Raw genomic sequence first — 144,179 nt, forward strand, 5'->3', positions numbered from 1 at the left:
ATCTCATGTTACATGTTTGTAACAGTATATGAAAAGAAGTATAAAAAAAACTTCTTTACTGGATCATATGCAATAAGACATGCTGCATTTCATTGCTGAAAATTACTATTCACAGCTGAGTTGTTTACCGTTATGTAAGCACTTGCGCTGTAGATGGTGTGTCGATAGGGTTTCCACTCCATGTAGGTGACATAAGGGTGTACTCCCCAGCTCGCTGGCGCAGTGGCTGACGCAGTGGCTGGGTGACTGACTGGCAACAATGTATACAATGTATACAAGACGCAGCCGATCAAAACAAAAACCACGTGTCCAAACAAAAACCACGTGTCAAAACAAAGCACAGCTGACAGCGATATGTTTCCTGAACAATGGTGAACGGGAATACCTATCTGGATGGTTCCTATGTTTTATGTATTAAAAAAGGGACTGGGTCAGTGTGTCAGTGTGTCATGCTAGGGCTGCTATCTATCGGATTGGTTCCTATGTATTATGTATTAAAATAAATTTTTTTAGCGGATTGACGCTTCATTTTAATTAGTAGATTACCACATAAAGTAGTTGTCTATCGGTCACCTTCAGACGTTGTTGTTGTTTCCAATTAATTAATATTACGTAATATTACGCTTCGTATTCGCTAGATTTCTTATGGAAATAACAGTAGTTTTAGTTCAGTATATTTAAGGATAGTTGTGTCTTTTAATAGTTTGTAACTCCAGTAAAACCAGATAGAAAGCCTGAGTAGCTTAGAGGATATTTCCTTATGTATTTCGTAGTAGAAAAGCCTGGTATGACCTAACTGAGATTCAATCAGAATTTGGAAGTGATAGGATGTCAACACCAATAAACCAATGTCACTGGTCAGTTTAGAGAAAACCTCCCTTGGTTGGCTCTAACTCCAGTAAAGCTAGATAGAAAGCTTGAGTAGCTTAGAGGATATTTCCTTATGTATTTCGTAGTAGAAATCCACGAATGTGTGCGATGTCAAATGTATGTAAACAAGGGGGATAACTCCTGATGGAATACGCTTAGCAGGGGCGACTACTTTTGTTGGAATAATGGAAATAAGGGTTTCATTCCTGAAAATGACTATCCACAGCTGAGATCGTTAGATTTCTTATTGAAATAACAGTAGTTTTAGTTCAATATATTTAAGGATAGTTGTGTCTTTTAATAGTTTGTAACTCCAGTAAAGCTAGATAGAAAGCCTGAGTAGCTTAGAGGATATTTCCTTATGTATTTCGTAGTAGAAATCCACGAATGTGTGTGCGGTGTCAAATGTATGTAAACAAGGGGGCTAACTCCTGATGGAATACGCTTAGCAGGGGCGACTACTTTTGTTGGAATAATGGAAATAAGGGGTATAACTCTAAATGTCAAACGTCAATACGTGTCTGGAAAGAGTAATTTATAGTAACTTTCTTTATTTTTTGTTCCAAAACTGTATAGGGGTTTTGTAGAGTTATATATATATGATATCTATCGGAATGGCTCCTATGTATTATATGTATTATAAAATTTTTCAGCGGAACATATGTACATATGCACATATGTACAATAGTATGTATATAGAGTATGTCTAGGGTTTGGTTATAACGTCTACACCCTTCTATGTTACAGAGACCTGTTTCATCTACCACCACCACCACCACCGACGACAACAAACCCAGCACGAGTCAAGCTCAAGTGAGTTTAGCGGGGGCTGCCTCGTTGAAAGAAGAAAAGAAAAAACAAAAGAAAAAAAGTCCAACGAGCCAGTTCGAGCCCGACCCAGTACAGCCTCACGAGGGTGTCTTGCCGAGCGGTGACAGTGACGTACGGGAGTTGTACCAGCGGTATTGGCAATCGATCAGGACGTATTTCCATCGCCACAAACCAATTCAAGACTGCTATAATTACCGACTGAATGATCTCGGTGCTATCCCAGCCTATGTAGACGAGATTTACGAAGACCAGCCGACTGCTTTCACTATCAATTACAGTTTTGGATATATCCTCCGCCACAAAGAGACGGGTCAGGTGCGGTATTATTACCCGAGCACCAACAACACCCGAGTACTCGACGCACCGTACCGCGTGGCGAGTCGGGCTGACCTGCGAGGATTCCACACCCAGCATCTCCTCACCCAAGACCCGCTTACCTGGGCCCAAAAACAACGCCCCAATACGAAATGGACCGTCGACCTCATCACCAACGTGCTGTTTTTCGTCCACAAACTCCCGCATCAGCCTATCGGTAAAGGTGGGGTAACGTTACCCTCTTACCTGAAAGGAAACAAGGGGCTACACACGTTGGTGGGTGGGGATAACGGTCCTTACAGGGACTATTTGTGTTTGTTTCGGTGTCTGGCCGTCCATCTAGACCAGGCCAACCCCAATAACTGCGAACGCCAGGCTGGGGTGTATTACCGCAGGTATCTGGATGAAATGGAGATGGAGCCGAGGTATTTCCGCGGAGTACCTCTCAGTGCGCTGGACACGGTGGAAAGCCTGTTTCAAGTGAACATTCAAGTCTACCACCTCATCCCCATGGACAGGTCGTACTCAGCACAACTCATTCACCGCAGTGCCGAGCGCTATTCTACACCTACCCTGCGGTTAAACCTGTACCAGCGGCATTTCAGCTACATCAAAGACATGGGACGTTATGCTCGATCTTTCACCTGCCAGGTGTGTCAGAAGAGTTTTGCGAAACTGTGGGAGTTACGACGGCACGGTCAAACGTGCACCGACGCCATTCGACGAAAGTACCCGGGGGTGTCTTCCGCAATCAGCCCACCATTTTCGAAACGTTGGCGGACATGGGGATCGAACTCCAGGACGGTGACGACGGCATCTTCCCATACCGAGCGTGTTATGACTTTGAGGCGTACTTGGCTCCGGTGGACGATGCGGCGACTGCCTCGACGGAATGGACGGCTCAACACATCCCCATGAGTGTCAGCGTCAACTCTAATGTACCGGATTACGACCAGCCCGTGTGTTTCATCTCCACCGGCGATCCCCAGGCACTCGTCGGGGATATGATGGCTTACCTCAACACCATCAGCGAGATCAGTAGCGCCTATCTCCACGAGCGTTATGCTTACATCCTGGACGCCTTAGACGAGCGGATCGATCCCGACGAGAAGAAACCGTCTTACACACGCCGAGTGCGGGACAGATTCGTGACCTATATGGACCAACTCCCCGTCCTCGGCTTTAACTCGGGTAACTATGACCTGAACTTAATCAAACAACAGCTTTACCCCCACCTGGTCCAGAGCGGTGAATTGGAGTATGTGATTAAGCGGAACAATAATCACATGGCCCTCGCCACACCGCAGCTGAAATTTCTGGACATTCGGAATTACCTGGCCCCGAATTACAGTTACGACAAGTGGGTGAAAGCTTACGACTGTCACGTGACCAAAGGGAAATTTTGTTACAGCTACATAGACTCCCTGGCCCGGCTGGAGGAAACCACACTGCCACCGCAGCATGCTTTCGACAACGATCTCACCCACCAGCCGTGCACGGACGCAGAGTACAAGACCTTACAGACGGTGTGGCGAGAGCACGGCATGCGGACCGTCAAAGACTTGCTGCGGTGGTATAATAACCTAGACGTCATTCCCTTCATGGAGGCTGCGGAGAAGATGTCGGTGTTCTACCGAACCATGCATGTGGATGTCTTCAAAGACTGCATCAGCATACCAGGGCTTACCCTCCGCTACTTATTTCATGATTTACGCTCTGTGTTCACCCTCGTCGGTGAGAAAGACAAAGACATGCACGAGTGCCTCAAGAAAAACATCGTGGGTGGGCCGAGTATCATTTTCCACCGCTACCACGAACGAGGTGTGACCCGTATACGGGGCGGAAAGCTGTGTCAGCGCATCGTGGGATTCGATGCCAACGCGCTGTACCTGTACTGCCTGGCCTCACCTATGCCGGCAGGTCACTGCGTCCGTTGGCGCCGTCAGGACGGGGGAGAGAAGTTCGTTCCCTCCGGCACCGCCACCCGTCTGGCTGAAAAATGGCTGGACTGGAAGTCACAGCAGCTGGGGGTATCGATCCGTCACCGACTCAATCACACCGAGAAGCGGATCGGCAACCGACAACTCCCCGTAGACGGGTTCGCCTATATCGACGGACAGCCTACTGTGTTTCAATTCCACGGGTGTTATTTCCACTATCACGGCTGTCACCTGAATCACCCTCGCCCGGGAAAGGTGTGCTACAACGAGCGGCGCGGATTAACCCCCCAGGACTTACGGCGGGAGGTGGATGCGAACGACGCATACATTCGCTCCCAGGGCGATCCATTGGTAACGATATGGGAGTGCGAGTTCCACCGCCAACGCGCGACAAACCCAGCCTTACGGGACTTCCTACAACAGTACGGTTTACCCCCGTCACAGCGACAACCCAAGACACAAGCTCAGCTCATGGAGGCTGTCATTCAAGGTCAGTTGTTTGGATTTGTGGAATGTGACATCCACGTGCCGGACCACCTCAAAGCGGACTTTGCCGAATGCCCACCCATCTTTAAAAACACCGAGGTGAGTCGGGCTGATATAGGCCCCACCATGGCAGAGTTCGCGGCTGTGAATGACATCATGCCCACACCCAGGCGTATGCTGATCGGGAGCATGTTTGGGAAGCAAATTCTGCTAGCCACACCTCTGCTCCAATGGTATCTCGGTCGGGGATTGGTCGTCACGCACGTCTACCAAGCGATGGAATACACACCGGAGCGAGCGTTCGAATCCTTCGCAGACGCCGTCACCCAAGCTCGACGGGAGGGGGTTGTCGACCCCACCAAAGCCCTGATCGGGGAGACCATGAAGCTGTTGGGGAATTCAGGTTATGGAAAAACAGTCACCAATCAAGACCGACACGTGGATGTCAAAATCTGTGATCTGGCAAAAACACGAAAATTACTGGCGAGTGTTCGGTGTCGAACCGTCGACCCCATCGACGAGACCACCTTTGAAGTGACGAGTAGCAAGAAAACCATTCGCTACAATCTCCCCTTGCAAATAGGGTGCATGGTCTACCAGTATGCCAAACTCCGCATGTTGGAATTTTATTACGATTTCATGGCTCGTTTTTTCGACAAGGCGGATTGGCAGTACTGTGAGATGGACACAGACTCTGCTTACATGGCTTGGTCCGACCCAGACTGGGAATCCCTCGTCAAACCCGAGCTGCGAGCCGTGTACGAGACCGAGCGGGATGCGTGGTTACCCCGTCGCGACCATTACGACCACGATAAGCGCACACCGGGGCTTTTCAAAGTCGAGTGGACCGGTGATGCCATCGTCAGTTTGTGTTCCAAGACTTATTATTGTTACGGCGGGGCATCCAACACCAAAGACAAACTCTCCTGCAAAGGTGTGAGCGCACGAGGTGTGGACAAGGCCGTGTACCTCTCTGTGTTGCGCAATCACCAAAGCGCGAGTGGTGTGAATCGGGGGATGCGGATGCGGGGGAATACGATGTACTCGTATACCCAACACAAAGACGCATTCACATACTTTTACGGAAAGCGAAAAGTGCTCCCCGACGGGGTGAGCACCACCTATTTAGATCTGTAGAACGGTGCTATGGATACTCTACACACCCGGCTCCTGTGCTCTTGTGCTCTTGTGATACTTCCCACGGCCCTTTTCAGGGCCAACCAACTCTTCCCGAAAGAGTACTTTCTCAATCTAAGCACTAAAAAAAAAGAAAAAAAAAGAAACCCCACACCAGACACAGTCTTCCCATTTTTTTTTTAATTGTACAATTTTTTCATGTGTTTTATCACTCGCAGTGGTACGTACGTGAAAAAGTTAAAAACGTCTAGCGGGGGGCGGCGGGCCGGCAGCCGTAATAGCCTGACACACTGACCCGACTTGCCGTGCCTGCTACATAGTCATACATTGTTGCCGAGCGGCGCCTTGCCGGTATACGGCATGCGGACTGGTAACAATGTATGACGCAACAATGTATGACGATGTAACAGGCGGTGACTGGGTCAGTGTGTCAGTGTGCTATAGCTGGCCTGCATGCTGTTGTGGTAGTCCTCATCATAATAAAGAAAAAAGTCAAACCACCACGGTATGTGAGTCTCATAGTCTCTTTTTTTTAATTTTATTCCATACTGTATGGGGTAACAGGTCGAACAGGGAAAACAAGAACGTGGAATGCATAACACGTCGAACTGGAAAGAAAGAATGTTATTTGATGTATGTTTTACAGTCCATGGGTGTGGAAAAAAAACGAGGGATGAATCCCAAACTGACGATCCACCCAATCGAACACCCGCAAGTCATTATCGTAGGTCGTGCACGCTGTGTCCAACGTGTGTACAATAGCATCCATGGGACGGCCTCGAGCTCGCTGGGTTAAGTAATACACACAATATTGACCGCACACGGTCGTGTCCAGACTCTGCAGCCGCCGATCGTTCCACGTCCAGTGGTGTGTTCCCCGGTTAAGCCAAGCGGTAATATCGGGGTAGAGGGGTGGGAGTCCGTAGGAATCAAAGTATTCGCCCCGGAGATGGGGTGGATTGGACCACTGGTCTATGAAGACGGCGACCCAATGTCGTCCTGGGCGAAGACACGTGTCTGTGTTAATGATGCAGGCCCAGGGGGTCCAGGGGATCCTAGGGGTGGGGCGTGAGGGGCGTGAGGGGTGTGAGGGGCGTGAGGGGAGTGAGGGGAGTGAGGGGAGATGATCCCGAGGGTAGACCCCACCTCCTGCCCCCACCACAGCCCGGGTAAACACGTCTGTTTGTAGCACACGTCGCAATTGTACCGTGTCCATGTTGTTGTTTGTTGTTTTGGGCTGTTCAACTGGCGAAGTCACAGAGCACGTTTCGGCTTTGGTCTATTTCTATGATATTGCTGAATTCAGCGTAGCACACCACGTTAATGGTTTCCGGCAGTGGTTTGGCAAACCGCATCTCCAGGCGCAAATCCCCTTTTTGTACCAGGTTCAGTTGGTGGTCATCGTGGAGGCTAGGGGTCAAGTCGAAACAAAACAGCGTGTGGCCTTCGGCGAATGTGGTGCGCTTGATATTGTTTCCTTCGTCGTGGAACGCTTTCCCCGTGTGGGTAAAGAGGTTCATGTACGTGCGGATGAAATTCTCGTTCTCAAAGTCGGGTGTCAGGGGCTGACGACCGCCGACGTACAAGGCGACGAAGTTTGTGTAGTAGTGTCGGAAACGAAACGGGTTTTTAGTGTAGTCCCCGTCAAAAGCCTTGTTGCTCACACACCCCACCACTAAACGTGTCGGTAAGCTGCCCAGAAATAGGTTTTGTTCATTGATGAGGGTGTGACCTCTGGGGACAGAGAAATACTTGGTCAGCACGCGGCGGATTGGGTACTTGGCAGGAGCTTTGGCCAAGGCTTTCAAATGCCCCAGTTGCACACCGCTGGTGATTTTCACTTTACGCACAAAGATCAAGACCTCCTCCAAGCGAGTCTTGTAACCGGGAGCGGCTTCATCGGACATCAAAGCAAACGAATCCTTAGCCGGGGTGAGACGGATGCGGACCGTGACGTTGTTGAGCAGGTGTCGGTGTTGCAGGAACATGTCACAATGCAGGCGACCCAGCATGTCAACCGACCAACTTTCACCCGTGCAGTTCAGCCGATCGACAAACCCGGCGTTGGTGTCACTCATCGTGTCAAACTTTCCTGGGGTGTCCGCATACCACAAGGCAGCAGACAGCTGGCTCTTTTTAGCCTCTTTACCGTAAGACAACAATGTCTCCAAGTAAGCCCGGTATGGGTACATGTTGGTGGACGGCGTGATGAGTTTATCGTTCAGGGAGACGTCGACCTGTCGCCACATGGATTGTATCCACAGGTTAGTCGGAGCCACCTTCTTGTCAGCCGCCACAGCCGTCCCGTCCCCGTTGAGGATTTTTGCCTTCACGTACAGCATGGTGTTGGCCAAGTCCAAGTAAGTGTCTGCGTCAGCGTTGGTGATGACAAATTCTACAGGTCCCACATCACTCAGGCTGGCGATGGGGCTGTAAGCATCCCAGCGGCCTTCTCGAACGCTGGTGTCGGTCGGGGGTAAGGTCCACAAATCAAACTCACTGCTGACGGACGGGCAGCATTCGGGGTGGGGAAGAGCCATGGCTTGTGTATGTGCGCGTGCGCGTGTGTGTTTAGCTGAAAATATCCGGTGGATTCAGGGCATTCGATGTGGTTCGAGCTTTGATGTGTCTTCTTCTGGGCTTGACGGCACGTCTTTTAAGTCCCACGTGTCGGTGACGAGTGGGCGTGACGCGCGGTGTCTTTCGTTTTATAGGCTCACCCAGTAACCGCTGTCGGGCGTAGCGACTAGCTTTGACCAGCAGCTGTTTTCCAGTCGCCAAACCGCGTCGTTTCAAAGCCTGTTGTGGTGACACGCCCCCACTCAGCACATCCCCCACGACTTGCAGTCCGGTTCGTAACGCCGTTTTGCCCAGTGCTTTCACAGCCGGCGAGGTTAGGAGGAGTTTGCTGAGACCGCCCAGCAAACCGTGACCGCGCTGGACAGCCACACCCCGAAACACAGGTAACCCACCTCCGCCGGCTTGTTTGGTGTAATAGTCGATGTAAGCCTGGTGTGATGCCATTATTGCAAGGGTAAAGCACGCCGCTGTCGAAAGTGAAGTGTCACCACCACTTTACCGCGTTCAAATGCGACGGATCGACCCGTGTCGTCCCTAATATCAATGTCCACCGTCGAGAAATGTTTGGACTGCACGGGGATGTATTCCACGTGTTAGAATGTCTTGGAGACGTGCTCCCCATACTGCCCTTCCGTGGTAACCGTCCGCAACAGCGGGGCCAACGTGTCCCCCACCACACGCGGTTCGATAATGTCTGTGTACACGTACAGCGTGGGGGTGCTGATCGTTAAATCCTCGGCACCGACATACATGAGGTCCGCCGGTCCCATGAGCCATCCGTACGGTAAATTCATGAGTTGCATTAGCCGTGGGCTGAAACCAAGGCCCAGTGGTTTCTCAAACCGCACGCTGTATTTCCGCTGCATATCGTCGAACTCAAACGTTAAGTCCCCGGCGTGCTCCTGGAGATCGCGGATCTCTGTCTCGCTTAACAATTTGGTCAACCCCCAGGCCAGGTCTTTGGGTGTCGGGTAGTAGCCGGCTGGTAATATGAGCTTATGCGTAGCGTGGTGCGAGTCCTTTGGGGAGTCTATGGTATACCACACTTCACCTGACCGCACGTTAAACCAGGTCCGTGGATACTGTATTTCGACCAGCCCACATTCCCAGTCACCTGTCAAATGGATGGGGCGGGGTAATTGGGTGGTGAAACGGGTCAAGGTATTGTTGGGGAAGTAGTCCAGCGAGCTGTTACTGGGTAGCGTCACGTAAAACATGGTGTGGGTGAGATGATCTCCCTCAGGTGGACTGATCGTTTTGTCCTCTGGTGCCTGTATTTAATTAATAGGGACTCCACCTGAGCGGGCGTATGATAGATGAAGCGGGCCGGAGTTCGGGTCGCTGGCCTCGGCGCGTCTTCTTGGGTCGCTTTGGTGTGGTGTGTGTGGTGTGTGGTGTGTGTGTGGAACTAGAGGTGGTAGTGGAGGGCCTGGTTTTTTTTTTATGTTGGCTGGTCGGGGTTCTGGCGATCGGGGGATTCCCCAGCTCGGCACCCGCCGGGGTGTGCTCATTTTTTCCCGCACCCAAGCCCGGTAGTGATCCCGGGGTGCTGAGCGCTCGTGTGAGGGGCTAGGGGTGGTAGGGGTGGTAGGGATGGTAGGGGTGGTAGGCTGGAGGGTTTGGGTCGGGGTGTCTAACATCGCCTTATCCGCCTCGCTCAAAAAACGACTGGCTGTGGATTTGGCCTGAGGTGGGATCGAACTCGGTCGCCGCCCGATTTGGTATTGATCTTGAAACGTTCGGTACCGTTGAAAGAGTGTGGTGATATCGCTGTATTTTCTCCTCGTCCGAGAGAGTCCTGTCGTGGAGGATCGAGGCCATCTCTTGATCGAGCGTGTTGAGGGCTTTCACCGTACTGGGGACGGGGTATGGGGAGTTGGGGTGGGCTGGAGGTGGATGGGCTGAAGGTGAAGGTCGTGTGAGCGTCTCTAAGAGCCGTGGCTCGACCAAGGCCATTTTCTTGGCGTGCTGCATTACCTACCACCAGCTATAGCCTTACTAGTGACACCCTTAACGACACCGCCGACAACACCCCCGAGAACGGCTGGTACAATGGCTTTGGCGAGGAGGGGAGCGAGAAGCAGTGGCAGGAATCCACCACGTTGAACAATCCGTCCTTTCTTATGCAGGGGAACACTTTTCTTCACCAAAGTGCGAAGACCCGTCTTGTGTCGCTGTAACTTCACCTTCTGAGCCGGCGAGAGTGGGACGTTTCCATTTAACACATTCTTAGCACATTCACACAAGCACCGGAGTAATCCTGGATCGTTACCCCGCAGCACAGCCTGACGAATAGAGGGGGTGGCTCGCGCGAGTAGGGTTAATAAGGGACCGTAACGTTGGAGACGGTGTGACCTCATCACGGGTCGTCGTCGTGAGAGCAACTGAGGTGATAGACTGTGTGTTCAAAGTTTTATGACGACACACTGACACACTGACCTAGTCACCGCTCGCCGCAATAATACACTGTTTTACCAGTCCGTCAGCTGACACGTCAGCCAGCCCACCCACCAGCCTACCCACCAGCCAGCCAGCCAAAACAAACTGATGTGGTAGATTGTAGGTTCAAAGTTGGTGTTATGACTTGGGGAGATAGGCGTGTTGAATCTCCCCGGGGAAAATGTGGGTGCGAAGTCGCAGGTGATTGGGTGTGGTTTGCTTGAAATCCACCAGCAAATACCCGTGAGGTTCAGCCGTGGCATCTTCAAAGGCCTCGCGCACGTACTGTGTCCGCCCTGGAGCCATTTGTTTAGCGATCGTGGTAATTTGGGATACATCTCGCGGGTTTTTGAACAGCACCAAGTAGTGTGCGTTCAGACTGATGGTCCGATGGTCTTTGGTTTTGTTAAACAAATTCTGCACGATGTACACCACGCTGATATTGCGGTGGTGACTGCCTTTGGTGAAGAGTTTTGTCACGCGATCGTCGGCTTCAGCCATCAAATCATCCACGACGACTAACGTCCGCTCCCCCGGGTCGAAACTGGACGGGCTGGGCACACCTTCTTCAAACTGAACGTGAGGTAACGTGGTGTACAATGGCTGCCACTCCCCGTAACACCAGACGATGCGTTGTGGGGGTGGGTGAATGAGAGCTGGAGCGTGTTCCACTAACCGTTTCACAAACACAGACTTCCCAGATCCCGTCGGGCCGCTGACAATGCAGGTAAAGGGATGCTCCCATCGCGTGTCCATGGGTAGAACTAGCTCCGTCGGCGGTTTGGATCGTCGTACGGGTGGGGGTGGTGGATAGTGGGGGGAGTGACGGCAGGTGATGGTGCCTGCGTTGCCTGCGTTGCCTGTGTTGCCTGTGTTGGCTGTGTTACCTGTGTTACCTGTGTTACCTGTGTTGTGTTAGGGGGTAGATAGACAGGTGTGGAAACGATGCTAGGTATTGGTGTGGTGGGGTGAGTAGGGGTGGGTGAAGGGGGTGAGGAGTTTGAAGTGTTTGAGGAGTTTGAGGAGTTTGAGGAGTTTGAGGAGAGTGGGTGCCGTCGGTGTAGTGTGGTTGTGGTGGGTGTGGAGGGTTGTGACGTGGGAGTTCGATCCCAGCTCGGGGTAATGGCGCTAGTGGCAGTGACGGCGTTCTCGGTATTGTCAAACCGACGGGCGATTGACGGTGGTTGGGGTGGCGATACAGGTGTCCCAATCCAGCGGAAACGCGTCTTGTTTAATTGTCCTCGTAGATATTGCAGGGTTGACTGGTCTTGGAGCAGTTGTAGGCTGAGTTCTGCAGCCAGTCCACCCACTAAAGCACCGATGTACAAGAGAACGCCCAGTACGGCTGCTACGGTCCCTTTATTCTCGCGCAAGCCTTGTATACACCGATCCATCCCTTAAGGCAGGTCAGTCGGAAGTGGTAGCGACCCCGTTAGCCTCGGGTTTAAATACGTTTCACGTCCGTGGCCGGGACCCAAGAATTAAAGCTGGGTGGATAACCGACCCACTTCACCCAATAGTACAGTTTCCCTCGCCGCCGCTCCCTTTTTAAGATCTGCTCCACCTGATAAAACTTATCCACCGCGGCTGTCACCGGTTGGAGTTCGGTTTCGTAAAACGTCCCTAGCAATTGATCCCCGTTCAAATCCTCCAGTGTGTACACAGCAGGCTGTCGAGGGTGGGAGCGGACGATACGGAACATTTCCGTGCTCCAATTCGGCAGGTATGATTTTTCAAATTTCCCTTTCACTTTACTGATACGCACGAGATCACCGGCCCGATACCGGTGGACCGAGCGTTTGTGTGTGGATGGACCGTACAAGACTTGCCGGACTTCCTTCTGGTTCTGGGGAGTGACGTCGATAGGGGCTCGTCGTATGCTTCGGTGGTAGGCTTGATTGTAACCGCGAACCAGGGCCGGTAAGGCGTCCAGGTAGCGCCGAGTGTTGTGAGCGGTGAAATATTTGTACATGCGACCTTTCAAAGTGCGGTTGAACCGTTCTACCACGGAGGCTTTGGTTTCGTTAAACGTGTGAAAGAAAAACACCCCTTTGCCCTTTAAAAAGGCTTGAAACGGTCTGTTCAGAAACTCTTTCCCCTCGTCCGTTTGCAGGTACAACGGTCGGCGACCCGTCTTGAAAATCTGTTGAAATGCCTCGATCAAACGAGCCCCGGTTTTGGCCCGGAGTGGGATCACCCAGGCATACTTGGAGAGCACATCGATGCAGGTCAGTAGGTAACGGTTGTTGTCATTCTCTTTGGTGAACGCTGTCATGTCGACCAGGTCCGCCTGCCACTGACTGTCCATACCCCCAACCACCACTCGGTTACGCGGGTAATGGCGGCGTGCAGGTCGGTGGAGTGTGTACGTGTCCTGCTGAGCCAGCCAAGCCGACACGTGGGTTCGACTCACTTTGAGTCCCTGTTGTCGAGCTGCCTTGAGCAGGGGTTGAACCCCGCTGTAAGCCGCCGGACTGTCCGGGTTGTAATACAAAGCATGGAGAGCGGTATCGATCGGGTTTGAACCACGGCCCGGCGTGATTGATTTTTTTTTCGTGCGAGGCATAGTCCGCCACGTCGTCCTTGCTGCTTGGTGTCTGTTGTGTGTAATGAGTGAACCCACCTCAGACCGCCTATATATAGTATAGAGTGGCCCTAGCCTGACACACTGATACACTGACCCAGTCCATATAAAAAGAAAACACAAAAACACCGGGGATGGATTCCATAGTAAGGTAACAGTATTAGTATTATTCTTTACAGCAATGTACAGGTCTGTAACACGGAGCGTTGATAGACCTCTGTTAACGTGGGACGAGCAATCTCTACGTAATACGCTTGAATAGGTCGGGAATCCTCGACATGCTGACAGACGTCTTCAGTGTACGCTTGCAGCACCTGCAGTCGTCCCCCGTTCACCCTACCATCCGCAAACATACTATGAAGTACACTTGTGTAGCTTTGCAGGTCGGTGACGACAGCTACCCAGTCTTTCCATTGCGGCGTTGTACGGAGCTTCGCCAGGCTAGAAAAGACATAAAGAAGACACCGTCGTCATTCTAATGCCGTCACCGACCGAACCCTAGCCACATCAATCAAACGATAGATAGATAGATAGATAGATAGATAGACTATCCCTTCACCAACAGGTAAAGACAATAACCAACACCAAAGACCAGGGTCGTCAACCTGAAAACTTTTTTTATTTATTTTTTCGAACTCGAACAGTGAACAAACGAATGAACGAATAAATACATGCTGTAAGTGTCCATTATTTTGGTGTCACGGTGAGAAATGTCTCGTGATGATGATTGTATCGCCAATATGAAAGTCCTGACACTGGTCAATGTTTATAACGCGCACCACCCTAGTCATCTTCCTGTAAAAAACACACATAGGTAAACACAAAACGAGAATGTATGAAGGGAAAAACAAAACAAACAAAAAAAAGCTGGGTAAGGGTGGTGCGGTTAAAACAAAAACACACTCACTCCGTCATCGTAGCCTGGGTGGCCTGGGTAGCCTGGTTGGGCTGGTTGGCTTGGTTGTTAGGCCGGATTGTAGGCTGCTTGTCAGGTGCAGAGAGGTTGTTGGCTGTCATCAAATACTTCACGTACATCTGGGCGAATGCCGGGTTCGATTTGTTGATCGGCGTCTCATTTAAAAACTGCCGCAGTTGGTCTTTCACACTTTTCTCCACAGCCCACGGGAGGGAGGCTGCCTTACGGGCCTGGCGCATGAACTTGACCAACACAGTTCCCTCTTTCAGGTAACGCATACGGGCCTCGTCCACGATACTCAGGGCCAGCTCTCGGTTCTCCAGCAAGGGGGGTCGGGGAGGAGATGGATCGCTCGCGGTGTTGGTGGGTTGTCGACCGTACACATCACGCTGTAACTTGAGGAGGTGGGGTTGGAGAGCTACATCGTAAGCTTGCCACAGCAAGGCTGTTAGCGCCGTCTCAAGCTCAGGGTTTAACGGATCCGCCTTTTCCACCTTTTCCACTGGGATGTCGGGGATGGTGGGGGTTGCAGTAGCAGCAGTAGTCGTATCATCGGCAGTCTCCCCATCAGCAGTCGTCACAGCAGCCGTCACAGCAGCGGTTAAAGCAGCACTCATAGCAGCATTCACCTCACCGCCCGTCTCACCAGTCTCTCCAGTCTCTCCAGTTTCTCCAGTCTCTTCAGTCTTCCCCTCCTCCGTTTCCATCATCTCCATCTCCATCCCCGGCTCTTGGGGGTCTTGGGGGTCTTGGGGCTCTTGGATGTCGTCGTTATCACCAGCCTCGATCACCACCAGCACCAAGGCGTCGATGTCGGGGATGGCCTGGACTAGTTTTTGCCAGTAAGTCCAGTACTTGAGCGTGATGCCCTCACTCGTCGGGTAGAGTCGACCGTTCGGCTGGTAGGCTCGCCATTTCTTCACATGAACGTACAGGACACCCTCCGAGTTCCTCAGCGTGGATAGAAAGTACCCGTTGGAGAGTGGCTCCCGCACAGGTAAACCGGCCTCAGGTAGATCAGCAGCCAGGGTCTTGAGCCGAGTCCACCCCACCCCGTCAAGCCTGACGCGTTTGGGTGGAGCGTTCGGGTCTGTCGGTGATTGGCAAATCTCAATCGTCTCGTCTCTACACACCCCCACCCACAGCCAGGAGGCCAGCTGTAATTTGGCAAGAACCTCGCTGGGTAAGGGCAGGCACACCTTCCTCTTCTTCTCGGGAGGTTGTTGTTGTTCGGCTATGGTGGATAGCCGGGTAGGTACGGACGCTGAGCGTTTCATCCTGATGGCAGCATGCAGGGGGTTGATGGTGGTGGAGCGTTTCATCTCACCAGGTAGGTAGGCAGGTAGGCAGGTAGGCAGGTAGGTACAGGCAGGTAGGTAGGTCGTGTAGCAGTCTCTTCTCTTCTCTTCTCTTCTCTCGGCAGGTCAGTAGTTCGGGTCGTCAGCAGGCAGGCAGGCAGGTCGGCAGGCAGGCAGGTCGGTAGAGCGTCAGGTGCGTCTGAGGCTGCCGGTCTTTTTTTTTTTTTTTGTTTATTTACTGGTTTTAGGGCCACTTTCCTGGCGGATATCGTGGCCCATCAAATCAGTGTTTTATTTATTTTTTTTTTAACACATGAATATTTTGATTACATAACAGCAGTGCGTTTGTATACTATTTACATATGTACATGAGTCAATTAGTGGGATTAACCTCTTTGTGGTAGCATGTTACAGCTTATTCTATAGGTTCAAATGCTGCCATGGTCATTTAACAGAAAGGGGATAAATAGTAAGCTATTTACAGGGATTAACGTTATCTTTACATTAGAAATACATAGATCTGCATTAAAAGATTACAATGAGTTGCCTATACAGAAATTTACACAGAGAGAAAACAATTTATTGGTTAACAGTTTTGTTCTCTTGCTTCCTCCTCTGTGGCGTGGAGTTAAGGAGCTCCCGCCACTTATACCGGACGCCGTCCAGGAAAAACCAGCGTACTGGAAACCTGTGCCTGTAACAGGTGCGACAAGTATAAATGAGGAGCAAGGATGTCAGGCCTCATCCACTTAGTTGAAGCAAGAGATAGTCCTATTGTCATGATGTCTTTCATGTTTCTGGTCTTCGTTTCCTGGTTGTTAAGTTTCTTTGGTTCCATGGGTCTTCTTATTGTTTTCCCTGTCTTCTTCTTTAATTGATTTCCTTCTCTATTTCCAATTTTTATTTTCTGCCTCCCATGGCGGCGCAGACAGCACGTTTCATAGACCGGTAGAACAGTTCCTGGCCTAGAGTGTTTAGGTGCACTCCGTCTTTGGTTAGAATTTGTTTTTGTGGTCGGATCAGTCCCCGGTGTCTCCAGAAGGTGGCCAATTGGTTGTTTGTCAGCTTCTTGTTAATTTCATGGATTTTTGTATTATAAATGTGGACCGAAATTCGCCGAGTTACCTGACGGTAAAGAAGCTGGCTGATGTAGATCCTTGGAATTTGGAATTTCGTTTTAAGTGCACCAACATAGTCTAAAATATCAGCGCAAATTGCTGCTGCTGATTTGTGAGAGTCCGCATCGTTTCCCCCAATGTGAAGGATAACTAGGTCAGGTTTTGTCTCCTGAAGGAGACTTTCCAATCTTCCAGAGCATCTAAGTGTCCCAACTCTAGCTCCCCCAATGCCAAAAAACCGAATGTCTTGGCCTGTTCCAAAGTCGATTCTAGAGTTTGGGATCGAATTTCGAAGGATACTATTCTCCAGTCTATGAACGTAACTGCTGCCGATAATAAAGATTTTCATCCTTTTTTCCCTGTGAAAACAAATAGAGAAAACAAATATACAAGATAGTTGTATTTTTGATTTGCGAAGGTGTTTTGTTTATGAGATAATGTATATCTTAAGCAAGAAGATATTTGATAAAACAGATATTTAGGAGCAAATTAGTGGTATACCTACCAATCAGAAATTGATAGAGGGTCTGCCCTCGTATGATATATACACATTTGTAAATAAATAGATAATAAATATCAACTAATAAGAATAGATAAATAACAACAAGTAAGAGGGCAGATTAGTTAATGGAGAAATATTATTAATTACTACAGTTATCAACTTTTGTGGTTACATTGTTTTCGTGTGCTATGTTTTTGCAGATTGGTTTCATGGACGTTTTATCGGCCCTCAAGATCAAGGTATCGCCGATATAGTTGGGGATAAAGTTGTAGGGAGGAATTATGTATCTGTGGAATAAACGGCCCTCAAAATCAAGGTATCGCCGTTGTTAGTATATGTGTTTGGTAATTACGGAGAATGCACCGTTTTTAATCAGAGAAGGTGACGTATTGTTGACTAGAGCAGAAACGGCCCTCAGAATCAAGGTATCGCCGTTGTTGGTCAATTGTGTTTTATCAGATTCGGCTTTCGTAACTCGTCGATTTGATGTATTCTTTTAGTAAGGAGAATATTTGTGCTCTCAGGTGTGGTTTGGGGTTAAGGATAGTCTGAAGGTCAAGTTCACATTTGTAGATTTGCAGGCATTCTGCCAATCGCCTTCGTTCTTTACTGTGTTTAATACATTGTAGCAAATAGTGCTCTATGGTTTCATCATGCTCTTGACAGGCTGGGCAAGTTGGTGAAGAATTTTGGATTATAGTTGCTAGATGTGCTTTGAGCCCTGTTTTCCCTAGTCTCAGGCGTGATATGTTTTTGTCATCTTGGTTATTCAATAATTGGAACGAATTTAATTTTGTAATCGTTCCGTTTAATATTTTATAGTGCCACCGTCCGCGGGATTCTTTATCCCATTCCTCTTTCCACTGATTGTTAATTTGGGTATTGATCAATGTATATTTTTCATTTTGGCTCAGGGGGACGTCTATATCTTGTTCATATTTTCGTAGGCTCGATTTTGCTGCCTGATCTGCAATTTCATTTCCTCGAATATTAACGTGTGCTGGAACCCATGCTAGAGTCAGGTCGGTTTTTTGTTTCTGTATTTTGTCAGTTAGCGAGATTATTTCTTGTAGGAGGTCTGGTCTACTCTCAGATTTGGAGTTTTGGATGGAAATTATTCCGCTGAGGGAGTCGCTTAGTATGGCTACTCGGTTTGGTTTGTTCTCAAGAATCCATTGTAGTGCCATTGTAATTGCAACTAATTCACTAGTATAGACGGAGAGGTGGTTGGGTAGTTTATAGTTTTTAACTATGTTTAGATCTGGTATTGCAAATGATGATCCAGTGTGACCCTGCACATTTTTAGATCCGTCAGTATATATTTTTAGATGACCGTTGTAGTGTTCGTGGAAGTGTTCTAAGGCTTGAGCTTTGATATATACTGGGTTTTCCAGTTTTGAAATTTGGTCGTGGAGTGCAATGTCTATTTGGGGGAGTTTGCAATAGCCACGGGGTTGTTGATATACATTTTCTTGTTGCTTTGGCAAGGCAATGTCATATTTGCAAAGTAGTCTGTTGATTTCATATCCTATTGGAGCTGAGTGTTTTGTCCATTTTTTTTCCAGATATTCATATTCAGAATATGGGAGGATTAAATTGTAACATGGATGTGTATTACCGTAAGCGCTTATTTTTCCTGCATATTTGAGGGTTAGTTGTTCTCTTCTAAGGTGAAGGGGTTTTTCAAGTGTTTCTACTTGGAGACTGCAAAGCGAAGTGCCTTTGAAGGCTCCTGTTGCTACTTTTAAGGCAGAATATTGAATACTATCAATTCGCTGTAGTAGAGTTTTGCACGCGGATTGATAGACTATTGCACCATAGTCTATTTTGGAGCGAATTAGACACTGGTACATTTTTATGAGTGTGGTTTTGTTGGCTCCCCATTTAGTGCCTGAAATGCATCTCATAAGATTGAGATCGCGTTGGCATCTAATTGTGAGGTCATTAATATGGTCTTTCCATGTTAATCTACTATCAAGAATCATACCTAGGTATTTCACTTTTTCTTTGATTTCAATTTTCTTTTTACCTATGAAAAGTTCAATATTCACTTTTCTTCTGTTTGTAAAAAACAATACCTGTCCTTCACCGGCTTTTATCCTATCCACGCGGAAATTCACCACACGCTGATTGGTTTGTTTTTTCTTACGTAACCTCTTCTCGCACGCTGATTGGTCCGTTTTGCGGGCCTCCCATTGGGCCGTTTTGGGGCAAATCCGGCTCACCCATTGGTCCGTTTTGTCGCCAGGGAGCTCTTTTCGAGCTGTCCCACTCGACTTTACAAGCCGACCTTTTGCCTCTTTTTTTTCTCTCTTTTTTCCCTATACTGTTATACTATACACTATATCACACTCGTCTATACACACATACGCCCCGCGGTGTGGGAAAAACCCACAACTGAGGGATGACGTCACACCTACCAGCCCTTCGGGCTGGCAGGTGTGACGTCACCACCACATCACCTCAAAAAAAACAACTCCTCAAAACCTCAAAAAAAATCCCTCCTCAATACCGAACGTCAGTCACATTCTATACTACTATTATTGTAGGTCTCTCCCTCAGTATCGTAGGTGTCACCCCTCGGTATTGTAGGCGCGTCTTTCGTTACAGTAGGTGTTTCATTATTGTAAATGTCTCCCTCGTTATTGTATGTGCGTCTCTCATTACTGAAGGTGTCTCCCTTATTATTGTAGGTGTCTTCGTCTCGTCCATTGACAGAGGAGCACTCGTGGGTTCAACTTTGATCTTTCTCCTCATAGCCGTGGAAAGGTATACAGTATTGTGTCGCCCTCTTAAGACCCTGGGGTTGTGGACTACCCCTAGGGTATGTGGCTTACTCCTCGTTATTTGGGCGATAACAGTTGGTGTCTCTCTACCTATAGGGTACGCCACGCGGTACGAGCAGTTGGAATACGAGAATACAACATGGACGGATTGCTACACACTATATGACGAACCGTGGGTCCAGTGGTACGACATCGCTTTGATCATTGGGACGTATTTCCTGCCAATCCTTTTACTGACGCTACTCTATGGAAAGATAATCATGACACTGAAAACACAAGTACCACAAAGCGACACCAAATGCCCTGGATCGCGAGCGGCGAGAAGATCTCGTCTGCAGGTTATGGTCATGCTGGTGTCAGTGCTTTTGATCTTTGTGGTATGCCTTCTGCCGTTCCAGATTTATATTTTTCTATTGTATTTGAATCCTGAACTGTTAGACGCTATGGATTATAAGTCCTATTTCGCCATGAACTGGTTTTTCAGATTGATGCTGTATCTCAACCACATTGCAAACCCCATTGTCTACTTCGTGATGTCGGCGAATTTCAGGGACGCATTCCGAGAGTTGTTTTGTAGTTTTTGCGCTAGAGTCAGCTGTGATGGCGAGAGTTCTGCTACCAGCCACACTAACGTCACAATGAAACACTAAACTATATGTACATCCAAAAGTACACTCACCATATTTGACTCCGTACTTAAAATATTGACATAACTCGAAATGAACCTACTAAATCAAAGCAGTTTAATTTATTTACTTGATTGGTGTTTTATGCCGCACTAAAACAGTTTAAATGGGTGCACAAGTATGTATGCTTGGGGTTTAATTTCGTGCTTAACAATGTTTCAGTCATATAACCACGAGGAGTCATTAGGTGTGTGTACTCTTGTGGCATGGCGAAGAAACCAGACATAACACACAACCCAGTCACATTGTTCTGATACCGGGCCAACCCAATCTTTTCTCCTTTGCTGTAACCTTTCGGTGCTGAAAGCCAGTTCTTGGGTATCGGCTATCCCTGGTTTGATCCCATTTCTCCAGATTCCGGGCTCCAGATTGATCAGTTTAAGCCTATATGGAAACGCCCGATCTGAACTACACGGTAGGAAGAAAGGGAAATAATGTTAGATTTGATGAGCGAAACATAGAGAGAGGTCCAAATCGCAGCCAAGACGCATCGTTTTCTGCTGTGACTCAACGGTGTTTGTGTATATGTAATACTGTTAGTGTTTCAATCTATTGTCAAGCATTTTTCAGGTGACCAGACATAAGGTAAAATACAGTATGCCTGTAAGCTTTTTGCGACAATTCTACGCCTAAACTATGATTATGGTACTTCCCGACAAAATCAAGCGCTTTTTAGGCGACACATATCAGACATAAGGTAAAATACAGTATGCCTGTAAGTGTTATGCGACACTTCATGCATACGCCTATGATTATGGTACTTGGTGAGATAATGAAGGGTTTTTCAGGTGCCACATACCAGACATAAGGTAAAATACAGTATGCCTGTAAGTGTTATGCGACACTTCATGCATACGCCTATGATTATGGTACTTGGTGAGACAATCAAGCGTTTTTCAGGTGCCACATACCAGACATAATGTAAAATACAGTATGCCTGTAAGTGTTATGCGACACTTCATGCATACGCCTATGATTATGGTACTTGGTGAGATAATCAAGCGTTTTTCAGGTGCCACATACCAGACATAATGTAAAGTACAGTATGCTTGTAAGTGTTATGCGACAGTTCATGCATACGCCTGAATAATTTTTACGATACTTTGCGATAAAATCAAGTATTTTTCAGGTGACACATACCAGACATAATGTAAAGTACAGTATGCTTGTAAGTGTTATGCGACAGTTCATGCATACGCCAGAATAATTTTTACGATACTTCGCGATAAAATCAAGTATTTTTCAGGTGACACATACCAGACTTAAGGTAAAGTACAGTATGCCTGTAAGTGTTATGCTACAATTCATACATACACTTGAATAATTTTTACGATACTTCGTGAGTTACTATTACATATATGTATCACACGAGGGAAGAAAAGAAAATATATGTACACTCAGAAAAATCACCGGTTAAATTTTTTTGTCTGTAGTCTCAGTGGTGCTAGAATTGTTCTGTTAAATTTAACACACATATTCTATTAATTCAACACAAAGATTCTATTAGACTAAAAGAACATAGTGTTGAATATGACAGTTTATTGTGTTATAATAACAGAATACATTGTAGCATCACCCAGACAACAGACTTTCTGTTAAAAATTAAGATTAATTTTTTTAGTAAATTTGGACCGGAAAGGAGTTTTACCAGCTTCTCATTGCCCATGCATGATGTAAGTGCATATTACAGTTACGAAGTAACAAAATTGGTTAGCCACAAAAAGGATTTCATTTTTCTGAGTAAGAGAATTATTTATTTATTTATTTATTTATTTATTTATTTATTTATTTGGTGTTTTATGTCGTATACTCAAGAATGTTTCACTTATACGACGGTGGCCAGCATAATGGTAGACGAAACAGGACAGAGCCCAGGGGAAACCCACGACCATCCGCAGGATGGTGAAAGGATTCTCTATACGGTCAATTAGACAATCCCATTCTGGGCGAGTTTTCTCGGACGAAGATTCGTCCGCTTCATTCTCTAGCCGCCGAGCTCTTTTTTTTTCCCTCAAGCGAAACAAGCTTACCCTCTCTTTTGTGCTTTAAATTATATTTTACATATGTAAAGGTCTTGTCTCAGCGGAAAGTCTTTACGTATCCTAAGGAGCGGTTTTCAGGAAGTTGTATTTTAATGGTATTTTCAGTAATCGTGCGAGATAAATAGACTTAAGTTCGTTGTTGTGCAATATATAGTGTCTTTCAGTTGATCAATATCAGAATGTAGTCAAAATGATTGTAGAAGTAAATTACTTGGCACAGCAGTCTGTGAGTGTGATTGTAAATTTCTTTATTCGAACACCAGCAGCTGATTGTAGTTTTATTTCAGCGTATGAACGAGATCATCTCTGTTTTACATATTAAGTTTTTGATGTTAAACGATGTTTTTTTGTCGAGGAAAATAAAAAAAAAAATCAAAATGTCTCGTATTTCCATGTTTTCTTTCCAATTTTTAAGAGTCAGGATTTATAGAGAAATTAGTTTATTTCATATACTATGTTGGTTTTCATGTCTATAAACGTCAGTTAAATTTCCGTATATATTTTAATGGGTTCATACATGGAATGTATAGGTTTTTTTCATTCCTAACAGGCAATTTAGGGTTTGGCCTAACAAAATTAAGGTTAAACACAATTCTCAGCCTTGTGCTTGTAGAACCAAAGTCTCTTCGAAAGAAACGACAACAAATAACATAACCTCTGTTACTTCGGAAGAGAGGTTGACACAGACCTATAAACAGCCACAACCACTTTGTTCTGTTGTGCATGGCAGCTCTATAAATCAACTTTTGATCTTGGATTTTTATGAAGCAATGGGAAATGTCATTTAAGACGTGATGGCTAAAGCACAAAACCGGATGCGGGTGACGTCAGCGAAAACAACTGCGTTCTCCTGTTCTGGACATCACTCGGGCCTAGATGGTTAAAATTGATAACATGGCGGTGTTTGCCTTTTTGCTTGATTTGGTCTGCAATATCTAGGTTAGCATTGTGACAAAATAAGCAAGGCATTCAGAGAATACCAGTAGCTCGCCTGAACAGTTTGTAAAGCTGCATAATGCCCAGGTCATGTGACACATTCAAATATTGACCTCTAAAACCTAAACAAGTAGAACGACTTACACTGTCATGCGTAAGGATTGCAGAGCAGGGACTTCAAATGATACGGAGTTGTAAATCTTTGTGGTGGTAAAAGACACTAATTCGTAAGGCTAGTAAAAAAAAGGTAGGCTTCTAGAAGGATGCTTTATCCGTGCATGCACCATACAGACATTTGGAGTAGTGTTGTCTCCCGATATGGGCCAGCTATCCGTCAGGAATTCAAAGCGGTTATACCTGAGATTTGGGGCAAAAAATCGATTAGCGTAAATCCATTCGAATATTGGCTAAATTTTATTTAAACAGCTCAAAACACATGCCTCAGCCTGTACAGGAGTTACCGTTCAAAACCGTTCGTCGCCTTTAGAACTTTTCTTAAAACACTATAAATAGCACAGGTACGAATCTTTATTTCCTGAAAGACAATAATTTAGGCTATTCTTGGTACAATTTGATTTGATTATCTTGGAACAAAAAGTATGTGGTGTAGCCTCCTTTATGAAGAACTGGCATCGATGTTTATTTATTTACTCGAGAGGGTTTCACTCATACGACGGCGGCCTGCATCATGATGGCACGAGATCGGACAGAGGCAGGGGAAACCAACCGGCATCCACAGGTTGCTGCCAGGCTTTCTCCTCGTACCACGAGCTAGACTTGAACTCGCAGCGACCGCACTGGTTAGAGACTCCTGGGTCATTGTGCTGTACTATCAGCACACTAACCACGGGGCACGTGGTGTTTATAGAAGGAGGAAGTGGCTTAACCTTGGGGTACAGGACAAATCTACTGAATGTAAATAAACCTATACCTGCAGTTGAATAGAACTAAATAACGCAGGTTAATGATATGAGAAAACAGATATATACATTAGAACTGGAAAACAAAAATGACAGGACAGTGTTCTTTTCCAACCTTTCTTTATTTTTTTTTTGTGTGAATTTTACCTCAAACAATGAGCCGACGTGAACATCATCCATTCAGGGCTATATAGCATTAAACCAGTTGTAAAGCCAACAACAACAATGCAGTTTATTAACTTAAGTAGAGACTATGTCAAAACGATAAGGCTTAAGGGCGCCTGAAATGCTACAAATCCGAGCTTGGTTAGCGATGATGTACTTCATACAAACCAGCATGGCGTGCTTTTGTGTGGTCAACTTGAAGTGCTCACACGAAACACAGAAAATGATGTTCTGTAAATGGATGTCATCCCATAACTCGCAGCATATCTGCCGAGTGGGTACAAACATTTGCCAAACTCCGGGCCATGACACGCAATATATCTGCTGAATTGGCACAACCATTAGGCCAACTCCGCGCCACGACTCGCAACCTATCTGCTGCCTGGGCACAAGTGTTAGCCAACCTCCGCACCATGACTCGCAACACATCTGCCGACTAAGCACAAACATTAGGCCAACTCCGCACCGTACCTTGCAACATATCTGCTGATTAAGCTCAAACATTAGTCAAACTCTGCACCACGACTCGCAACAGATCTGCTGCGTGGGTACAAACATTGGCCAAACCCTGACAGACGACATACCTGGTAAGTGGGCCTAAAAATATGCCATGCCCGTTGCCCATACAAATACAAGGGTAGGTGTATAAAACCCAAGCACGAACATGTCTACACACCCTTCACCGTACTAGGTGATATCAATGTCACTGCAACATTTAAGTTCATGGCAAAGAGCGCTAACAAAGAGTACTAACAGAACAGTTTCTCCTCTTAAAAAAAGGAAAAAAACAAAAGCTTAAAATCATATTATACAGTGGTACATGTACAACGCAATTTGTTGCAATGTACAGGAAAATAAATAATTTTCGAACTAAAGGGGTTGTTCAGATCCCTACAAAAGAAAGACCAATCTGGAACATGTCGATTATCAGGTTTCAGAACAGAAGAGTGGCATAATCTTAGCAGAATAATCTGTTGTCCACCCTAAAAAAAACCCCCAAAAAACAGACCTACAAATAGAAAAAGCGCTCATATTAGGGTGGAGATCTAATATCCACCCATGTGACTGATCCTTTTAGGATGCAGATGTGACATCATCTCTTGTAAGTGATCCTATTAGGACAAAGTTCTGATATTCACCTTAGTCACTGAACTGAACATGTTAGGACGAAGATCTGATATCCTCTAGAGTCAGTGAACTTAACCTATTATGATGAAGATCTGATATCCATCCTAATGGGTGACACTATTAGGATTAAGATCTGATATTCACCCTGAGGGTACAAGATACAGAATTCTGCTGTTTTAAGGTAAAGATTTAGCTCCCAGATGGTTCGCTGAAAACCCTGGGTAACATGTACACGTACATACCGACTTTCACGGCTCTTTTCAATGTCAAGACTGTGAATTTCTCACCCATATCCCAACCCAACTTTCCATGTGTACATGTTGTTTTGGATCCAATGGTGTGCCCTGTCCCCAACCCACCGCAAAAATAGGATAACAATGAAAACGCACTTTATACATTTAAAAGGGACTAAGTTTTTGGATAGTGGGCGACAGAATTTGAAACAAAATGAATTTGTGCGGGAGTTGTTTTGGCTGAAAAGTGCTAAACAGAAACAAAAAATTGTGTCAGCTTGCTTTTCAAACTCCCCAAAGAAATAGAACTTTTTTCATGTTGTTTCAGTCTAATTGTGGGTTTTACAACAGACGACAATGTTGGTCCAGGGGAAAGCTTAGGCCAACACATTTTTGTTTGGTGTAATACTGGTCTTCTCGGCCAGTATTAAGGTGGTAAAATATTCCTTACATTGATACTTATGGGATGCATTTGAACAAGTCTATTTCAAAATACTTCAACAAAATAACAACTTAGGTCATTCTGCAACATAAATTAATCGAATTATCTGCATTGATCTCGGATTCATTACAAAGAAGGATGACGTAACAGAAAGGTTGAAGAAAACATGAAGCTGTGAATTCACGATTTATAAGCTAAGAAGCACTTCTGATCATTATAATAACCCTTTTATAATAAAACAGAAACACCACCTTGCAAACTGTAGCCTCTATTGTTTCCAAAGTTACGTCTCACAGCAACTCTGGCGGTCAATACTGCCAAGGGGCATAACTTTTGAACACAATTTGAAGACTTCAGAAAATCTCTCGATGTCACTCCATTTGCATTCGGTATTACTCAACAATGTGAGAAACCCATGGCTTTCATGCCTGGGTAAACTAGACAGTATAGGCAAAGAATTAAGAGCGACATCGAGTGCCTGTACAAGTCTGTTGTTGTTCAGTATACACCGTGTATATCCCTAAAACCCTGCAGACAAAACTTCACAGAAATACATGTATTTTCAAAGTAACCTCCACAATCAAAAACTGTGAACTTGTGGGATATTCCGAAGCTGCGCGCACATCTTAGTAAAACTTCACAAGCTGGAACGCACAATATTCAAAAGTCAATATTTTCCATCAAGTTTTAATTTTTCATTAAGTTTCATTTTCACCAGTACACTAAAAATGAATCCCAATGAGAAAGTCAACAGTCTAAATGTAACAGTACAAACCATTTGTTGTTAATTAATAACTGATTATCAAAATTCTTACTGATCATGTAAATCATCAAAGAAAGCCTAAAACAAAATGCAGCACAGGGTAACAGTGTGCTTAAACACTCAGGTGCGGAAACCCCTTCACAGCTGAGTAAGCAACACGACACTAGGAATGAATGTTATTTCTGTAGAGTTTGTGCCAATACCAATCAAAAGGGAAAGACTTTAGTCGGTAATATGTTAGAGAGTAGCCGTTGTTCGCAGGGAATCTCCAACAAGTCCACCTTTCATGGTGATCCCAACGTCATTGGTAGACTTGACTGGCCTGTCAAGGAAAACAAAAACACACACAAAAAATTGAGAAACTCAGTTATTGGATTATGATCATTTATTTAATTGGTGTTTAATGCCAAGTTCATGGTATATTGCATACATATATTGATGTATGGGATGTGATCTGCACATAAACTTCATGCAAGACCACTCGAATGATTCTATTTTGTTAATATGTTTATTTCATGGTTGTTCAACGATATTCGATATTAACGACACGATGTAAATGGATAGAGGCAGATGAGTACAGACAGAAAATGCTTTTCTGAATGCATAGAATAAAAATACCTGTCGCAGAAACATAACTTAATATTTCAACCCCTGAAAAAAGATCACGTCACGGTTGTTCAAAAGTGTTTTAAGGCTTAATACCAGATTTGACTTTAAGGCATGTATTCAAATTTGTACTTAGCCCAAAAGTAATTGCGTAACCCCATATTAAATATCAACTACTAAATCTGCTACTGTTATAATTTGGCTAAAATCTTAGATATAAAATATGACTTTATACCGGAATTAACTAATACAGGAACAACTGGGCCCTGAGACATGTTAACTCACCCATCCCCACTGACAACTTTGTCTTCCCCTGCGGCGATTGCCTTCAAGTCAACAGTGCCACTCTCGACCAGATGTTTGAGTGCTGCGAAGGAGGCAGTGTCTCTGGCAGCCTGACGAGTGGGACCAGTGCCATGAACTGAGTGAGTGGGTGTTGTGGACATTGTCACGCGGCACAGGCATTCCTGGCAAAGGGAGATAACCACCACACTTATCAAAGGGAGAATACTTCATAACTAAACTGTGATGATTTGATCTAGGCATGAGCCCATCTTGTTGTCTTTTACTTGGGCACAAACTTGAGTACATTCCCATCGGTGAAATATTTGTACTTGTATAGAAAGTACTCGTCTTACTGGTTGATAATTATCCAGCAACTCAGAACGGGAAGAACCCAAACTGTGGTTGGTACATTGTTTTGCAGTAAAGAAGAAATGTACCAATTTTACACAAACTAGTGCAAAATATTTTTAAGGGGCTGCGTTTGAATTTTTTACTGAAGTCGTTAACTTTCACCAAAACATCAATAATAAATAAATAATACACTAACCTTGCCAGAAAAGTCGTCAAATTCCACAGTAAAATTATTAGCTTTCGCTATGGCAACCAGTTGTTGTTCGGCTCTCAATCCAGTGTTCATATTGAGAAAGTTTGTCACCTGGAGGTTGTCTCCCCCTGCTAGTGAGCCCAGGTTGCGTCTGCCCACATTGGGCTGGCGACTCTTCTCAGGTAAGAAGAGAAGCCCAGGCATGAGCTGCCGAACACCTTTCCCATTGGTAGCTGGAGGAATACAAGACAGCACAATAATACAACTGCACTTTGTAAAGGAATCATAAAATCATGGTTTTTATTTCTTAATATGGAGTATATGATGTGACCTAACATATGAAATTACAAAAAAGCTTTTTTGTAGTTTAAACTACAGTTTTCAGTAGGCTTCAGTGGTCAGTGCAGAAATTAAACAGCCTGCTGTGGTGACATGAACAGTGACATTTGTCAAAACAACTTTACTTGGAGGAAAACCCGAATTGGAGGTGATAGGCTGAGCCGGTGTTCCAAGTATGTTCATCGATGCCATTATTTCCATATATTTTAAGGATGGAGAGACAGACAGACTGACAGACAATGCCACCATGCCAGTACTAGGAGCATATAAACAAGGGAAAGAACTTACCAATACCATCTTCTGGATCACTGAACGTTACTTTTTTGTCTCCAGATGCAAACTGTAATTATACAACAAAACAGTTCAACATCTTAATTTCTCGTCTTATACAGGCACTATCCTTGTTTATAGGCTGCACAAGGTGTAAACTTTTCTATTTTGCAACACACAAATTAAAATATAGCTTCATATCAAAAACGAATTTTTAATGTTTATAATATGCATTTAAACAAATCTTTAGATGAGTGCAAAGATGTGGAGCAATTTAACAGTATTTTTTTATTCCATTAGGGCTTATTTCTATATTCAAGAATTGTTGTCCTTGATGATGGTAATGAGATTTATGTGTGGAGTAAATCGGATGGCCCTAAATACTTAATTACACGCCTTCATCAACCCACTAAATTGAAGCCGGCACCAATTCCACAAAGCCATTTCTGACTTAAACCAAAACTTAAAACTTCATCAGAAATCTTAGTTTTTGGTACTGCAGTGTGAAATTTTGGCATATTTGTCTTAAGATCACATTTATGAAGTGATGAAAATTCTACTTTGCAAGGCCAAAAAGATAACCCTTAAAATCGTATTTGACATTTTGACTAAAGCCAGTATTTGTTTTGTGGAAAGAATTCTATATAAAAGGAAAGTCCTACATGTAATTTGTGTCCTATGTACATCTAAATGCTAAATTTTCAAGGGTAAATTTGAATTTTTTTGAGGAAGGTACAAAATGAACTGCATTTGTCTGGCATCACAAGCTCTTCTACAGTTGCATGTAAATGTAAAAACAAAAACCATAGTACAAGGCCATTACAGCAGCAGCTCATGATAAATCCGGAGAGAGACTGGCTGGTCAAGAGACCTTAGTGTCACCATCTAGTCCATGATTACATGTAAAACACAGCACACAAGGCCAGTATTATGCTCATCAGAACACAGGCCAGTTATGACACTTACATCAGAAATGCCCGACTTGAGAGCTGGTTTAGAGGGCTGGGGTGAGGGTCGGCTGAAGCCCAGCAGCTGTAACATCTCTTCAGCCGCATTACGCTTGGCTAACTTCTTGTTGGGTCCCACACCTGTGCATGTCTTGTCTTCAACGCACACCTGTTGGTCAAAATAAATGTACATGACTATGTACTAATTTCAATTTATTTATTTATTTGACTGATGTTTCAAGATATTCTCAAGAATATTTCAATTATATGACGGCAGCCAGCATTATGGTAGGAGGAAGTCGGACAGAGCCCGGGGGAAACCAGGACCACCTGCAGGTTGCTGACAGTCCTTGCCACGTATGACCGGAGAGGAAGCAAGTAGGAGCTGGACTTGAACTTACAATTGTGGATGTGAATTGAATTATAAAACTTTGTGGCAGCACTGTCGACTTGAACAATCTGCTTTTCCTGGAGGCCATTTCAGTATACATGCACATCAATTATTAAATATGAAGGTCAATAGTACATCATTACATGTATACAATCAGTTGAAATCATTATCAATCCAAAGTTATTTACCTGTCTGAAATAATGTATCAAATACTGACTAAAAAACAACAACTGATGCTGCTGCTAATATTTAATTCTGCCATAGCTGTTGAGATATCATTGTTCACCTTATTTAAAGCAAACAATATTTAATTTGTGTTATGCACCAATTTTGTTTGTTTGTTGTAAAATGGTAACAGGTGTGCTCTGTATGTAATCTCCAACCAGGCACACATACCTGACAAACTGCCTGACTTGCCAGGGCTAGGCTAGACACACTGAGAACTCAAAAAGTTTATATACTTTGACAACCTGGTACAACTTTTAATTTTCCTTTTTTAATAAGTTCACATGTATTCGCTCCCAACTTTAAGTTAATTGATTAAAAGTTGATACGCCCAAAATTATATTACTGATGAAATTCTATCTTTGGCTCTTTTGAAGTGTGAATATGTTAAACAAAAAATTTAACTATATAATTCATTTCATTGTTGTTTAACGTCACTACATTCAAGAATTTTTTCGGTATAAATACCAGGAGATTTATGGGTCTACGAGTCTACACACATGACAAACAGACGTGCACAGCTTGTGAACTCCCAACAAATGAAATAGCCTCACGAATGATAATCAGTTTATCATCAATGCCCCAGTGTGAGCACGAGAATGTACAAATTCCCTGTCCGAGGCCAGGGTTGAACCAACACCTATGGAGTTCCTGAAGATGCATTTAGAAGTCGCAGATGAAATTATACAATAAATTTATTTCGTTTATTTCATTGGTGTTTTACACTGTACTCGAGAATATTTCGCTTACATGACTTATATGGCCAGCATTATGGTAAGAGGAAATCGGACAGAGCTAATTTAAAAATTATACACCAAAGGGATGTTTGTTATAGATACACAACTTGTTTTTATTGGCATCACATTCCACTGTAAATACTAACACAATGTTACCATCTATATCGAAACATCATGCTGACAAAACAAGAAGTTGTATATCCATAACGAAAATCTTGTTACTACATCATTTGACATGAAGATTCAGAATTTGTCCTTTATAACGAACCCATCAAAGAAACAGTGACAGTGAGGAAATCCACAAATTCCAAGGCTTTGGTTGAACGCACACCTGGTACATGTATGTCCTGCATGTTACCATGGTTACTGCGTGACCTGAGGACTTTTGTCCTACCTGCATAACAAACTCTCGCCGCCTGGGCTGTCCCCTCTCTGTGATCAGCGTATAGACTGGTTCCTTCTTCTTCTGAGCCTGCATAATCTGAATGAGGCGACTAATAGGGTTGATCCCTACCCCGTAGCCTGGGTCGGCTTTCTGAGCCTGAGGGAGAAAATGGGAGAAGCCAATAAGAGGCGTTTCTGAACTAAAACAAATAACAACAACAACAACAAAATCCTGCAATGCCTGTACAACAAAGGAGTTTATTTTTTTTTTGTTTATTTTTTCCACAACATAGCCAAACAGCTGTTTTTCCATTGTTTCCTTCTGCAAAGTTGAAAGAGATTGTCCTGGCAACATATCTACTTCAGAGGTTGAATCAGAACTAGAATTTGGATGTCTGAAGTACTCTCAAAAATAAAAGGAAAAAACCCAATAAACTCTTGAAAGAAATTTATTTATTTATTTGATCGGTGTTTTATGCCGTACTCAAGAATATTTCACTTATACAATAGCAGCCATCATTATGGTGGGAGGAAATCGCTGCCACAGAATTGGGACCAGGGACAAAATCTGAATACATGGAAAAGCACTATTACCAATGTCCTAAATGGGGGTAATTATAAAAATAATCATGAAAAAAAAATACTCGACTGCCATTAAACTTAAGCCTGCACAAGTTAAGATGACAGGCAAGATGTACATGTTGAGAATTTTCACTGAACTCCGCACAGTAGCTTGGGAGATGGGTCGACAAAATCGTGTCAACAGACAGGTGGTCAGACAGTCTCGTATACCATCTCCCACTCTAGCTTCGTGGAGGGTTGAGGGTGGAGGAGGGGTTGTGTATAGAAAGAAAATGTCGTGCACTGGAGCTCGCAGATTTACAAAATGGCTGCACAGGTAAACATCTTAAGGTGCACTGGCTAAAAGGTGGGTGCATATGTGCACCCAGGCGCAACTCATTTTGAACATTTCTTGAAGTTCAAAAATTTACACAAACAATAACAATAAGAGCAGAATAATGGTGGACTTACGGTACTAAGCGTCTCTACCTTGATCAAGTTTCTGTTTTTCTTTTTGGTTGTCATCATTTTTGGTTTGGCTTTTTGACTAGTTGAGGTGACAGAAGGCAGCTGACGTAACTGCTCAAGCATTTTCTCCGCAGCTTTTTTCTTGGAGAGTTTTTTACTGTTGCCTTGCGCCTCAGTGGTGTAGTCTCCCACACGACACTGTGTCACAAAGACTTTCATGTGGGGAGGGCCTGACTCCCGGGTCACCTGTGTAAATGGCAGGTGAGAAAATAACATATTGGACATCAAACGAATAACATTGCACTAAACAGACACCAGATTCTCTCCAGCAAGCCTGTTGTGATGGTAGCCATTTCAAAACTGGCATACTAAGAAAAAAAAAAAACAACAACAATTCAAACATTTTTAAAAACTGTGAAGAATTTCTATTTTTTCCTCTTGTCCTCATTTTTATTTATTTTTCTTTGATGAAAGCTAAACATAAAAGTGGATAGCATAATGGGGAAACCCAGGATAATCTACCAGACAATGCAAAACCAATGTGTACGACACAATGATTAAAGGTAAGTTATGTCCCACAAACTTCATGTAAGACCGAATTAACAGCCAGAATATCGACGTCGACAGCTCTGTCGCCAATATCCCGAAAGCAGTGGACCATAGGATTGAAATGCCACCTCTGACTTCAACACATGATCCAGCCCATTCTGGATATAGCGCTGAACCAAAATGTCCATTGTAAAACACGACTGTCTTACCTGGAAGACAACCTCAAGGTTTCTCTTAAGGGCGATTTCGTGGACCAGGCTGATCTCGGATTTCAAGTTATCCTTCTCTGTAAAGAAGTAAGAACAGGTATGTAAATCATTAATTCCTTTCTCTGAGAGTTCTCCCCTTACAGCATTCAATGTGGGAATATGCATATTTGTGGCTGAGATTCAATACAGTTCTCTAGAATAGACATTTCACTTCTATGAAGCAACAAAAAGAGTCATTGATTTCATCTGACAGAGAATTGTTCAACACTACATGCATATATTTCTCACTTACATGATGGTATTAAAGGTGGAGAAAACATAAAAATGACACGAAGTCAAGATTAATGATTGCACATAGTTGTAAATATCGTATTTAAGACAAGAGAAAGCTAAAATATGAAGTAAGGTTCATCACATAGACAACTGAAAACTGTGTGTAAAAATACTTTCATTTAGTTTTTCAGATATTTGAATACTATGGTGGGCTTCATGAGCCATACTGAAGGAATCTAGGAACTCTGACGTCACAGCATCTTTTTGTCCTGATGTCACATCATTTTTTTGTCCTGATGTAAACCAGAAGGAAAGAATTTTGTGGAAAATCATTTCAGTCATCTTTTGCTCATGGGGATAAGAGTTATTCCAACATTTGGTGTCGTGATCAGAGTTGGAAAAACTTCCTGTCATGTCATAGTTCCTAAACTCTGATAGCCCACCTTAGAATCCAAATGTTTGAATGCCTTTAACTCTTTTCACAAAAATCTAAAAAAAATTAATGAAAGTGTATTTACGCATAGTTTTAAGAGGTCTATTCATTGATGCTGACTCCAATTTTTCCTTTATTATTTCTCTTGAAAATAATTATTGCATGGTGGGTATTTGGGACAACCTTTTGGTATATATAGTCTTTGTGTTATAATATTATAAATGAGGATTAACACATGTTTAATGAACATATTTTGCTAGAATTTTGTCTTTTCAGATAAAGTATATGTTCACCCTGGATTCTGATCATATTTATATTTTTAATATATTCTAAATATTATCAAAATTCAGATAAAATGCGTATGTTTAGATATAAACAACAAATTTACATTCAAATAAATTCATCAGACATGAATTATGCATTATTATGCAACAATGATAAATACCAAAAGGTGGTCCCAAATATCCACCAAATGATAATATTTTCAAATAAAAAAAAATCTTTGCAAATAAGTTTTTTTACACCATACTCAAGAATGCTTTTAAAGTTTTGTGGGTGGAGGAAACCGGAGTGCCCGCAGTAACCAAAGCCTCACAATGCAATGACAGCAAGGGAGTCTACAAATGCCCTGTCCAAAGCAGAGTTAGACCAAACACATCTCACATGACCTGGTGACTGACAGGCAAGCCCCTTAACAACTTCACCAATGCCTGTTCCAAAGACGATTTATTTGTTTATTTGATTGGTGTTTTACGCCGTACTCAAGATTATTTCACTTATACAACAGCGTCCAGCATTATGTTGGGTGGAAACTGAGCAGAGCCCTGGGGAAACCCACGACCATCCACAGGTTGCTGGAAAACCTTCCAACATATGGCCAGAGAGGAAGCCAGCATGAACTCACAGTGACCGCATTGATGAGGGGTTCCTGGGTCATTACGCTGCGCTAGTGCGCTAACCAACTGAGCCACAGAGGTTCCCCCCCCCCCCTCCCACCTCTAAAGAAGAGCCAACAATGCTATTTACCATCCAGAATCTCAGTCTTTGTGATGTCAGGCTCGTCTTTGATCTTTCCCGCGCTCTGGTTGGGGAGAGGGATTAACCGCAAGATCTTGAGGGCTTTTGTGGCAGCCATGTGACGAGCAGCTTGGCGTGTGGGCCCCTCCCCGATAAACTCCCGCGGACCCACCTTCAGCGAGGTGTAGAACATCCTAGGCATTCGGGGGTAATGATACCTGTCAAGTGGAGAGACCAATGTAAATTACGTATGCCTCCAGACTGGAAAAAGTGCGCTGTACAGGACCAATGGAAATGTAGTATCGAGTATTTGAAAAAATGTGCATAATTTATAATGCAAATTAACTACTGTGATTCTTCAACTTTTTTGAGCGATTGCAAGGTGTTTATCCAAGCATATTCTAAAGGCATTATACTGTGTTCACTGTTCAAAATTATACTTTTTGTTAAACACTGAAACTGGCCGATCCAACCAATGTAGTTTTGTCTCAAAAATCAAATTAAAAAATGTGCATAAATTGCACTGAAAGTTGCTCTTTTGAGGAATTAAGGTATGATGATGTCACAAACAGGCTCTGGACTAATATACACATGGTAAATGAACTAAAATTTCACACATGACTAAGTGAAACATCTTAGATATTGATTGATTAGATATTGAGGATTTCTTAAATGGTAGGAGCCTTCATATCCTACTGGAAATTTATAAATATAAGTTTCAGCACTATTTTGTAACACACTTTGATTAAAAAAGAAGGCACTTTTTGGGGTAAAATTTTAGGTCATTTATCATATATGTATAAATGATTATGTGATTGGTGTTTTACACCGTACACAAGAATATTTCACTTATAAAAAGGTAGCCAGCATTATGGTGGGAGGAAACCAAAGGAAATTCACAACCATCTGCAGGTTGGTGACAGACCTTCTCACGTACAGTCGGAGAGGACGCCGGCATGAGCTGTACCAGAACTGACAGCGAGCGCATTGGTAGGAGGCCTGAGAGGAAGCTGGCATGAGCTGTACCAGAACTGACAGCGAGCGCAATGGTAGGAGGCCGGAGAGGAAGCCAGCAAGAGCTGTACCAGAACTGACAACAAAGCGCATTGGTAGGAGGCCGGAGAGGAAGCTAGCATGAGCTGTACCAGAACTGACAGCAAGTGCATTGGTAGGAGGCCGGAGAGGAAGCCAGCATGAGCTGTACCAGAACTGACAGCAAGCGCATTGGTAGGAGACCGGAGGGGAAGCCGGCATGAGCTGAACTTCCGGCAACTGCATTGGTAGGAGGCTCTGTGCTGGAATGCCAACCCCGCTTGGTCATGGAGGCCCCCCCATATATGTAAAAATACAGGATATGGGAATCAATGGCAAGATATCCACTTTTCACACTGTATACTCAAAATACAATTTGTGTACAACTCACCTCTGGTTGTACATGCCCCTGAAGTCAAAGTTGGGGGGTGGGTAGTACGAGGGGTGGCGAGGTTCTATGGGTTTGTAGACAGCTGCCTCCCCCCGCTTCATGGCTAAAGCATTCAGCTCCACAGTAGGGGTGATGTTGTTCACTGAAAACCACAAATGGTTAAAAAAAAGTCAGCAAATATGCTTATTATTTCATGGAATTTTTCATCAACTAAGTGCTCTACAGTTGTTGGTGAAAAAATCACCCAAGGGGGTCATTGGAAGGCAGTTACCTGCTGGTTTCGGAGAATAATGAACGTGCCACTTTTATTTCTTTGATTGGTGCTTTGCGCATTTCTCAATATTTCACTTATACAATGGCGACCAGCATTACGGTGGGAGCAAAATGGGTAGAGCTGGGGGAAACCGACAACCATGCGTGGGTTGCTGACACACGTTACTTTGACCAAAAGTTCTTAATTTACTCAGGTAGCTGGCAACTTTTCCGGGGTAACCTTATATTCACAAACATAATGAACACCCTGATAACCTGAATTCTTTTCATTTTCAATACCTTCCAAGCAAACGAGCCTTAAAGCACTTTTCTTGAATAATTAGAATTCTCTGAATATGATAAATTGAGCAAGTTAGCCATGCATGAACTTTTAGGACATTTAGGGTAATCCGGCTTTTGTAGTATATATTGTACATTGTAGTTTATAAAGAAAGATTAGTGGCTGAAATATTACATGAAATTATAGGTGATTCAAGGTAATGGCATCTAATTGCAAAACATGAATTTGGAATAAGATTTATTTATATATTTCACTGGTGTTTTACGCCGTACGCAAGAATATTTCACTTATACGACAGTGGTCAGCATTATGGTGGGAGGAAAACGGGCAGCACTCGGGGGAAACCCACGACCATCTGCAGGTTGCTGGCAAACCTTCTAACTTCTAGTGGTCATTATCCCGCGTTAGTGCGCTAACCAACAGAACTAATAAGAAATAAGATTAATAACTTAAAGGAAAGGTATATGTACATGTACAATGATTGAAAAAACCCCCCAAAAAGCAGCCAATACAGTATTCCAAATCAAATATGGTTAAACCACTATTTTATTTAACAGTGACCTATGAACGGTGGGTGGGTGGGTGAGTGAGTGAGTGAGAGTGTCAAACATGGTTAAACCACTATTTTATTTAACAGTGACCTATAAACGGTGGGTGGGTGAGTGAGTCAGTGAGTGGCTACATGTACTTGACAGGGCTTGAGTGACCTTGTATAGTACATTTATTTTATTTAATTGATTGGTGTTTTACGCTGTACTCAAGAATATTTCACTTATACAACAACCATTATGGTGTGAGGAAATCTGTTTGGGTAGTACAGTATTAGAACTTACCACCATTTCCACCAACCAGGGTAGCTCTAGGAGGCTTTGGCGGGGGGTGCTCGAGTGCCGTAGCTGCTAGAGCAGAAGATGCAGCAGCGTGTTGAGCCTTCTTAATGCTTGGGCCCTGGGCTGAGTACTCCTCCTCCCCCAGTTTTAGTTTGACGTAAAATGTCTTCTTGTGAGCTGGCCCTTGTTCATCAATCAAGGTGTACTGATGCTGGACCTGTTAATCATGAGTAACGTAGAGAAATTACAGCTTGTAAACCTCTCACATGTATCTTAGTTATCTATTGGATTGGTGTTTTATGTCGTACTCAAGACTATTGAGTACAACCAGAGAAAGGAAACTGACCAGAGCCCACAGGAACCCACAACCATTCACAGGTTGCTGGAAGACCTTCCCCAGTACGGGCGGTGAGGAAGACGGTATGAGCTGGACTTGACCTCGTAACAACTGCATTGCTGAGAGGTGCCTGAGTCACTGCACTGCAGTGGTGTGCTGAACCCAGTGCCACAAAGGCCCCTCCCATTTATTAAGACTTATTAGCAATCTTCACAGTTAAAGCTCCGATTTCACTAACCATTTTTGCTGTGCGGCTAAGAACCCATTAACTATATTTACATTACCAAGCAACTCTAAAACAATTACTGTCAAGAACATGCTTATCCTTCTACAAAACTCTCTGTAGCAATGTTCTTTTTTTAAGTCCACTTCTACACAACAGCATTTGGAACATTTTCCCCACCATTCATCAGGTGTTTTTCAAACATTTGCTGCGCAATAGAGAGAAAAAAAATACACGGCTGTGCAGATACGTCACATAATGTGTTAGAGATCAAAGAAAAGTGTAAAGTGCTGCAGGGACTAGCTATAGGGAAGATGCATACTTCTAGGTAATGGACTTCTGATAAGATTCAATGGACCTGTTGTACATGCACAGTACAGTACTAGGTTCATTTTATCCACAAAAAAAAAAAAAAAAGGCCATACTGATAGCCAAACATTCTTGGATCTGACCTTGGGAAGTTTGTGCACATGTTACCATTCCAAAATGTGGGTTGTAATATAATTTTTTCAAACTATACAATCATTTTAACACTACATGTATAAATAATGTAGGTACGAGTCATATATACTTTCTCAGAGGCAATAATTTGAGCTGCTCTTGGCAAATACAGAAAATTTGATTTTGATTAATGAATAAGGCTTTTTTTGCCGAAAGGTCTCTGGTATAGCCCCTTCAACAGCAACATATGTGATTGTACCTTGTTGAAGCGAGCCAGTTCATTGATCAGACACATCGGTGTTTTCTCTTTTGTGTTTGCCAAGGAGTCGTTAATCATCTGTAGGTGCTCAAACTGTTGCTGCAGGGCGGACATCTCTGACGGAGAACTCTTAGCTTTGGCCGTTACGGCTCCTTCAGTGGCGGATCCTCCAGCAACGGATACTCCAGCCAAGGAGCCCCCTCCATTTATGAATCCTCCAGCTTCCAGCCCAGAGTTCCCCAGCGTCTTAGACACTGCTCCATTTTGATTGGTTCCGGCATTGCCAGTCACCTTGAGCTTATTGGCTGGCAATGCGGGAGCAGTCATTTTTGCCTGCTGAAAAGACGACAGGAGGTTAGGGTGCAGGTTGAGCACTCCTGGTACCGGGGACATCGAGCTTGATGTGACCGAAGTCATCGTAGTCGCCGTTCCCGTGACCTCACTCTTCTCCATGCCACTCTTCCCGGGAGGGGTGACAACTTTGTAAAAATAAACGAAATACACACTACCTGTAGAATCAAATTTACTTAAGTTTTCATTTAATTATTTTATTAATCTGATTGGTGTGTTACACGGTACTCAAGAATGTTTCACTTCTATGGCAGCAGCCAGCTTTATGGTGGGATTTTTTACATTTTTAACAATTAATGTCTTTTACATAGAGGAAACCGTTGTGCCGAACTTACTAAAGCCTGATGTGAAGAAACACATTCATGTTTTTGTGTAATGTAACTGGGCTGAGGCCTTACTCCACATGAGAATATCTGATCACATGTATATTTCAGAATCCTGCCACTCACCAATCATGGAAACTCTTTCTCAAAGACTTTCAAAATTTTAAATCTCAAGATTACAGTGGGAATCACCTTAAATGTTTAAGACAAATATGTTTTTTTCTTGTGTCCTTTTGTTCACTTGTAAATTTTTTTTAATGCTCAGTTATTAATCAAGCAATATACAAATAGGGTTCTCACCTGAGCGAGAGTAGAGGAGGCCAGGTCCTGCCTCCGTCGTCTCTGAGCTTGCCCCTGCACTATTCTTGGATACCTGTGACATCATCAGTCAACCGTCAACTGTAACAGGACAAACACATATTATAACTCTAGAATTACAAGCATTATTATACTTCTGCCCATAAAATAAACATCTGAGAAGAAGAAGTTGTTTTAAAGCAGAGGTACATACACATGTAGTTCACCGAATCAAATGCTCCACTGCAATTTGTCGGCCATAGGCAAGCAGTGTAACGTCAGACGACTTAATCCCTAATCTCTCGTGGCTATTTCCAAACAGAAACTTAATGAACACACTGTATTCATTTACCTCCTGAAATCACACCATTCATCTACTGTCATCCATCTAACAACCATTACCATGACTCCCCAAACCAAACAAGCCTATGCACTAAAAAACTGAAAGGAACCGGACTCAGAACCCTTAATTGGTGCCTATGTGTTTTAACATAGTAAACTGAAATAAACAGTCGCACGATTTGAAATTTTAGTAACTCCGCCTCATTTCCCCAGAGTGTTATTTCTATTGATCGAAAGTAAAATTGCCGAACTCTATTCAGACCTGCCACGCTGAATGACAGCTGTGAGATGAATAGTGGTAGAGTGAGTTTAACAGAGGGGTTTAAAATCGTACTTAACAATTTTTCTGTAATATGATGACAAAGGAGTCCTTAGAGTACATTTAATGTGCCTCCTTATTGCAGGACGAATTTCCACTGCTCTTTTATCTTTATCTTTTTTTCTGCTTCATTGAGACGCCTTACCGAAGGAAAGCAAGCCGCCCTGCCTGAGCCATTATACTGATACAGGTCAACCAGTCATTACACTATCCCCTTCATGCTGAACGCCAAGCGAGGACGTTACAACTTCCTCTTTTAAGGTCTTAGGTGTGACTCGATCCAAGATTGACCTACCGTTCCTGAGGCGTAAGCTCTACTAACTGTGCTCTCGGGGCCAGTCTAGTGGTAGAGGATATGACATGTATAGTAAGGGCTGCTGTGGAAAACAGAAATATGTCAGTTTGAATGTGATGAATATGTTTTAGCTACCCAAAACTGTTCCAGTGGTTACTAAACTAATATATGTACCACCATCGCAAACAGTACTCTGATCAAAGCTTGAAAGTTCGCCCCACACCTTTCAATTTAAGCTGGGCATCGCTGCAATTGCGCTCCACGTGAAGCGGAAACACTGGGGAATCATAATCATATTTTTAACCGCATCATCGATATAACAAAACAGGAACAAAATATATCCCCCTCGATAAACTAAAAAAAAAAATTAATGACCACCATGCTGTCACTTGCACCCCAATGAACTTCCGTTCACAGTTCAGGGCTCACCAATGGAAAAAGCTACAAGCTGGCTACAACAGCGATGTAGGGAAAATATAATTAGGGAGCAGGCTTCCCCAATATGTCCATAACCAAAGCACAGAAGCAGAATTGCAGCTAGGCACATTAACTTTGTACCTTCCGACGCGGTTGAACAACAAACAATGACAACGACATGAACTTTACAACTTCCAATCAGTCTAGAATAAATTAATGTCAGCAAGTTTTGACGGTGCACTGCGTCCAGTTTGAAAATCTTTTAGGAAAAAGGCACGTGTCGCTGTTGTATGTTCTCGAGCAGCACCGATCCCTTTTAGTTTTGACAGGTCTCCTGGGCAAGGAATAAAATGGGGAAAAACGTACATTTTCAGCGTGAATACCTACCTATTGATACAGAACCAGAAAAACGATACCTAAGGGTATCAAAGAATAGTAGAAGGTATGGAACTATCGAATATGACGAGATATTTTTGAGTTTTACATTTGGCAAACAGTAAAGAAAATGCAGACTAACACACCGCCATGTTTGTCTGCGATTAGTAACGGGATCTTACTTCTCTAGTCTATGAGAAAATGCGAGATGTTTAGATATGACAAATTTCGAACAATTGTGGCTTATTTTCTTTAGCATTTTTTAAAAAATTTATGTTCCACTACAGCTAATGTCAGTTAATTCTTCAGTTTTTTAATTAGTTTAAGCTCCCAGAAGCCTTTGGCAATGTTTCAAAATGGAGGAAAGCGGCAACCGAGTCCCAAAACACGCCTAAGCAACGCCCGAAAAATTCGATACACTTTCATCCGCTGAAGCTTTTAATACCTGTTTTCTAATCACAGGAGTTTACAGAAATTTGCTTCCATTTCAAAATGTCGATGATAGCGAAGAATCGCTTGAAAAGCTCTTGGACGCCACTTAGTAACGAAGGCACGAACAACAAGGTACGTATTTTTTGACAGGTGCCCGTTGGTTCATGTTTTAGACAGCTGGAACGAGAAGCAGATCATCGTTAGACATGTTGCTTTAGTAATCTGCTTGACGAAAGGATTTTGTTGGAAAATCAGCAATCTTTTCTATTTGTTATATGAAACCTTCTGATTTGAAAACCTTTTGATATTTACCACTGTTAATGTAGATGGGAAGGTCTTCTATCAATCTGGCCTCAGACCTGTATTAGTTTTCCACTAGCGACAATGTTAACGTCTATAGTGTTGTAACCCCCAAACATTCTGTGGCCAGTAAGCTTTGATGAATACCTGGTCCAGTCTGTTAGAAAAAGCATCCATAAAAACCTTGACATAGGTTGGCTGTCAAAAAGTGGACCTTTCTATGCCAGCAGCTCGGAGGGGTAGGCCTACCTAGAAATGCCAAGATGCTGTCACTCACAGCCTCATCACAACCTGTCTCATTGTGTCCTCCCGCCCAGAATATCAAACTTCCATCATTAAAACTCATTACCTATTCAAAGTTTTGACAATTAAATTTCCATCATTTTGATACAAAGCATACACCTGTACACCAACAATGGCAGGCTGGAAGGAAGGAAAGACTTTACACCCTAAAATACACAGAATTACATTCGACCAACCCAAGAATTGGAAGCGCTAATAGGGTACTGGTTCCATCTGTCAAGGGTTTTCCTCCGGGCTGTGCCTGGTTTTCTGACACCATTGTTGAAGTGAAATATTTTTTATTCTAATACGATGTAAAACACCAGTCCAATGAATGAGTAAAACAAATGTTCTGCTGTTGACACCAAGCATAAGTCTGAAAATTTGTTATGTATGATGTAAAACCCCAAGTATACATACTTACATACTATGCTGATTTAAAAAAACAAACATCTGTGACCTATCTTTGGGTATTTTATTCATGTCACCATCATGATTTAATGAGCCATATTAACTGTTCAAATCCCTGAACTTTCATTCATAAATACACGTGATTCATGAACCAATCAGGTTCCATATTACAAAGGTCGGCATGCATCTAAATTATTGACACTGACAGGAGTTCAAAACAACAACATTGGATGTGGCTGTAGTGAGAAGTATGCAGCGTATGGAATACACTTGTTTTACACTAGACGTAGAAGTGCCAAAAATATATGTAACGCCCTGTACATCGACTCATTAAGGGTTATCGGGGTGATGGTCATGTGTTCAAAACCGCCTCTAGTTGGAGTATATAAAATCATTATTGTAATCAGTAGTACTAGTTATGCTGAGGCTGCACAGCAAGAATCAGAGTAAACTTAGAGCCAAGGCTCAGCAGCATCCATGAAAAGGACTCCAGGATTACAGGTATAAAATCAAAATTGAAAAGGTTTTTCAAAAATTGCAGTTTAAAATTCCCTGGACCTTCATATTCATGTACACTGCAGCATTGGATTCATTTTGTTTAAAACCAAAAAAAAAAAAATAATAAAAAATAATAAAAGAGGGTGTAGCATAAAAATTCTTGTATCTGACCTTGAGAAGTTTGTAAGTTAGCAGGTACAGGTAAGTAGAATCTCCATTCACCTGTAAACCCACAGTCTTATCATGGTTATAATACATGTCAGCAAAAACTTTCCCAGTGTGCACTATACATGCTGTTAACACATATACAATACATGTGAATAAATACATGTAAATTTAAACAACAAGTATTATGTGTATTGATTTATAGAGTCTGTACACAGGCATGCTGAGCTTTGATGCGATATGTGGGTAACTCTTGTTTGACAGCTTCACAAGGGGAGATTATTAAAGTAAAAGAAAGCTAAAATGTGAAGTAAGCCTCATCATACAGGAGCTTAAAACTATGCCTACATATAGTTTCATTTATTTTTTTTCGATTTTGGTGAAGAGAGTTAAAGCTGTTTTAACCTTAGAATTCCAAGGTGGGCTTTATGGACCATACTATCAGAAGTTTTTTTTCCAGCTTTAATCATAACACTGAATGTTGTAATAACTCTTTTAAACCATGAGTGAAAAGATTACTGAAATAATGTTCTTAAAAATTCCTCCCTTCTGGTGAGTTCCTAAACACCGTCAGTATGACCCATAAAGCCCACCGTCGAATTCAGATATTTGAATGCCTTTCAACACTCTTAAACAAATCTAATAAAAATAAATGTAAGGATTTTTACACATAGTTTTTAGTGGTCTGTATGATGAAACTTACTTCCTGTTTTAGCTTTCTTTTACTTTAACATGCCTGACTCGCTTGAGTACAGAGATACAGTCAGTATTTACATATGGTAAGCATGTGCATGCAACGTATATATGTACGGGATTTTTTTTTTATTATTATACAGTTTATGTGTATATGTAACCTCAAATTGTACTGTTTTACCTTTTCTATGTTCTTTAACATCATAAACATATCATGATTATGTGTGGTATATGGTTACTGTCCCGATTAATCTATTTTAGTGTTATTCTTCAGTTATTTGAAGAAAGAAGAGCTCTGGTCGGGAAATGGGTAAGTCTTCATTTGTGTGTATTTATTTAGCCCCTCAGTTTATGTATGGTGATATTCAGCTGCACTATGAACTGCACAGTCCATGCTAATGAAATATCTGGACGACTCAAAATTTCACCCACAAAATTGCATTTTCAAATGTGAATAAATGTCACAGAATAGTATTATTGGTGCTGAAACTTTTCAAGTGGAAAATCATCCCATGTTCTAAGCACATATCAAAACAGCTTTCTAAAACCAGTAGAACTCTCAGAATCAGGAAAAATGGGCGAGTTAGTCTCGAACGAAACTCATGGTCATTGAGTACAACAATACATTAAGGTACTGTGTATACATGTATGTATGTATAAATGGCAAAAAACTTTGACCATGACTAAGTTGCACTTTTTGCATGATTCTGACAGTTGGTTTGATCTTATCAAAGTGTTCTGAGGTTTGTTTGGAAAGGTACATGTCCTGTGGTGTCTTAGCGGAAAGCAGTGTGTTTAATTCACCACCAAAAGTGATATTTTATGATCTACATTTGCATCTAAGTATGCACTTTTTTGGGCCAAATGCTTGACATGGTACCCTCCTTCAGATATTTGCTGATAATTTATGATTTATTTCAGTTTGACAAATGGAACAGTGAGCAGAGGAAAATTGTGCTGGGTGATTTGATTGACAAGTCTAAGGTTAAACAGCTGGAGTTCACGCGCGACCTGTTGCAGGAGAAATGTCCCACAATGCACTATGACCTGACTCGTTCATTGCCACGATTCCTCAGTATCTACATATTTTCCTTCCTGGACCCTCGCAGCCTGTGCAGGTGTTCTCAGGTATGGTATAATGCACCATACCTGATACCATGAAAGTCAAAGAAGCATAGATTTAGCCAGAATTGGAAATCAGGCCATCTCATGTCCAATTTCTTCCTATTTACCATATCTCTACCATGCTAATTTTATCAGAATGGGGCGTCTCAAAGATACTGAGACACCTCCCCCCTCCCCACCCACTCCTTCTGTGCTAAATCTGTATTTTGCAGTAACATGTATGTGTTATGGTTTAGAAGTCAAAGTATGTAGATGTTCAAGATATGATGTGCACACATTTACTGTAATTCTTCAAGCTTTTGGCATATTTGCAAGTATGTTTTGTTTGTATACTTTGTGTGAAGCCCTGAAATTAACCAATGCAACCAATGTAGTTTTGTCCCCAAAATCAAATTAAAAATGTGCAAAAATTGCACTGAAATTTACTCTTTCATGTGTAAAAAAGTTGAGGAATAAGGGTTTGCAAGTGGATCGCATATCATGGTGACGTCCTCAGTTCTTATGTTGATTGGGTCGTAATACCAAACAGGATATTTGATACCCTTAAGAGTTGCCCAGTTCATGGCATATTGGTTGGGTAACCTAAAAAGTCTCAAATTGTCGGGAAATTGCCTGTTAAATTTAATTTCAATTTTCAAAGAACTTCCCCATACTCATGTGTACTGACTGTGCCAGTATTTGTAAGTAATTTTGAGGTTATAATTTGATTTGTACATAAGGCATAAATTTCATATTTTTCAATATCTAGCATGTCTGGTGAAAATTTGGTGAATAAGACATTTAATATGAATTACATAAACAGTTATAAATAAATACATATCAGAAATGGAATGTTTTTTAATAAGGCATTTAACACAATTCCATTAAATAAACAGATTTGATATTTCAGGTGTGTTGGTATTGGAAGCTTCTGTCTGAGTTAGACCAGTTGTGGATGCCCAAATGTCTGCGCCTAGGCTGGTATGTGCCCTTCACTCCTGGCCCTTACGAGACAGGAGCATGGAAGAGAACATACATCGAGCATATCAAAAGCCTAAAGGTCCTTCGCCCATCGGTATGTATTGCAATTTGATGTTATTAAGATTTTTTGTGAATATACCTGTTTTGTGAATTTACCCGGATTCTGAATTTACCTGATTTAAGTGGCTGTACAGGTAGATGTACAAATGCAACATTTTCATTGAATCCCTGGAAACGGAAAAAGACTATGAGTTGTGCAGGCCTTTAGATTTGTGGTGTGCCATCACACTCCCAAACCTAAAGCACTCCTGAAACAAAGTAAAGGTGTTCTGTTTATTTATTTGATTTATTTGATTGGTGTTTTACGCCATACTCAGGAATAATTCCCTTACACATCAGCGGCCATGATTATGGTAGGAGGAAACCAGGAATAGGTGTTATGATAACAGACAAAAAATCAGGGGAGAATGATTTTGGGTGTAACTAATCCCACTCCTGGTCTTTTACACACAATTTCTCCAAAACAAAGACAAAAGCCTGGTTGTGCTAGTGCAGTATATGTACAGTGTCAACCACATTTAGTAGAGTGCATGGGAAGGTCTGCCAGCAACCTGCAGATGGTCATGGGTTTCCACCAGAGCCTTTTGCTCAGTCTTTTGAGGCTTTAGGTATGACTCGATTCAGGATTGACAATGTCCATGTAGTAGTAACTGATTCACTTGGTGCTTAAAGTCAGGAAGTCTGTCAGGTTTTTGGCAAAGGGTGGCCGTTTCCTTCACCCGTAAACCTGTGTAAAGACACTGAACTAAATTGAGGATGGCATTATTGTTAAACACCAATCAACTAAGTAATAATAACTTCTTGAGCTTTCCATTCCTATCCTTAACTATTCCTTCCTTTTCATATTCTTAATACCCTGAATTGTACTACTTGTAGGCGTATCCTTTGTTCTAACAGCATACAAATCGAATGAAGTATCTTACACACAGTGATATTAACATGCACCCGCTCTCCCCAACACATACATGGACAGTACGTATTCTGTATTTTCTTAATACATACGCTACTTCCCTTTTCCAGGATTTACCTCCCTTTACATGAGGTATCTGTCCTTTATTTCAGTACTAAACATGCTAAAACATATGGGACTGTGAAAAACATTACCATATACTTTGTCAGTTTCTCTGTGCCCAGAAGCAAAGTGGAATGATTTTAAAGTAGTTACAAGAAATTGTACAAGCAGATTAGTCTTGGTTGATCACTGTAGTTAGAGTTGATTGCCTTCACACCATTACATCCAATGAAAACATGGAATACTTTTATTCTTGGCCTTTGCATTTGGGCCTCGCATATATAAGCACTAGGCTGGCTCCAAATGTAAGACTCTTGACAAATGCCGTCAAAGTTCATATGTTGTCTTTGAATCCAAAGCAACTTAAGATCAAGAGTTCAGCTGTAGCTTTTACTCAGGCTTTTTCTGCTAGCAACCTGCGGATGGTCGTGGGTTTCCCCTGGGCTCTGCCTGGTTTCCTCCCGCGATAATGCTGGCCTCCGTCATATAAGTGAAATATTCTTGTGTATGGCGTAAAACACCAACCAAATAAATAAAATAAATAAATACTCGGGCTTTTTGTCAGGTACATGTATACTGGGACAGAGGCGGTAGTTGGAAATGACCTCTTTCATGTACATGAAAAAATATAAATTTTGTAAAATCTTCAACCTTTTTGTGTGTTTGCAAGGTGTTTATTCTAGCAAAATTCTGAGGGCATTATTCTGTGTAGACTGATAAAATTATACTTTTTGTGAAGCTCTGAAATGGGTCAGTCTAAAAAAATCAAATCTTGTCTCTAAATTCAAATTGAACACATGTATAAATTGCACTGAAAGTTGCTTTTTCATATGCGAAAATGTTGAGGAATTAAAGTAAATGAGTCTTGCATTGCCATTAGACAACAGATCATGCAACGGCAGCCCGTTGATGACAAAGACAAACTGCTGTACAGGCGTATATACTGTTTTCATTTGCAGAGGTTTCTCTTACAGCTTTGTGAGCAGCAAGAGGTATTCAAATGTCATCACATTAGCTCACTTCACCCGTGCTATCTGATTAAATGAGGTCGTATTGAAACTGCTACTACCACTGATCTGTAAAGAAACCAGGAAGTAATACTAATTTTTTTGTGGACAACATGCACAAGCGTGAAAATTTTTGGTGTACATTTTTGAAAACACCTCATTTGAAAAGTGCTTAGACTCTTTTTGTTGTATGTAATGTCCTACATAAACAAGGTCATATCTCTAAAGCCATTTTAGTTTTTGCAAACGTTTAGCCTCAAAAATTGTTGGACACCCAAACTTTTAAATCAAGCTGTGTTAAAACTTAAAGGTAACTTGAACAAAAATATGATGGTTTACCAGTAAAAAATTTAGTTGTTATATAAATTTCTTTTATCATTCTTCTTTTGTCATACATAAACAGGGTCATGTCTCTAGAGCCATTTTACTTCCGGCAAACATTTGGGCTCCAAAACTGTTGGGCACACAAACTATTAAATCAAGTTGCATTAAAATTAATAAGTAAATTGAACGAAAATGTGATGGTTTACCCATTAAAAATTTAATTGTCATATAATTGTCTTTTATTCACAGGCTTAAAAACTCTCATTCACAGACTCGAAAGCTCTCGGAAAGCATCATTTTGATTTGAATTTTATTAAATTTTTTTTGCACAGTGACAATGTCAGTTTTAACATAAAAGACAAGAAAAAACAGAACTACTGAAACAAGATGGTCTTAAAAAATATGGAATCGCTTATCAGATCTGATTATTGCATTTCAGAGTCTTGTACCTGTACTATTTATAGTGGTAAAATAATTTTTAAGTTTGAAAAACTTATAAAACGTTATAAAGTTTATTTCATTACTGATTTTGAAAGGCAAAACGTTCACAGACGAGGCTGATATTTTGTGAAGATAATTACTGGGGCAAATTTACGATAATTTGGGCTAAGCAATTATTTTGCCTAAAATCTCTTGCTTAGCCTCTTTAATGGAAAACATTTTCAAATATTGACTTGTATTTCAGATCTATTCAATACATTCGGCTTTGAATAGTTACACATTATTGCAACGTAGGGTAACATCTATGTCCCCAAACAGGCTGGGTATTACTTTTCATGAAAGGTTATTGTAGCTGGTAGTAGAGTACATACAACCTCATTTAAATTAAAGTCTTTCACCCTTGTCTATTATAAACTCCAGGGCCCAGTGTCATGAAGATGTCAAACATGTACAATAATTGCACAGATGCGACAATGATACGGTGATGTACAAAATGATACGGTGATGTACAAAATATCGTATGACAAATGTTGTTTGTCCCTTTTTGAAACTGGGCCCTAAATCTTCAAGCATTCTACATTTACATAACTGTATTATGGTTATTTAGAAAACTTTGGAAAAAATAGCAATAGAAATAAATGTGTGAGCTGAAGTCTGACGCCCCACCCCAAATTAGGGTAACAGTATTTGTGTATTTTGTTACAGAGACAGCGTAGTTAAGCTAATATTATTCACCTGCATGCGTGCTTTGATCACATCTATGCATGTTCCCAAAGTATACCACATTTACCACAGAGTGATATGTGTATAATTGTATTTTTATCAAGTGAAAAGTTGTAATGATGTTACCAGGTTTTAAAATGTTATGTATTTTTAAAAGTGATGACTTCAACAAACACTTCTGCCAGTCATCAGACATGATGTAAAAGTGTCAAATGTATTAGATTTTATTTACATCAAATTAAAACAACACGGAAGTGGATAAGAGATAACGAATAATTATTTAGGAGTCTAACATTAGGAATAGTTGCATGATACATAGTCATCTTTATGATGACCTTAGCACCATTTGATGTCTTCATTTTTATTTTGATTTATTTCTTTGATTGGTGTTTTACACCGTACTCAAGAATATTTCACTGATACGACGGGGGCCAGCATTATGGAGGGAGGTAGCCGGGCAGAGCCCAGGGAAAATCCACGACTATCTGCAAGTTGCTGGCAAGTTACCTTCCCACGTATTTTTTATTTTGAGCTCATAAAAACGAGTGAATGACCAAAACATTCTGACCCCTGGTAACTATATTTACTTTCATGATTTCACTTTTCCATTTTCATTTCTAGCAACATTTACATGTATGTATTTTGTTTCATTAATGTTTAATGCTATTCGTCAGAATTTTTAACACTTTGTACACATGCAGCCAAATTAACCTCAATTGGATTTGAAGCTGTGACATAACTAGTCTAGCTGAAATACTGTAATTGTTCAACTGATTTGCATATTTGCAAGGTGTTTATTCAAGTATATTCTGAAAGCATTATTCAGTGTTGACTGATAAATTTCTACTTTTTGCGAAGCCCTGAAACTGGCCAACCCAACCAGTGCAGTTTTGTCCCATCAATTCAAATTGGACACATGAATAAATTGCACTGAAAGTTCCTCATTCACATTGCGGAAAGCTTGAGGAAGTAGGGTAACCAGATGGGGCCATTTTTTAAATTTTTGTTTGTTTTCGAGAAAAAAATTTAACATGTAAAACTGTCACAAAACTGACATTGTAGTGTGTTCTGACAGTGGTCTCGGAGGACGAAAGTACATTGTTGTTGTTAAGTTAGAGAAGCTTCACATACTACATACTATATATACTGTAAATCTTCAACCTTTTCAACCACTAAAACATTCTTTGCAGAGAAATTTATGTATTCAATTACTATGAAAATGACGCCAAAAATGCTACATTAAACTGCTCGATATTTCTCGATACCCCACAGTTCTCTCAGAATATTTCAAAATATTGCTATGCAATGGTGGTAGAAAAGTGTGAAGAATAAGAGCACATGTAGATGTATTTGTATTATGTATATGTTGATCACCTTCTGCTATTGTTTTCCTGTAATTGGTTTCCTGATGCAATTTTCTCCCTTCAGACTCATTTAGACTTAGACAAGCTGAACACAGACCGCAGCAGGAAACCTCCAAAGTCACGCAACAAGAATTGCCCTCCACCGTGGCGAGGATCCGACCCTAAACCCACCGACATCTGGAGAAACAACGTTCTGGACAATGATGATGTTGTCAACTCAGTGGTCAAGCTGTGAGTACCACATTTCTTTTCAAATTTGTGACACCTGGTCTGCTCATTTTAGCCGAAATATGTATGTAATTCTAGCAGGAATATTGAGTTTGTCTTTTCTCACATGGTTAGACCATCTAATGAACAACATACTCATACTTTTCCAAAAGGCTGGTAAAGAAATATTCTACTTTCAACACTACTAATATCTGTCCCAAATTTTAGAAGAATTAAAGTAGTGATGGTTTAGTAAGTGGGCGAGTGCTTGGGGTTTAACGTCATACTCAACAATTTTTAAGTCATATGATGAGGAAGGAATCCTCAGGGTGTATATAATTTGCCTCCCTGTCGCAGGACGGATTTCCACCACTCCTTATCTAGTGCTGCTTCACTGAGACGACTTACTAAAGGCATGAAAGCTGCCCCGCCCGAGCCGTTATACTGATACGGGTCAACCAGTTGTTGCACTATCCCCTTCATGGTGAACGCCGAGCAAGGAAGTTTCAACTTCCTCTTTTAAAGTCTTAGGTGCGACTCGACCCAGGATCAATCCGTTCCTGAAGTGGACGCTCTACCAACTGTGCTACTCCACTCTTATATCTGACTGTCAACATATAATTGAGGGAAAGGTTTTTCAGTACAATATTAAATACTGATCAAATAATTAATTAATTATATGAAAAATGGAGATTAAAATGAAAGATGACCCCAAAAATAATTGAGCATTATAGTGATTTTTAATACAGATAATGCAATAACTTATTTCTATTTTTCATGGAACTGAAGTAGGTCTAAGAGGTTGACTTCTTGTTTTCTTCCTACAGAAGAGAGAGAGGATATTACAGCCACGAGGCCAAGAAAATTACCCAGAATGCTCATAGCCGAGTGAAGACAGGTGCCAATGTGCTAACAAAGGCAAAACGGTCGAAGTCTGCTCCTGTAAGTGTCAATGACCCAGAGGCTGGATTATGAAGCTGTCTCACGTGCAGAATTAAGTCAGACTTAGTTTTAACTTATAGTATTCCTGAACTTAGATTTCAATTTAAACACTGATTTTTATTTTTGTCATAAAGATCTGAAAGATAACTCTTTGTATTAGGACAAAAAGATGTGTATTAAGATAAGTCGCATTTTTTGGTGGAATAAATTGTCTTGAAGTTTAGTCAAAGACAGCTGCGTGATCCTGGGGGGTGGGATGTTCATTCAGGGTTGTGGGATGTGACAAAATAAGCTTGGTCAGAGTGTCCGTAACATCAGTAACATGATGTAAGTCCAGTTCTGTCAGCAACCTCCAGATGGTGGTGGGTTTTCCCAAAGCTCTGCCCGGTCCCCTTACACCGTATTGCTGGCTGCCGTGGTATAAGTGAAATACTCTTGAGTATGGCATGAAGCATGAATCAGATAGATAAATAAATGATGGAAGTCCAGTTGCTAGAGAGCTGTTCTTTTCCTCTCCCTTTGCAGTATGAGGCAGAGAAAACATAGCCTTTAGCAGCCAGCACAAACAGTACATTTGGTTAACCTCCTCTAGTTAAAATGGACGTTTTGTGTACGCTAATTCTTCTAATTTTTAGGACTGCTATTAGTAGTGCTGAAAGCAAATAATTACATTTCTCTGACAGTTTTTGGGGAAAGTAAAGATGTGAATATGTTGTTCATTAGGCGGATTAACCATGTAAAAACAACAATTATCTGTATTTTGGCTGAAAAGAGCAGACCAGGTGTCCCAAAAATGAGAATAATTAGGTTAGTGTAATGTCCATTGAAGAGCACTTGTCTTCCACCAGTACTCCATATCTGTATATGACATGTGGGAAAGTTGATCAATATCTTTCCAAAGCACAATGGTTTACACCGAACACTATGGTTTCGTCTCCCCCCCCCCCCAAAATGCCCACCATTGTATTAGATTAGATTGAATATACATGTAATAGGTGAGTTTTGAGTTTGAACTCTTTTGTTGTTTAAAGTAAAAACAGTCCTCCTGTATTATGTGACTTGTGAAAAATGTTAGGTATAATGAGTGAATATTTGACATCGTTGATATCGCTTTCCGTTTTAAATATCTTAATGAGGCACCCTCAAAATAAACCACATTGACTCAAACATTTGCAAGAAATTTGTGTTTATGTGTATTTTCAGAGACTGATAGAAACGGCACCCCCTGGTCTGTCATATCTGGACGAACGGCCTCAGTGGGGAAGTAATGTCCATCACAACACGGTCAAGTTTTCCATGCAGTCTAACATGAAGACCAATGGGTTGCACACAGGCCATGGCAAAGAGAATACGGTTCACTCGGGACGGCCGCTGTCTGCCACAACCCAGCCCACTACGAAGTCAGCCTTTCAGGACACTCCATCCAAGTCTGCAAGAGACCCACCAAGTAAGGACAAAAGTAGCTCCTTCATACGTGTAACTCTGTTGCTTTGTTCCGTAGAAGAGTTGTATGTTTCGTCTGTCTTTTCCCCACAGAATTTTTTTGTGAAATCAATTTTTTGGTGAAACGGAGTCCGGATTGAACTGTGTCTTCTGTCGGTGTGATAGAAATGTGTCATTTTATTTCACCATAAAGGCTACTTGATGCAGTATTCTGGATGCCATGCAAACATGTTAACGGTTCAAAATGAACTTAGCCACGGAAAGTTAACATTACTTTCAACGGACTTCATTTATTCATATCCCATTAACCAAATAGCTGTGACTCCAGTGAGACAGATAAAAACACTTTTGGGATTGTTAATATGAAATCATTAATAATCATATCAACTGAAAAATCCTTAAGCTCACGATTAAAAGAAAACACACTATGCATGAACAAATAGTGAATGAAGGTTTAACCTTTCGGTGATCTCGCGTAACCGAGATAGCACAGTTTAAGCTAAATAAAAACCACACATGGTTGACATGATTGAGAAAATAGAGGTGCCAACATGTTATCAATTTTAACCAATGTGACAGGAGTTACTTCCGCAACCCCACAGAAGGCTGTTGTTTCCTGTGACATCAAGCAAACATTGATTTTCCCTGTAGCCATATATGTGCGATGGTACGAATGAAGTGACGTGTTTCCGGTTTCTGTAACATGGCGTACTCCATGGTCTCGTGAGAATTCTGGATCAAAAGTTGATTTTTAGAATTACCAAGCAGATAAAAAAAAATGGCTGTGCCTGCTAAAAGGAATACGGAATCAACGCTCATTGGCTGACAGTGGAGATAGAGTTTTGTGGGATAAATCTTCTAGTCTTGGTCACGCTTGAATAAATGTACCATACCTAAAATTCAGTTTGGGTAAAGTATAGGCTGGACTAACCTATCTCTCACACTACCCAGTCATAATCGATTCTGCACCCCTTTAAGGTTTGTTTCACCAAACTTTCGATATAACTTAAGTATAATATAGTTTATTTTTTTTTTAACAACCACCAATCAAATAAATTAAAACGGATACTCTTATGATGATAATACAGTGCTAATATTTCACAAAAAAAGAAATCTGCCACGTTGATACTTTGAGGGACTTTTATACTGACCCTGTCTAACCCTCCTCTTTCAGCAACGCCCATGTTCCCTCAGCAGCCATGGAAAGTTGCGGAGCCAGACGAGGAGGATGAGTGATCATTGTTTTAAATTTATTAATTCCCTATTTCTGTGGTAATTGAGGTTAAATTAGCATACTTGTACCTGCTGCTGAAACTTATTATGAAAATTCAGAACATCAGTGTCAATAAGGTACAGTTATCTTTTTTTTTCTGCAGGAATGACATGTAATTTTTATATAGTTGAAGTCAGAAAATAGAAATTGTTCTCAACAAGAGACAGTAGTTCTCAAACTACCTGTATCATAAACTGTTTTAGGTAGAAGCATAATTTTTGGATCTACCACCCCTGTAGACTACTAGCTGGCTCAGTGATGAAATGTGTCGGTGTCATATGGAATGGAGGCCCTTCATTAATGTCCTCAGCTTAATTTTTACTGTAGGTTTGTGCAAAAAGTTTTGATTAGTACAGGGCGAGGTGTGAGACTTTTTTCCTACACAAACAATGTTACAGCTGAGCTGTGATTAGAATGTGTTATGATTATTCAGCATGTGCATTCAAGAAGGTAGAGCTAATGTTCCCAGCACGTGATACTTTTTTTGAAGTGCTATATTAATTTAACATCCACATGTTTATCTCTATTCGAGGGAATATTAATCATCAATATTAGGCGATAAGCGGGGAATTTTGTAGATGAGTTTGTTTTTACACCCTTGTGTTGTTGAAGTCCACTTGTTAACACATATATGTTGTGCAGCTCAAATCTGCTATGATCCGTTGGCAGATTTGTGACGATCTTTGCTAAAGGTATATTTAGACACAGTTTTTAGAGCTGTGTCTCGTAATGCGTGGTCAAGCTTTTGTGGCAAAGCTGATGACTGGTTTGCCCAACTCAAGTATATAATCCGATTCAATTGACCTGCGATGTAAACAGGATGTACACAGGTGTGCCCATGTGTAAATAATCATAATGGAAAGACAGAAAAATTTATACTCCGTTATATATGAAAGTAAATGCAGCTGTGTATAATTCTACTCAAACATTCAATTCTAACAATGTAGTACATGTACATAGAAATAGTTTAACATCATGGTGTTGGCATATATCGCTACCAGTATAAGAAATTTTGATAATTAAATGTTTTATGTATCTATGCTTAGATGTATATGAAACTAACCGTCCACTTTATTTATTTATTTGATTGTTATTTTACGCCGTACACAAGAATATTTCACTTATACGACGGCGGCCACCATTATGGGGGAGGAAACCGTTCAGAGCCTAGGCGAAACCCATAATGATCCACATGCTGCTGGCAGACCTTCCCGTGTCCACTTCAATATTGATGTAAGTGTATACAGCCATATCCTTGTTGAGAAGGAATCATGCCGGTCTAGCCCAGCATCAGTATGTGATGGCCCAGTTTGAAGCCTTTTTATCATTTCAATGCGACATGTAGTAAATGTATACATTTTTAACAGATTAGCACATTATATATTTACAGTTATACAAATTGTTCAAATATTTAATCGTTATGTCTTCGTATATCTTTTATTCACTTTGGCTTATTCTGAATGCTTTTTATTTTTTTGTACCACTTTGAGCCTTTTTCTCTAGTATATATGTCTTGATTTTTTTGTTTTTTTGAAATCATGTCACTTCAACACAACAATGAAACAACAGAAGCATTGAAATAGTTTCACTATAAGCCAGATGGTAGTCTAAGAAACCAGCAATTGTTAATTCCCTCCATGTGCAGCAGGGGTGAAATAGGGCAATATGAAATGGGGAAAAATCAGGTTCCCCAGGTTTTGTCTATTGACAACCGGCCAATAAATCAGGTTTTAAAGCGCATGCGTGTTATTTGCTACCTTCCTTGCACTGGCAAAAACAGGAAACTAGGGCAATCTCTGACTAACATTTGCCTTTAAACCCCGATTTAAGTTACGTCTTCCTTATCTGGCAGATATAAATTACCCGCGCAGTACAAGGGAGTGTGACGAACAGCGAGTTCAGGAAGTCCTGGATTGTGAGCTTAGAGCCTGCCCGAGTTAATTGAATTAGTTTCTGATATGTCTAATGCAAACCATCCAGTTGATTGCAGTCTACATTATAGTAGTTGAGCATAACTATGCATACTTATAATATACCTTAATCCGTCCAGACGTATTGTCTTCTCAGCTTTACAAGCTGGTATTTGATCAGGCGACCCATCGTAGACTGTTGCCAATCAAATGGATCAGGGTGAGCAGCTCTGCATATCAGTGGAAGGGCTTTACCAACCGATTGGGTAACTATATATATATCGTTGATACCGTCCCTGTTTGTGGGTCAAACAAAAAGTTTGATTAGGCGTGGTTAGTTATTAATGTGACTATGAATCAGTCTGCAAGCAACATCATTCATGTGTATGTATCATAAATGTTGGCTTGTAAAGTAAATAGGAGCGATTTGAGCTTTTAGACACTTACATAAGAGGTTATGTACTTTTTGAGAAATCAAGAAAAGAAACAACTCCTTCACATTCCATTTATCAACAAAAACCAGTTTTTTTTTTATGTGAATCATGTACTGATCATATTGTTGGATACTTAAATTTACATTTTTATGTACAAGTAGAATTAAATAAATATTTCAAATACGCTACATACTGTCTTGCATATACATGTACACTTGTATAATAGCAGTGTGCGATGAATTACCCTTGTTTCTCTAAAGCTTCCTCTTTTTTGTATGTCAGGTTACCTTCCGTCTCTTTAGGGTTTCCCTGTGTCAGTTTGCCATAACCTCATCCTTTTGTCCCCCCCCCCTCTCCCCAACGTCTTATCTGCTTCCCATGTGTATTTCTCAGGTATTCGAGTGTCTATATGTCTATTTCCTCATGATCTCATTCTCTAAGTCGTTCACTTTTGTGTTGCCTTGCATGAAGTCTATTGAGGGTCCATTGCCCTCCACCAATATAACATATCACCCCTTGAGTAACGGTCTGAGTTACTCCTGGCACTTCGGTTTCCCCCACTCATAACAGTGACGGTTATCGCGTTAGTATTAAATTTCTGAGCATTACTAAATACAATTGTCAGATAAGTAAATTACTGCCGGACATGGTATCTATACATTTAGAAATAAAGTTAGTTCGAATGCGATTCCGCATCTAGGTTTTACACACACTGTAATATTGCACCCATAAACAAGTATTAGTGTCGGGATGAGGTGGTTCCTTGGAAAGACGATGGAGTGATCTGCTGGAAAAACGAAAGTGGAGCGGTTTATTGGAGGGACGATAGAATAAGTGGCGGACTAATGAAAATTTAAGCTTGTAACAACCAGCCAAGCGAATTGAAGTTTTAACTAGCCACTAGCTCCCCATGTTAGCTTGTGTTAGCTTGCAACAGCTACCCTGGTTATCTTGCACTAGCTACCCAGACTATCTTCCCATAACTACTCTGGCTGTCTCCCAAAAGCTGAACTAGATGGTCTATATGCTTGCTCGTGCAATCCTAATTAGATCGCTGAAAATTGCGAGCTTGCAGGAAGCTTCACATAAGCTCCCATTTGAAACAAAGCGTGCTTGCGCAAGCCATAGCAAACTCACCAGGGTAGCTACATCAAGCAATTAGCTAGCCTGGATAGCTAGCATTAGATAACTGACGTAGCTTACGCAAGCTATTCTGGATAGCTTAGGCTGACTACCAAGTTGCCATTGCGCACTTGATGATCTGATATAATGCTGGAATATGAATCCAGAAACCTTAACTATTTTCACACACATGCAATTTTAAAACACTCCTGTACATTGTACTAAAACAAATAACAGTTTAACTTCAGACTCTTAATTTATTTATACACACACAAAAAAAGCATTGATGACTACTTCCTTTCCCGCTATATTTCACCAGAGCAAAACCTGTAACGAAACAGAAACTTTTCTAATTGAATAATTCAGTATCAGTCATTTATTTATGCTCTATTTGAATCAGATAATTTCACATGGGTATGAGGTAAACCTGAATTAGTAATATTCAGTAAAAAGGCAAAAGTTAATTATTTTTCTGAAATGTAAAGATATGTATATTATATGAAAAAAGACTTGTTACTATGCCATTTCACAAAAGCCTGACTTATTTCAATTCAATGCATGCATTTGTGATTATGATTTACATTACACGAATCTTTATGCCGAATGCATCAAGTCATATGAAAGACACGGAAAAAATATTAATTATCATGGTTATAAAAAGTACATACCGGTAGATCTGTTAAGGTGAAAATTATATGCATCCAGTCAGAGTTGTTTCAGATATGCCAGGTAATTCTCGCCCTATCTGTGTTCTAGTGAAAACTGACGGACAAATGATCCACATCAAAAATGGGGCGAATTAAACCCTACGATGTAGAGTGAGTGAGTGAGTGCTTGGGGTTTAACGTCGTACTCAACAATTTTTCAGTCATATGACGACGAAGGAATCATTAGGGTGCATGTACGTGTAATGTGCCTCCTTGCAGGACGGATTTCCACCGCTCTTTTATTTAGTGCAGCTTCACTGAGACGACTTACCTAAGGCAAGTAAGCCATTATACTGATACGGGTCAACCAGTCGTTGCACTATCCCCTTCATGCTGAACGCCAAGCGAGGAAGTTACAACTTCCTCTTTTAAAGTCTTAGGTGTGACTCGATCAAGGATTGATCCTGGATCTACCGGTCCCGAAGCGGACGCTCTACCAACTGTGCTATCCGGGCCGGTCCTACGATGTAGAAACAGGGTATGCTCCTTTCGACGGATATACCTCGAGACAACCTCAGTGAAGCCATAATCAAGTGAGATACACCATATACTCGTACATCAATTTTCTACTTAATCTGATCACGATGAAAAAGTGGTGCAGTTAACAGAATTACACATATGCAATGCATTTATATTTCAGAATTTTTTTTTATGCAGGAAAAGAATTCAGTATATATTTTTGAGACAATAAAGAAATTACAGGGTACCTGCACCTGCGAAATACATAATATAAATGAAAATAGAATCAGTCAGTATAAAACATACCAAAGATTACTTTGAATTAAGTATAAGTGAAAAAGGGGATCCACAGTTTTAAATCGTACAGCATTCATAACTTATAATCGCAAGACCCATTTTCAAATCAGCTCAGTTCCCGAAGGAACATGTAAGAAGTAATACACAATAAATACGGCTGATACCAATTAAGAAAGAAGCAGTCAACACTTTTCACTGATGCAGGGAAGCAACTCCACATTTGCGTGACCCATATTTCAAATTCGTATAGTCCATCAATAATTTCCACGTGGAATACAGATATACGTATCTGTGTTGCGTTGATGGCAATAATTCTCAGAACCATCTCGTTGATGAGAAAATAAAAACAAACAAAACAAACAAAAAAAAAAACGTTGAAGCTGATGCAGCCCCTAAGAGTCCGATGAGGGAAGATAATGGAAGCGGATGATGATGAAATGATATAGAGGAAAATGAAGTGATATGGCGGGAAGGTAATAGAAGCCAGTTATGATGAAATGATTTAGTGGAAAGATACTCGAAATGGAGGGAGATGAAGTGATATGACGGGAAGGTAATAGAAGCGAGATATGATGAAATGATTCAGTGGAAAGATAGTGGAAATGGAGGGAGATGAAGCGATATTGCGGGAAGGTAACAGATACGGATGATGACGATATGGTTTAGTGGAAAATGATAGAACTTGGGCGGGTGGGGGGGGGGGGGATTGAAATGATCTGGTGGAAGTCTGGGGGATAAGTTGAACGACGAAAGGTTTCAAGCACAGGTATAACAGTCAAGAGTTAATACAGGCAAGTCGATGGGAATGACACGTTGCTCACGTTCCTTGCATTTAGGGCTAAAACTAACGTTTGTAAAATGTAGTAGAAAGCAGTCAGACTCAAACTGGATAACACTTGATGAAAATTAAAACAAAACGTGTGGTACTGATTTTTCTCATGCAAGAGATGGAAATTAGAGTTCTACGTTTACAATTGGTAAAGACGCCAATTGGGTTTTCAAGGAATGTACATGCACAAAAAATGCATTCATGAACTGATAGAAAATTTATTTACTTATATTTCCTCTCCGGTCGTAAGTGGGAAGGCCTCCCAGCAACTTGCGGATGGTCGTGGGTTTCCCCTGGGCTCTGTCCTGTTTTCTACCACCATAATGCTGGCCACCGTCGTACCAATCACCAATCAAATAAATACATACCGGTAAATAGATATTTATTTAATTATTTGAAGTTTTCCGTCGAACTCACGAACATTACACTTACCCAGATAACATTTACAAACTGGGCCGGTACTGGTCCAGCATACCAGCGTGCACAGTGGCTTCAGATTGGGTCTGTACAAATAGCCCCAATCGGACCGCTACTAGGCTGCTTTGTACCAAAACTGGGCCAATTCAAATTTTTCGGTACTGGGCCCGTATGGCGCAGCTGAACTAACCCAGTACTTCACCGTTAGTGAACGACACGGGACCAGTTGTGGGAAACCGGTATTGGGCCAATCATGTTGAGTGGTATCAATCCATTATCAAACCCGTACAGGGCCAGAGCCGGTTGTACATCACCGCCCCAGTCATACCCACCGGTTAATACCCATTTAGTAACCAGTTGACGCCTGAATTCAGCCAGTACACACAACAGATGTATAAATCTGTCTGATCCTGAGGGAATTTAAAAAAAATAAAAAACAGTTGATGCTAAAAAATATTAAAGCCAGTTACCATCTAACACTGAGTATGTGTCCACTGATCGGAAGAATATCTATCACGATTAAAACTGCTTGAATGGATCGACTGTTGGCAAACGGGGAAGAAAGGAAACCAAGGTCAATCGATCATGTACAGAAAGAACATTCACTGGCTATACTTCACAAATCACTGATAAGTTCGAGTGAATATAGTAATTGACTAATACCGATACTAAAATTGGGTTTAAATATGCAAGGAGTTTGGTCAATCTTGTGTAAGTCTGTATATGTGTTTTACAATATGATTTGAAATCAGATAACAAGGAAGCGTTGAAACAGTTTCTAATATGCCCCGAAAGCTTAATAATGCAAATGCATGTTTTTTTTATTTTTAAAACCCGAAATAACAAATACAGAAGTAATAAAGATTGACCAGTACACCATTAACAATTAGCTAACATCAAAAGATGAACTAAAGCCCAAAAGTGTGAATTAAAATTAGACGATGGTTTATTATTCCATTCTAGTTTATGTCGTGTAATTTGTTATTTTGAATGGTTTTCTTCACTGCGCCTTCTTTGTTCACCACTCTCTGCCGTCTTTCTCCCTGGCGGTCAGTTGTTTTTCTCAGCCAGACCATGATTTCTCTTTCAACTTGATCCGCTGTTGCTGAGTACAGCTTGTTCTTCAATACCGATTTTAACATAAAAAAAGAGACAAAAATACATCGATAACTAATATACCTTGTAAAATTAACCTGCTACTTCAACGTGTTCTGCTGATGTTACTAACAACCATATGATTGTAAGCAACGTATATAACGGTTATCCATCGGCGATATGACAACACGCTCCACATGACCATTGTTCATTCGCAACATCACATATTTACGAATCATAATCTCAATTTCTCAAACTGTGATATGATTAAACTGTGTTATTTAACTTAACATGTACGTATTTTAGCATCCGCACACTCACACAATAAGAGGTAAAAGGAGACGTGGCAGAGTTATTGCAACCCGGGGGGAAATGTGAAATGTTAATCATTCTTACTTCTGACAGCATAACAGAGATGGAGTCCACAAAATGCTCTCTTCGGGACGTCACCGGTCCCCTTCCATCCTTTCTTTCCCACCCAGTTCATTTTTATGGGCGACGACATGGTTCAACGTCTGCGATATTGTTCTTCTAACAATGCCTTTAGCAGACCAGTCACCTACGAGGCTAAGACAATGGATCTAAAACAACCGAATGGATAAAAAATTGTATAATTCAGCAGAACTAGAAATATTGTGACCATTCAGTGGACTGAAGATAAGGACAAATAAGGATTTAAATGTATATTATTTATCAGCGTTGCTAATATTCAGTTTAAATTTAGAGACAGGAAAATTGAAAACTTTGCGAGTTATCCTAGTTGTAGAAATTTGTGGAACGCCCAACTAAAATGAGTGTAGAGTAAGATCTGTATATGTTACAGTAGCATGCATACGAAATTTAATAAAACATCAAACAAACAATTAGTAAATGTGTGTTTCAGACTAAAATAGTTATAAAACATAAGTTAATTACCAAGGCGTTTTTTATAGCCCGGTGAACGAGTTTGACATCAAATGCGGCAAGATCTTGAAAGGACTACACAGGCAGAAAGTCGTCCGCGATGCTTGTTGTGTCCGGTCAATTGCTGTCCTTTTGCAGTATTTTCATTCGACATTTTCATCCGACATTCGTATATGTTTTAAAGACAAAAAATCATCCTCTAACATATATGAGGAGCCATTTTGGTACAGTTTTTTTGATACGTGAAAATTATTCCCACACGCCTTAAAATCATTTCCTAATATATCATATGAATGTGAATTTAAGACATCTGAAAGGAATTCATTGCAACATCTTAACTCAATGTCATGAAGGCCAAAACGGCCTGCCAAAGGAAGTGGTTTAATCCGCCGATGTTCAGGTAAGGTGTTACGTTCAAACATGTAACTGGCTCTCCTTGGAGGGGTAAGTCGAATGCCGACTCCAGTTCCACTGCTGGAAAACCTGGCAGAGCAGGTGAAGGTGCTAGACGTATTTGCTTCGGCTGCGTTGGCATGAGGGGCTTCGTCGTCATCACTCTCGCTTGAGGAATATCTCTTTTGTTTGCGTCTGCAAGGGAATTATTTGCTGATGATCAATATGACACAAACATATACAGAATGCACATTAAATAGTACAACATTATTACAATCCATTAGGTTCTTAGTAACCTTAATTCGCTAGAATTCGCTAGCAAGTGTCAAACCATATGCATAAATGAAATAGTACGTTCTACTTCCTCTCCCCAAATCTTCCTCAGCGACCGTCTGTAAATCGGATATATCCTCAGTTTACGTCGTCCATCCTGGTAAGTATCTGTGTGAGATAAGGCGATAAAACTTTGGTATATAACATATACCATTCTAATTTTTCCAATGTAGATATTTTCGGTATTACCCCCTGATGAACAAGTGCAGTATATGTTTCCCATGGATCACACTTTCGTCCTTTGCAACACCAAACTTTTGCCGTTTTATGCCTGATATGATCATCAAGAGGTTTCATTATTGTATTTTAATAAAGTAACACATATTTTCATGAAATCATAAAACCTTATTCACAAACATTTTACACAAGCATTTGGAAATAGAGGAAAATGAAGTCATATGGCGGGAAGGTAATAGAAGCCAGTTATGATGAAATGATTTAGTGGAAAGATACTAGAAATGGAGGGAGATGAAGTGATATGACGGGAAGGTAATAGAAGCGAGATATGATGAAATGATTCAGTGGAAAGATAGTGGAAATGGAGGGAGATGAAGCGATATTGCGGGAAGGTAATAGATACGGATGATGACGATATGGTTTAGTGGAAAATGATAGAACTGGGGCGGATGGGGGGGAGATTGAAATGATCTGGTGGAAGTCTGGGAAATAAGTTGAACGACGAAAGGTTTCAAGCACAGGTATAACAGTCAAGAGTTAATACAGGCAAGTCGATGGGAATGACACGTTGCTCACGTTCCTTGCATTTAGGGCTAAAACTAACGTTTGTAAAATGTAGTAGAAAGCAGTCAGACTCAAACTGGATAACACTTGATGAAAATTAAAACAAAACGTGTGGTACTGATTTTTCTCATGCAAGACATGGAAATTAGAGTTCTACGTTTACAATTGGTAAAGACGCCAATTGGGTTTTCAAGGAATGTACATGCACAAAAAATGCATTCATGAACTGATAGAAAATTTATTTACTTATATTTCCCCTCCGGTCGTAAGTGGGAAGGCCTCCCAGCAACTTGCGGATGGTCGTGGGTTTCCCCTGGGCTCTGTCCTGTTTTCTACCACCATAATGCTGGCCACCGTCGTACCAATCACCAATCAAATAAATACATACCGGTAAATAGATATTTATTTAATTATTTGAAGTTTTCCGTCGAACTCACGAACATTACACTTACCCAGATAACATTTACAAACTAGGCCGGTACTGGTCCAGCATACCAGCGCGCACAATGGCTTCAGATTGGGTCTGTACAAATAGCCCCAATCGGACCGCTACTAGGCTGCTTTGTACCAAAACTGGGCCAATTCAAATTTTTCGGTACTGGGCCCGTATGGCGCAGCTGAACTAACCCAGTACTTCACCGTTAGTGAACGACACGGGACCAGTTGTGGGAAACCGGTATTGGGCAAATCACATGTTGAGTGGTATCAATCCATTATCAAACCCGTACAGGGCCAGAGCCGGTTGTACATCACCGCCCCAGTCATACCCACCGGTTAATACGCATTTAGTAACCAGTTGACGCCTGAATTCAGCCAGTACACACAACAGATGTATAAATCTGTCTGATCCTGAGGGAATTTAAAAAATTAAAAAACAGTTGATGCTAAAAAATGTTAAAGCCAGTTACCATCTAACACTGAGTATGTGTCCACTGATCGGAAGAATATCTATCATGATTAAAACTGCTTGAATGGATCGACTGTTGGCAAACGGGGAAGAAAGGGAAACCAAGGTCAATCGATCATGTACAGAAAGAACATTCACTGGCTATACTTCACAAATCACTGATAAGTTCGAGTGAATATAGTAATTGACTAATACCGATACTAAAATTGGGTTTAAATATGCAAGGAGTTTGGTCAATCTTGTGTAAGTCTGTATATGTGTTTTACAATATGATTTGAAATCAGATAACAAGGAAGCGTTGAAACAGTTTCTAATATGCCCCGAAAGCTTAATAATGCAAATGCATGTTTTTTTTATTTTTAAAACCCGAAATAACAAATACAGAAGTAATAAAGATTGACCAGTACACCATTAACAATTAGCTAACATCAAAAGATGAACTAAAGCCCAAAAGTGTGAATTAAAATTAGACGACGGTTTATTATTCCATTCTAGTTTATGTCGTGTAATTTGTTATTTTGAATGGTTTTCTTCACTGCGCCTTCTTTGTTCACCACTCTCTGCCGTCTTTCTCCCTGGCGGTCAGTTGTTTTTCTCAGCCAGACCATGATTTCTCTTTCAACTTGATCCGCTGTTGCTGAGTACAGCTTGTTCTTCAATACCGATTTTAACATAAAAAAAGAGACAAAAATACATCGATAACTAATATACCTTGTAAAATTAACCTGCTACTTCAACGTGTTCTGCTGATGTTACTAACAACCGTATGATTGTAAGCAACGTATATAACGGTTATCCATCGGTGATATGACAACACGCTCCACATGACCATTGTTCATTCGCAACATCACATATTTACGAATCATAATCTCAATTTCTCAAACTGTGATATGATTAAACTGTGTTATTTAACTTAACATGTACGTATTTTAGCATCCGCACACTCACACAATAAGGGGTAAAAGGAGACGTGGCAGAGTTATTGCAACCCGGGGGGGAAATGTGAAATGTTAATCATTCTTACTTCTGACAGCATAACAGAGATGGAGTCCACAAAATGCTCTCTTCGGGACGTCACCGGTCCCCTTCCATTCTTTCTTTCCCACCCAGTTCATTTTTATGGGCGACGACATGGTTCAACGTCTGCGATATTGTTCTTCTAACAATGTCTTTAGCAGACGAGCCACCTACGAGGCTAAGACAATGGATCTAAAACAACCGAATTGATAAAAAATTGTATAATTCAGCAGAACTAGAAATATTGTGACCATTCAGTGGACTGAAGATGAAGACAAATAAGGATTTAAATGTATATTATTTATCTGCGTTGCTAATATTCAGTTTAAATTTAGAGACAGGAAAATTGAAAACTTTGCGAGTTATCCTAGTTGTAGAAATTTGTGGAACGCCCAACTAAAGTGAGTGTAGAGTAAGATCTGTATATGTTACAGTAACATGCATACGAAATTTAATAAAACATCAAGCAAACAATTAGTAAATGTGTGTTTCAGACTAAAACAGTTATAAAACATAAGTTAATTACCAAGGCGTTTTTTTGTAGCCCGGTGAACGAGTTTGACATCAAATGTGGCAAGATCTTGAAAGGACTACACAGGCAGAAAATCGTCCGCGATGCTTGTTGTGTCCGGTCAATTGTCAATTGTCCTTTTGCAGTATTTTCATTCGACATTTTCATCCGACATTCGTATATGTTTTAAAGACAAAAATCATCCTCTAACATATATGAGGAGCCATTTTGGTACAGTTTTTCTGATACGTGAAAATTATTCCCACACGCCTTAAAATCATTTCCTAATATATCATATGAATGTGAATTTAAGATATCTGAAAGGAATTCATTGCAACATCGTAACTCAATGTCATTGAAGGCCAAAACGGCCTGCCAAAGGAAGTGGTTTAATCCGCTGATGTTCAGGTAAGGTGTTACGTTCAAACATGTAACTGGCTCTCCTTGGAGGGGTAAGTCGAATGCCGTTCCACTGCTGGAAAACCTGGCAGAGCAGGTGAAGGTGCTAGACGTATTTGCTTCGGCTGCGTTGGCATGAGGGGCTTCGTCGTCATTACTTTCGCTTGAGGAATATCTCTTTTGTTTGCGTCTGCAAGGGAATTATTTGCTGATGATCAATATGACACAAACATATACAGAATGCACATTAAATAGTACAACATTATTACAATCCATTAGGTTCTTAGAAACCTTAATTCGCTAGAATTCGCTAGCAAGTGTCAAACCATATGCATAAATGAAATAGTAACATCTACTTCCTCTCCCCAAATCTTCCTCAGCGACCGTCTGTAAATCGGATATATCCTCAGCTATCCTCAGTTTACGTCGTCCATCCTGGTAAGTATCTGTGTGAGATAAGGCGATAAAACTTTGGTATATAACATATACCATTCTAATTTTTCCAATGTAGATATTTTCGGTATTACCCCCCGACGAACAAGTGCAGTATATGTTTCCCATGGATCACACTTTCGTCCTTTGCAACACCAAACTTTTGCCGTTTTATGCCTGATATGATCATCAAGAGGTTTCATTATTGTATTTTAATAAAGTAACACATATTTTCATGAAATCATAAAACCTTATTCACAAACATTTTACACAAGCATTTGGAAATAGAGGAAAATGAAGTGATATGGCGGGAAGGTAATAGAAGCCAGTTATGATGAAATGATTTAGTGGAAAGATACTCGAAATGGAGGGAGATGAAGTGATATGACGGGAAGGTAATAGAAGCGAGATATGATTAAATGATTCAGTGGAAAGATAGTGGAAATGGAGGGAGATGAAGCGATATTGCGGGAAGGTAATAGATACGGATGATGACGAAATGGTTTAGTGGAAAATGATAGAACTGGGGCGGGTGGTTGGGGGGGGGGATTGAAATGATCTGGTGGAAGTCTGGGGGATAAGTTGAACGACGAAAGGTTTCAAGCACAGGTATAACAGTCAGGAGTTAATACAGGCAAGTCGATGGGAATGACACGTTGCTCACGTTCCTTGCATTTAGGGCTAAAACTAATGCTTGTAAAATGTAGTAGAAAGCAGTCAGACTCAAACTGGATAACACTTGATGAAAATTAAAACAAAACGTGTGGTACTGATTTTTCTCATGCAAGAGATGGAAATTAGAGTTCTACGTTTACAATTGGTAAAGACGCCAATTGGGTTTTCAAGGAATGTACATGCACAAAAAATGTATTCATGAACTGATAGAAAATGTATTTACTTATATTTCCCCTCCGGTCGTAAGTGGGAAGGCCTCCCAGCAACTTGCGGATGGTCGTGGGTTTCCCCTAGGCTCTGTCCTGTTTTCTACCACCATAATGCTGGCCACCGTCGTACCAATCACCAATCAAATAAATACATACCGGTAAATAGATATTTATTTAATTATTTGAAGTTTTCCGTCGAACTCACGAACATTACACTTACCCAGATAACATTTACAAACTAGGCCGGTACTGGTCCAGCATACCAGCGTGCACAGTGGCTTCAGATTGGGTCTGTACAAATAGCCCCAATCGGACCGCTACTAGGCTGCTTTGTACCAAAACTGGGCCAATTCAAATTTTTCGGTACTGAGCCCGTATGGCGCAGCTGAACCCGTGTCGTTGGTGAACGACACGGGACCAGTTGTGAGAAACCGGTATTGGGCCAATCATGTTGAGTGGTATCAATCCATTATCAAACCCGTACAGGGCCAGAGCCGGTTGTACATCACCGCCCCAGTCATACCCACCGGTTAATACCCATTTAGTAACCAGTTGTCGCCTGAATTCAGCCAGTAGATGTATAAATCTGTCTGATCCTGAGGGAATTTAAAAAATAAAAAACAGTTGATGCTAAAAAATATTAAAGCCAGTTACCATCTAACACTGAGTATGTGTCCACTGATCGGAAGAATATCTATCACGATTAAAACTGCTTGAATGGATCGACTGTTGGCAAACGGGGAAGAAAGGAAACCAAGGTCAATCGATCATGTACAGAAAGAACATTCACTGGCTATACTTCACAAATCACTGATAAGTTCGAGTGAATATAGTAATTGACTAATACCGATACTAAAATTGGGTTTAAATATGCAAGGAGTTTGGTCAATCTTGTGTAAGTCTGTATATGTGTTTTACAATATGATTTGAAATCAGATAACAAGGAAGCGTTGAAACAGTTTCTAATATGCCCCGAAAGCTTTATAATGCAAATGCATGTTTTTTTTATTTTTAAAACCCGAAATAACAAATACAGAAGTAATAAAGATTGACCAGTACACCATTAACAATTAGCCAACATCAAAAGATGAACTAAAGCCCAAAAGTGTGAATTAAAATTAGACGATGGTTTATTATTCCATTCTAGTTTATGTCGTGTAATTTGTTATTTTGAATGGTTTTCTTCACTGCGCCTTCTTTGTTCACCACTCTCTGCCGTCTTTCTCCCTGGCGGTCAGCTGTTTTTCTCAGCCAGACCATGATTTCTCTTTCAACTTGATCCGCTGTTGCCGAGTACAGCTTGTTCTTCAATACCGATTTTAACATAATAAAAGAGACAAAAATACATCGATAACTAATATACCTTGTAAAATTAACGTGCTACTTCAACGTGTTCTGCTGATGTTACTAACAACCATATGATTGTAAGGGACGTATATAACGGTTATCCATCGGTGATATGACAACACCCTCCACATGACCATTGCTCATTTGTAACATTACATATTTACGTTTCATAATCTCAATTTCTCAAACTGTGATATGATTAAACTGTGCTATTTAACTTAACATGTACGTATTTTAGCATCCGCACACTCACACAATAAGAGGTAAAAGGAGACGTGGCAGAGTTATTGCAACCCGGGGGGAAATGTGAATGTTAATCATTCTTACTTCTGACAGCATAACAGAGATGGAGTCCACAAAATGCTCTCTTCGGGACGTCACCGGTCCCCTTCCATCCTTTCTTTCCCACCCAGTTCATTTTTATGGGCCACGACATGGTTCAACGTCTGCGATATTGTTCTCCTAACAATGTCTTTAGCAGACGAGCCACCTACGAAGCTAAGACAATGGATCTAAAACAACCGAATTGATAAAAAATTGTATAATTCAGCAGAACTAGAAATATTGTGACCATTCAGTGGACTGAAGATGAAGACAAATAAGGATTTAAATGTATATTATTTATCAGCGTTGCTAATATTCAGTTTAAATTTAGAGACAGGAAAATTGAAAACTTTGCGAGTTATCCTAGTTGTAGAAATTTGTGGAACGCCCAACTAAAGTGAGTGTAGAGTAAGATCTGTATATGTTACAGTAACATGCATACGAAATTTAATAAAACATCAAGCAAACAATTAGTAAATGTGTGTTTCAGACTAAAACAGTTATAAAACATAAGTTAATTACCAAGGCGTGTTTTGTAGCCCGGTGAACGAGTTTGACATCAAATGTGGCAAGATCTTGAAAGGACTACACAGGCAGAAAATCGTCCGCGATGCTTGTTGTGTCCGGTCAATTGCTGTCCTTTTGCAGTATTTTCACTCATAACAGTGACGGTTATCGCGTTAGTATTAAATTTCTGAGCATTACTAAATACAATTGTCAGATAAGTAAATTACTGTCAGACATGGTATCTATACATTTAGAAATAAAGTTAGTTCGAATGCGATTCCGCATCTAGGTTTTACACACACTGTAATATTGCACCCATAAACAAGTATTAGTGCCGGGATGAGGTGGTTCCTTGGAAAGACGATGGAGTGATCTGCTGGAAAAACGAAAGTGGAGCGGTTTATTGGAGGGACGATAGAATAAGTGGCGGACTAATGAAAATTTAAGCTTGTAACAACCAGCCAAGCGAATTGAAGTTGTAACTAGCCACTAGCTCCCCATGTTAGCTTGTGTTAGCTTGCAACAGCTACCCTGGTTATCTTGCACTAGCTACCCAGACTATCTTCCCATAACTACTCTGGCTGTCTCCCACAAGCTGAACTAGATGGTCTATATGCTTGCTCGTGCAATCCTAATTAGATCGCTGAAAATTGCGAGCTTGCAGGAGGCTTCACATGAGCTCCCATTTGAAACAAAGCGTGCTTGCGCAAGCCATGGCAAACTCACCAGGGTAGCTACATCAAGCAATTAGCTAGCCTGGATAGCTAGCACTAGATAACTGACGTAGCTTACGCAAGCTATTCTGGATAGCTTAGGCTGACTACCAAGTTGCCATTGCGCACTTGATGATCTGATATAATGCTGGAATATGAATCCAGAAACCTTAACTATTTTCACACACATGCAATTTTAAAACACTCCTGTACATTGTACTAAAACAAATAACAGTTTAACTTCAGACTCTTAATTTATTTATACACACACACAAAAAAGCATTGATGACTACTTCCTTTCCCGCTATATTTCACCAGAGCAAAACCTGTAACGAAACAGAAACTTGTCTAATTGAATAATTCAGTATCAGTCATTTATTTATGCTCTATTTGAATCAGATAATTTCACATGGGTATGAGGTAAACCTGAATTAGTAATATTCAGTAAAAAGGCAAAAGTTAATTATTTTTCTGAAATGTAAAGATATGTATATTATATGAAAAAATACTTGTTACTATGCCATTTCACAAAAGCCTGACTTATTTCAATTCAATGCATGCATTTGTGATTATGATTTACATTACACGAATCTTTATGCCGAATGCATCAACTCATATGAAAGACACGGAAAAAATATTAATTATCATGGTTATAAAAAGTACATACCGGTAGATCTGTTAAGGTGAAAATTATATGCATCCAGTCAGAGTTGTTTCAGATATGCCAGGTAATTCTTGTCCTATCTTTGTGTTCTAGTGAAAACTGATGGACAAAAGACCTACATCAAAAATGGGGCGAATTAAACCCTACGATGTAGAGTGAGTGAGTGAGTGCTTGGGGTTTAACGTCGTACTCAACAATTTTTCAGTCATATGACGACGAAGGAATCATTAGGGTGCATGTACGTGTAATGTGCCTCCTTGTTGCAGGACGGATTTCCACCGCTCTTTTATTTAGTGCTGCTTCACTGAGACGACTTACCGAAGGCAAGTAAGCCGCCCCGCCCGAACGCCAAGCGAGGAAGTTACAACTTCCTCTTTTAAAGTCTTAGGTGTGACTCGATCAAGGATTGATCCGGGGATCTACCGGTCCCGAAGCGGACGCTCTACCAACTGTGCTATCCGGGCCGGTCCTACGATGTAGAAACAGGGTATGCTCCTTTGGACGGATATACCTCGAGACAACCTCAGTGAAGTCATAATCAAGTGAGATACACCATATACTCGTACATCAATTTTCTACTTAATCTGATCACGATGAAAAAGTGGTGCAGTTAACAGAATTACACATATGCAATGCATTTATATTTCAGAATTTTTTTTATGCAGGAAAACAATTCAGTATAAATTTTTGAGACAATATAGAAACTAAAGGGTACCTGCACCTGCGAAATACATAATATAAATGAAAATAGAATCAGTCAGTATAAAACATACCAAAGATTACTTTGAATTAAGTATAAGTGAAAAAGGGGATCCACAGTTTTAAATCGTACAGCATTCATAACTTATAATCGCAAGACCCATTTTCAAATCAGCTCAGTTCCCGAAGGAACATGTAAGAAGTAATACACAATAAATACAGCTGATACCAATTAAGAAAGAAGCAGTCAACACTTTTCACTGATGCAGGGAAGCAACTCCACATTTGCGTGACCCATATTTCAAATTCGTATAGTCCATCAGTAATTTCCACGTGGAATACAGATATACGTATCTGTGTTGCGTTGATGGCAATAATTCTCAGAACCATCCCGTTGATGAGAAAATAAAAACAAACAAAACAAAAAAACAAAAAACGTTGAAGCTGATGCAACCCCTAAGAGTCCGATGAGGGAAGATAATGGAAGCGGATGATGATGAAATGATTTAGTGGAAAGATGCTGGAAATAGAGGAAAATGAAGTGATATGGCGGGAAGGTAATAGAAGCCAGTTATGATGAAATGATTTAGTGGAAAGATACTAGAAATGGAGGGAGATGAAGTGATATGACGGGAAGGTAATAGAAGCGAGATATGATGAAATGATTCAGTGGAAAGATAGTGGAAATGGAGGGAGATGAAGCGATATTGCGGGAAGGTAATAGATACGGATGATGACGAAATGGTTTAGTGGAAAATGATAGAACTGGGGCGGGTTGGGGGGGGGGATTGAAATGATCTGGTGGAAGTGTGGGGGATAAGTTGAACGACGAAAGGTTTCAAGCACAAGTATAACAGTCAAGAGTTAATACAGGCAAGTCGATGGGAATGACACGTTGCTCACGTTCCTTGCATTTAGGGCTAAAACTAACGTTTGTAAAATGTAGTAGAAAGCAGTCAGACTCAAACTGGATAACACTTGATGGAAATTAAAACAAAACGTGTGGTACTGATTTTTCTCATGCAAGAGATGGAAATTAGAGTTCTACGTTTACAATTGGTAAAGACGCCAATTGGGTTTTCAAGGAATGTACATACACAAAAAATGCTTTCATGAACTGATAGAAAATTTTACTTATATTTCCCCTCCGGTCGTAAGTGGGAAGGCCTCTCAGCAACTTGCGGATGGTCGTGGGTTTCCCCTGGGCTCTGTCCTGTTTTCTACCACCATAATGCTGGCCACCGTCGTACCAATCACCAATCAAATAAATACATACCGGTAAATAGATATTTATTTAATTATTTGAAGTTTTCCTTCGAACTCACGAACATTACACTTACCCAGATAACATTTACAAACTAGGCCGGTACTGGTCCAGCATACCAGCGTGCACAGTGGCTTCAGATTGGGTCTGTACAAATAGCCCCAATCGGACCGCTACTAGGCTGCTTTGTACCAAAACTGGGCCAATTCAAATTTTTCGGTACTGGGCCCGTATGGCGCAGCTGAACTAACCCAGTACTTCACCGTTAGTGAACGACACGGGACCAGTTGTGGGAAACCGGTATTGGGCCAATCATGTTGAGTGGTATCAATCCATTATCAAACCCGTACAGGGCCAGAGCCGGTTGTACATCACCGGCCCAGTCATACCCACCGGTTAATACCCATTTAGTAACCAGTTGACGCCTGAATTCAGCCAGTACACACAACAGATGTATAAATCTGTCTGATCCTGAGGGAATTAAAAAAAAATAAAAAACAGTTGATGCTAAAAAATATTAAAGCCAGTTACCATCTAACACTGAGTATGTGTCCACTGATCGGAAGAATATCTATCATGATTAAAACTGCTTGAATGGATCGACTGTTGGCAAACGGGAAAGTAAGGAAACCCAGGTCAATCGATCATGTGCAGAAAGAACATTCACTGGCTATACTTCACAAATCACTGATAAGTTCGGGTGAATATAGTAATTGACTAATACCGATACTAAAATTGGGTTTAAATATGCAAGGAGTTTGGTCAATCTTGTGTAAGTCTGTATATGTGTTTGACAATATGATTTGAAATCAGATAACAAGGAAGCGTTGAAACAGTTTCTAATATGCCCCGAAAGCTTTATAATGCAAATGCATGTTTTTTTTATTTTTAAAACCCGAAATAACAAATACAGAAGTAATAAAGATTGACCAGTACACCATTAACAATTAGCTAACATCAAAAGATGAACTAAAGCCCAAAAGTGTGAATTAAAATTAGACGATGGTTTATTATTCCATTCTAGTTTATGTCGTGTAATTTGTTATTTTGAATGTTTTTCTTCACTGCGCCTTCTTTGTTCACCACTCTCTGCCGTCTTTCTCCCTGGCGGTCAGCTGTTTTTCTCAGCCAGACCATGATTTCTCTTTCAACTTGATCCGCTGTTGCCGAGTACAGCTTGTTCTTCAATACCGATTTTAACATAAAAAAGAGACAAAAATACATCGATAACTAATATACCTTGTAAAATTAACCTGCTACTTCAACGTGTTCTGCTGATGTTACTGACAACCATATGATTGTAAGCGACGTATATAACGGTTATCCATCGGTGATATGACAACACCCTCCACATGACCATTGTTCATTCGCAACATCACATATTTACGAATCATAATCTCAATTTCTCAAACTGTGATATGATTAAACTGTGTTATTTAACTTAACATGTACGTATTTTAGCATCCGCACACTCACACAATAAGAGGTAAAAGGAGACGTGGCAGAGTTATTGCAACCCGGGGGGAAATGTGAAATGTTAATCATTCTTACTTCTGACAGCATAACAGAGATGGAGTCCACAAAATGCTCTCTTCGGGACGTCACCGGTCCCCTTCCATCCTTTCTTTCCCACCCAGTTCATTTTTATGGGCCACGACATGGTTCAACGTCTGCGATATTGTTCTTCTAACAATGTCTTTAGCAGACGAGCCACCTACGAGGCTAAGACAATGGATCTAAAACAACCGAATTGATAAAAAATTGTATAATTCAGCAGAACTAGAAATATTGTGACCATTCAGTGGATTGAAGATGAAGACAAATAAGGAATTAAAATGTATATTATTTATCAGCGTTACTAATATTCAGTTTAAATTTAGAGACAGGAAAATTGAAAACTTTGCGAGTTATCCTAGTTGTAGAAATTTGTGGAACGCCCAACTAAAGTGAGTGTAAAGTAAGATCTGTATATGTTACAGTAGCATGCATACGAAATTTAATAAAACATCAAGCAAACAATTAGTAAATGTGTGTTTCAGACTAAAACAGTTATAAAACATAAGTTAATTACCAAGGCGTGTTTTGTAGCCCGGTGAACGAGTTTGACATCAAATGCGGCAAGATCTTGAAAGGGACTACACAGGCAGAAAGTCGTCCGCGATGCTTGTTGTGTCCGGTCAATTGCTGTCCTTTTGCAGTATTTTCACTCATAACAGTGACGGTTATCGCGTTAGTATTAAATTTCTGAGCATTACTAAATACAATTGTCAGATAAGTAAATTACTGCCGGACATGGTATCTATACATTTAGAAATAAAGTTAGTTCGAATGCGATTCCGCATCTAGGTTTTACACACACTGTAATATTGCACCCATAAACAAGTATTAGTGTCGGGATGAGGTGGTTCCTTGGAAAGACGATGGAGTGATCTGCTGGAAAAACGAAAGTGGAGCGGTTTATTGGAGGGACGATAGAATAAGTGGCGGACGATGCCCTAATGAAAATTTAAGCTTGTAACAAACAGCCAAGCGAATTGAAGTTTTACTAGCCACTAGCTCCCCATGTTAGTTTGTGTTAGCTTGCAACAGCTACCCTGGTTATCTTGCACTAGCTACCCAGACTATCTTCCCATAACTACTCTGGCTGTCTCCCACAAGCTGAACTAGATGGTCTATATGCTTGCTCGTGCAATCCTAATTAGATCGCTGAAAATTGCGAGCTTGCAGGAAGCTTCACATAAGCTCCCATTTGAAACAAAGCGTGCTTGCGCAAGCCATAGCAAACTCACCAGGGTAGCTACATCAAGCAATTAGCTAGCCTGGATAGCTAGCACTAGATAACTGACGTAGCTTACGCAAGCTATTCTGGATAGCTTAGGCTGACTACCAAGTTGCCACTGCGCACTTGATGACCTGATATAATGCTGGAATATGAACCCAGAAACCTTAACTATTTTCAAACACATGCAATTTTAAAACACTCCTGTACATTGTACTAAAACAAATAACAGTTTAACTTCAGACTCTTAATTTATTTATACACACACACAAAAAAGCATTGATGACTACTTCCTTTCCCGCTATATTTCACCAGAGCAAAACCTGTAACGAAACAAACTTGTCTAATTGAATAATTTAGTATCAGTCATTTATTTATGCTCTATTTGAATCAGATAATTTCACATGGGTATGAGGTAAACCTGAATTAGTAATATTCAGTAAAAAGGCAAAAGTTAATTATTTTTCTGAAATGTAAAGATATGTATATTATATGAAAAAATACTTGTTACTATGCCATTTCACAAAAGCCTGACTTATTTCAATTCAATGCATGCATTTGTGATTATGATTTACATTACACGAATCTTTAAGCCGAATGCATCAAGTCATATGAAAGACACGGAAAAAATATTAATTATCATGGTTATAAAAAGTACATACCGGTAGATCTGTTAAGGTGAAAATTATATGCATCCGGTCAGAGTTGTTTCAGATATGCCAGGTAATTCTCGTCCTATCTTTGTGTTCTAATGAAAACTGATGGACAAAAGATCCACATCAAAAATGGGGCGAATTAAACCCTACGATGTAGAGTGAGTGAGTGAGTGCTTGGGGTTTAACGTCGTACTCAACAATTTTTCAGTCATATGACGACGAAGGAATCATTAGGGTGCATGTACGTGTAATGTGCCTCCTTGTTGCAGGACGGATTTCCACCGCTCTTTTATTTAGTGCTGCATCACTGAGACGACTTACCGAAGGCAAGTAAGCCGCCCCGCCCGAGCCATTATACTGATACGGGTCAACCAGTCGTTGCACTATCCCCTTCAGGCTGAATGCCAAGCGAGGAAGTTACAACTTCCTCTTTTAAAGTCTTAGGTGTGACTCGATCAAGGATTGATCCTGGATCTACCGGTCCCGAAGCGGACGCTCTACCAACTGTGCTATCCGGGCCGGTCCTACGATGTAGAAACAGGGTATGCTCCTTTGGACGGATATACCTCGAGACAACCTCAGTGAAGTCATAATCAAGTGAGATACACCATATACTCGTACATCAATTTTCTACTTAATCTGATCACGACGAAAAAGTGGTGCAGTTAACAGAATTACACATATGCAATGCATTTATATTTCAGAGTTTTTTTTATGCAGGAAAACAATTCAGTATAAATTTTTGAGACAATAAAGAAATTACAGGGTACCTGCACCTGCGAAATACATAATATAAATGAAAATAGAATCAGTCAGTATAAAACATACCAAAGATTACTTTGAATTAAGTATAAGTGAAAAAGGGGTTCCACAGTTTTAAATCGTACAGCATTCATAACTTATAATCGCAAGACCCATTTTCAAATCAGCTCAGTTCCCGAAGGAACATGTAAGAAGTAATACACAATAAATACAGCTGATACCAATTAAGAAAGAAGCAGTCAACACTTTTCACTGATGCAGGGAAGCAACTCCACATTTGCGTGACCCATATTTCAAATTCGTATAGTCCAACAATAATTTCCACGTGGAATAGATATACGTATCTGTGTTGCGTTGATGGCAATAGTTCTCAGAACCATCCCGTTGATGAGAAAATAAAAACAAACAAAACAAAAAAACAAAAAACGTTGAAGCTGATGCAACCCCTAAGAGTCCGATGAGGGAAGATAATGGAAGCGGATGATGATGAAATGATTTAGTGGAAAGATGCTGGAAACAGAGGAAAATGAAGTGATATGGCGGGAAGGTAATAGAAGCCAGTTATGATGAAATGATTTAGTGGAAAGATACTAGAAATGGAGGGAGATGAAGTGATATGGCGGGAAGGTAATAGAAGCGAGATATGATGAAATGATTCAGTGGAAAGATAGTGGAAATGGAGGGAGATGAAGCGATATGATGGGAAGGTAATAGATACGGATGATGACGAAATGGTTTAGTGGAAAATGATAGAACTGGGGCGGGTGGGGGGGGGGGGGGGTGGGGGGTTATTGAAATGATCTGGTGGAAGTGTGGGGGATAAGTTGAACGACGAAAGGTTTCAAGCACAGGTATAACAGTCAAAAGTTAATACAGGCAAGTCGATGGGAATGACACGTTGCTCACGTTCCTTGCATTTAGGGCTAAAACTAACGTTTGTAAAATGTAGTAGAAAGCAGTCAGACTCAAACTGGATAACACTTGATGGAAATTAAAACAAAACGTGTGGTACTGATTTTTCTCATGCAAGAGATGGAAATTAGAGTTCTACGTTTACAATTGGTAAAGACGCCAATTGGGTTTTCAAGGAATGTACATGCACAAAAAATGCATTCATGAACTGATAGAAAATTTATTTACTTATATTTCCCCTCCGGTCGTAAGTGGGAAAGCCTCCCAGCAACTTGCGGATGGTCGTGGGTTTCCCCTGGGCTCTGTCCTGTTTTCTACCACCATAATGCTGGCCACCGTCGTACCAATCACCAATCAAATAAATACATACCGGTAAATAGATATTTATTTAATTATTTGAAGTTTTCCGTCGAACTCACGAACATTACACTTACCCAGATAACATTTACAAACTAGGCCGGTACTGGTCCAGCATACCAGCGCGCACAATGGCTTCAGATTGGGTCTGTACAAATAGCCCCAATCGGACCGCTACTAGGCTGCTTTGTACCAAAACTGGGCCAATTCAAATTTTTCGGTACTGGGCCCGTATGGCGCAGCTGAACTAACCCAGTACTTCACCGTTAGTGAACGACACGGGACCAGTTGTGGGAAACCGGTATTGGGCAAATCATGTTGAGTGGTATCAATCCATTATCAAACCCGTACAGGGCCAGAGCCGGTTGTACATCACCGCCCCAGTCATACCCACCGGTTAATACCCATTTAGTAACCAGTTGACGCCTGAATTCAGCAGTACACACAACAGATGTATAAATCTGTCTGATCCTGAGGGAATTTAAAAAATTAAAAAACAGTTGATGCTAAAAAATGTTAAAGCCAGTTACCATCTAACACTGAGTATGTGTCCACTGATCGGAAGAATATCTATCATGATTAAAACTGCTTGAATGGATCGACTGTTGGCAAACGGGGAAGAAAGGAAACCAAGGTCAATCGATCATGTACAGAAAGAACATTCACTGGCTATACTTCACAAATCACTGATAAGTTCGAGTGAATATAGTAATTGACTAATACCGATACTAAAATTGGGTTTAAATATGCAAGGAGTTTGGTCAATCTTGTGTTAGTCTGTATATGTGTTTTACAATATGATTTGAAATCAGATAACAAGGAAGCGTTGAAACAGTTTCTAATATGCCCCGAAAGCTTAATAATGCAAATGCATGTTTTTTTTATTTTTAAAACCCGAAATAACAAATACAGAAGTAATAAAGATTGACCAGTACACCATTAACAATTAGCTAACATCAAAAGATGAACTAAAGCCCAAAAGTGTGAATTAAAATTAGACGGTGGTTTATTATTCCATTCTAGTTTATGTCGTGTAATTTGTTATTTTGAATGGTTTTCTTCACTGCGCCTTCTTTGTTCACCACTCTCTGCCGTCTTTCTCCCTGGCGGTCAGCTGTTTTTCTCAGCCAGACCATGATTTCTCTTTCAACTTGATCCGCTGTTGCCGAGTACAGCTTGTTCTTCAATACCGATTTTAACATAAAAAAGAGACAAAAATACATCGATAACTAATATACCTTGTAAAATTAACCTGCTACTTCAACGTGTTCTGCTGATGTTACTAACAACCATATGATTGTAAGCAACGTATATAACGGTTATCCATCGGTGATATGACAACACGCTCCACATGACCATTGTTCATTCGCAACATCACATATTTACGAATCATAATCTCAATTTCTCAAACTGTGATATGATTAAACTGTGTTATTTAACTTAACATGTACGTATTTTAGCATCCGCACACTCACACAATAAGAGGTAAAAGGAGACGTGGCAGAGTTATTGCAACCCGGGGGGAAATGTGAAATGTTAATCATTCTTACTTCTGACAGCATAACAGAGATGGAGTCCACAAAATGCTCTCTTCGGGACGTCACCGGTCCCCTTCCATCCTTTCTTTCCCACCCAGTTCATTTTTATGGGCCACGACATGGTTCAACGTCTGCGATATTGTTCTTCTAACAATGTCTTTAGCAGACGAGCCACCTACGAGGCTAAGACAATGGATCTAAAACAACCGAATTGATAAAAAATTGTATAATTCAGCAGAACTAGAAATATTGTGACCATTCAGTGGATTGAAGATGAAGACAAATAAGGATTTAAATGTATATTATTTATCAGCGTTACTAATATTCAGTTTAAATTTAGAGACAGGAAAATTGAAAACTTTGCGAGTTATCCTAGTTGTAGAAATTTGTGGAACGCCCAACTAAAGTGAGTGTAGAGTAAGATCTGTATATGTTACAGTAGCATGCATAAGAAATTTAATAAAACATCAAGCAAACAATTAGTAAATGTGTGTTTCAGACTAAAATATTTATAAAACATAAGTTAATTACCAAGGCGTTTTTTGTAGCCCGGTGAACGAGTTTGACATCAAATGCGGCAAGATCTTGAAAGGACTACACAGGCAGAAAGTCGTCCGCGATGCTTGTTTGTGTCCGGTCAATTGCTGTCCTTTTGCAGTATTTTCATTCGACATTTTCATCCGACATTCGTATATGTTTTAAAGACAAAACATCATCCTCTAACATATATGAGGAGCCATTTTGGTACAGTTTTTCTGATACGTGAAAATTATTCCAACACGCATTAAAATCATTTCCTAATATATCATATGAAAGTGAATTTAAGATATCTGAAAGGAATTCATTGCAACATCTTAACTCAATGTCATGAAGGCCAAAACGGCCTTCCAAATGAAGTGGTTTAATCCGCTGATGTTCAGGTAAGGTGTTACGTTCAAACATGTAACTGGCTCTCCTTGGAGGGGTAAGTCGAATGCAGACTCCAGTTCCACTGCTGGAAAACCTGGCAGAGCAGGTGAAGGTGCGAGACGTATTTGCTTCGGCTGCGTTGGCATGAGGGGCTTCGTCGTCATCACTCTCCCTTGAGGAATATCTCTTTTGTTTGCGTCTGCAAGGGAATTACTTGCTGATGATCAATATGACACAAACATATACAGAATGCACACTAAATAGTACAACATTATTACAATCCATTAGGTTCTTAGAAACCTTAATTCGCTAGAATTCGCTAGCAAGTGTCAAACCATATGCATAAATGAAATAGTACGTTCTACTTCCTCTCCCCAAATCTTCCTCAGCGACCGTCTGTAAATCGGATATATCCTCAGCTATCCTCAGTTTACGTCGTCCATCCTGGTAAGTATCTGTGTGAGATAAGGCGATAAAACTTTGGTATATAACATATACCATTCTAATTTTTCCAATGTAGATATTTTCGGTATTACCCCCTGACGAACAAGTGCAGTATATGTTTCCCATGGATCACACTTTCGTCCTTTGCAACACCAAACTTTTCTCGTTTTATGCCTGATATGATCATCAAGAGGTTTCATTATTGTATTTTAATAAAGTAACACATATTTTCATGAAATCATAAAACCTTATTCACAAACATTTTATTCATGACACTTTTGTATCAACTTGGCTGTCATGGGGGAAAACATTCAGAGGGATAAGATGTCTTGAATACTCACCAGCAGCAGACAGGACTCGCACGATGTATGTTGCCCAAGTCTCTGTCAGGCAGCAGACTGTCTTTGACGGCCTTGTTAATACTTGTAGATTTCCGAAATGGGGGCCAATAGCACCTGGTTTTGTTAGCAGCCAGATGGACTCTAGTTCATTTTTGTTTTCAAAAACCAGAACAACATACATTTTGGAATTTCTGTGAATAGAAGCAAATTTCATTTGTTCAGTACATTTGCACAAATTGGGCTTGTGTTATATTTACATTATTTTATACTTTTCTTGGATAGTGTTGTTTCACAAGCTAAGGGTGAGAAAAAAACAGGTTAATATTCTATTTCTAAGTATTTCAGTCAACAGAAGTGAGTGATTTTCAGAAACATCTACTATAGTTTTTAGTGTGACAGACTTGTGTGGAGAACAGGAATTGCTACATGGACATTTCGGTATGGCAGTAAAACATATTTCGTTTGCATGGCATGGACACTATCGACACAGAGATTGTCTTCCAGGCTGGACACTTTTTTGATTTGTAGACGTTTCCAGTCCAACGGATAACTTAAAAAGAGCTTATTCACTCTGAAGACATGATACACAACAAATAGCCCATCTTTACAGTCCAGTATATGCCTGACAAGAAATATCTTTGATTTAATAGCGACGCAGTTGTTGCCTGTGTTTGTAGTTATGCAAAATGCACTCATATTTACTTTATTTTATTGGGAACAGATTTCCAGCAATGTTCGTGTTAGAAGGATCCATTTGAATGTTTTCCCTTGACTTACAGTTTACCATCAGCATAAGACTCCTCACTTATATTTGAAAAGTTTGACTGCTCTCTTAATCGCAATATTATCTGCTCTAACGGGGTGGATTGCTTTCTGACAAGTCTTTTGAGAGATTTTAAGTTCTTACTTTACTTAAGTTCTCATAAGTAAAGGCAAATGTTGTGTCGAGAGGGCCATGTAATTTTACGTCCTCTGCCAGGTGAACCAAGTTCTTTACATTATATGCTACTTGGTTGTTACCTTAGACCTGTGAAAAATGCTTGACAAAATGTACAAGAAGCTGGTGCACATAATCTGTCAGGCTTTCACACAGGACTGGATTCAAAAGTATGCTGACACCAACTGAGAGTAGCAGAAAGTTATTGTATATTTCACCGCTACTTTCCCTTCAACACGACCATGCCAGTATAGACGAGGGACATGTGGAATTCCGTAGCTTTCCACCTATCCAACTCCGACAGCGAACGAGGGCATTTGATATTTCAGTTTTTGCTTGAAGCCACAAACGAATGGTTAATGGCCTCGGACCCCCATTAATTTTCCATAAGCGACAATGTTAACGTCTAGCGCTGTAGCTCAGTCCCAAACATTCCGTGGCCAATAAGCCTTGGTGCATACCTGGCCCAGCCTGTGAGAAAGAAGCCATAAAAATCTTGACATAGGTTGACCGTCAAAATCTGGACCTTTCCATGCCGGCAGCTGGGAGGCGTGTCTACCAACGCCAAGGGGACGTCACTCGCAGCCTCATCACTACCTCACATCTTGTGTCCTCTCACCCAGAATTTCAACCTTTCATCAATAAAGCTCATACCTCCTCAAAGTTTACACAGTTTCCAGCATTTTAATGCCAAGCATGCACCTGTGCACCAAAAATGGATGCTTGGGAGCAAAAAAAGACTTTATACCCTAAAATTCACAGAACTACAATCGAAAAACGGAAGTTGTAATGGGGGTCTGTGTCCTATCGCACCAGCCAGCTTTTTTCAAAATCAATAATTTTTGCACCACATAATTCCTGACACTTCTGAACCTCACAGGCAAAATTAGGGCTTGATACATGCAGAAACTTTGGAGTTGGATGAATTCAAGTTGGGGTACCCCCATCTTGGACATGTGTCTTTTTTCAGGGTAAAAAAACTCTGAAGGGTAAACTTTGAAGCTTAGCAGTGCATATACCGTTCGAGATATCTCCATCAGGTCAACTGCTTTGGAAAGACAAGATGTTTATCTGCAAGAAAAGTTAAAAAAAATCACAATGACAGAGCACTTTAGACTTTTCAAAAGCAACCATTTAGAGAAATATACATTTTTAAGAAGACTTTTCTACTCAGAGCAGCTTTAAATATCAAAGTTACAAGCCAAAAGTGTCAAAGCATACATCAAAATATAGGCAATTTATCTGACAATTAAATGTCAAAATAAAAGACATTTACTTTAGCAACTACGTGAAAAAAATTGACTGACAGTGTGGTAGGGGGTATCAAAGCGAAAATTTTGGAACAATCATTTGTGACCAAAATCAAAGCAAGAATAATGCCTCAAGGTGATGAAGACCTACTCACAGGCACTTTTTCAGTGGACAGGACTTAAGAAAAGACTAGTATCCCAGTTCCCCACTGAATAACATGATGAAACCCTTTAAAAGACCACCCAGTTAGGCGCACTGCCCTCCTCCCCCATGACTGCTGATTGGCTGACCAGCTCACCATGCAAAAACCTCCCAGCACCATTGCTGTTGTCTCACAGCAGGTTATTACTCTGCACAGTCACATCAAAGGGTGTCACATTGGCATCTACAACATATAAACGGAGAGGAAAAATATGAATTTAACATTTCCAATCAGGCAGCCACCAAGTACACCTATATTGGCAAGTCTGACAGTTAACAAGGCTAACAATCTACCCCAAAACACCACGAAGGGAGACAGAAAGAGGAAACAGTCTAGATTTCAAGCTGGAAAGGCCCAGGATCGCTCAAATAACCTGTCAGCACTTCCAGACATGCTGAATCCTCTGCCTGGGTGTTCCTTGACGGACACAGATTTCCAGCCCAATCAGGAGGCTGTAAGAACACACCAGCCTGACACAAAGAGAATACAGCGGCCAAGACGGTGCAAGGTAGATTCCACAGCTGGATCAGACAGAGATACACATGCGCGGGAATGGGCTGCTGAAGGAATGCGACTCATAGATATACAGAAAATGGTGTGTATATGGAACAAAGTTATGCTTGAGCACAGTGAGACCAAGGACCACTGTCCACTGCCCAGGTTAGAGATAGCTGCAGAGAAAAAGTGGGGTTTAGCCTGGGCGTTCAGTTTAAGTGCTGTGACTGTGACTATGTATCTGGCTTCCACAAATTCTACAAAGAGGTAGAATGCAACAGACCTGGCCAAAAAGCTGTAGCGGTGAACCGAGCTCTTCAAGTAGGCCTCCAGGACACACCAATGGGGAACACCCGAGCCAGACTCCTATTTGCAGCGATGGACGTGCCGCCTGCCACTCGTAGGAACATGAATCGCACTGCAAACCATGTCGCATCTGCAATCGCAAAGCTGAACAGAGAGGATATGGCAAATAAGGTGGAAGAGGTAAAAGCATACAAAATGCAAAGAGGAGAGGATGATAGCACAATAGATCTGGCCACAGACACTCGCTACAACAGCATTACCATAACCAGTCCCATGAAACCGGGCCAGAATGCTCCACAAGCCATTTCCCTGGCTGTGGAGACATCAACAGACAAGCAATACATTGTCTCCGCAGCACTGAAGAATAAATTGTGTTGGACTGGGTCCTGGCTGAGAGGAAAAGGCTTCCAAGTAAAGTGCCCTGGAGGACACGAGGAGTGTACAGCAAACACAAACCCACATGTCCCCTGGTCCGAGTATAATATGGGGAACGAGATTGGCGAGGGATTGGCGAGGCAAGGTGTTTTAGCCAAGCATGTAACCACGGATGGTGACTCCAGTGAAAAGAGTCAACAACACATCCAGTACGGGTACATGTAATCCTTGTATTCACCACAAACGATTTCCTTTACAAGACACTACAAAACACATGTGGCCACCACCATACACACATAAAAACTGCTGGTCATCCTCTCCCTCTCCCATGCTCCTCTCTTCCCCTGAGCCTTCTACTGGCCAGCTTCCCACACTCAGGGTTATGGCCCTTTGGACTAACCACACATGCATAGCCCTCTATTACAAGTGAGAGCAAGAGATAGGATTGACAGATTCCCCATTTTTTTTATAAACAAACAAAGACCTTTTTTTTTTCCTTCTTATCACATAAGCATGGCATACAGAACGATTTTCATTTACAACCAGCCCAATACCCCAAAGTAACCATATTAAAATATCCATATAATATGTGCTAGCAGGATTCTTAATAGAACTTATAAAAATTGACACTTATATAAGAACCACAGTTTAGTACAACAACCTGTGATCTACAAATGATTTTTTGTTTTTTTTTTTTTTTTTGATTGGTGTTTTACGCCGTACTCAAGAATATTTCACTCATACGACGGCAGCCAGCATTATGGTGGGTGGAAACCGGGCAGAGCCCGGGGGAAACCCACGACCATCCGCAGGCTGCTGACAGACCTTCTCACGTACGGCCGGAGAAGAAGCCAACATGAGCTGGTCTACAAATGATGTTTACAAACAAATCATACCAGATTTCAGTACATTTACAAGATTCCATGTAGATGCACCCCGTTTAGTCAAACAATCTGACAGCTGCCATCTAGTCTCTACCCATCTTATGGAAGAAACCTCATTTTTAGCTACCATCTCCTTTATGCTGGCTAGATCCAGCCTTAACCTCTTCTCAGGCACTTGCTTGGTGGAATGAACACTGTCACATAAAGATTTGTTATCCGTAAAACAATGAATTTGAATGGAGCTGTCTTTGGCAGTCCCAACCAATATCTCATTCAACATATGCCGGAGATAACATGCCATATCTAAAGCCTCAACCATGGCAAGAGTTTCAGCCGCCAAAGAACTTTTCACAACTCCTTTAATTTTATTTGATCTCCAAGCCAAAGGGCAGCATGTCCCATTGGGACTGACCAAAAATTTCAGGAATCCACTCGCACTGGATACACCATCGCTTAAGTTTGCAAACGATGCATCACAGTATACATGCAGCTGAAGTTCTTGTATGTTTCCCAAATTGGGGAACATTATGTCACAGCTATCAGATTTCAGTCTCCTTATTACTTTATTTGCCCTGACAATGTCCCCAATTGTGGGATGTTTGAGACTGCAACTCAGTTCTAAATTGTCAAAGCATACATCAGGCCGAGTTTGAGTAGCAACCCAATTAATGTCCCACTACACTACGTAATAACTTTGTCTCACTATCATTCAGCATCACATCCTTTTGAGTTGCCACATTTTCAGATAATGGTATGCTGACTAAAGAACGGATATAGGAGTTCTGATCAAGAAAAATGCTTCCACATGCATTTTGCTTCATCTCCAAACCAAGATATTTTAATGCACCATCACTTTTCTTTCCAATTTTAAATTTTGAACATAACTTATCAACTACACTGTTCTGAAAACTCCTAGCTCCAGCCCACATAAAATCATCAACATGTATTACAAATAACCCACCTAACAAGGTACCCTCAGTCCAGTAAAAGAGAGCAGAGTCAACCGAGGATTGATTACATCCAAGTTTAATCACCTCATCCCGGACACTAAAATACCAACATCTAGAGGCATCAGCAAGTCCGTACACACATTTGTTAAGTTTCCATAAAGTCTCCCCATTACAAAATTCTAATGGCGTCTGGAGATATACATCTCTATTTATGTCATTGCCCTGAAGAAATGCAGCTTGAATATCAATTGTATTGCAAACCCAGGAGAAGGTCTTGGAGATGGCAAGAAAAACTCTTAAAGTTATCAGTTAAAGGGAATCAGTTATCAGGGCATTTAGTTCTTCAAAACCACGGGCCACCAGCCTAGCCTTGATTTTACTTTTCCCATCTGCCTTTTTTTCTGTAAGCACCCAACGCGTAGAAATATAAGGCTGACCCTGATCACAGACTTCTTCATAAACATTAAAGTTCCTCCAATTTTCAATTTCTGCCATTTTTGCCTCTAGTACGGCAGAACTATTGTTATCCATCTCAGTAATGCAAACTTCTAACGGTGTACATGATGAAGTATCTACAGTATCTGGGGTCTGAATGGTATCCCAGTTTTCTACGTCGTTTTCAAAGTCTAAAGCCTTTAATTGTCCGCTTTCTTTATCTCTTACATTAAACCAGCTTTTACATTTCCCGGTGGCCTTACCTCCCCTACTCACAACTTCTGATTCAATCCAGGTTTGACTACCTTTGGGCATATACTTAATATGTGTTTTTGCCTTAGGAAACTTCCGATTACTTTGGTGCAGACCCAGAGCCGGTTCTATCTGGTTTGGTTAACCCGAAGAATGTTGCAACTTAGGTGGACTAGGTTCACCCAAGAGAGACTCTGGGTCACTACTGCGGTCGGCTCTATCTAACAAAACCTCTTCACCCTCATCGAAATCACTATCATCCCTTGTGGTATGTTGAAACTCGGTTCCAACTTTTACTAATCTACATGGGTGCACTCTTACGTATACACTACCATGGCGAACAAATACCACTTTTCCCTCTTGGCCAAGAACCCTACCCGGTCCTTTCCACTTCTTCTCCCGCTGATAGTACACTAAATCACTTGTTTTATACACTGTGCCAGAAGAGTGTCGTATTTGCGATCGCAAAGCTCTCCTAATCCGATCAGAGGCTTCTGCCTTGACAAACGCCCTTCACCCTGAATGCAGTGCATTTAAATGTTCTGCAAAAATTTTTGAAACGGTCTTTCCTTCTAAGGCAGGTGGCTTATCAATCAACACAGATGGCAAATTGGGATTAGAGCCAAACACCAATTGATAGGGACTCCAGACATGCACCATTTGCAACGAGTTCTTCGCATTGACTGCCCAAACAAGGGCTATTTCTAAGTCAAGATCAGGATTGTCTGTTATTATTTTACTAACACAGTCATCTACAATTGCATGATTCCTTTCACATATCCCATTTGACCATGGGCTCATACCCGCCGTAGTGCAAATTTCAATATTCAAATTGCCCGCCATGTCAAGAAAATTACAGTTGGCAAATTCTCCCCCATTATCGGTTAACATCTTCTTTGGGACCCCCAACCCACTACCAATCCACAATGTCATAACTTTATTTATAATAGTCTCTGGTTTCTTATCCCTGATAACTGCAGCCAAACAAAACCTAGTTGCCATATCAATTAAATGCAGAAAAGATTTCCAGATTTCCACTCCTTTAAGTCCATTGCCACAACTTCATTAAATTCAGTGGCTAATGGCAAACAGACAACAGGTCTTGGGGGTGTCTTCTTGAACTTTTTACATGTATCACACTCATTTGTAACTTTTTCAATAATTTGAATGCACGAGTCCTCACAATTATCAGCATCATACAAAAGCTGTGCTAGTCTCTTAGAACTCGGATGGGCAAACTGTTTATGTAATTTCACAATCATCTTATATTTCTCAGATTCACTCTTCTCCAGAATATTGTACAAAATACTATGCGAATCAGCGACTATGACTTCAGAATCACCCAAGGGGACACAATAATGTCCAGATGATGTACATTCCAAATCAACTTGTTGCCCAAAAATTGAAGCCCTATCATGTTCTAAATCTAGCACAACCTTTGCGGCTTTCATAGATGGTTTCCCAAGCAATAAAGGAATGTCACTATCAACAATGTCTGTTGTAATAGAACACTGGACTCCTGCTATTTCACACGGAAATGTCATCTTTCCTTTTGACACTAATTTTTGACCACTCCCAAATTTAAATACTGTATCACTGTCATCATATTTTACTTTTGCCAATTTTTCAGGAGGTATTGAATCCAGTTAACACTTCATCCAAGAGTCACCAGCAACAGTAGATGTACAGGCACTATCTAAAACTGCAGCATTCATAGATTCACATGCAAAAACCTGCATTTCATTTGCCATGTTACCAGTGAAAAGCACTGCATGTTCTTCCTTCTGTTTTTCCAAATTCTCATACGAATCAGGACAGTCTCGGGCAAAGTGAAACACAGACTCGCAAATCCTACACTTAAGTGGCTTTCCATCAGCACCATTTTTATTGTAAACTCTCCGTCCTTTTTGCTCAATTTCACCACTCCCAATATAGTCACTAGGATGCCCATATCCTCTACTTCGCCCACCAAAACCACGTCGCCGATTACCACGTCCTCCATATCTGCCCCGTCCACTGAAATCACCACGAATACCAGGAAACACACCGTGATTATTGTATCCAGAATACAGAACTTCTTGCTCTCCATCTGCCATGAACACTGGTTCCACCTTAATGGCAACTTCAGATTCCGTTCCCGAAATTGACTGCTTTCCAAAAAACTTTTTAAGGGAATGAGTCAGCTGTTTAAATAAAGTTGTGGTCTGGCTATAGTCTACCCCAGTTAAAACCAACTGCCGGTCTTTATGTGGCAATTCTTGTGAATCCTGTCCAGTTTCATTGTCGGACACTTTGTTTATACTACGTCATACTACTTCCTGTGAAGCGAGACTGTTATATACCTCCGGAAGCAGGAGAGTCAGACAATAGCTCAAGCGAGCACGTGTTGACATTGTGGTGAAATTTGTCTTGTATAGTCCGGAATAAAAGTAGTATTGCATAGTTAAAGAACAGTGTTTATTGAAGTAATTTAGCGGAGTATCACTGGTAGCAGTACAGCGTGAAATGGCAACTAATTACAAACAGCCTCCACGGTTTGACGACCAGACAGCCTTCGAGACGTGGACAAGCGAAGTAGAAATATGGCGTCGGGTAACAGATTTACCAGCCGAAAAACAAGCCCTGGCACTTTCACTATCTTTATCAGGAAGGGCCCGAGAAACAGCTATGGAACTGCCTGCTGACGAATTAGCCTCAAGAGGTGGTATGGACATTTTGTTGACAAAATTAAAAACTGTATTTCAGAAAGAGATTAAAGACGCATCATATGAAGCCTACTCCAAATTTGACACTTACCGAAAATCTACCGATCAGTCAATGACAGAATACATAATTGGATTTGAACAATGTTACAATAAAGCCAGAAAGTTTGAAATGACTTTGCCAGATGCGGTTCTCGCCTTCAAGCTGTTAAACAGTGCAAACCTGTCTCACCAAGAACGACAACTTGCGCTTACAGCTGCTACAGACTTAACATTTGATGCAATGAAAGGGTCCTTAAAACGAATTTTTGGTAATGGCTCAAATTCAGACACCCGTTTTGAAGGAATTCAAGTTAAAACTGAGAGTGCTTTTTACACACAGAGACCCCCCAAGCAAAAAAACAAGCATTTAACTCCACTCAAGACATAAGGACCCAAGAACCATTAAAAGGAACTAACCCCTTGAACAAATTTGGAAAGCGTTCTCGGTGTGCAATCTGTCAAAGTACTTACCACTGAGGCAACTCGGATTTCATGCAAACGGTAGTGCCTGCCATACGGTCAGAACTGTGTGTGGGCAGGGAACAAAGCTCTTCATTTCGATACCTGGGGATGGAGCTCTTACAGTTCCGTCCTGGGGAACTCTACCTGCACCAGGAAGAGTATGCCAAAACCATACATCCAATGATTCTTACTTGGGCCAGAAGACAACAAACTGATTCACCTTTGTCAGAAGAAGAAACCAACATCTACCGTTCCAAAGTGGGCCAAATACTCTGGTTAGCTCGCCAAAGCAGGCCAGATTTGATGTTTGACTCGTCAACATTGGCTGCAGGGGTAAAAAATGCAACAGTGCAAAATGTTGTTGAACTTAACAAAGTCATCAGGAAAATGCAAGCTGAACGTGTTGTTCTAAAATTTCAGCATTTAGGCAATACAGAGTTACAACAGCTTGTGGTATTCAGCGATTCCTCCTTAGGAAACCTTTCAGATGGAGCAACTCAAGGTGGTCACCTCATTGTGCTAATGGGGGCTGAAGGAAAATTTTCACCAATTCATTGGCAGTCAAAACGGATAAGGCGTGTTTGTAAGGAGCACCTTGGCTGCTGAAACGCTTGCTCTGACAGAAGGCATCGACAATTGTTTATTTTTGGCTAATCACTATGCCGAGATTACTGGAGGAAAAATTGGAGCTCAGTCGATACCCATTGTTTGTGTAACAGATTGTCATTCGTTGCTCGATGCAATTCGTTCAACAAAACATGTTGCAGAGAAACGGTTGCGCTTGGAAGTGAGTTATGTTCGGGAACTGGTGGCTGAAAAGCGTATCTCCAAGATTTTGTGGTCTGCTACAAAGCAGCAGCTTGCAAATTGCCTTACTAAGAGAGGTGCTTCTGGAAATGTTTTGTTACAGGCAATCAGCAGCGGAGTCTGGAATTTATAAGCTGTCCAAAGAACAATATCTGTTATCTTATTACTAATTTTGTTTGGCTAAATTAGAAAAAAAAAAACAAACAGTTTGTTCAAAATTATCTTTATTTTATAACTGAAAGAGGGGAAATTGTGAATCCTGTCCAGTTTCATTGTCGGACACTTTGTTTATACTACGTCATACTACTTCCTGTGAAGCGAGACTGTTATATACCTCCGGAAGCAGGAGAGTCAGACAATAGCTCAAGCGAGCACGTGTTGACATCGTGGTGAAATTTGTCTTGTATAGTCCGGAATAAAAGTAGTATTGCATAGTTAAAGAACAGTGTTTATTGAAGTAATTTAGCGGAGTATCAATTCTGTCCCCTCAAGCAGCTTAAAAGCTAACACAGACTCCGGAAGAGACATACTGTACTTCTGTGTCCTTATATAAAGTTTTTCAAAATCCATAACATATTCCTCCATGGTCATATCTGGTTGTTCCCGAAACCTATCAAAATCTACATACACTTCGTAGGCTTCCGAAAGTTCATCCTTTTTATAAATATTATCTAAGAATGTGATTAGGGTTTTAACCCCATCTTCTTTATGCAACTGTTCCACACCTAATTCACTGAATACTTTGTCTCTAATAGTCCCATCAGTTTCAGGCAGGGATAATGCTATCGCTGGACCCTGCTTTTTTGGATCAAGTTCAGTTACTGTTTGCCACACCTTCACTTCATCCACCCATCTACTGTAGGGTTTACTTTGAGCAAACAAGGGTGGTATTTTGTAATTGCCACCTGCCATCACTAAGGTGGGGTTTTCAGCTGGGTAAAACTAGCCTATGCTCCAGCAACAACAGTTTTTTTTTTTTATTACCACATGTCCTCCACTTTTTCTTTCTTCTGGAATCCGCAACCACGCTCTGCTACCATGAAAAGAGTCAACAACACATCCAGTACGGGTACATGTAATCCTTGTATTCACCACAAAAGACTTCCTTTACAAGACACTACAAAACACATGTGGCCACCACCATACACACATAAAAACTGCTGGTCATCCTCTCCCTCTCCCATGCTCCTCTCTTCCCCTGAGCCTTCTACTGGCCAGCTTCCCACACTCAGGGTTATGGCCCTTTGGACTAACCACACATGCATAGCCCCCTATTACAAGTGAGAGCAAGAGATAGGATTGACATCCAGGTCAGCCAAGGGAGTGGAGGACGGCATCCGACTGGTCGAGCCACTGTGGGAGGTCGAACGGTTAGCAGATTCCACGCACCTTGGTAGATCCCAGTTCAAGAAATGTAACCAGGCTAAGTTCAGCATGCCATGTTGGAAGCACAGGGCCGAACGAGGGAAGCCAGGAAGAAAGCACAGAAGGTGTTGAGTCAGGATGTTAAGGCCAGGTGTAGCTTGATATTTTCTCAACTTATGTCTGAGCACATTGGTGACATGAGAAAAGTAAAAACTTACCTACCCAGGGTTGTGGATGCAACGGTCAGGTGTTACGGTGGAAACTGTTCCAAATGCCGCAGAAACAGTGTGGTTTGCTCCGGAGGGGAAACCAGCAGCTGGTGGGAGAGGTCCCTGTTTTTATCCACCAGTAAACTCTGCCCTTTCAACATGGATGACAACGACAGGAAACTATTGACCGAAGTGCTGCACATGAGGTTGAGTGAGACAGCCGTCGCCAGTCTCCGGATGAACACCAGCACTCAAAAGTGCGAAGCTGTCAACAGATCACTCAGCGTCTCCTTGCCCAAGAATGTAAACTACAGCAGAAATATGGAGGGAAGGGCGGTGTCCACAATCCACAGACTTAACAATGGCCAGGACAAGTCCACGGCTGCCAAACTCCAAGCTGTCGGCGCCAGTATTTCACCTAGGAGCGAGAAAACAGTACAACAGATTGAAAGGGTGAACCAGTACCACAAGGTTTATAAGAAGCAACAGACAGTTAAGGGGAGATCACTCTGCAATACAGCCAGAAAACTCCGAGAGCACATTGAGTACAGGCTTTCAAATCCAGAAGAGAAAACTGACTATGCCAAGGGACAACTGGACAACACCCCAACAGATCACACATACACTAGATATTTGTAACCGCCAGTTTTGTATAAAATTTGTCACTGCTGTTGTCCCTTATGAAAGAAATTAAAAAATGATAACAGAAATTGAGCAAAATCTGAAACACATCTGTTATTGATTATTTTTAATGAGGGGAAACCAACCTGCTCAGTCTTAAATGCAGCATGCACCTTGCATACTGCCCATGGCCGAGACAGCGCCCTACGTTGCAGCAGCGCTGCCTGTTATTGTTAACACAATGCGGTTCCAAGCTTATGTGGTCCACATTTACACAGCGTGTGTTGTGGCACACGTGTGAACAATCAAGCTTGGGATCTAAATGTTACAGTCCCTGTCTGGCCATATAAACAAGTCTGCTGATGTGTTTCTTCTTCCATCGATGTGTGACGGGGTCTATGTAGGAGGCAAGGCCATATCGACCATCCCTCATCAATGGTCCAGTCCACACTCGACAGGCTGCGTTTTCGCTATAAACACTGTAACTTTCAATTTTTGCAGCAATTTCTGCTCTGAACGTCTCCATTTTCAAGCGTAGGAATACTAGAACGTTGCATGTTGTTCATTTCAGGATGCCTATACACATGCTACCCTACACTGAACAGCATTTTACCGATTTTTCATCAAAATGGATATTTTCAAAAAATAAATAGCCCCAAGAAGCTATAAAATGGCTCAATCAATGCAAAACACATCACAGACATACCCACCAAAAATTATCAGGCTGCTGCAAAATCTAAGCGCATAGTGACATTTTTCACATTTTGGTGACTTCGTCAGTACAGGCCTCGGACCCCCATTAATTTACCATAAGCGACAATGTTAACGTCTAGCGCTGTAGCTCAGTCCCAAACATTCCGTGGCCAATAAGCCTTGGTGCATACCTGGCCCAGCCTGTGAGAAAGAAGCCATAAAAATCTTGACATAGGTTGACCGTCAAAATCTGGACCTTTCCATGCCGGCAGCTGGGAGGCGTGTCTACCAACGCCAAGCGGACGTCACTCGCAGCCTCATCACTACCTCACATCTTGTGTCCTCTCACCCAGAATTTCAACCTTTCATCAATAAAGCTCATACCTCCTCAAAGTTTACACAGTTTCCAGCATTTTAATACCAAGCATGCACCTATGCACCAAAAATGGACGCCTGGGAGCAAAAAAAGACTTTATACCCTAAAATTCACAGAACTACAATCGAAAAACGGAAGTTGTAATGGGGGCCTGTGTCCTAATGGTCCTTTCGTGAGTAAGATCAAGTGACTGCGCATCACTCCGAGACATACTAGGTGCATGCAATCGTTAGGAAAACAGGACACCATGGAAACCATTTTGGTTTGTGGACTTTCTCGGTTGTGGTGAGTCTTGTCTTCATGTTTTTCTTAGGGTTCATTAGTCCTTAGCGGAGCGTTAGTTTCGGGGAATGTTATCTTTCCATCATACCCCTTCTTGTGTGCACTTGTCACAGCTCGAATAACCTGAGTGCGATTTGATTCGCTGAACAAATGCACGCGCTGATGCATCACATACAAACGATTTAAGTACTGCCTTGTACGTTCATCCTTCATGGGGTATTCCTACTATTTGCAACCTTCCATATTCCTAAATAAAATCCTGCAAAAACTCGTGTCTTGTGTTTTTTTTTTCCTTGCCTAATAATGGCAAATGGTTTTGGTTTAGTCATGTTTTCAACCATACCTAATATAGGCCAAAGTTGTGTGCTACTGCTCTTGAAAAGTGGCAAACCATCAGTATTTACTTGAAGATTAAGGATTTCAGAGTTAATTTTGTGTCACTTTTAAGTTGTTGAATGAGACAGCTTTCCATACCAAAATAACCACCAATAATATACCATGAACTTTACCTGTACTTAAAAGAGTCCTAGGATCCTTGGCTAATGAAAGGTAATCATTACGTAGAATGGTTAGCAGTTCACCTAATGCTACATGTGGAATATTATTTAGTGTGGCCTACATCCCCAATTGTGAGGCAAGGTGGATTTCATTTTGTGTTTCTTCATCTGCTGTGTCTGCAATTTCTACTTCAGAATCAGAAGCTACATAATCGGTAAAGCTGTTAAGAATATCAATCGTATTGGTTTCGTTGCTATGGTCCTCGTCCGAGACGTATGAATTTTCCACACCAGACCTACTCACCTCAATTGGCTGTTTAGTACTGGCGCTGTCTTGAAGTGTGACCTTATCTGAGCTAGATCTGGTCTTATACGCGCCAATATTAGTAAGGTGATTTTTAATTTCCCTATTTATTCTTCACCTCTTGGTCCAGTAAGACATTCTGTTTCAGATAAATTTGTATGTGGATACATTAACATGTGGACGTTGTTGTTGTTTTGAAGATCTAATTTTCCGAAAAATAACCTGATATAATGGGTACTAGTTAGGCCTACTATCACCGAAATTTATATGATAACGTACTGAACTGATATGAAATTATTTGAACAAAGTTAAATACTTACACTTTTACGGCAAATTTTGCGAAAAATTCCTCACAGACTTCACAGACGTCTTTGCAGACGACGTGTTATTCATTGCGGCATATATCACAATGCATTTCTCCGGAACATGCTTGTTACAATGGGGCCGGAGATGGTCCGTTACAGGGCCGATATCGCGATATGTATGATAGGCCTACAGAGAGACTTAGAGCATGTCAATACCGGCCGATAATTGCCTCCAAACGGCGATCGATCCTGTGCCTGCCGGTATGGCCTTCACACACCTGATAGAAACCTGTACTGGCCCAGTATAGTAATGTTTACTGGGATATGTGACGACGGTTGACATTATGATTGGGAGAAATCGAGCAGTCACAGATTGCTGGCACATATTCCGACGTAGGTCAGGAGAGAAAGACAACATGAGCTAGACTTGAACTCACATCATACAGATAGGTGAGAGGCTCCTGAACCAGTGTTCTGCGCCAGCACGCTAACCACTCTTCTTCACAATGAGTAACGAGACTACATCCGATTTCACTAAAGCTTCAGCGTAATTCTAACTCCATCATCGGAATGGCAACTACACAAGAGTAAAACTTGGTATTTACACATCGCCATTGTAGGTCGAAAACAAAACAAAGTCGACAACAAGTTATAGTGTATTCACTTTATGTCAGTGACAGAATGAAAAGGAATAGGTTATTATAAAACCGCTACAGCACTATTGCATCCGTACGGCGTCAGGTAGTATCAAAATAATTAGACGTGCATCATAGAGTAAAACCAGAGCAGGGACGACAGTGTGATAACTGGCAAATGGTCACACGTAATCGGTGAAATACGGCATCTTGTCGATTTACGTCAGTCAGGATTTTATTCCAACTGCTGATGTAAATGCTTAAATAGTAGCAATTTAAGCCAGATTGTGTAATTTGTCATATGTAGGCTGTGAGCCGTATATTGAGTGAGCAGTTATGTATAAATTAGCAAAAGCTAAGTTCTTATAGATTATGTTTACCTCATGCGCTTAGATGCGTTTCCAGCAGCTTAAGGCAGGCGGCGTTCACACTCCTTGCTCCCATCTCTCTACGCTCGGTGCACATGAACACAGGCCCCCATTACAACTTTCGTTTTCCGGGAATGTAATTCTGTGTATTTTAGGATGTAAAGTCTTTTTCTGCTGCCAGCCTGCCGTTTTTGGTGTACAGGTGCATGCTGGGTATCAAAATGCTGGAAAATGTCTAGGCTTTGGGCAGGTATGAGTTTTAATGATGAAAGTTTGAAGTTCTGGGCGTGAAGACACAAGGAGACTGGCGGTGATGAGGCTGCGAGTGGCGTTGCTAGACGCCCCCACCTCCCCCCCCAAGCTGCTGTCACAGAAAGGTCCAGATTTTGACGGTCATCCTATGTCGAGACTTTTTTGTCTTCTTTCTCACAGGCCTGGCCAGGTATGCACCAAAGCTTATTGGCCATTGAATGTCTGGGACTGAGCTACAGCGTTAAACATTAACATTTTCGCTTATGGAAAATTAATGGAGGTCTTTGCCCACATCACTGCCACCACAAGACAAGGTCGACCTTTGGAGACTGTGTGACACACGTAGTCTTGTTTAGGTTAAGCCTCACCGCTGGTGTTCCCGTGTGGAATTATTTTTAATCAGCCTTCAGCAATATAACTGTTTCAGGTGCTGTGTTGCGCACACTTTAGATAAAGCGAATGCAAGTGTATGAAGTATTGAAAGTGATATCATCGTGACCCCAGTGACCTCGGCGTTGTTCAAAGACGGTGGCAGTGATGTACTTGTAATGCGAACGTAGAGCAAACACATGCGCTGTAAGGAGTATACGGAAATACGCGTCTATTTTGCCCCGCTGAATCCAAAATAATTATGCCTTCAGCTTTTGGATACCATTAGGGAAATGTTGAAACATTATAAAACGATAATGAAAATGACAAAGGAGATTGTAATTACGGAAACATTAAAAATACCTTTATGAAAATGCTCAAAATTTCTCACTTAATTGAATTCTTAAAAAATGCAAATAACATTAGATTTTCTGTTGACACATCAAACAAGATACTAAATGAAATTCTCTTCCTACAGATTTTTTTTCTGATTTTTTCTATATTTATTATAAGCTATTTTGTACCATATTGTGTACATGTGTTACAATGCGAAATCCAGCATAATTCAAGATGGCCTTATTTACCATACAACCGCCTATGTGAACAAACCATGTTGACCAGGTTTATGTCATATCATGACTAGAAATTAATTGGGCAAGTTTTATGCAAATTAGAGTCAATTGTTTATACGTTCCTGCACACATGCCATATTATTTATACGTTCCTGTATATGCCGTGTTGTTCATACGTTTCAATTCTGGTATATGCTGTATTGTTCATTACTTCCTTTCGTAGTATATGCCGTACTGTTTTATACGTTCCTGTATTCTCACCGTATGGCTTTATTCGTTCCAGTATATCTCGTATTTCTTTACACGTTCTTGCATGTGCCATATTTTTTTATAAGATCCTGTATGTGCCGTATTGTAGTAGGCCTATGCTCTCTTGTACGTGCCGTATTATTTTATACGTACCTGTATATATGCCGTAATGTTTTATACGTTCCAGTATATGCCGTAATGTTTTATACGTCCCAGTATATGCCCTATAGTTTTACATATTCCTGTATACATGCCGAACTGTATTATAGGTTCTCCATGTATACCGTATAGGTTTACACACTCTAGTATATGCCTTATAGTTTCATACGCCCATGTATATATGCCTTTTGCTTTGTACGCTCCTACATATATGCCGTATTGTTTTGTACGTTCCTGTATAAGAAGTGTTTTTATGCGTTCCTATATATATGCCGTATTGTTTTATACGTGTGTCAATATATGCCGTACTGTTTTATACGTTCCTCTATATATCGATATGCCGTATTGTTTTGTACGTTCCTGTATAAGAAGTATTTTTATACGTTCGTGTATATATGCTGTGTTGTTTTATACGTTCCTCAATATATGCCGCATTGTTTTATACGTTCCTCAATATATGCCGCATTGTTTTATACGTTCCTTTATATATGCCGTAGTAGAAGGCGATGCTGAAAACATGTCTCATTGCGATGGAGTGCGGTGGTGGAGGTGTGTCGTTGAGTCGCCGTGACCCGCGTGACTTCACACGTTCTATATCGCGCCAAAATGTTACGCCCGAGAGCATCAGCACCATGTCGCGCCTAAACGGACCAATGGGTAAGCTCCATGTCGTTCGCGTCAAAACTGGGTGAGCTCCATGTCATTTGCGCCAAAACTGATGTCACGTGCGAGAGCAGCTGTGTTTTGACCGCTCGATTATTTCAGTGAGGCCCGCGCTGTGTCGTCCATTGAGCAAGGAGGATGAGGGAACTGAATTTTGTTGACAAATGCATGTACACAGGATAATATATATCCGCTGTCTGGGATAAGTTCACTCACTACACACGGACACAAAGACGACGCCGGACTATGCCTCGCACCAGCAGCGGGGACGGAAACGGGGTCAGAGAACGCTCGCCAGCAGAGACTCAGACCCCGTCGATAACGCTCTCCATGCATTGTACTATGACCCCGACAGCCCAGCGGCTTTCAGCCCTTCCTCAAGGGTGCACGGAAACATGAGTCGGGCCCGCGCTTCGGCTTGGCTAGCTCAGCAGTACACGTATACGTTGCACCGTCTCAGGCAACGGCGCTACTCTCGTAACCGAGTTGTGGTTAGGGGTATAGACAGTCAGTGGCAGACGGACCTGGTCGACATGACAGCGTTTGCCAAAGAGAACGACGACAACCGTTACCTACTTACCTTAATCGATGTCCTCTCCAAGTACGCTTGAGTTGTTCCACTGCTCACCAAAACCGGTGTTCGTCTGATCGAGGCGTTTCAACGTATTTTCAAGACTGGACGTCGGCCGTTGTACCTGCAAACGGACCAGGGCAAAGAGTTCCTGAACACACCGTTCCAAGCATTTTTAAAAGACAACGGGGTGTTTTTCTTTCACACGTTTAACAAAACCAAAGCGTCCGTGGAAAAACGGTTTAACCGTACTTTGAAAGGACGCATGTGTAAATATTTCACCACTCACGACACCCAGAGGTACCTGGACGCCTTACCGGCGCTGGTCCGCGGCTACAATCGAGCGTATCACCGCAGTATACGGCAGGCCCCCATCGAAGTCACCACCCAGAACCAGAAAGAAGTGCGTCAAGCCTTGTACCGTCCACCCACGTCCAAACGTATAAGTAAAAAGAAAAAAATTCGAAAAATCGTACCTCCCAAATTGGAGCACGGAAATCTTCCGTATCGTCCGCACCCACCCTCGTCAGCCTGTTGTGTGTGCACACTGAAGGACTTGAACGGGTAACGGTTGCTTGGGACGTTTTAGGAGACAGAACTGCAACCGGTGACGGCCGCGGCATACAAGTTTAATTAGGTGGAAAAGATCTTAAAAGGGAACGTCGCCGATGAAAACTGTGCTATAGGGTTAACCCTGAAGATGACCGGTGTAACTGTCACTCCCTATCGACCTACAACAAGGGATGGCTCAGTGGGTACAAGGCTTGCGCGAGAATAAAGGCACAGTGGCAGTCGTGCTCGGAGTTGGGTGGATTGGCCGCGTGCAGCTCCTCTAAGACCAGTTGACCCTTAAATATCTACAAGGGAAATTATGCAAGACGCTCCTTCGTTGGTCTGGGAAGGCCTTGTCCACGCCGCCACAGCCGCCGCCACAGCCGCCGCCGTCACCACCACCATCACCACCGTCGTCGTCGAGTGACATCGCCCGTCGGCTTGACAGCACCGTCCCGTGCGAGGAACTGACTTCCACCCCACTACCCATTACGGCGTTAACCCCCGAGCAGGACGCGTCCACAGGCCCAACTATCACTCCCCGGTTGAAGTTTACAGGATTTCCCAGTTCATCCCAACTCCACCGGCGTCACCGACCATCGCTCCCTAACAACACTTCGGTACCGATCACCACACCCGTCTATTCTTTACCCAATACGGCGCGGCGCGGCAGCAGCCGCAGCAGCAGCAGCAGCGGGAGTAGCAGTCCGTCTACCTCGCCCTCCTCACCTGAGGCGGCCAGCAGTCGCAGTAGCAGTCCCAGTAGCAGGCGGCCACCACCCCCGTACCCCGTCTCCCCGTACCCCGTGCCTATTACTGGTAAAGCCCTCATTGCGCTCAACCAAGTGATGGCATCGATCCTTCACGACACGACTCTCTCGCACGATGAGAAAATACAACGGTATCACCACACCCTGTAACGGTACCGCACGTTTCAAGATCAATACGAAGCCGCGCAACAGCCAAGTCCGACAACAAACCTGCTCACCGCCTAACCTGTCGGTCGTTTGAGAGAAGGGGAGATTTTAGAGAACGTCCCCGTCGCTTTACGCCGAAAGGCTGCTCTGCTCTGGGGCCACACCGAACGATCACACCACGATCGCTGGCGCGATTGGGTGAGGGAAAAGATGGACACACCAGCCGAGACGAAGAAATCCCCTACCACATCACGGTCTCTGCAAGCCCGTTCTCGCCCTTCGCCTCCCCCCCTCCTGCCAAAACCACGACCACCAAAATCACTGCCACCACCACCACCACATCACTCCGATCCAAGGGACGACAACAGCGGCGACCCGGACTGCGTCCGTCTCCAGCCATCGTATCAGCGCTAAAGTGGAGTCCGTATTAAATACCGGCGCCAGATGGAAAGACGGTCAGTCAGCCTGGAGGAAATCGCCTCACCAACATGTTTTAAGTGACGCTGCCCAGTAACAGCTCGCTCCACTACTTCCCCAGCAAAACCTTGAGGGATTTCACCACCCAACTGTCACAGCCCATGCATTTGACTGCTGACTGGGAATGTTGGTTGGTAGAAATACAGTACCCTAGGACATGGTTCAGCGTGCGGCAAGACGAAGTGTGGTATATTTTAGACTCCAAAGAGGACCCACACCTCGCTAAACATTAACTAACATTGCCAGCAGGCTATTACCCTTCACCAAAAGACCTCGCCAAGGGCCTGATCGACTTGTTGACCCACATACAAATCCCTTTACTCAAGGCTCACGCCGGTGATTTGACGTTCGGTTTCGATGATGTGAAACCGAAACAACAGGGGCTCGGTTTCAGCCCGCGTCTGGAGCAGCTCATGAATCTTCCGCACGATTGGCTCACGGAGCCGGCGGATCTGCCGAGGATTTACATGCCACCAGACGCACACTGTGCGTGTACACGGACATTGTCGAACCGCGTGTGGTGGGAGACACGCTGGCGCCGCTGCTCCGGTGGAATTTGATATCAGGGACGACACGGGCCAACCCGTCGCATTTGAACGCAATAAAGTGGTGCTGACACTTCACTCGACAGCGGCGCGCATTACGTTTGCAATGCACGTCGTAGACAACCCCACCATGTGACGATCCTACATTGATTATTAAACCAAGCAAGCCGGCGAAGGTGGGTTACCTGTGTTTCGGAGTGTGGTTGTACAGCGCGGTCACGGCTTGCTAGGCAGATTCATCAAAATGGCGCAGCCCTTGTTAAAGCTGGCTCTGAAAGCCTTGGGTAAAAGAGCGTTACTTGCCGGACTGAAAGTCATGGACGACGTGTGGGACGAGGCAGTGCCGGTGAGCCAGGCTTTGAAACGCCGCGCTCTGGAGGGGGGAAACAAGTGGTCAAAGCCGGTCTATACGCCCAGCGAAGGGTGCTGGGCAAACGGAACGGGGTGGGAGGGATGTTTAAAAAACGGACGGTCCGACGCACCGCTCCCACTCGCCTTCACCGTGTTGTACGTGAAGGCGAAAATCCTCGACAGGGATGTAGAGGTTGTAGAGGACGACAAGAGTGTAGCTCCGACTAACCTGTGGCTGCATTCGCTGTGGCAACAGGTTGACGTGTCCCTGAAAGACAAACTCATCATCGCTTTCACCCGCACCGTGCCTACTTGGAGACGTTGTTGTCTTACGGCGCACAGGCCAAGAACACCCAACTGTCCCCCGCCTTGTGGTGTATGAACACCCCAGGGAAGTTTGACAGGACGGATGAGACCAACACAGGGTTTGACGAATGGCTTAAGATCACGGCCCAAAATCGGTCGGTTGACATGATGGGACACCTGCACTGCGACATGTTCCTGCAACAGCGTCACCTGCTGAACAACGTGAGCGTCTTCATCCGACTCAGCCCGTCCGAGGACGCGTTTGCCTTGATGTCCAGTGAAAAGGTTCCCGACTACAAGACCCGCTTGAAGGAGGTGTTGATCTTTGTGCGCAAAGCGAAAGTCACCAGCGGCGTTCAAATGGGTCATTTGAAAGCGTTGGCCAAAGCCCCAGCCAAGTACCCTATCAACCGCGTGCTGACCAAGTATTTCTCCGTACCCAAAGGCCACACCCAAATCAACGAACAAAACCTATTTCTGGGCAGCTTACCGTCACGTTTAGGGGTGGGATATGTGAGCAACACGGCTTTTGACGGGAACTACGCTAAAAACCCGTTCCATTTCAGCACTTGTACACAAACTTCAAATTCCTGACAAGGCCCTGACACCTGACTTTGAAACCGCGAATTTCGTCAGAACGTACAATAACCTCTTTACCAACATGGGAAAAGTGTTTCATGGCGAGGGGAATTCCACCCTTTGCACCACATTGGCCGAAGGCAACAGGCTGTTTTGTTTCGACTTGACCCCCACCTTCCACGAGGATCACCAAATGAACCTGGTGCAGAAAGGTGATTTGCGCCTGGAGATGCGGTTTGCCAAACCACTGCCGGAAACCATTAACGTGGTGTGCTACGCCGAATTCAAAAATATCATAGAAATAGACAAAAGCCAAAACGTGCTGTGTGAATTTACCAGTTCCAAAAAAAAAACAAAAAAACAACTTGGACATGGTTCACTTGCGACGTGTGCTACAGGCAGACGTGTTTACCCGCGTTTTGCTGGGGGTAGTCTACGCTCGAGGCCACCTCCCTTACCAAGTGACCAACACACAATGGGTCCGCGTCATCAACACAGACACGTGCCTGCGCCAGGGATAACATTGGGTAGCCGTCTTCATAGACATGTGCCCAGACCCACCCCGTCTCTGGGGAGAATACTTTGATTCGTACGGACTCCCAGCCCTCCACACCGATATCACCACTTGGCTCAGCCGAAGGACACACCACTGGACGTGGAATGATTGGCAACTGCAGAGTGTGGACACGGCCGTGTGTGGACAATAGTGCGTGTTTTACTTAACCCAGCGGGCTGAAGGTCGTCCCATGGACGCTATTGTGCATACGTTGGATACGTCGTGCACGACATACGATAACGACTTAATGGTATTTGATTGGGTAGACCGCCAGTTTGAGGTCCGTTTTTTATCAATCCACCAACCAGTGGGCTGTAAAATAACGTTCTTTCCGTTTCCTGTTCGACATGTTATGAAATAAAAATGAATAAAGAGAAAATGACACTCGCATACAGTGGTGTTTTGACTTTTTTATTTTAACGTCCTTATCCACGCGCCTAGCGCTAACGCCTTTGCGGGAGAGCTTGTCTCTACTGTTCGACTCCCTGCCGTAGCAATAGTATGTGTTTGAGCACAAACTGACGATAGCATCACCAGTCCACTCGACTTTGAAGAGCCCCGGCGTACGTTTATCAAAGTTGAACTGGTCTCGTCGAGGTAACCGTTTGTCCCGCTCCGCCTCGTATACCGCCCGCAGCTCAGATTTAACCAAGGACTCCCAGTCTGGGTCAGACCAAGCCATGTACGCGGAGTCCGTGTCCATCTCGTAGTACTGTCAGTCCGCCTTGTTTTTTTTTTTTTTGTTTTTTTTTTTGATTGGTGTTTTACGCCGTACTCAAGAATATTTCACTTATACGACGGCGGCCAGCATTATGGTGGGTGGAAAGCGGGCAGAGCCCGGGGGAAACCCACGACCATCCGCAGGTTGCTGGCTGACCTTCTCACGTACGGCCGCCAGCATGAGCTGGACTTGAACTCACAGCGACCGCATTGGTGAGAGACTCCTGGGTCATTACGCTGCTCTAGCGCTTTAACCGACTGAGCCACGGAGGCCCCTCCGCCTTGTTAAAAAACGAGTCATGAAATCATAGTAAAACTCCAACATATGGAGTTTGGCATACTGGTACGCCATACATCCTATTTACAATGGTAGGTTGTAACGAATGGTCCTCTTGCTGCTCACCACTTCGAAGGTGTCGTCATCGATTTGGTCGACGGTACCGTACACTCTCCATTAACTTGCACGACTTCGTCCGGTCACCGATTTTCACATCCACATGCTGGTCTTGTTTTGTCACGGTTTTGCCATAGCCGGAATTTTCCAACAAATTCACCGTTTCCTCGATAAAAGCCTTGGCAGGGTCTGCGTCCCCCTCTCGCCGGGCTTGGGTGTCGGCGTTCGCGAATGATTGGAAGGCTCGCTCGGGCGTGTACTCCATCACTTGGTAAACGCGGGTCACTACCAACCCGTGAGCGTTACATCACTGGAGCAAGGGCGTTGCCAGCAGAATTTCCATACCGAACATACTCCCGATCAACATAATCCTTGAACCGGACATGATGTAATTTACCTCCCCGAACTCCACCATGGTGGGGCCTACGTCCTCCTGGCTCACATCGATGTTTTTAAACATTGGTGGACATTCCGCAAAGTCCGCTTTGAGATGGCCCGGCACGTGGATGTCGCATTCGGCGAAGCCAAACAACTAGCCTTGGACGACAGCCTCCACCAGCTGAGCCTGCGTCTTGGGCTGTCGCTGTGACAGGGGTAAGCCGTATCGTTGCAGGAACACGCACAAGGCCGGGTTCGTTTTCTGCAGGTGAATTAACTCGCGCTCCCATATGGACACTAACTTGTATCCCTGGGAGTAGATGTAGGCCTCGTTCGTCTCCACTTCCCGGCGCAAGTCTTGAGGTGTCAACGTTCGCCGGTCGCTGTAGCGCAGCTCACCCTGGCGTGGGTGAGTCAGGTGACAGCCGTGGTAGTGGTAACAGCAACCGTGGAACTGGAAGACAGTGGGACGTCCGTCGATGTGGGCGAACCCGTCTACAAGGAGTTGCTGATCACCGACCCGCTTCTTTGTGTGGTTCAGCAGGTAGCGGATGGGTACCCCTAGCTGGTGCGACTGCCAGTCCAATCATTTTTTAGCCATTTCCGTGGCGGTGCCGGAGGGAACGAACTTCTCCCCGTCACGTCGCCATCGGATGGAGTGACCTGCCGGCATGGGTGGGGCAAGGCAGGCCAAGTACCATGCGTTTGCATCGCACCCAACGATCCGCTGACATAGCTTACCTCCCCGTATACGGGTCACGCCTTGTTCGTGGTACCGATGAAAGATGATGCTCGGCCCACCTGACGATGTTTTTCTTTAGGTAGTCGTGCATGTCTTTGTGTTTCTCACCGATGAGCGTGAACACGGAGCGCAAATCTTGAAACAAGTAGCGGAGGGTGATCCCTGATATGCTAATACAGTTTTTGAAGACGTCGACGTGCATGGTTTGGTAGAACACCACCAACGCCGTTTCCTCCAGCCGAGCGAGGGAGTCTATGTAGCTGTAACAAAATTTCCCTTTGGTGACGCTTGCTTGATCAAGTTCAGGTCGTACTTACCCGAGTTGAAGCCGAGGACGGGGAGCTGGTTGATATAGGCGACGAATTTGTCCCGCACCCGCCTAGTGTAAGACGGTTTGGTGTCGTTGGGATCGATGCGCTCGTCTAACTCGTCCAGGATGTAGGCATAACGGTCGGTGAGATGGGCGCTACTGGTCTCGCTGATGGTATTGAGGTAAGCCATCAACCGCCCGACGAGCGCTGGGGATCGCCGGAAGAGATGAAGCACACGGGCTTGTCGTAGTCAGGTACATTTGAGTTCACTCATTGGGATGTGTTGAGATGTCCATTCCATTGAGCCAGTCATCGCTTCGTCCACAGGGGCCAAGTAAGCTTCGAAGTTGTAACATGCTAGGTAAGGGAATGTACCTTCCTGGGTACTTCCCGCGAACTGCGTCGGTGCACGTTTGACCGTGCCGTCGTAATTCCCATAGCTTATTAAAGCTATTAGAACACACTTGACAGGTGAAAGACTGGACGTAAAGCCTCATGTCCTTGATGTAGCTGAAAGGCTGATTATGCAGGTTTAACCGCGTGGCGGGAGAAGTATAGCACTGTGCACTGCGAGGGATGAGTTGAGCCGAGTACGACTTGTCCATGGGGACGAGCTGGTACACTTGAATGTTTACGTTAAATAGGCTCTCCACTGAGGCGCACTGAGAGGTACACCGCGGAAATACCTCGACTCTATCAGGACCGCCTCCATATACATGCGGTGGTAAGCTCGAGCCTGTTTGTCACAGCTTTTTGGGTTGACCTTGTCCAGCCACCAACGTGTGCAGCCCTCTGTTCCCCACCAGGTAAGGCCGCAAAATTACCCCGACTTACCGATGGGTTGATGGGGTAGTTTGTGCACAAAAAAACAGCACATTTTGTATCGGGAGCTGCTCTCGAGCGACATCAGTTTTGGCGCGAAATGGAGCTTACCCATGGGTCGGTTTTGGCGCGAAATGACGCTGACGACACGCGTATGCGCGTAGTGGAGTGCGGACTCAACAACACACCTCCACCACCGCACTCCACCTCCGCACTCCACCTCCGCAAAGAGACAAGTTTGCATCTTTCTCTACTACTTGCCGCGTTCCTGTTTATGAAGTATTCTTATACGTTTCTGTATATATGTAGCATTGTTTTATACATTCCTGTTCATGCCGCTTTGTTTTATACGTTCCTCTATATATGCCCAACTGTTTTATACGTTCCTTTATATATGTTTATGGTTTTGTACCTTCTAGCATATATGACCGGTTCCGATAGCTCAGTTGGCAGAGTGTACGCTTAGGGCGCGGTAGAAAAACCCTGGGTCGGGTTACACCTAAGACCTTAAAAGATTTAGTTTCCTCATTTGGCGTTCAGCGATCAGAGGATAGTGTTAATGACTGGTTGATCTGTATCAGTATAATGGTTCGGGTGGAGCGGCTTACTTGCCTCCGGTAAGTGAAGCAGAACTAGATAAAAGAGCGATGGAAATCTATCCTGCAACAAAGAGGTATATTACACGTACATGTACTCAAAGGACTCCTTTGTCGCCATATGACTGAAAAATTGTTAAGTACAACGTTAAACCCTATACACTCGCTCACTCAGTATTCTCAAAATCGCCGTTGTTGTCTTGTTTAATGTGAGTTTAGTGAAACCACTCCACACTCCAATTTCTTTATAAGAGATTAAATGCTGTCCTGCATGTCTGATTCTTAAAGCCCATTTTGCATCCGAATGATCAATGTGACCGTCTTGCATGACCCACTGAAATAAGCATTCATGAATATTCACATGGATTACCACACATGGAGTGTAAAAATGAAGAGAAATGTTACACAAATATATGCAAATACTTTACTGCACGTACGTGGGAAGGTCTCCCAGCAACCTGTGGATGGTCGTGAATTTCCCCTGGGTTCTACCTAGTTTCCTCCCACTATAATGCTGGCCGCCGTCTTATAAGTGAAATATTCATGAGTACGGGGTAAAACACCAATGAAATAAAATAAATAAATAATTATCTGACTGCAAGTGGAAATAGCACCGTTCTCTAGTCAGCATATATAGCTCTTGATAAATCAGCTAGGTTTGAACACTTCGTTCATCGAGTTCTGAAACAACCGATCTTTTCCTCGATACTTTAGTATAGTCAGTCTAAAATGAGGAAAGCGTCTATTATCACATACCGGCTAACTGGGATTATTTCCGCTTTACTACTATCAGGTGGCATGACCAGATGCAATGTGGTAATATTTCCTCACATCGGCAGCCATTTCCATCTGGCTTCCATATTAGCAGACACGCTCTATGATCGCGGTCACAGCGTTACAGTTGTGGCCCCAAACTTCTGCTTCTCTGGTCGCAGTTACCGTTACAACATTGTTCCGTACACCGTTTTGGAACATGAACTGGAGATGAGCACGAGGTATTTTAATGACTACTTCAAAGAACGCAGATCTAGATTCATACCCACTGGTATGCCAGGCATAGTGCGAGCTCTCTCCCTTGGACTATTTAAACATTCGGACGTCATCCTGAAATCGTTAAGGCATTTTCAATTCCAAGTCGCAATCGTCGATTCTACGATGCCCGACGCATTAGTATTGGTGGCAAAGTTAAACCTACCTCACATCATGCTCTCCGTCAGTCGTTTTGACGTACATCTAGCTAGACTCAGCGATGCTAGCTTGCCTTTGTCTTATGTACCTGTCGGGAGACAACATAACGGTTTCACACATGAGATGACCTTCATGCAACGCGCCACAAATTTCTGGTTATACTATTACCAAAGTATTATCACGTCGTTTCCTTTTTCTGCGCAATTAAAACTATCCACGAAGTATTCATATCGTGGAAGATATAAATACTATTCAATGGGCCATGTCCTTATCTACAAGATTCCCAGTCGACATGTCAGCAATCTCCTGGGTTCACGCAAATTTGGACGAGACAAGATGGAGGTTCTCGTCCAATAACCCATGTGGAATCAGTCCTCTGTTACGGTTCCACTTCCGCTTTTCGGGAAAACGTAATTTTAGGCAGGCATGAGTTTTAATGATGCTAGTTTGAAATTCTTGTCAAAACTACACAGTGTGTCAGGAAGTAAAGAGGCTGCGAGTGACTTCTCTTTAGCATTTCTACCCACCCTCCCAACTGCTTGCTGAGGAAGGTCCAGATATTTATGACTGCTTTCTCACAGACTTGGTTTCTCCAACCTTGAGTATATATGACATAAAACCCGAGACAAATAAATCACAGGCTGGAAAAGGTATTCACCAGTGCTTCTTATCCGCGAAATGTTTGGGGTTGAGTTACAGCACTAAACGTTGACATTGTCACTTATGGAGAACTAATAGGGGTCGGAGGGTATGCGCGATTTTTACTATTGTTGGCAGATTGAATGAACATCTTGTCATTGGCAACTACCATAAAATCCCTTCGTTAGGGCGCGTTAGTTTGCAACACACATATCCATACATTTATTGCGTCTATAAACCTGTGTGCCTATAAACTCTGAAGAATCCTGAAATGTCGATTGGGCTGATGGAGAAATAACACTCTTATCTAAATGTCACTTGTTTAACCGGTTTACGGGTAATTATCATAATTGACATTTCTGCATAATGACAGTTATACCCATTTAACGTTATCATGTATGCATGCTAAGTAGTTTTATGCGATGATAATTTTAATCTCCCAGCGTAGTTTCGAAATGTCATGAAATGTGCGTCCTGTGCGTTAATGGTTTACTGCTCTACGCCATTATAGTATCTCACGTGATAAAAATGCTGGACCAAGTAACTGTTAAGCAGCAATTTTCTTTACAGCTAAAAAAGTGAAATTAACTTGCAAGTGGTTGTTTGTTATGTTGAGGCATGTTCGGAATGTTAGGCATGTTAGATGTATTTGAATGGCCACCAAGTTAAGCATCGCGTGACTATTCTCAATGACGCAAAATTGCCCCCTGTGTGGAAAGTACGTCTGCCAGATATAGATAATATTCTATATTGCTTCAGAGGCCAGATAAATCAACAGCCGTAGAACTAAACCAGGGAGAGGACGGAGACGGCACCCTTTGCGCGCGAAGTATATGCAGTATAGTGTGCGTACCTGTAGGTCACTCGTGGAAGTGTGCGTCAGTGACTTGCCGAACGGCGATGCTTTGCTCTGGGAACTTTATTTTTCTATAGATTTACTTCCAGAGTTCTCTCAATCCTCATGTGAACCGAAATGTGAAAATTTCTTGAGGATGGCGTTTAACACGTATCAGGCAAATAAATGTTCGATGTAAAAACCGGGAAAAGTTAATGAAATGGATATGTAAATAAATACAGATTATTTATGTTATACAGGATTTGGAAGAGTTTATTGCTGAGTCTGGGGATGATGGGATTATTCTCTTTAGTTTGTCTACTATTCTGCCATTGTCTGAGACCGACATGGCTCAAATATTCCTCGAACCGTTCTCGACTTTGAAACAAAGAGTTATCTGGCGAGGGGAGACAATCCAAGGCTCTTCGGACAACATCATGTTCTCAAAGTGGATACCACAGAACGACGTTCTGGGTATGGAATTGATTGTGAATTTAGTAGGTATTGTTTTTAAGTAATTGTGATTTAGATAGGCGTAGCCGCAGCTTATCTTTGCGTCTGTCACCAAAGAATAGCAAACTATGAGACTGATAGAATCTTTACCTTACCTGTCCAGGGCCAGAATACGGTTATTTTAAATTATGACTGTACCGCATCGTGAAGACGTCCCTTTGTCATGTGACGTAGTTGTTTTCTTGGCAGAGTAGGGTAAACCACTGTTCGCTGGGAACCGACTTATACCTGTAGCGAGAAGACATATTCTGCCACACTTTGCAAGTACTATCTAATTTCTTTTCAATCGGGGCTAGGGGTGTATGAACATAGCGCAGTTTTAATACAATGTCTGAGTTTGTATGTAAACAGTTACAGTAAAGGCGTGACTGGGATACATTTCTACTTTCTTTTACTTCATAGCGTGATATTTGCAGTATACTGCTATGGGATTTAATGATCTTTAAGCATGAAGCGTAGTGGACAAGGTACTGGTTTTGACTCATCGCTTGTTACACAGGTGGGGCCTATGTCTTTCCGACATCATTATAAACTGTTCAACAGGTACCTGTTTCCAGAAAACTATCTGCGGTCATAATTTTAAATTCATTAAGAGGCATTTGGAAGTTGAGAGAATATAGTTTCTATATGCAGAAGTTGTGCTTGACAACAATGATATAGAATGTACATCGAAAGGATATAATCAGAAGGCTTTACCCAAATAAAAACCGTGTGTCATTAGAATCATAGTTGTATAATTTGAAAAAGAGCTGTGGTAATAATTTTATACATGAAACTGGAATTTGAAAAATGGAATTTGACTTTGGATATTCTTTCCCCGGTGGATTGCCTGAAATGACATTGGGATATTTCTTTTATTGTCCCATTCTTGTAACTCAACGTTAACTTTGATGCGTTGGTTTCGTGGAGGTTCGCAGTCTTAGAGTGTTTAGATTGGAGTCCGAGTTGTAACCATTCTGACTTGTGTTTACACGTTCCTAACTGGAGAGAAAACATGCTGACATACAAAAGTCTACATCTTTGTGTTGCGTAGGTTCTTCAAAGACACGAGTTCTCGTTTCGCACGCAGGACTAAGTGGCGTTCAGGAAGCCATGTACCACGGCGTTCCCATGGTGATTGTGCCCATGTTTAGTGATCAGCCGGACAATGCGATTCGGGTTGAAGCTCATGGGTACGGGGTACGCCTAGATCCATTTAACCTGACTGCAGCGTCCATTGTGGCAGCAGTGAAATCTGTGATATCTGACAAAAGGTAAGTGACTTTTAACTCTTTCTGGCGAGTAATGTAGGACAGTAGAACATGTGATATCCGACAACATGAAAGTGATTTTTATTTCTCCTCAGTGTGTAATGAAAAACAGTAGAAACTGTTATATCTGACAACAGGTAGGTGACTTTTATCTGGTGACAGCGCGTAATGTAAGATAGTAGAATCTGTGATATCTGATCAAAGGTAAGTGACTTCTATCTCTCTCAGTGTGTAGTGTAGGACGATGGAATATGTGATATCTGACAACAGGTCGGTGACTTTAATCCCTTTCCCGAGTGTGTAGTGTAGGACGATGGAATCTGTGATATCTGATAACAGGTAAGTGACTTTTAACTCTTTCTGGCGAGTAATGTAGGACAGTAGAACATGTGATATCCGACAACATGAAAGTGATTTTTATTTCTCCTCAGTGTGTAATGAAAAACAGTGGAAACTGTTATATCTGACAACAGGTAGGTGACTTTTATCTGGTGACAGCGCGTAATGTAAGATAGTAGAATCTGTGATATCTTATCAAAGGTAAGTGACTTCTATCTCTCTCAGTGTGTAGTGTAGGACGATGGAATATGTGATATCTTAGAACAGGTAAGTGACTTTAATCCCTTTCCCGAGTGTGTAGTGTAGGACGATGGAATCTGTGATATCTGATAACAGGTAAGTGACTTTTATCTCTATTCTAATGTGTAGTGGAGAACAATGAAACATGTAATATCTGACAAAAGGTAAGTGACTTTTATCTCTCTCAGTGTGTAGTGTAGGACGATGTAGTCTGTGATATCTGAGAACAGGTAAGTGAGTTTAATCCCTTTCCCGAGTGTGTAGTGTAGGACGATGGAATCTGTGATATCTGATAACAGGTAAGTGACTTTTATCTCTATTCTGATGTGTAGTGGAGAACAATGAAACATGTAATATCTGACAACAGGTAAGTGACTTTTATCTCTACCCCAATGTGTAGTGTAGGACGATATAATCTGTGACATCTGGCAACAGGTAAGTGACTTTTATCTCTCTGAGTGTGTAGTGTAGGACGATAGAATCTGTGATATCTGAGAACAGGTAAGTGACTTTTATCTCTCTGACTGTGTAATGTTGGACGATGGAAGCTGAACACTTACAAAAGGTAAGTGGCGTTCTTGTCCGATCCGACGGTTTTACAACATTCTAACCTTTTTGATTTATTGATTTATTTGATTGGTGTTTTACGCCGTACTCAAGAATATTTTATTTATATGATGACGGCTAGCATTATGGTGGGAGGAAACCGGGTAGAACCCGGGGGAATCCCTCGACCATGCGCAGGTTGCTGAGAGACCTTCCCACGTACGACCGGAGAGGAAGCCAGCATGAGCTAGATTTGAACTCACAGCGACTGCATTGGTGAGAGACTTCTGGGTCATTACGCTGCGCTAGCGCGTTAACCAACTAAGCCTCGGAGGCCCCTTTGACCTCTTTGTTAGTGACAGGAGCAGCGGAATAATTTTAATGAACACATGTATATAGCTGCTGAATGGCTGTACTGGACAACAGTGTGCGATAGAAATTGAGTGGGTAGAAGTTTTGTATGAGCCACTATGGAGCCTAAACTGTTTTAACACCCTCTATATTAAAATTCACCCTGATTTAGTACATATTTACTCACAACATACAGTTTACTTTTTAATGTTAAAATCGTGTACATTGCGATGTAAAAGCATTAGATATATTTTGGCAACTATTGCAGGATGGCTGACAGGATGAGGGATCTTTCTCAGAAACTTAAATTTGACCAATCATACATGAGCGCCAGAGAAATGGCGGCGTTTTGGGTTGAGGACGTGATGAAGTATGGCCACCTGTACCCGCGACCAGCCAATCAGGATCTCTCTTACATACAAAGTCATGGCCTTGATGTTGTGGCGGTTTTCGCTTTTATATGCTTTGTGGGAGTCATGGCTCTTACAAAACTTGGCAGAATGATTTTTCCAAAAATCATCAGATCATCTGAATCAAAGATGAAAGGCGTATAAAATGTGAAATTTTCTTTACATTGGAATTTGTTCCATGTCATTCATGTCAAAAAGACTCTATCTTTTATTTAAGGGTAATGATTGTTACTGGGATTGTCGTAGTTTATGTACCATCTTTCATGTCATATTTTAGTCCGCGTTCAAATGAATGTATGGATGATTATGGCTTAACGTCACATGAGCAATATTTTAGCAATATCGTAGCGAGTCCTAATACGAGATTATACTCATAACCTTATTTTTATTTTCTTTATTTGTCTGTCTTTCTGAGTGATTGAAATGATAAAAAGTGATGCACCTCTTTGACCACAGTTTAAGAATTTGTGAATGTGGACTGAGGAATTGGTTAACTAGAGATAGGGTGTCTTTGTATCCTATTTGACCATGGTGAAAAGTACATTTTACACCAATACATTTCCTTTACCTTAATTGTAACAGTAGATAATGTGGGAGAGGGGAGTTGTACATTAGGATAAAGCGCGGGGTAACTTCTAGATCCATCTCCGTTTACTGGTGTCGGTGGAATAAAATCACAAATAATCGCAGCACGTGTTGCTTTATATTTAGCATCATAAACGGAAAAATAGCCCTCCCGCGCTGCCTAGCACTGCCAAAATATAGCAGATGTTCATTTTGTACATTTACCACCTCGATCTCTTCAGATGAACCTACTCTGCTAAAATTTTAGCTGAACTTTCGAGTTCTATTGACTGATTTGATTTTGTGTTTTACACCGTATTTAAGAGCATTTCTCTTTCACGGCGGCGGGCAACATTATGGTGAGGAGAAACTGGACAGTGGGAAACTCACGACCATGCGCAAGTTAGGGCCCGGAGATAAAGCCAGCATGAACTGGACTTGAACTCACAGCGACCGAGTTGGTGAGAGGGTTCTGGGTGAGTGCGCCGCGCTAACACGCAAACCACCTCAGCCACGGAGGTCCTACGTTTTCCTTTTTTATCTTTGAAGGAAACGAATCGCTGCATGTTTGTCTTTGTCCACATCTAAGTAGTTTCGTACTTTCTACGTCATTTTGCCTATCCCCTGGAAAGCTGGCAATGTCGATTGTTTGAAAAGTTTGATTTGATTTGTGTGTGCAAATTAAACAAAAATGACACCAATAACAGGCAGGCCTCTGAATCAAAGCGGATAAATTAAGCGTGTAACGAAAGCTTAAATTTGCTGAAGCTATCTTGACAGGGATTATAGCATAGAAGAATCAAGATGGTCGTTGGACGTCATGGTCACCGATTTAACGAAGGCAGCAATAGTTCAAAGCGAGAAGAAATAGTGCAGTACGAGAAATAGCAGTACAATTCGAGAAGTAGCAGTGCAGTGCGAGAAGTAACAGTGCAATGCAAGAAGTAACAGTAGAATGCAGGAAGTAAGAGTGCAATGCGAGAAGTAAAACAGAATGTGAGAAGTAACAATGCAATGTGAGAAGTAACAGTGGAATGCTAGAAGTGACAGTATGATGCAATAAGTCACAAAACAAAGCGAGAAGGAACACTACACTGCGAGAAAGTAACAGCGCAATGCGAGAAGCAACAGTGCAATGTGAGAAGTAATAGTACAATGCTAGAAGTAACAGTATGATGCAAGAAGTCAAAGAACAAAGCGGGAGGTAACAGTATATTGCGAGAAGTAACAGTGCAATGCGACAGGTAACAGTACATTGCGAGAGGTAACAGTTCATTGCAAAAAGTAACAGTACAATGTGAGAAGTTACCTACAATGCGAGAAGTAAGCAGCAAAGTGAGAGGTGAAAGATAGTGCAAGAAGTAGCAGTACAATGCAAGAAGTAAAACAGAATGTGAGAAGTAACAATGCAATGTGAGAAGTAACAGTGGAATGCTAGAAGTCACAGTATGATGCAAGAAGTCACGAAACAATGCGAGAAGTAACAGGCAATGCGAGAAAGTAACAGCGCAATGCGAGAAGTAACAGTACACTGCGAGAGGTAAAAGTCCATTGCAAGAAGTAACAGTACAATGCGAGAAGTAACAAAACAATGCGAGAAGTAAGAAACAAAGTGAGAAATAACAGATAATGCGGGAAGTTACAGTATAACGCAACAAGTAAAAGACAATGCGAGAAGTAACAGTGCAATGCGAGAAGTAATAATTGTAGGGAATGATTTAAATGGAACTATTCTGATGAGAAAGGTCTAGCGTGAAGTAAAAGACAATACAAGAAGTGACATACTGTACTGTTACTGTTACTTTGCATACTGTTACTTTGCGTAAAATAACAGTACAATGCGAGAAGTAATAGACAATACGAGAAGTAACAGACAATGCGAGAAGTAACAGTACAATGCCAAAAGTAACCGTACAATGAGAGAAGTAACGGTAATTATGCGAGAAGTAACGATATAATGCGAGAAGTAAGAAGCAATGTGAGAATTAACAAACCATGCGACAAATAACAGTACAATGCGAGAAGTAACACATAATGCGAGAAGTAACAGTGCAATACGAGATGTAAAAATTGTGGGGTTCATTTAAATGGAACTGTCTTTATCAAAAAATTCTTGAGAGATGTAACAGTACAAAGCGAGAAGTAACAGACAGTGCAAGAAGTAAGGGGGGAGGGGGGTGGGGTGGGTGGGGTCTTTTAGATCCTGGGTCGGGTAACACCTAAGACGTTATAAGAGTTTGCTGCTCGGCGTTTAGCAATGAGAGGACATAGCAATGACCGGTTGAACCCTATCAGTGTAATGGTTTAAGTGGTGCGGCTTGCCTTAGGTAAATGAAACAGCAGCAGATAAAAGAGCAGTGGAAATCCGTCCAGCAACAAGTAAGCACATTACATGCACTCTAATGACTCCTTTGTCGTTATATGACTGGAAAATTGCTAAGTACGACGTTAAAACCCTATGCACTTACTCACTATCTCAGTATGTTCAAAATCGTCGTTGTTGTGTTGTTTAATGTGAGTTTAGTGAAACCACTCCATACTCAAATTTATATATAGAGAGAACAAATGCTGCTCTACATGACTGAATCTTACCAGCCCGTTTTGTGTCCGAATGGTCAAAGTGACCGTCTCGCATTTCACTGAAATAAGAATTCATCAATATTCATATGGGTAACCACATATAGAGCCTAAAATAAACCAATATGTATTTAAATATATGCCCTTATTTCACTGCAGTTGGGGAGGGCATGGTTCACTCGGCAGCATATATAGCTCTTGATAATCCATCTAGGATTAAGCGCTTCATTCATGGAGTTCTCTTCGTTGATACTTTAGTATTGAGCGCTTGAAATGAGGAAAGCGTCTATTTTTACATACCGGCTAACTGGGATTATTTCCGCCTTACTACTATCAGGTGGCATGACCAGATGCAATGTGGTAATATTTCCTTCACATCGGCAGCCATTTCCAGCTGGCTTCCATATTAGCAGACACGCTCTATGATCGCGGTCACAGCGTTACAGTTGTGGCCCCAAACTTCTGCTTCTCTGGTCGCAGTTACCGTTACAACATTGTTCCGTACACCGTTTTGGAACATGAACTGGAGATGAGCACGAGGTATTTTAATGACTACTTCAAAGAACGCAGATCTAGATCCATACCCACTGGTATGCCAGGCGTAGTACGAGCTCTCTCCATGGGATTATTTAAACATTCGGACGTCATCCTGAAATCGTTAAGGCATTTTCAATTCCAAGTGGCGATCGTCGATTCTACGATGGCCGAAGCATTGGTATTGGTGGCAAAGTTAAACCTACCCCACATCATGCTCTCCGTCAGTCGTTTTGACGTACATCTTGCTAGACTCAGCGATGCTAGCTTGCCTTTGTCTTATGTACCTGTCGGGAGACAACATAAACGGTTTCACACATGAGATGACCTTCATACAACGCGCCACGAATTTCTGGTTATACTTTTACCAAAGTATTATCATAAAGACAAACAGAGGCAAGATGAAAGAATTAAGAGATCTGTATTTTCCAGAATGACTAACATGGACACAGATGTTGCTTTGAGAAAATACGACTTTATGGCTGATTAATACTGATTTCAATTTAGAATTTCCCTATCCCGTGATGCCAAATGTGAAATATGTGGGGAGTTTTACAGCTAGGCCACCAACTCGTTTACCGAAGGTATGTATAAATGTTAATTTTTGTGCTTACGTTTAAGTTTACACTTCTGCAATGTGGGAAATGTTCTGTGGGGAGACGGTGGTGACACGATTGTCTTTCGATCGCCTGCAATCAGGAGTCATTAGGTTCAAAGGCTGTCCCAGAAATAATTTTTGTTTCTCAATCTCTAACTGTTTTTGAGGTCCTGGCGACAGAGATTCATAGTGCAGCCTGCATATTGGTAATTAAAATATATATTGGCTGTTTTATCATTGATTATAAAGGAAAGATTTTCCCCCAACTTTTCATGCGATCGAGTTGATATTTGCAACGTGTGTATTGTTTAACATTCGAGGATGTGCTTTTTCGAGTATTCAGAAAATGCGCTTTCAATTTTGGCTAGGTGGAGGTGAAGATGGAGGTTCTCGTCCACTAGCCCATGTGGAATCAATCCTCTGTTACGGTACCACTTCCGCTTTTCGGGAAAATGTAATTTTGTCTATATTAGAGTGCAGAGAGGTTTTTTCGCTGTCAGCCTCAGGTGCAACACATTTGGTATGAAAATAATGGAGATTGTCTAAGCTTTAGGCAGGCATGAGTTTTAATGATGCTAGTTAAAGTTCCTGTCAAAACTACACAGTTTGTCATGAAGTAAAGAGGCTGCGAGTGACTTCTCTTTAGCATTTCTACCCACCCTCCCAACTGCTTGCTGAGGAAGGTCCAGATATTTATGACTGCTTTCTCACAGACTTGGTTTCTCCAACCTTGAGTATATATGACATAAAACCCGAGACAATCAAATAAATCACAGGCTGGGAAAGGTATTCACCAGTGCTTCTTATCCGCGAAATGTTTGGGGTTGAGTTACAGCACTAAACGTTGACATTGTCACTTATGGAGAACTAATAGGGGTCCGGAGGGTATGCGCGATTTTTACTGTTGTTGCCAGATTGAATGTACATCTTGTCATTGGCAACTACCATAAAATCCCTTCGTTAGGGCGCGTTAGTTTGCAACACACATATATCCATACATTTATTGCGTCTATAAGCCTGCGAACCTATAATCTCTGAAGAATCCTGAAATGTCGATTGGGCTAATGGAGAAATAACAATCTTATCTGAATGTCACTTGTTTAACCGGTTTACGGGTAATTATCATAATTGACATTTCTGCATAATGACAGTTATATCTATTTAACGTTATGATGGGCGCATGCTAAGTGGTTTTTATGCGATGATAATTTCACTCTCCCACCGTAGTTTCGAAATGTCGTCTAATGTGCGTCCTGTGCGTGAATGGTTTAATCGTCCATGCCAGTAAAGTATCTCACGTGATAAAAATGCTGGACCAAGTAATTGTTAAGCAGCAATTTTATTTACAGCTAAAAAAGTGAAATTAACTTGCAAGTGGTTGTTTGTTATGTTGAGGCAATTGTTCGGAATGTTAGGCATGTTAGATGTATTTGAATGACCGCCAAGTTAAGCATCGCGTGACTATTCTCCATGACGTGTGGATAGTACGTCTCCCAGATATAGATAATATTCTATATGACTATAGAGGCCAGATAAATCAACCGCCATAGAACTAAACGAGGGAGAGGAAGGAGACGACACCCTTTGCGCGCAAATGTGTATGCAGTATAGTGTGCGTACCTGTAGGTCCCTCGTGGAAGTGTGCGTCATTGACTTGCCGAAGGGCGATGCTTTACTCTGGGAACTTTGTTTTTGTATAGATTACTTCCGGAACCCTCTCAACCCTCATGTGAACGGAAATGTGAAAAATTCTTGAGGATGGCGTTTAACACGTATCAGGCAAAAAAATGTTCGATGTAAAAACCGGGAAAAGTTAATGAAATGGATATGTAAATAAATACTGATTATTTATTTTATGCAGGAATTGGAAGAGTTTATTGCTGAGTCTGGGGATGATGGGATTATTCTCTTTAGTTTGTCTACTATTCTGCCATTGTCTGAGACCGACATGGCCCAGATATTCCTCGAAGCTTTCTCGGCTTTGAAACAAAGAGTTATCTGGCGAGGGGAGACAATCCAAGGCTCTTCGGACAACATCATGTTCTCAAAGTGGATACCACAGAACGACGTTCTGGGTATGGAATTGATTGTGAATTTAGTAGGTATTGTTTTTAAGTAATTGTGATTTAGATAGGCGTAGCCGCAGCTTATCTTTGCGTCTGTCACCTAAGCATAGCAAACTATGAGACTGATAGAATCTTTACCTTACCTGTCCAGGGCCGGAATACGGGTATTTTAAATTATGACTGTACGACATCGTGAAGACGTCCCTTTGTCATGTGACGTAGTTGTTTTCTTGGCAGAGTAGGGTAAACCACTGTTCGCTGGGAACCGACTTATACCTGTAGCGAGAAGACATATTCTGCCACACTTTGCAAGTACTATCTAATTTCTTTTAAATCGGGGCTAGGGGTGTATGAACATAGCGCAGTTTTAATACAATGTCTGAGTTTGTATGTAAACAGTTACAGTAAAGGCGTGACTGGGATACATTTCTACTTTCTTTTACTTCATAGCGTGATATTTGCAGTATACTGCTATGGGATTTAATGATCTTTAAGCATGAAGCGTAGTGGACAAGGTACTGGTTTTGACTCATCGCTTGTTACACACGTGGGGCCTATGTCTTTCCGACATCATTATAAACTGTTCAACAGGTAACTGTTTCCAGGAAACTATCTCCGGTTATAATTATAAATTCATTAAGAGGCATTTGGAAGTTGAGAGAATATAGTTTCTATATGCAGAAGTTGTGCTTGACAACAATGATATAGAATGTACATGGAAAGGATATAATCAGAAGGCTTTATCGATATAAAAACCGTGTGGCATTAGAATCATAGTTGTATAATTTGAAAAAGAGCTGTGGTAATAATTTTATACATGAAACTGGAATTTAAAAAATGGAATTTGACTTTGGATATTCTTTCCCCGGTGGATTGCCTGAAATGACATTGGGATATTTCTTTTATTGTCCCATTCTTGTAACTCAACGTTAACTTTGATGCGTTGGTTTTCGCGGAGGTTCGCACTCTTAGAGTGTTTAGATTGGAGTCCGAGTCGTAACCATTCTGACTTGTGTTTACACGTTCCTAACTGGAGAGAAAACATGCTGACATACAAAACTCTACATCTTTGTGTTGCGTAGGTTCTTCAAAGACACGAGTTCTCGTTTCGCACGGAGGACTAAGTGGCGTTCAGGAAGCCATGTACCACGGCGTTCCCATGGTGATTGTGCCCATGTTTAGTGATCAGCCGGACAATGCGATTCGGGTTGAAGCTCATGGGTACGGGGTACGCCTAGATCCATTTAACCTGACTGCAGCGTCCATTGTGGCAGCAGTGAAATCTGTGATATCTGACAAAAGGTAAGTGACTTTTAACTCTTTCTGGCGAGTAATGTAGGACAGTAGAACATGTGATATCCGACAACATGAAAGTGATTTTTATTTCTCCTCAGTGTGTAATGAAAAACAGTGGAAACTGTTATATCTGACAACAGGTCGGTGACTGTTATCTGTTGACAGCGCGTAATGTAAGATAGTAGAATCTGTGATATCTGATCAAAGGTAAGTGACTTCTATCTCTCTCAGTGTGTAGTGTAGGACGATGGAATATGTGATATCTGAGAACAGGTAAGTGACTTTAATCCCTTTCCCGAGTGTGTAGTGTAGGACGATGGAATCTGTGATGTCTGACAACAGGTAAGTGACTTCTATCTCTACCCCAATGTGTAGTGTAGGACGATGGAATATGTGATATCTGATAACAGGTAAGTGACTTTTATCTCTATTCTAATGTGTAGTGGAGGACAATGAAACATGTAATATCTGACAACAGGTAAGTGACTTCTATCTCTCTCAGTGTGTAGTGTAGGACGATGGAATATGTGATATCTGAGAACAGGTAAGTGACTTTAATCCCTTTCCCGAGTGTGTAGTGTAGGACGATGGAATCTGTGATGTCTGACAACAGGTAAGTGACTTCTATCTCTACCCCAATGTGTAGTGTAGGACGATGGAATATGTGATATCTGATAACAGGTAAGTGACTTTTATCTCTACCCCAATGTGTAGTGTAGGACGATATAATCTGTGACATCTGGCAACAGGTAAGTGACTTTTATCTCTCTGAGTGTGTAGTGTAGGACGATGGAATATGTGATATCTGATAACAGGTAAGTGACTTTTATCTCTACTCTAATGTGTAGTGGAGGACGATATAATCTGTGACATCTGGCAACAGGTAAGTGACTTTTATCTCTCTGAGTGTGTAGTGTAGGACGATAGAATCTGTGATATCTGAGAACAGGTAAGTGACTTTTATCTCTCTGACTGTGTAATGTTGGACGATGGAAGCTGAACACTTACAAAAGGTAAGTGGCGTTCTTGTCCGATCCGACGGTTTTACAACATTCTAACCTTTTTGATTTATTGATTTATTTGATTGGTGTTTTACGCCGTACTCAAGAATATATTATTTATATGATGACGGCTAGCATTATGGTGGGAGGAAACCGGGTAGAACCCGGGGGAATCCCTCGACCATGCGCAGGTTGCTGAGAGACCTTCCCACGTACGACCGGAGAGGAAGCCAGCTTGAGCTAGACTTGAACTCACAGCGACTGCATTGGTGAGAGGCTTCTGGGTCATTACCCTGCGCTAGCGCGTTAACCAACTAAGCCTCGGAGGCCCCTTTGACCTCTTTGTTAGTGACAGGAGCAGCGGAATAATTTTAATGAACACATGTATATAGCTGCTGAATTGCTGTACTGGTACAACAGTGTGCGATAGAAATTGAGTGGGTAGAAGTTTTGTATGAGCCACTATGGAGCCTAAACTGTTTTAACACCCTCTATATTAAAATTCACCCTGATTTAGTACATATTTACTCACAACATACAGTTTACTTTTTAATGTTAAAATCGTGTACATTGCGATGTAAAAACATTAGATATATTTTGGCAATTATTGCAGGATGGCTGACAGGATGAGGGATCTTTCTCAGAAACTTAAATTTGACCAATCATACATGAGCGCCAGAGAAATGGCGGCGTTTTGGGTTGAGGACGTGATGAAGTATGGCCACCTGTACCCGCGTCCAGCCAATCAGGATCTCTCTTACATACAAAGTCATGGCCTTGATGTTGTGGCGGTTTTCGCTTTGATATGCTTTGTGGGAGTCATGGCTCTTACAAAACTTGGCAGAATGATTTTTCCAAAAATCATCAGATCATCTGAATCAAAGATGAAAGGCGTATAAAAATGTGAAATTTTCTTTACATTGGAATTTGTTCCATGTCATTCATGTCAAAAGACTCTATCTTTTATTTAAGGGTAATGATTGTTACTGGGATTGTCGTAGTTTATGTACCATCTTTCATGTCATATTTTAGTCCGCGTTCAAATGAATGAATGGATGATTATGGCTAAACGCCACATGAGCAATATTTTAGCAATATCGTGATTATCGTGAGTCCTAATACGAGATTATACTCATAACCTTATTTTTATTTCTTTATTTGTCTGTCTTTCTGAGTGATTGAATGATAAAAGTGATGCACCTCTTTGACCATAGTTTAAGAATTTGTGAATGTGGACTGAGGAATTGGTTAATAGAGATAGGGTGTCTTTGTGTCCTATTTGACCATGGTGAAAAGTACATTTTACACCAATACATTTCCTTTACCTTAATTGTAACAGTAGATAGGGTGGTAGAGGGGAGTTGTACATTAGGATAAAGCGCGGGGTACCTTCTAGATACATATGCGTTTACTGGTGTCGGTGAAATAAAATCACGAATAATCCCAACACGTGTTGCCTTATATCTAGGATCATAAACGGAAAGATATCCCTGTAGCGCTCTCTAGTACTGCCAGATGTAACAGATGTTTGTTTTGTACATTTGCCACTTCGGTCTCTAGAGATAAACCCACTGTGCTAATTTTTTTTGCCACTATTGACTTCTAGTTGTCTATATCGTTTTGTGTTTTACGCTGTATTTAAGAAAATTTCAGTCATACAACGGCAAGCACCATTATGGTGAGAAAAAAATGGACAGAGCGAGTGGGAAACCCATGACCATGCGCAGGTTACGGCCGGAGAGGAGGCCAGCATGATCTGGATTTGAACTCACATCGACTGTGTTGGTGAGAGGCTTCTGGGTCATTGCATCGTGCTGGCACGCTAATCGCCACGGTCACGGAGGCCCCACGTTTTCCTTTTATATTTATGAAGGCAACGAATCGCTGTTTGTTTTTTGTCTTTGTCCACATCTAAATAGTTTTGTACTTTCTACATCATTTTGCGTATATTTAGGAAAGCGGGCAGTGTCTATTATTTGAAGAGTTTGATTTGATTTGTGTATGTAAATTAGACAACGATGACATCAATAACAGGCATTGCAGTAGTCTTGTTGTTGCATTGTGAAAGCAAAGCTGATAAGTTTAGCGTGTGCCCAAAGCATAGATTTGCTGAAGTTATCTTGATAGGGATTATAGCAAGAATCAAGATGGTCGTTGGGATGTCATGGTCACCGATTTAACGCAGGCAGTTATAGTACATTGTAACAGCGTAATGCGAGAAGCAGCAGTACAATGCGAGAAGTGACAGTACAATGCGAGAGGTGACAGTACAATGCGAGAAAGAGCAGTACAATGCGAGAAGTGTCAGCACAATGCGAGAAGTGACAGTACAATGCGAGAAGTGACAATACAATGCGAGAAGCAGCAGTACAATGCGAGAAGTGACAGCACACTGCTAGAAGTGACAGTACAATGCGATAAGAAGGAGTATTATGCGAGAAGTGACAGCACAATGCGAAAAGTGACAGTCAATGCGAAAAGTGACAATACAATGCGAAAACTTACAGTACAATGCGAGAAGTGACAGTACAATGCGAGGAGCAGCAGTACAATGCGAGAAGTGACAGTACAATGCGAGAAGTGACGGTACAATGCGAGAAGCAGCAGTACAATGCGAGAATTGACAGCACAATTTGAAAAGTTACAGTACAATGCGGGAAGTAATAACTGTGTGGTTAATTTAAATGGAATTGTCCTTATCAAAAAGTTCTGGCCAAAAGCAACAGTACAAAGCGAGAAGTAACAGACACTGCAAGATGTAACAGTACAAAGCGGGAAATAACAGACAATGTGAAAAGTACCGGTTCAATGCGAGAAGTAACAGACAATGCGAGAAGTAATAGACAATGCGAGAAATAAAAGTACGATGCCAAAGTAACAGTACAATGCGAGAAGTAACAAGCAATGTGAGAAGTAACAGGCCATGCCACAAGTAACAGTACAGTGCGAGAAGTAACACACAATGCTGGAAGTAACAGTGCTATGCGAGAAGTGATAATTGTGAGGTTAATTTAAATGGAACTATCCGTGTCAGACATGTTCATCGAAACCGAAACCTTTATTTGAATTTACCTCAAATGGGGTCTTTCTCAGGCTTCCGACTATTGTTCGTGACACCAATTCGGTTGCGTTATGATTAGAGCGTCCCCCTCGCAGTTGTAGACCCTGGGATCAAACCCGGGTGGGTCATACCGAAGACCTTAAAAATGGCACTTTCTTCAGCAGTGAGGGGTCAGAATAAGGAAACACGAGTGGTTGGTCCGGTGTCAGTAAAATGCGACTGGGTAGGGTCCTTGACTCGCCCTGCCACAAGAATATGCAGTATATGTACGCACACCTAATGACTCCACCTCGTCATGTGACTGAAAAATTGTTAAGTATGACGTTAAACCTCAAGGATACATACGCAGTACTGTCCTTGCTCGGATCATTAAAAATTCTCTTTGCGAGAAATCTTTGCGGTTTTCCCATACACTGTTGTTCAAGACTGAAGCAAACAGCTGCGTGGTGAGTAGTCAAAAACAAAAATACAATGGAACTGTAAACGAATGATATTCTAGGGTGGCCTACTTTTTCTGTTATATTGTTACATCTTGAAAACATTTAAAACTCTTCTCCGGAATCTGGAAACGGATCAAGCTGAAATTTGATGCGCTGTTACAGCATTCACAGAGCATCAGATGTTGCAAGGAACGGTAAGTTTCAATGAAAACTGTACAAGTTTGTCATAGGTAATATGACGCCACGTAATGACCTCATTTATGAAGTTACAAGTATGCAGTTTCAAATCTGCTTTCATTTATTTATCTTTGATGCACGGTTTTCACTAAAATAGCGGTCAAACCTCAAAAAAGTGCGAGATTGTCCCACTTTTGAAGATCACTTGACCGTAAACCATTGCTGCAGTGATCAGCAGGTACATGTAGATCAACTATTGTCTTCGTTTCAGTCCCATGTAACCATTTTACACAGTTGAATAGTCTTGGCTGTGAAATAGCGAGCCGTCAGTAATTATTTAATTCCCGACCAGTCACACAATGAAGTACAAACTTTACCAGCGTTAACATGTTGCATATGCATGTATTCCACAGCGACATATTGTCCACGGCGAAAAAAAATGTGCTGTTATTTTAGGCCTCATCTACATAAAGTAGAGACTTCCACATGTCTATAGGCACCTCAATTTGTAATTGGATGAACACTCGAATGTTCAGTTTGATAACATCTGTTCTGCTGTACAGATTTCCGGGGATTACGAGTACTTTATAATACATTTTATCGATAGAAAGGAAGATAGTATTTGTTTTACCAGAATTATAGTTCGCTTTCAAGCTATGATATTGCTTACATGTGCGATCCACGCGTTACCGCTGTATTGTGGGAATCTTTGCGTTGCCTCATTTGCAAGTTATCTTGCCGGACGGACAATTTAGACCAGTGATGGATTTTCCTTTGTAATTCCCTTGTAGGCTTGATATGCAACCTATTTTTGTATTTACGTGTAGCTGAACCAACTTGAAAATTCTGAATTTCTTTCCGAAGTCTGCCTTTCTAAAGTCTTCATTGAACAGGTTGTATAGGACTGAAGCAAACAGCTGCCGTAACTAGGGTGACTTAAGTTTCATTTGTCTCAATTTTTTCTCTCTCTAAATATGCTGTGGACTAGATGTAAAAAATCAACCAAACAAAGAGACAGGCGAGTACATGTAACGGCACTGAAACATACATGCACAGCCTACAGAGGAAGGCTTGCCTCAAGCATTGTTTATCACTCGGGCAATTTATTTCATATTTGCCAGTTTGTTTCATACTCACCAAGGTGAAATTGCTGCTGTCTTAGGATATGGCTACCCATACTCCGTCCGACATTGTACTTGTATTGTCTTGTTGTGTGTCGGTTTCGGGAAAGTCACGTAAGGCTAAATGTATTGAATTTTATAAGTAGGACATTTCCACATTCCAGCTCAGCAGGTCAGTGAGCCATGATTGATTCAATGAGATATACGAAACAAAGTAACAGAAAGCGACCATACTGCATTATTTGATATCCTGAATTGCTCAATATCATCTGAGCTAATGATTATCACCAACTGTACCCATTAAAAAATCAAGTTTAAGAGAAGGTCATCAATTAGAGAAATTCTTCATTGAGAGGATTATCTCTCTTCTCTGACCTCTTTAGTCAACATCGTTTATAAAGGCGATAGGCGGGAGTCGGCCAGCAGCGCATGAGGTGTTGGATTGTACTACAAAGTGGATTAACATATAGTAGACACAATGGGGACTGGAAATCGCGGTCGCTGTTCACAATAGATAAGTGTCGGATTATTCAATGAAAATAACATGGATAGCTAATGTAGGTAAAAGCACACCAAGCGGCATAGTCATTATTGACAAGATATCGGTTTTTAGACGTGTTGTTTTGGCCTTTTTTGTTGCTAAAAAGAGCAGGTAAAAAGTCCCGTTTACAATAGGAAGTAAAATATTTGACCAGCCAATGACTCTGTTATTATATGAATGAAATTGTTGATTGACGCATATAATTGTGTCGAGGTATACTGGTTTTTGTGCGTTTTGCGGGTGCTTTATTCGCTTGCTTAAAAGAAAAACACACAATTAAATGGCCCAGTGCGTAATTAATTAAGCCTGGCATACCTTACCTCGATTAATTTTTGTTTTGTAGACATTATGCCTCAGGGGGTAGATATTAATCGCACGGATCCTCTTCACCTCTGCTTAAGAATTTTGAGTGTGGAGAAAAGTTATATGCAGGACAAACGGTCTGGCCAACCGTTTGAGGCCCGTGCTTTGCCAAGGGCATCCCCTATTCGTCCACTGATAAACCCGATCACGGTCGGGAAAATTCTTTCAGTTCTCCGTTGAACACCAATCAACCGCACAAATATATCAGCTGAGCTTTTACTAACAGCACTATATGATTCAGTTCTCTTGATATGGAATCTGAATTGAATGACCCAAACCACGAAACACAACTTTCAACAGTATTGGTGTAAATCAAATGAACAAAATCCACTATATCTCTTAATATTAACAAGACTACAGCATATCAAGTAAAACTAGGTTAGAGACAACAGAGTGATAGTTGGCAAATTGTTACACGTAACCGGTGAAATACGACCTCTTGTCAACGTCTTGTCGACCTCTTTACCTCAGTTACGGTTTTATTCTGTTCATGTAAATGCTTAAATAGCAAGCTGATAACGGCATTTATCCTCATTGCAAGTGACACGTGTATTATTTACGTTGAACTTATTGCAATTTGACAGAGTCACAATACAAAATTGCCTGAACATTCATTTCATAGGTTGAGTGCCATTTATGGGTTGCTTTAAGCTACAATTAGCATGAATTGTACTCATCAGTGACTTTCAACTTCCATTGCCGATTCTTTTATTTTATTTTCTCTGGCCCTTCTCTGGACATAGACATGTAATATATAAACAATACACAAAATGCGGACAGCGGTTAATCAAAACGTCACAACAGAGCTATAAACTGGCCGAGACTTCTAATGACACTTACACACCTATTTGTAAACAATTTCTGTAAACCAAAGGAATATTTTGGCATTTTGTTGTAGTATGGACAACCAAAATTATAATGGGATTTGTCACATATACGTCGTCCCAGAGGCTAATTAATCCACCTCCCAGTTTCTTCTGGCAAGGAATGGTTTGAGGTCCCAGAACATAAAAGTTTCTTCATTAGGTTAACGGGCAGGACTTGCAGATATTTCTAAAGGCAAAAATCTTGCTTAACTTCACGATAAAACGGTCCTTAGTTAGAACTTTCTTTATCTGCTGTAAACTTGCGTAAACAATTGTTTGAAAACTTAAGTTCAGCCGCAAAAATACATTTACAAAACCTCGCATCCATATAATAATATTGACATCACTATCTGATCGAAGAGTTCAATAACACAATCCATTGTTAAATTTTAGGAAGTAGAATTCTATGGACCTGAAGAAAAAACAATACGTTTAGATTTTTATGGAAATCTCTCGGCTGTAATCAGTGAGGTCTAAAATATTGTAATTAACATTATTGCATATATGTTCTTTACCTAATTCTGCTTAAAGCCATGGTGTTCATGAGAGTGTTCATGAAGAGTTAGACTAAAACCATAGCTGGGATAAGCTAACGTAGAGGCTGTATTTCAACAGTTACGTGTGACCATTTGCGTGCTATCACACTGTTGTTGCTGTTCTGGTTTTACTCTTTATTCTCTGTGTCTTTAATTATATCATGACGAATTTGTGTTTTATCATTCTCTGTTGAAATATGAACTGTAGGTAGCGGTCTCTAATGCGTAATGGGAGCTTACCTGGAGGACGTGTCGTTTGTTATAACATTCACCCGGGAGCTGTGATGTTGTCGCATACATTCACGCATGACTGAAATCTTAAGTGGTACATATCTCATCGTTTGACAAGAGTACGATATTAAAACGGCTATAAAATGTTTTCTTGACGCCTGAATTACAAATGAAACTCCCCACCATTCACGCGTGTAAACTTAAAAGAAGACTCAGACAAATGTAAATTAGGCCTTTACGAAATGTTTAAAAGGAATGTTTAATGATAGAAGTGATCAACCATAGGCCCTTTAATTTCGACAATATTTTGAATACTTTAATTAACGCCTGTTACGGGTATATCAACAAAGCCTTCGTTCACATTTGGGCACCGTTTGGTGGATACATGAGCACAGTCCTGCTCATATCTATACATCGTTCTGTTGATAAATGATCAAAGTAACCCGCAAAACAAGCGCAAAACACATTTAAATGAAGTCGGCCCTGTTTAACTCAGCTTGGTACTTTCAGGCTTGGCACTCAGAAAAAAGTTAACCCAACTACAGGTTTGCCTCTTTTCCGATGTTCAGGCGTAATGACTGATTGTAGCGAATTACTAGCGAAGTCTCTAACGTGTAGCACACCCTATACCTTATTAGGCGAAAGTAAATGGTGTTTTGCACGACAGAGAGAACAAGAGCACAGTCAAATACTTCTCCCGCAAAGTAATGCTAGGAATCTTGAATTACGACATAAAACCGGAGCATACATATTCTAGGCATACATTTACCACTCCGTGTCTATGCTACATCCGGTTTTTTGTTTCCAAATAACAACAAACAAGCAAGGCGTGATGAAATAATATTTCCAAATCTCCGCAAGGTATAATGCAAAAACCAAAGCTGGATAAACTATACGCCTGAGAGATAATTATGTATAGATTACAAAGTTCGTCTATTTCGTTGGAAGACACCTGTTATTCTCTTATCAGAGGAACTAGCTGTTTTAATGCTTCATTGCCTTCCCATATAATGAACCGAAACCACAGATATATCTTAGTCGACTCCCCTACATCTGGAGTGAGCAACGAAAAATACTGAATCTCGAATATAGATATAAGACTGCTGTTGCCAGTAGTCAACATCATGGCTCCATTGTTATTGCTCATGATTGCCATTCTGCCAACGATTGTGGAATGTCATTGCAGATTATCTGACTTCAGAGTACAAGAAAACTTCGACGTTGCTAAGGTGAGTGTCGTCTTTGATTGTATCAAAAGGTTTGATCACATCATAAGCCTTGTTTATCCGGTGATTCTATGACCATTTGTCTTCCACCAATATAGTGTGTGCATCTGTAGGGCAAATGTTAGAATGTTCGTCAGTAATTTGTTAAAGGCCTATGGTTTTCTGCGGCACCCGGTCGGTTTCCTGCACCAATAATAGTGTCTGCCATAATATTAATGAGATATTCCTGAGTATGTCGTTAAACAAAATTCAAATCAATATTTATTTATTTGATTAGTGTTTTACGCCGAGCTCAAGAATATTTCACTTTATACCACGGCGACAATCGACATGGTGGCAAACTGGGCAAAGCTCCGGAGGAAAGAACGACCATCCGCAGTTGCTGGAAGAACTTACCATTTACGACCAGGAAGAAAGTCAGCTCGTGGGTCATTGTGCCTCGCTGTCAGACGCTAACCACCTCGGCCAAGGAAGCCCCATGAAATAAATAAGTACGTCCTGTCTAGGCTATAACTCCCTGGGGTAAATGGACCCAGTATTGTGGGTTTGTGAATAAATACACCCATAAATAACATCAACAATACGAGTTGATGCCATGCGTTACAAAACCTACTGCCTTCCTCACACCATTGAAAACTGTTGATTGCTTCTGTTTTATAAGTTAACAGCTTTCATGGCTTTACTTAGAATTTGTATATTATTTTGAACATAATCCTTTGGCATCTGGTGTTTTTACGTAATTTGGGATATGGGTCTTTTCGCCTCGGAACGCCCCTTGAATATTTGCTTTATGCATGATTTCAAATTCCGATTCAAACCAGCTTACTTACCCTAATCAAAAACCCGAAATAAATTTTCAAATTCCTGAAATCTCGTCATAGTGCTTAGATTTCAATAGAAATGGGAAAAATGAAATATATTCAATTCGGTGCCTTATGGCGATGGTCAGTAAGGTAGCTGCTGGATGGGGTTTACCTGTATATGGGTGAAAAATTAAAAAGTTTGTCTTTTCTTCAGTTTCAAGGCCGATGGTTTGTCCAGAAAAAGTTTACTCAATTTCCATTGCTGCAAAATGCCTTCACTAACCGCGAGCACGTTTACACTAAAGGTGCCGGAGAATACCTTGATGCTCTCAGTTTTGGGAGGTAAGTCAAAAGTGACAAGAAAGCCTTGGTAATCTGTATATACAAGAGGGAGGGGTGAAATCGAAGTGGACAGAGTCCAATGAGGACATTTCTGAGTTGTTGAAAGTTGTCACCAGCCCACCAAAGTAGTTTCAGTTTTAGAATGTACTGCCGCGGTGTGTGTAAGCAGCTCTGTAAGGATCTCTGTTAGTTTATCTTCTATTTGGGTATTTAAACCCGCCCGGAGCAAGGTTATTGTGAAGCACAATACTTTACTTCATAAAATACATGTCAAATTATGTTTTTTTTTTTACAATAAAATGTTCGCACTCTTAGCTGCATGGTACGAAATGGTCTCATTTCCAGTGATTTGGTCAGGCCATGATTAAAACAAAATGTATGCTGCGGAAAGCATGACCGAGTGGCTAAATTCGTGCCCACTCAATTTTGTTCTCAGAAACATGTGAGAATTGGGTTCAGTTTACAGGTTTCAGAAATCTTAAGTCAGAAGAAAATTCCGGAGTCAGAAGAACATTCATTTCACTCACTACGTTACTTCACGTTAATCTCCACATGAAAGTCAATCCTAAAAACCTAACAATGCCATTGTTTAAAACCTAATGTTTTGCAGACGATAGTCACAGATCCGTTGGATCCACTGTTTAATACTACTAGTCAGTGTGGCTCAGGACAAGACGGACTACAGCACAGAGACTAAAATCAGGGCAGTGAAGGCAGTGTGATAGTTAGGAAAGACATGGTCACGCGTAAACGGTGAATCCGATCTCTTGCCAATTTATCTCAGTCAGGGTTTTATTCCAATTGTGTTTTAAAAGTAGGCAGAAGGACGTGTAGTTAGGCACAACGGCCTATTTAAAGCTGAATTAGGTGGGAAATGTTGTGATGTAAATTATGTGATATACAGTAGCATTAAAATAATGCGAAGGGACCTGGCCTGGGAGATGCTTACCCCAAGAGCAGAATCCTGTTTTATGCCCGCAGTAAATCAGCAAAGGTCGATGCTCTATATGTACACATTTATCTTAACATAGTTTAGATTCCTAAGGGTGAAAGAGGGTTAGAAGAGCTTTGGGCAGGAATTTGCGTGGCACATTGGGCCCTAGCGACAAGAAGAGATCAACAGCGCTCTGATGGCCTTCCACAGTCTAACATTAATCTTCCACCAATGTACCTGTGTCCTGTTTTTGTACAGTTGAGCGTGTGGAGCAAAAGGGGAATTCAGAAACACTACGCTGTTAATTTTAACAGAAAGTCTGTAGATTGAGTAATACTAGAATGTATTCTTTTATTATAACTCAGTATTTTGTCATCAGCATCTTGTTAATCTAACAGAATCTTTGTGTTGAATTAATAGAATATGTGTGTTATATTTAACAGAACAATACGCTGCAATAACAGATTACATTCTAACGTCACTCAGACAACAGACTTTCTGTTCAAGAGATTAATTTTTAAGTGAACAATAAGTGAAAACTCTGTTTTCAGGAGTCTATTTGACGTTGCCAAGTTCCGTTTCCTTTAAGCAACAGTTTATTAAACAATTAATTTGTTTTCATTTTACCTCGAGAATTTTTCCAGCATTTTGGAAAGCAGAACACACCGTTGTTTTCCCATATGATTTGTCTGTCTTATCTGTGAAAGCATTATCCTGGATTAATTAAATTAAATATTTATTTCAGGTTATGATCCAGGTGTTAATCTGTAAGCAACATGTGGAAAAGTTTGTGAGTCACTTACCAACGGTAGGCTGTTTATTCCGATTATTATACTATTTCTTTCACTTATTAACCTGAGCGACGTAAATATATGAGAATGTTATGGTAGAGCTGAAAACACGTCAAACAAACAACGGTATAAAAGCTATTCTCGTGCAGGACTAGGACAGGCAGCTGCCGATATCAACACGGGAAACTCCGGCGGACCGGAAGAAGTGCAGCCAAACTGCGCTACCAGCCTTCAGTGTCGTCTGGTAAGTTAACATGTAAGACGGCTCAGTGCAGTCTGATGCTTAAAAATCAGCTCCACCTACCTGTATTATAGCTCATCTTTACAAGGCACATAAACCGTGGTGATATGTGTGGGAGAGATTTTTTTTGATTTTTTTTTTGATTGGTGTTTTACGCCGCACTCAAGAATATTTCACTTATACGACGGCGGCCAGCATTATGGTGGGTGGAAACCGGGCACAGGTTGCTGGCAGACCTTCCCACGTGCGGCCGGAGAGGAAGCCAGCATAAGCTGGTCTTGAACTCACAGCGACCGCATTGGTGAGAGGCTTCTGGGTCACTATGCTGCGCTAGCGCGCTAACCGACTGAGCCACGGAGGCCCCTGTGTGGGAGAGAGAGAGAGGGAACGTGGGAAATGCTGTATGTAGGTGTTCAGCCAAGTGTTTCTACCTCGGCTAAGGAGGGCATTTTTTCGTGTGCGTTTATTTGCCTGTCAGCATCCTTATGGAAAAATTATGGACGGATTTGGATGAAATTTTGTGAATATCTTGACCTTGAACCAAGTATTTCTGGTGATCCCTTTGTTGATCCAAGTCGATTGATTTTAATTTATCGATTTTTTTTTTACCATAAGCATAAGCGCCGAGTTTTTCCCTTGCTTCTGTAGAGTTGGGTATGAATATTGAAATATCGGTGAGGTTTGCGCTCTCGGGGTGCTTTTCAAGGTTATTTCAATGAAGGTTCTCCATTTGTTCAGCTCACAGACGCATCATTGTATCAATTGTCACCGTGGTTGTATCAGTCGCCACCGTGGTTGCATAAGTTACCGCCCTGGATGTATCAGTTGCCACCCTGGTTGTGTTTGTTGCCACCGTGGTTGCATCAGTTGTCACACTGGCTGTATCAGTTGTCACCCTGGTTCGATCATTTGCCTTATGTGCTTGTATCAATTGTCACTGTTTTTGTTTCAGTTTTCGCCTTGATTGTATGAACTACAACGTGACTGCATCAGTTGTCACCGCCATTGTTTCAATTGTCATCATGGTTGTATCAGTTGTCACTCTGGTTATACTAGTATCGGTTGACACTTTGGTTGTATCAGTTGTGACGCTGGTTGTACCAGTTTCTACCGTGGTTGTATTAGTTTCTACCGTGGTTGTATCAGTTGTCACCTTGGTTGTATAAATTGTCAAGGTGGTTGGATCATTTGCCACCATGGCTGTATCAATTATCACCTTGGTTGTATCAGTTGCTACCGTGGTTGAATCAATTGTCATCGTGGTTGTATCAGTTGTCATCGTGCTGGTATCAGTTGGCACCATGCTTGTTTCAATTGTCATCTGCTTGTATCGATTGTCACCGTGGTTGTATCAATTGTCACCGTGGTTGCATCAGTCCCCACCGAGGTTGCATCAGTCCCCACCGAGGTTGTATCACTTGTCACCCTGTTCGTATCAGTTGCCAACATGACTGTCAGTTGCTACTGTGGTTGAATCAATTGTCATCATGGTTGTATCAGTTGTCATCGTGCTGGTATCATTTGGCACCATGCTTGTTTCAATTGTCACCTTGATTGTAACAATTGTCACATTGATTGTTTCAGTTGTCATCGTGATTCTGCCAATTGTCACCGTTGTTGTGTCAGTTGTCATTGTAGTTGTATCAATTATCACCGTGGTTGTATCATTTGTAAATGTGAACATTGCACAACTGCCCGTACTGTTTCCCTGAGCCATTACCGCGTTTTTTCTTGTCTAACAGGATTTTCCGTGGACTACTGGGTGGTGGACACGGACTACGAGAACTATGCCTTGATCTACGGTTGTTACCAGGTTCAACGCGTAACCAACAGATGTTTGTCCGCCTACAGCTGGATACTGGAGAGAACCCGGAAGTCCGGTCTGAGTGAGGAAATACGTAACCGAATAGACAAGAAGATCACTGGACTTTGTCTGAGGCCAGATTACTTTCAAACTGTTGGTCAAACTGGCGAGAGTAAGTTCAAGTTTAGGTCCTCGTTTGTCAATTTATAAATATATGTTTTTAGCGTGTAGTCAAACACAAGGCTTATCTTCAAAGAAAAGGAACTTCGTTCATCTTTCATGGCAAAGACTGGCCGATTGATTGATTGATTGATAGATTAATTGGGGTATGAATTAATTTGCGGAACAAACTGGGCGTCCTAATAAACCTCCGGACAGCTATAGGTAGCTAGCTTCAAACATTGGCCCGGTAGTCGCAGTGAGCCAGTGCTTTTAATATCTGAGCCAGCAAGATCCCTTCTTGTGACTGAAAATATATCGCAATGTTGCGTCAAGCACATTTATTTATTGATTTGATTGGTGTTTAAAGCCATATTCAAGAATATTTCACTCGCACGAGCGGGTTGTAAAACAGCATGAGATGGACTTGAACCCATAGCGATCGCACTGGTGAGAGCCTCCTGGGTTCATTGTGCTGCATTCGCACGCTAACCACTGGGAGACCCCTCATTTAACCTGGTGACATTCTTCTGCACTATATGGTGTCATGCTTGTTGTCTGGGCGCGTTTTCATAATGTGTTCTGCCAGAAACCACGTGATTTGGATAACTGTGATCGTCTGCTCCAGTCCTGTCTCAGTTGTCGTGAGCAGTTTTAAGTCAGTAAATGTTATTAGATATACATATAGGAAGCTGCGGTGATTATCCCAGGATTTGCCCGTTTTTTTGTCAGCCATGAAGCCTATCGCCAGAGTACATATAAAATATTCTTGATCATGGTGTAAAACACCAAACAAATCAAATAAACAGCCATTACACTGATCCCAGCGTGTCAGTCCATCACTATTGTATTTGTTTGGTTCTCCTAGGATGTCGCCAGTGTGACCGCTCCAGGTGGACTGTACAACCAAACTTCGACCTTGACAGAGTATGTCATAGATTATTAATAAATGTACTCACTGTTTGACAATTTTTGTTCAAGGAAAAGATTATTAAAGAACTTCGGTCTTTTTTTCTAGACATATTCGGACGTATTTTTTCTTAAATTAACATTTGTACATGTAGTTGCACACATAAATCCAGTATGGTACGTACGTAAATCACAATGCCTGAGTTATGAGGGTTGATTTTGGCCTACCCATGTTCTGTAGTTTTTAATTTTCTGAAGGATAGTTAAAGTTGACTGCTTGTAATTATACACAAGTTTTGCGTTACATTATTCTTCTGGACATTTATGAGGTGTGAATTGTTAAGAGTTCTGTTCTAATTTAATAAAGAAATAATTTCATAATTACCCTGTAATCTTAAAGAACATGTTGTGTGACAATATTTAGGAACATAATTGGAGGATATACAATAAGCCATTTTGTTTCCTTTCATTTCATTTCATATATGTCTTCCATTTTTTTTCAAATGGGTCTAAGATTTCGTATTGTACCTTCATAATATCTACTATATTCACTATATTCAGCAATACATAACCCATCACTATTATCCAGAGAATCTCTCTCTAGGTATTTCTTCAGCCGTTTAGTGACATTTTTTTGCAGTACTTGGGAACTTGGTACGAGATTGTGTTCATTCCCCGTATGTTTTATCCTCGTCGGTTTATTTTCAATGATTTCCTGCACATCTACAGCCAGCTGCCTAACGGAACAATCGCAGTTAAGCTCATTGGGAGGTATGTCACTGCCGATTCCTTTGTTATTTGACACCACTCTCTTGTTTGATACTTTAATATGACATGCGAACCCAACTCTCTTGTTTCTTATCTGCCCCGTAAACGTTGGTATCTTGACTGTTATCTGATATGTTCAGCCATTTTCTTGTTTACTCTCGTGTTTGTTTATGTGACATGTTGACCCCACTCTCTTCTTTGTTATCTGACACTCTAACCCCACGCTCTTGTTTGTTATCTGACATGTTAACCCGACTCTCTTGTTTGTTATCTGACATGTTGACCTCGCCCTCTTGTTTGTTATCTGACATGTTGACCCCACTGTCTTGTTTGTTATCTGACATGTTGACCCCACTCTCTTGTTTGTTATCTGACACTTTAACCCCACTCTCTTGTTTGTTATCGGACATGTTGACCCCACTGTCTTGTTTGTTATCTGACATGTTGACCCCCACTGTCTTGTTTGTTATCTGACATGTTAACCTCGCCCTCTTGTTTGTTATCTGACATGTTGACCCCCAATGTCTTGTTTGTTATCTGACATGTTGACATCACTCACTTGTTTGTTATCTGACATGTTGACAGCACTCTCTTGTTTGATTTTTGACATGTTGACAGCACTCTCTTGTTTGTTTTTTGACATGTTAACCCCACTCTCTTGTTTGTTATCTGACATGTTAACCCGACTCTCTTGTTTGTTATCTGACATGTTGACCCCACTCTCTTGTTTGTTATCTGACACTTTAACCCCACTCTCTTGTTTCTTATCTTACACTTTAACCCCACTCTCTTGTTTGTTGTTATTTGCCATTTTCTTGTTTACTCTCTTGTTTGTTTTTTGACATGTTAACCCCACTCTCTTGTTTGTTATCTGACATGTTGACCCCACTCTCTTGTTTGTTATCTGACACTTTAACCCCACTCTCTTGTTTGTTATCTGACGCTTTAACCCCATTCTCTTGTTTGTTGTTATTTGCCATTTTCTTGTTTACTCTCGTGTTTGTTTATGTGACATGTTGACCCCACTCTCTTCTTTGTTATCTGACACTCTAACCCCACGCTCTTGTTTGTTATCAGACATGTTAACCCGACTCTCTTGTTTGTTATCTGACATGTTGACCCCACTCTCTTGTTTGTTATCTGACACTTTAACCCCACTCTCTTGTTTGTTATCTGACATGTTAACATCGCCCTCTTGTTTGTTATCTGACATATTGACCCCACTCTCTTGTTTGTTATCTGACATGCTGACCCACACTGTCTTGTTTGTTATCTGACATGTTGACATCACTCACTTGTTTGTTATCTGACATGTTGACAGCACTCTCTTGTTTGATTTTTGACATGTTGACAGCACTCTCCTGTTTGTTTTTTGACATGTTAACCCCACTCTCTTGTTTGTTATCTGACATGTTGACCTCACCCTCTTGCTTGTTATCTGACATGTTGACCTCACTCACTTGTTTTTTATCTGACATTTTAACCCCACTCTCTAAGATCCGTTATGTTGCCTGTCAGATCCGTTATGTTGCCTGTCAGACCATTATGTTGTCTGTAAGATCCGTTATGTTGCCTGTCAGACCCGCTATGTTGTCTGGAAGACACGTTATGTTGTCTGTATGGCCCGTTATATTGTCTGTAAGGCCCGTTGTGTTGTCTGTAAGGCCCGTTATATTGTCTGTATGGCCCGTTGTGTTGTCTGTAAGGCCTGTTGTGTTGTCTGTAAGACCCGTTATGATTGTTGAAGCATGATCTGTGCAGGCAACATGACTCAAAATAAATTAATACCTTATCAGAACAACTTTTGAATTGCACCAGCCAAAGTGTGAGCAGACCAAACCGGTTTATTTTGTCTGTGTTTAGTCGACCAGTGTTCACATTATACTCTTTGTTTTTAACATTTGTTTTTATTTTAAAAAATATTTATATTCTCAGCAACCCGGTCAAAAATGACGAATGTTTCCTTGTGGAAGGTGAAGTGACTTTGGAAAAAACAGATGTAGACGGCAAACTTCTGTTCTTTGACTCTCTGGATCGATCCGTGCACAAAGGTAAGTTTTTCTTCGAGGAATTTGTTTATTACCTTACACATAGCCGGATTGCAGCGTGATAAATTTACCATAAAATTATGAATTAAATACTTAAAATATTTTATCAGAGGCAATAAGAATGAAAATATGTGAAAAACAATACCGTCAATACCGTCAGATGCTAGAAACTTGAAAAAAAGATGAGTTGGATCTAAATTTTGACTTTAATAAATGATGTCAGTACTTCAAAACTGTATTCCGGCGTCTGCCTTATGCCTCACACAGTCTAACGGTAGACCATAAGCTTTGAAGTCGGTAGACCCGGTATACAACCCGGGTCGGACATTAACAATAACGAAGGACATAAATAATGGTCTTTCTGGTGCTTCGCTTGGCGCTCAGACATGTCTGGTGTCTTCAGCATGATATTTCAGTGGCGGCAGTGTATGCACTTGAAAACTGAACAGTTTTTAAAGGAGAAGAACACCTAAAATACAAATAAATACCACTGAAAAGAGTATGCATTTCCTCGCAGGTGCATGGCATAAAAAAATCTAATATGTACCTGAAGATGATAAATTATAAATAAAGTCAGCGCCAAAATCCGCTGTGGGCTATTCCATTTTGCCTAAGAACTAGTTCTGAAACCTTCTGTGTAAGTAGGAGAATTTCCGTCGGAATCCTCCGAAGTGCAGTTCGTACATTTCCGGTAGAACTCTTCTTCCCAGATGGTAGCGAACAGTACAGTTCGTTTTCCTCTTGACGATCGGGAAACCGGAATATTGGACGTAGGTTCCGAGTTTACACGAACAATCGGGCAGTTTTAACGACTCTCATTTCCTGAGAGGCAACACACACCCAGCATAAATTATAGGATGTTAAAGGTGGAGTAACGCGATGGACTCAGCGATTTGGGCCAGCTTTGCCGTTTTCAGGTTTTATGTGTATGGCGAGGAAAAATCGCAAAATTATGCAGCAGGCACTTACTATACTTACTATTGTACAGTCCACAACTGAACATGCAAACCTAACTACATGTACATGAATAAACTATATTCATTACTATCGTTCTTGTCTCTGCAGGTGACGATTATTGGGTGATCGAAACGGACTATACTGGGTACGCGTTTGTCCTTGGCTGTGTGAGGGAGCCAGACACTCCTGCTGGCGCCTGCGAAGGTATCCGAAGCTGGGTGTGGAGCCGAAAACCATATTTGACCTCAAAACAGTTCATCAGGCTTATAG

General features: G+C 41.7%; 6 protein-coding genes and 2 long non-coding RNA genes across 13 annotated transcripts; 3 read left to right on the forward strand and 5 right to left on the reverse strand.

Annotated features, from left to right (window-relative positions):
* Window positions 1-6,551: 6,551 nt before the first annotated feature.
* On the reverse strand, window positions 6,552-8,119 carry LOC135463423 (uncharacterized protein F54H12.2-like). Its single transcript, XM_064740683.1, has 2 exons — window positions 6,962-8,119; window positions 6,552-6,824 (listed from the first exon to the last, which is right to left on the reverse strand). The coding sequence occupies exons 1-2, from the start codon at window positions 8,117-8,119 to the stop codon at window positions 6,552-6,554; spliced, it is 1,431 nt and encodes a 476-aa protein (XP_064596753.1).
* Window positions 8,120-12,042: 3,923 nt separating this feature from the next.
* Window positions 12,043-13,164, reverse strand: LOC135463424 (uncharacterized). Its single transcript, XM_064740684.1, has one exon. The coding sequence runs from the start codon at window positions 13,162-13,164 to the stop codon at window positions 12,043-12,045; it is 1,122 nt and encodes a 373-aa protein (XP_064596754.1).
* An 11,325-nt stretch (window positions 13,165-24,489) lies between these two features.
* Window positions 24,490-42,291, reverse strand: LOC135463657 (double-stranded RNA-binding protein Staufen homolog). Of its 3 annotated transcripts, none has more exons than XM_064741023.1 (15): window positions 42,153-42,291; window positions 41,349-41,430; window positions 40,396-40,494; window positions 39,422-39,900; window positions 38,165-38,378; window positions 36,779-36,920; window positions 35,365-35,573; window positions 33,633-33,709; window positions 32,896-33,120; window positions 31,856-32,002; window positions 30,128-30,277; window positions 29,180-29,231; window positions 28,556-28,785; window positions 28,009-28,190; window positions 24,490-27,439 (listed from the first exon to the last, which is right to left on the reverse strand). In XM_064741023.1, the coding sequence occupies exons 3-15, from the start codon at window positions 40,478-40,480 to the stop codon at window positions 27,355-27,357; spliced, it is 2,277 nt and encodes a 758-aa protein (XP_064597093.1). In that variant the 5' UTR covers window positions 40,481-40,494; window positions 41,349-41,430; window positions 42,153-42,291; the 3' UTR covers window positions 24,490-27,354. The 3 variants fall into 3 exon arrangements, with proteins under 3 accessions (XP_064597093.1, XP_064597091.1, XP_064597092.1); XM_064741021.1 differs by having other exon boundaries at window positions 32,878-33,120; XM_064741022.1 differs by lacking the exon at window positions 41,349-41,430 and having other exon boundaries at window positions 32,878-33,120.
* Window positions 42,292-42,506: 215 nt separating this feature from the next.
* LOC135463701 (F-box only protein 16-like) lies at window positions 42,507-58,365 on the forward strand. Its single transcript, XM_064741095.1, has 8 exons — window positions 42,507-42,704; window positions 45,196-45,231; window positions 45,843-46,049; window positions 46,936-47,100; window positions 52,002-52,168; window positions 52,972-53,086; window positions 54,290-54,533; window positions 55,704-58,365. The coding sequence occupies exons 1-8, from the start codon at window positions 42,633-42,635 to the stop codon at window positions 55,763-55,765; spliced, it is 1,068 nt and encodes a 355-aa protein (XP_064597165.1). The 5' UTR covers window positions 42,507-42,632; the 3' UTR covers window positions 55,766-58,365.
* Window positions 58,366-68,304: 9,939 nt separating this feature from the next.
* Window positions 68,305-71,894, reverse strand: LOC135464133 (uncharacterized). 2 transcript variants are annotated; one of them, XR_010443633.1, is made up of 3 exons: window positions 71,267-71,894; window positions 70,120-70,897; window positions 68,305-68,722 (listed from the first exon to the last, which is right to left on the reverse strand). It is a non-coding gene; the product is annotated as an uncharacterized LOC135464133 (long non-coding RNA). The 2 variants fall into 2 exon arrangements; XR_010443632.1 differs by having other exon boundaries at window positions 69,607-70,897.
* Window positions 71,895-81,040: 9,146 nt separating this feature from the next.
* LOC135463783 (uncharacterized) lies at window positions 81,041-97,060 on the reverse strand. 3 transcript variants are annotated; one of them, XR_010443594.1, is made up of 9 exons: window positions 96,988-97,060; window positions 95,496-95,900; window positions 86,295-86,381; window positions 85,765-85,816; window positions 83,809-83,999; window positions 83,382-83,478; window positions 82,646-83,222; window positions 82,127-82,311; window positions 81,041-81,757 (listed from the first exon to the last, which is right to left on the reverse strand). It is a non-coding gene; the product is annotated as an uncharacterized LOC135463783 (long non-coding RNA). The 3 variants fall into 3 exon arrangements; XR_010443595.1 differs by lacking the exon at window positions 96,988-97,060 and adding an exon at window positions 96,814-96,909; XR_010443593.1 differs by lacking the exon at window positions 96,988-97,060 and having other exon boundaries at window positions 95,496-96,072.
* Window positions 97,061-113,653: 16,593 nt separating this feature from the next.
* LOC135463425 (UDP-glucuronosyltransferase 2B18-like) lies at window positions 113,654-117,099 on the forward strand. Its single transcript, XM_064740685.1, has 3 exons — window positions 113,654-113,780; window positions 114,853-115,072; window positions 116,814-117,099. Exons 1-3 carry the CDS (start codon window positions 113,654-113,656, stop codon window positions 117,097-117,099), a joined length of 633 nt encoding a protein of 210 aa, XP_064596755.1.
* Window positions 117,100-123,218: 6,119 nt separating this feature from the next.
* LOC135463595 (UDP-glucuronosyltransferase 2B18-like) lies at window positions 123,219-126,557 on the forward strand. Its single transcript, XM_064740911.1, has 3 exons — window positions 123,219-123,303; window positions 124,377-124,596; window positions 126,205-126,557. The coding sequence occupies exons 1-3, from the start codon at window positions 123,267-123,269 to the stop codon at window positions 126,488-126,490; spliced, it is 543 nt and encodes a 180-aa protein (XP_064596981.1). The 5' UTR covers window positions 123,219-123,266; the 3' UTR covers window positions 126,491-126,557.
* Window positions 126,558-144,179: the final 17,622 nt, after the last annotated feature.

The sequence above is a fragment of the Liolophura sinensis genome, chromosome 3, assembly GCF_032854445.1.
Source record: "Liolophura sinensis isolate JHLJ2023 chromosome 3, CUHK_Ljap_v2, whole genome shotgun sequence".
Lineage (NCBI taxonomy): Eukaryota > Metazoa > Mollusca > Polyplacophora > Chitonida > Chitonidae > Liolophura > Liolophura sinensis.

Excerpts from the sequence above, each read along its gene's own strand:
- LOC135463423 (XM_064740683.1), bottom strand. The coding sequence starts at position 8,119 with ATGGCTCTTCCCCACCCCGAATGCTGCCCGTCCGTCAGCAGTGAGTTT. Across the intron at positions 6,825-6,961 it reads ATGACCACCAACTGAACCTG|TTGAACAGCCCAAAACAACA; the intron begins GTACAAAAAGGG and ends TGACTTCGCCAG.
- LOC135463424 (XM_064740684.1), bottom strand. The coding sequence starts at position 13,164 with ATGCCTCGCACGAAAAAAAAATCAATCACGCCGGGCCGTGGTTCAAAC.
- LOC135463657 (XM_064741022.1), bottom strand. The coding sequence starts at position 40,480 with ATGATGTCACAGGTATCCAAGAATAGTGCAGGGGCAAGCTCAGAGACG. Across the intron at positions 39,901-40,395 it reads CCTCCTCTACTCTCGCTCAG|TTGTCACCCCTCCCGGGAAG; the intron begins GTGAGAACCCTA and ends ATTTTTACAAAG. Across the intron at positions 33,121-33,632 it reads ACCTTGAGGTTGTCTTCCAG|GTGACCCGGGAGTCAGGCCC; the intron begins GTAAGACAGTCG and ends CCATTTACACAG.
- LOC135463701 (XM_064741095.1), top strand. The coding sequence starts at position 42,633 with ATGTCGATGATAGCGAAGAATCGCTTGAAAAGCTCTTGGACGCCACTT. Across the intron at positions 53,087-54,289 it reads AACGGTCGAAGTCTGCTCCT|AGACTGATAGAAACGGCACC; the intron begins GTAAGTGTCAAT and ends GTGTATTTTCAG. Across the intron at positions 54,534-55,703 it reads GTCTGCAAGAGACCCACCAA|CAACGCCCATGTTCCCTCAG; the intron begins GTAAGGACAAAA and ends CTCCTCTTTCAG.
- LOC135463425 (XM_064740685.1), top strand. The coding sequence starts at position 113,654 with ATGGCTCAAATATTCCTCGAACCGTTCTCGACTTTGAAACAAAGAGTT. Across the intron at positions 113,781-114,852 it reads ACCACAGAACGACGTTCTGG|GTTCTTCAAAGACACGAGTT; the intron begins GTATGGAATTGA and ends TGTGTTGCGTAG. Across the intron at positions 115,073-116,813 it reads TCTGTGATATCTGACAAAAG|GATGGCTGACAGGATGAGGG; the intron begins GTAAGTGACTTT and ends CAACTATTGCAG.
- LOC135463595 (XM_064740911.1), top strand. The coding sequence starts at position 123,267 with ATGTTCTCAAAGTGGATACCACAGAACGACGTTCTGG. Across the intron at positions 123,304-124,376 it reads ACCACAGAACGACGTTCTGG|GTTCTTCAAAGACACGAGTT; the intron begins GTATGGAATTGA and ends TGTGTTGCGTAG. Across the intron at positions 124,597-126,204 it reads TCTGTGATATCTGACAAAAG|GATGGCTGACAGGATGAGGG; the intron begins GTAAGTGACTTT and ends CAATTATTGCAG.